The following is a 112,258-nucleotide window of genomic DNA, read 5'->3' on the forward strand; positions in this document are numbered from 1 at the left end:
GAATCCTATTTAGACAGCCTCAGAAGCTTGTTTCAGATGATGTAAAGTCCTACTCGGTACTCACCGTATGCCTCACCTATCTATCTTTTTAGAAGCAACTTAAAAAGATATTCCAAGTCACACTTGTTCTAGCTAAGAGTTTATCGTCTCCCCAGGCAGTTCCACCCGAAGGGAACACTTCTCTACGGATACCGATTCTCCAGACGCCTATGCAAGATGCAGGCTAAAAACGAGAACAAACCGAAGAGGTTTCTCCTATAGGGTCCTTAGCATAAACACTTGTCTAGAACAAACGTGTAGGAATACTTAAGGAAAATTACTTCATATTAAACAGATAAGCTTACATACGGTTTTCCCTTTCGGGAAACCCGAAGGTAGGTACAAGCAAGCTGTTCTTACCTTACACAGCGTTATAACACAACTCATTGCTTCAATATACTATGCAAGGTAGGCTAAAGTCACTACTACTAAGAATGGTGGAATGGAGGGTGAGAGCGCGCTTGGAAGCTTTGCTCTGAATGGTGTCTTCGTTGTTCTTCTCAGCTGAGCAAACCCCTCCTTTTATAGGAGCTCGGGAGGCTCGACTGTGCTTCAAGCTTATCTTCTAGATACTGTATTTTCACGAGCTGGCTCGCACCATGGAGATGCTTATCTTCTTTTTGGCTTTACTTTGTCCTTGAATTGGCCAAGGTGGAGACACCTCTGTACCTGCGCCTTTCTTTTCCGCCGAAAGCAATATTCTCCACAGTATTTTTAACAGTCAAATGTCATTCACTGTCCTTGCATTTTGGATTGATTCAAATTCAATTCATACTTTGGTCATTCGCCCAAAGAATGGATATTTATTATCAATTTATATTATATTGCTTTATTGGTCAGGCTGCCCATGACCACCTAAATCCATAGTATCTACATCAGAAAAGGAGACTTCAAATTTTTCATCATATGCTTTTTTCATTTCTTCAAATTTGTCATTCATTTCTTTCTTTAATTCTTTAAGTATTTCTTCTTTCAATTCTTTTTTAATTTGGGGGGATGCTTCTTCAAATTTTTCAATTATTTTCCAATCGATATATTCGCCATCCAAAGGATCTACTCCCTTAGTCAAGCATTCCTTATACGTAGGTTTTTGGGATGATCCTTCATTCTTAATATTTGAACAATATGGGTTCTCTGGAGCTTTCTTATTTTTGGCTTTTTTGCATTTTTGTATATATTCTTTTGCTGCTGGTTCCAAGTAGTAGTTTATTCCTAATATTTTTCTGGCCTGAGTTAAAGCTTCATCAAAATCTATATATTTTTTCCATGACAATCCACCCATTAATTTTGCATCTATTTTTTGGGCTACTATCTCTTCAAAAGATATGTACACTCCAGGAAGCTTTCCGTCAAAAACAACATATATGGGTTTTTGTGGTATTACTTCATTATTTTCTGATGTTGGCATTATATCATTCATTAGATGGAAATATTCAGCAAGACTGTTTAATATTGATAGCATATAGCCTTTTTCTTCCCTCTTATTATTGTATTGATACCAGAAATTATCTAAAATGCATTCTTGGACTTCATCTAATATTATGTGGGTTTTTGGCTTAAACTTATAGGTATTCGGTGGGAATACTTTGAGCTTATTGTCTTCTCCAAACGTGAAGAACTCAACTCCATTATAATTCATGGACTTCTTCATTCCTGCAAAATAGGCAATCACGAGAGTAGATCAGGTAAATGATTATCTTTTCCCTTAATATGTTCAAATATAACTTTATATCCGTTGCCAGTAATGATATCTTCAAATAAAATCCACCTCCTAGTGGAACTCTTCTTGCTATTAAGCTGATTATAATATCTACATATAGCTTCGCAATCTGTTCTAACCGTAAATTCTTTGAACCCTAAATATAACCTAAAGGCATTTATCGCATTGATTATTGCAAGTATTTCTCTATCTGTATTGCCTACGGTTTTTAATTTATAGCTTCCAGAAGCATACCTACGAACTTTTTCTTCTGACTTAGATGAATATTTAGTAGGCCTTTGTTTTAATACAGCACCCCAACCAAGCTGCGATGCATCAGTTTCAATAATAAAGTAACTCTCTTCTAATGGTAATTCTAGAGGTTTTAATTCTTTCACCCTCTCTTTTATTAATCTTACTAATTTGATGTCTTCAGAATTAAAATATCTCTGACCATTTTTTCTTAATTTAGCATATAACGGTCCTGCTAACTTTGCTAAATTATTGATGTGATTTCTAGCATAATTTACAAGCCCTAAGAATTGTTGTAATTTCTTTTTATCATTCATAGCATCAGGAAATTCTAAAATTTTCTTAGCAATATGTTCTTGCAAATGAATTTTGCCCTCTCCTATTTCATGTCCAAGGAAGTTAATTTTTTCTTTGCATATTTCCATTTTCTTTTTGGATAATATTAACCCATTTTGTTCCACCTTTCTAAAAAATATTTCAAGATGAGCAATATGTTCTTTGTAAGTCCTTGAGAAGACTAACAGGTCATCTATGTAGACTAATATGAATTCTTGGTTTTCGTTAAATATATTCTGCATTTTCCTTTGGAAAATTGCTGGTGCATTTTTTAATCCTAATGGCATAACAAGCCATTCATAATGTCCTTGAGGACATGTAAATGCAGTCCATTATATAGATTCTTCTGCCATCTTTACTTGCCAAAATCCAGCTTTCAAGTCAAATTTTGAGAAATATTTACTACATTGTATTCTATTAATCCATTCTTGCTTATTTGGGATATTATAGGCATCTTCTATAGTATTATCATTTAGTCTTTTATAATTTATGACCATCCTAGATTTACCTCTAACTTCTTCTGCATGATTTCTTACTATGAATGCTGCAGACCTGTGTGGACTTCTGCTCTCTCTTATGGCTCCTAGTTTCAACAGTTCTTCTATATGCATCTTAAATTCTTCTATGTCTTTCGGAGTTGCCTCTATTGGGCTAGTCTTAATAATATATTCTGGGTTGATTATATTAATTTTACACTCAATAGCATTTTTCTCCCAATATTTCATAGGAATTTCTCCTATAATTTGGATATCTTCTAATCTTTGAATAATTTTTTCTATATCCCTTTTAGACTTAATATCTCTATACCAATTTGGTGCAAATGCTTGTAGTCCTATGCACTCTATGTTGGAATTTGATATATAATAGTTGTCTATATTCTCACTAAGCTCATATTCATTAATTCTTTCTTCAGGCTCAAGATTGGGTACTTCTAAGTTGTCGAGTTTGGGGGAGACTCCACCACGCTTTCGTACCTCTGAGATATATGGAACATTATTTTGATATGGGATAAAAGTAATTCCTTGCTCATGTATTACTGTGGTTTGTACTGATTGTTGAAGGAACCTTAGGCCAATTATCATGTCATCATTAATCATTGACAAATCTCTTATTGTAATCTCATCTATTATATATTTAGTTGCATTAATGTAAACCTCCATATTATAAGCTAACTGATTATGAATTTTCTTTATTCCGGACATGTCTGTGGAAACTTCTGCCTTATTGTCGTCAATTGTGTGAACTATTTCAGGACATCTTGTGAAATATTTGTCATGAATAATATTCTTTGTACACCCAGTGTCTACTAGTGCTAATATTTTATAAGATACTTTGGGTGTCAATTTTACTTTAACAGGGATTCTTATACCTAATATTTCTTTGAAAGACAATCTTACTATATATTTATTTCCAAAATTAGTTATGGCACCTCTTAGTTGAATTATTTTAGCAGTATTACTGTCTTTTAATGTTATCAATTGCTCTTTAAATTCGGTGTTTTGTATGTCCTTATTCTCTGGTAATGCCTTAATATCGCAATTATTTTTTAGGTTCTCTAATTCTACTTCTAGTTTATTTAGTCTATTTTCTAACACTCGTACTCTACTAGATAAAGTCTTTTCATCTGATTCTAATTCTATTTCTTTTCTCCATTTTTGTTTATTTGCTTTTATACATTCAGCACAAGCTTGTTTTAGACATATACTACAAGTCACTCTATTTTCTTGACTAGGGTAATATATGCAAAAAGCACATTTGATATTATAGTCACCCTTTCCTCTAATCCAATCATGTTCACAATTTAATTGATCCATCATTTCAACCTTTAGACCTGCTAATTCGTCAATTAAATCTAACTCTTCATCGGATGATTCATATTCTTCGTTGATAGTTTCAACTTCGTCTGTTTCTATGATAGAATATATTGATTCGTCATCTTTTATTTCATCATCACAAACTAATATGTTTTCGTTTACGCTATCTATAATTAGAACCCTCTCTTGTTCTTCATATTTACTAGAATATCTCTTTTGATCTTTATTTGGGCATGTTCTACTTAAATGATCTGGCGAGTTGCATATAAAACACCTGCATGTTTTGTCATAGGTTTTCTTTGGATTATATCTTCTTACATTTCTTTTATGTAAGAAGGGTGCTCTATTATCTGATCTTCTTAAGAAATACCTTTTCTTTGTTCTAATATTATTATGGTTTCTATTTTGATGTTTATAAATCCTTTTACTTCTAGGCTTGTCTTCTCCATATGACAAGGGTATTTGAACTATTTTATTGCAGAAATTGTAATCCGAGTGTTTCATAGATCTTTGGGCTTGGATACCCGTGCATATTTTTCTTAGTTGCTTAAACACAAAAGTTATAGCTTGAGAGATATTGATTTCAACTCCTTCAGTTTCCTTTTTATATTCTTCAAATATCATACTTCCTAGTGGGTCAGGTAATTTATTGAAGTAACGTTCAACTATTCCCCTGTTATATCCTTGTTTAGCAGTTGTAGCATTATATAAATAATGTTGGGAGAATTCTTTTATGCCTTTCCAACTTGTTAACGTTAATTTTTCTATTTCTTTTAACCTTTCATTTTGCAAAGTTGTATAACCTAATTCCGGATCTTCAGCTATAATAATGTTAGATATAACATTTGCAAAATTATGCGGATTGCTACCAGCTCTTTTCAATTCTTCATAATTATTAGGATTCTTTTCAACCCATTGTTCCCATAGAACCTTAGCAGATTCACCTAAAAATGTTTCTAAGTAGGTTATCATATCTTCAACTTTACTTCCTATATTGTGTTGGTTTTGTATATATTTTTGAACTATTAAACCTTTCCAAATACTAATAATATTAGGCCAATCAATAGGGTCATGTGCGGCTAAATTTAATATAGCACCATCACTCCTCTGGTTTTGAAATTTAACAGGCTTCTCAAAGTCTCTTCTCTTTGTACCCATATGCCTATATTGACCTGGTATATAGTTATATGAAAATTCTTCTCTATCAGGGGGCCATTTTCCTGCTGCCCTAGCTGGTCTTTCTCTTTCTCCTTCGTTTTTCACAGTACCTTCTCCATATCTTTTTCTCTTTCCTGTTCCTAAGTCCACTTCCATAGCTTCCATTGCATTATCAAGATTATGTAACCCTACTTCATCTAATGTGTTTATAAAATCATTATATTGTTCTGCATTGTCTATTTCATTTTTTATGTTCTCCATCTCATTTATTAGATTAATTTCTTCTTCATAACTTTCAAGAAATAATCTTTCATTCTCTGCCCATTGCTCTTCTTCACTTAAAATTTTACCAAGATTTTGCTCTTCTTTACCATGCTTATCTTGCTCTTTCCTCTTTATCTGTTCTATCTTGGTTTCTTGGTTTTTAAAAATTTCTACTGCCATATCTTCGTTCTTCTTTACTTTCTTTACTCTAGCTAATTCTCTATAGAAATAAAGTTCTTTATCTCTTATTTTAGGCCACTCACACTTCATAGAGTTATTATATTCTTCATTTATTTCCTTTAATTTATTTTCGTAATATTTTATCTCACTTTCTTGATCTAATTTTTCCATAAACTCTGAAACACTATGTCTTCTATTATCTATTATATTTCTATCATATGCTTATGTTTCTAAGTCATCTGTGGTTCTGGGTTTGTAATTTATAAATCTAATGCTGGTATTTCCTTTACTATTTTGATAACTTATATAATTTTCAGGCTGACTCAAAGTTTTGCTTTCAATTAAATCACTAATTTTCCATTCTTCTCCTGCCCTTTCTTCAGAACTTATTTTTAAAGGGCTCATGACAGTTATTCCCTTAGAGTGCATATTTTCAATCACGTCATTTACATTTATTTTGTATTTGGAGGCACTTCTATTAGTTAATCTTCCTATAAATTCTATGCTTACTAGCAAATTTGTTCCTTTAAATTCCTCGTATCCCTTTGTTTGAAAACCAAAACTCATTTTATCTATAAATTCTTTTATAGGCATCATTAGATCTGGGGCTATATATGTTATCAACATATTCTCATTCATGTCACCTTCTAAAAATCCTAATGCTGCTTTATCTATTGTGTCCCACCTTTTATCTAACAGAGTTATTAGAACTTTAGCTCCTAATTTCTTTCTTGTCATACCTTTGATTCCTATTATATACATACCTTGGTGAATATATTTATACCCTGAATACTTTAATCCATTTTCAAATTCCTTGGCTACAATTTTTAGCTCAACTGGCTTTGTTAAAACGCTTAACTCTACTTCTCTAGATATTCTGTATAACCCATTTTTATTCTCAAAAAATCCCATGCAATATATTTGTTGAGGTCTTATTGCCCTCAGAGTATCTCTTTGATATCTTTCGAGCTGTTTGTCTACTTCTGCAATATCTTCAAGCTCATCTATGTCTTCATTTTTACCTTTTTGTTTATCAATACAACTTAAAGATTTATCGTCTCTGCTTGCTATTCTTCTAAACAAACTCCTAGATAGGTCCATTTTTCTGAATTAATAGCTTGAGATGAGGTAATTATGCCTGTTGAAGCCAAAACTATCTCTTTTCCTTTACTAGAATTTATTATTTCTAATAATTCTTTGATATAGTCACTGTTTTGTAATATCTTATTCTGCCTTGTCTTATATTCCTCTAGCTCTTTTAGCACTGAATTTAATTTATTACTGACAAGCAAATATTGTTCTTCAGATTGCTTTCGTTCTTTAAACAAATCTTCAATCCTTCGCTCTAAATCTTCCTGCTTTTTATCCCAATTTATATAAAAATTATATATCAGATCAACAATTAAATTTAATTGACTATTGTTAGAGTGCCAACTATGGTCTTCAATGTGATTTAGCCTACACCTTATATTCAGATTATCTTTGGTAGTAATTACCTTTCCAATATTAGCTTCTGAATTTGATTTCTCTATGATGACTGGCTCTGATACCACACTTATGCTTCGGACAAAAAACACTGTTCAAAAACACTATTTATTCGGCTGAATACTATTCAGTTTACTGTTTATTCGGCTGATTACTATTCAAAAACACTATTCAGTTTACTGTTTAAATTACTGTTCAATACTGTTCACTTCGAGAGATATTTTAACTTTAGGATCTTTGCAGGGTGGCGAATCCTATTTAGACAGCCTCAGAAGCTTGTTTCAGATGATGTAAAGTCCTACTCGGTACTCACCGTATGCCTCACATATCTATCTTTTTAGAAGCAACTTAAAAAGATATTCCAAGTCACACTTGTTCTAGCTAAGAGTTTATCGTCTCCCCAGGCAGTTCCACCCGAAGGGAACACTTCTCTACGGATACCGATTCTCCAGACGCCTATGCAAGATGCAGGCTAAAAACGAGAACAAACCGAAGAGGTTTCTCCTATAGGGTCCTTAGCATAAACACTTGTCTAGAACAAACGTGCAGGAATACTTAAGGAAAATTACTTCATATTAAACAGATAAGCTTACATACGGTTTTCCCTTTCGGGAAACCCGAAGGTAGGTACAAGCAAGCTGTTCTTACCTTACACAGCGTTATAACACAACTCCTTGCTTCAATATACTATGCAAGGTAGGCTAAAGTCACTACTACTAAGAATGGTGGAATGGAGGGTGAGAGCGCGCTTGGAAGCTTTATATTTATATATATATATATATATATATATATATATATATATATATATATATATATATATATATATATATATATATATATATATATATATATATATATATATATATATATATATATATATATATATATATATATAGTTAATGTTAATACCTAAGTAATTGAAAAAGTTTCATACTCATTTGAATTGGGTATATACTCAATTTCAACAATGGTGCCCGGGCACCATGGAGCACCAAACAAATTTACTATATATATATATATATATATATATATATATATATATATATATATATATATATATATATATATATATATATATATATATATATATATATATATATATATATATATATATATATATCAAAAGGATCGATATCAAAATTCAGAGATATACAAAGCAATAAATACAATTTAAAGGTCTAGAGGAGATTAGATAAAAATAAGGGCTCCTTTCGAACAAACGGAAAATGGAGGACTATTGTAGTATAGTATTAAAATCCTATGGAAAATTTTTTGGTGCTCCTTTGGAATAAAGGAATGCACTTAAGATTTCTATAAAATTCCAATGGAAGGGTCGATTCATGAGGATTTTGGATGATTTCTAAAATGAGGTTGGACCTTATGGGAAACTTTTCGTGGGTCTATCTCTCCTATAAATCCTATACGACTTTTCCCATGAAGCATTGAATAAACAAGAAGTCCCATATAATTTCTGCATTTTGAAAATCCTAAGGATCAATTAAATATGCCACCTTAAGTTTGGATTCATGTGTTCCGAAAGAGCCCTAAAGAGAGAGAGTATACGAGGGCATAATTTAATTTGCATGTATGCGTTGAAATGTAATGGATTGAGAGACGGCTGTGTTCGGCAGTAGGAGATTGTGAGAGAGTTTGTTTCGTTTTCCGTATGTACTCTTCCCGAACTACTAAACGATGTGTTTTTTGCAAAAATTTTCTATACAAAAGTTGTTTTTAAAAAATCATATTAATCTATTTTTAAGTTTAAAATAGTTTATACTCAATTAATCTCAGGTAGCCGAGTGGAGGGGCATCTCATTTCCCAATGCGTAGATAGAGAAATGGCACGCTCGTACGACAACATTACCTAGAAATCTGAATAAGATTGTGCTATACTCATCTCCTGGACTGGAATGACCCGGGTACACCATTCAATTTTTCATCAATTGCTAATCGCTATATTCACTAGTACTCCCTCCGTCCCTAGGATATGATATAATGTTTCCATTATCGAGATATATATATTATACTGAAAAATATCATATATTATCCTAGATTAGTTTATTAGCTCTAGTGTATTGGTAAAATTTCTATGCCTAGTTCACTGTACAAGTCGATGTAAAATTATATAATTTCTTCCGTCCCAAAATATAATAACATAATACTACAAATCTAAACAATGTCCAAATTTGTACTATTAGCATGTGTCTCATTTAGTTCTAGACTATTATATTATTAGACGGAGGGAGTAGTCAAGATAATTAATTTTGTACTAGACCATAATTAATCAAAACCTTCAGACTATTATTATTTGTAAACCAGAGGAAAAAATAAACCCATATAGGAGTATATGAAAAAGGGATGTATATATACGTAGAAGTAGTTAATTGACCATATATGCAGCTCGGGTGTCATTAACCCTTTTCTCTGCATGCACTGCATGCACACATAAACAAGTTGATCTCCCATGTTTCCCTTGACAGCTACGCGGTTCTTCTTAGATCCTTGGGTATATGAACGAGAAATATTATTGACACTACCAATGATCATGTTGAAATGTGCGTTTGCATCTACACATGCATACCAAATTGCCAACCAAGTGACCAACATTACACTACATGCCCCTTTCTTATACTCTCTTCTAGTAGGGGCAGAGCAGGGCATGCGTGCGTGTTGTAGACTCGAGCATTGAAAAATGGAGTGATCACACAGCTGGTAGTGGTTGTAGTTGTAGTAGTAGTGCTACTACTAGTACTATAGCGACACATGCAGGTAGATGGGGAGACCAGGAGAAGCACAAGAGGGAATATACAAGTGACGTGCTGTCTCGTGCACGCCCTAACAGGGTAGGAACAGCACTGTCTCCCCAAATCGGGTTTACGAGGCACTTTTTACTCTGGTGATTTGCTCTCCCTCTCGTCCGTATCAGGCACCTAGGGAGAGAATCCCTCCCAGATAGTAACACGGCCCAACAGTACTAGTAGACGTTGTTTTCTTAATTTAACATACATTTTTTTTCTTTGAAATTAATTAGTAATCCATGTGTTTGTATACCTCTACGGCCAGTTTGGTTGGAGGAAGTTTTTAGGAGGGATTGAGAGTTTAAAGGGATGAGACTATTAAGTGTTTTGTTTGGTAGGGTGACATAGGAATTTTGGTGGGCTGGGGATGGGGAATTGAGGAAGAAACTCCCTCATTTTCAATACCTGGGTAGCGGCAGGTAATTGTGAGGGAATTCCTCCTTTACTTTGTCTAAGCAAATCTCAGCCATCCATTTTTATTAATGACCTAATCTCCAACTAAACTCCCTATCAATTTCCATCACCTCTACCAAACAAGATATTGGGATTAAAAATCAAATTCCCATCTTAATCCCATCATCAATTCCCTTGTGTAAACTCCCAATCCCTTTCCATCGAGATACCAAACAAGCCACTAGCTTATTCCATCGACATAGATATAAGAGCATTAATTCATGATATATTAACTCCGTTACAGCTATCTAGATTCATTGTACTAATATCTTATATGATTATAGATTGCTATATTATTATGTGATGAAGGGAATTTACATTACAAACTAGAGTTGTCCATACCATCTAAAACACCACTCAAGAAAACTGTTCACTTAGTGCATATACATATATATATATATATGGGGTTTATCTCAGACTCAACTAATCAATATCGTTACCTTAATCCCCATTTCAATCGATTCATGTCTAGACACAATATGTATGCATCAAATGCTTTTTTTATATATTCTTAAGGTTGGATTTTATGTAGGACATAGGTTGTCTCTCCCCGTATTAATTGCAGTGACACCTTGGATTTTATCCAATCAGACATGCTATTTATAATATCATGAACTCTAGTGATGGTGGAGTACATAGTACGGTAGGATCTTACAATGTTATTCAAACATACTGTATAAGTTGATCGATCTATATGAATACTTTCTTTATTCCAAAATATAACAACTTTTAACTTTTAGAATTTATTCTAAAATATAACAACTTCTCCACCAATATTTTTTTCTCAACCAATCACAATTCTCTACCATTCAACATATCTTCACTTCTTATCCAATCATAATCTTGCCCATTTAATTCTACCTATTTTCTTAAAAGTTATGTCTAGTCCTAAAAGTCCTTATATTTTGGAACGAAGATAGTACAATTTACACCAGTTGTGATATATTTTTTCTTTGACGATTAACATTGGAAAGTGTAGGACCTTATGACAAACATGACGACTCTCTTTCAGCGCTCTGTTTGTGCTCTCATCAAAGGCAGAGACAGGGGGGCGGCAGGGTCCGCAAGCCCCCTCCAGGCCTCCAACAAATTTTCTACATAGAATCATCTGACGAATTATGTAATTAAGCTACGTAATGGAGTATTAGACCCCTTCGTGACTCTTATACCTCTCTCCCAAGTTTAAATTCTGGCTCCGCCGAGGGCTCTCTAAAACACATCTGAATGGGATAAAAGAAATTTGGGCAAAATGTATGCATGGGATGGATATATGCATGCATGTAATTTGGACAAAATGTCAGCAGAATGGAAGAGCTATAGCTAGGCAGATGAGATGAGAGTAAATGCGCCTTTGGGCAAGAGGGTGGTACAGTTACTGCCATACTGGTGACACGTACGTACGTACTCCACGGAACACAGCAAAATGGATGGATGGGTGCATGGCATAAATGCACCCCACATTACTTCCTGTCCCCCCCTCCAAAACCGAGTAGAGGCTGGAGGCCGGCAGCTCTTGCATTCTACCCTACCCTTGCATTGCCATTGCCATTGCCATTGCCATTGCATTGCATTGGCAGTAGTAGTGGTTGCACAGGGTCTCAACTGTAGTGACAAGCCAACTGTAAACTGGAGTAAAAGCAGCAGCTATACAATGCACACAATGCATGGATGGATGCATGCAGATGCAGGCAGGAAGGAAGGGGGTGAAAGCTAGTATGTAGCTATCCTACACTAGGCCTGGCTAGGAAAGCTGACATGACTACTGGAGTAACTGTGCCAGCTCGGAATGACCCAAACAGAGACCATGCACAAGCTGCAGCTACCGCACGTTACCGCTAGCTCCCCGGCCGGCTACATGCAGATCGATCAGCATGCTGAATGATGAATGAATGCACATGCATGAATTTGTTGAGCACTGTTCGAGCTCGAAATCGCAGTATAGGGGAATGGAAGGAGACAGCACTACAGCAGAGGCATTCTACCATCAGCTGAGAAAAATTATGAGAGCTCCCATTTTGCTACGGACTACTCTCTCAATCCCTTGTTCCAAAATATATGCATTTCTAGCTAGCGGCCTTCTTTGGAACAAAGAAATTTTGCTAGTTTTTTTCTCTAATAAATTGAACTAATTCGTACGAAAATTAATCCTGTAGGTCATTAGCATCCACCATCCGGTTACCAGAGCACATATGTTAATTTTGGGGTATTGTTCGATTGATATTGCTTGGAGTTAGATGTTGGAGAAAGTTTTAAATTGTACTACCTTCAACAGCCCGGCTACCACCCGGTAGTTTGACTTAACCGTACCCCGGTCTTGACTACTACTAGGATCTGATTGAACTGAACTAGTATAGTGCAGCAAGCACCACGTACTCCAAATGAACGTAACATTGTGAGCAAGTTCTAGTGTTGAACCCAATAAAATTAAAGATGAAAAACAATAACACTGCTAGAAATTAGAAAATCATCAGAGCCTAATAATGTCATACCAGATGGCCCAAATGTATTGTGGCCCATAGAAGTTCTTACCTGGACAGAAGCAGGCCAGCCTAATGGGCCACTTGCAGAAATGACCTGGATATCAGGCATTCGTGCCAACCCAAGCTGGGAGCGGATGGCGTCGTCAGTCCTCGCATTATTCATTTATGATCAACGCAATAGAGCAAACACTGGCCCTGTTGACAAGTCACAAATTCCACATTAGTTTGACAACAGTTCATGCACTCCAAATAGGAGGACTGAATGCCCAGTTCAAATTAATTTCAAGTTTTCAAGGTGAAAGCAGAAGATCAGATTAACAAAAAAGTGAAGAACACGCCCGAAAAAGTGAAGAACACGTTATGCTGGAGTGGAATGTACTAATTTAAGTCTACAGTAGCAAATCTCGCTACAAATCATGCACTCGCACCTCAGGTTTCATTTATATAGTGCCAGAAAAGGATGAAGCTACAAGTTTCCAACTAGTTGTACAAGCATACATTGTGAGGATGAATAGGATGCCCCATGTTTCAGACCTCGCTTGCCTTTGTACATGCACTCTATAAGGCAGACCTCCGAAATCCTGTTACAGCAAGTTCAAAATTGTTAGGTCTCAATTGAACATGTAGGCAGAGGAGATGCTAGTGTGATATCTCACATAAAAAAGCAAATCACTGGCCCAGAGCAGACGTGAGTGTGATCACAAGTCTAGGGTCTAGCTCCAACAATAAACACAGACAGTAGACTAAATCCAGTAAAAACTAAAAACATGCAAGAAGAACAGATAACCTTGCAAATCTTTATGAACCAGGATGCCTAAGTATTTAGTTGTAGAGATAATTACAGAATTAGGATTTTACTATTATTATTGATGAGAGAACCTTACTGTTTGTTACTCTCTGGTGAAGATCAGAAAGGGCCACAGCAATTTTAGCACCAACAAGAGCATTGTTCTTTACAAGCGCAATATCTGAATATGCTAAGGAGAAGTTTCTATTGACACAGGAAACAACAAGAGGGGGAAATCAGATGTTATTCATCTAAACGTTTGAACCTTTTGATTTTTCTCTCATAAAGTCCAACTTGAAAAGATCCAAATGCCAAATTGCATGTTGAAATAGAAATAAATAGCTAATCAATGCTCAAAACTACAGGGAAATACGAAAATCATCGTGGTTCAAAATACAGCAAAGTTTGAAATTAAATTTGTAGGATACTGGCTTCTAGCGAAGATCGTCCAGTTAGTACTTTCACTCTGTCAAGCATGAAGGGAGTGATCGCGTTGCCTATTATATTTTTATCCCTGAAACAACATAGAAAGTCATTAGATATCATTTCTGTTAGTATCACAAATACACAGAAAAGATAAAGTGAGAGAGCAGGAGGTTGGGAGTAAGGACAATACTCTGCTTCCTTGAGGGCTTTCTGTATTGCAGACTCTATAGCATTTCCTGAAGCTGCATGTTCCTTGGGAATCGGCACAGCAATCAAAATCCCAGATCCTAGATGTAAATTCTTGTTTGCATCTGTAAAAAATAGATATAAATCAGCAATGCTGATAAACTCTGTGTTACAATAAATTCTTTTTCCAGTTGAGTTATAGTAATTCATAGGATAAAATCAAACTCTATACAATAGTGAACTCCCGATTCGTGTTATGTGCTGCTTTCAGTTCTGAATCTTATGCTGACTCAATTGTAGATTCTAATAGGATATTGGTGTTGAATTTACGTGATTCTGAATTAACATTGGCCAGTAGCTTTCTGTAACCAACAGAGTAAAAAGGTCAAAAGGTATTGGATGTCTGCTGGAGTTCAATCAGTTCGGGTTAATGGATCATGTGCCAACAGTGCATGTCAAACCAATATCGCACAAATGATACAGATATGAATACAGATGGGGTAAATGCGAACTTTAATACTTACATATTATCTTGGCACACTCTTCGGGAGAATCAACGCGACATGGCACCTAAATTAAGCAGACAGGAGCCAGTTAGTACAAACATCCTAACACTGCAGTACAGTGAGACAAAAGATACTGTACCAAGGGCTCATGGCAAAATATATAAAGGAAAGATTCTGGGACCTTCAGATCAACACAATACACAACATTGAAAAATCAACACCCATACTCATTTCCAGCTCTTCTTTTTTATACAGATTCACACCAGATTACAGAAAAGAAAATCTCCTTAAACAAACAAAACAAAAATTAAATATAGCTTATAAACATTTTACATAAGCAAATTATTCTACCTTACATCCGCTGACTTCTGTAAAGAAAGCAGGAAATTCATTGGTTTTGTAAGCAGCAACCGTTACTCCTTGAGTTTCCTGCCAATGCAATCAGTTAACCTATACGATTGAGCACCAAACAACATTGCATTCATTGAAATGCCTAGCCAGAAATACACCAAATTTCAAATATAGCACATTTAACGAGTAAAACCTAAAGAAATAACTTGTCTATACCAAGAAACACCAGAAAATTGTCATGACTTACTTGAAAAGGATGGTCGTAGATTATGGAGAATAAAATGAACAAACGTATGATTCTGGAAAACTATAAACCCTCAGTTGTAGATCTAGCAGTTTTACTTGTCTGGATGGAGTTATCATGGACATGAGAAAACTTTCAGGTTCTGATGCAACAGCATTCTATTTCTTGAGGGAAATATAACAACAAAAAATACATAGGAAGTGAGCTAATTTTCGTGGTAACTAATTTCTGGTTCCTGGTTTCTTACTGTATCAGATCCTGGCTCTGTAATTTGCACAGTGTATCATCCTATCATAGTAACGGTGCAGCTAACAGCATACTTATGGCAGCACATCACTAGGAGTAAAAATAAGCTACCAATTCCACAGCATTTTTTGCTTTGCTACTAGGTAAACCTTGTTTTGTAATACTTCATATTTAAATTATAATGCTACATTAGTATTCCTATATCAGAGTGGTCTAACAGATATGACTACAGAATTTTGTTGGAGAGCCCCTGAAAACAGCTGCTCCACTCATACTTCATGAACAGAATCCAGAAAATACTGATACACAGTGTGTGAAGTATCCAATGTTCTAACAAGAAAACAATCTACATGAACTGACGGAAGTTCACTTTTAACAGATCAAAGAGCCATTCTTTTGAAGAGTGGGAGTGATAGGTAATACCAAGTACTCAAGTGTCCGTGGTATGTCCAAAATAGATTTCACACCAGCTGAAATAACAGTGACAGGAGTCTTTCCAAGTTCAGTTAAGTCTGAGGAGATGTCCATGGCTGCATCAAACAGTGCAAACTGTTTAATAGGACATACGTGTGCTTAATCAATTGATGTCTTAATCAAGTATATACAACAAACTGTCGGTAATGTATTTCAAAGAACGTGTGGATAATGGATATAAATAAATATTTAGCTTCAGGGTTCAAACTGAGTAGATGGTATAACACCATCAGCATCTTAAATTAAGAGTAAAGTGCATAGGCGGTCCTTAAACTTGTAAGGTTGTGTCATCTAGGTCCCCAAACTCTCAAAATGCACATCTAGGTTCCAGAACTTGTCAAAGTGTATCATTTAGGTCCCAAATCGACATAGCCCCTATAGAATCCTATGTGGCGCTGATATGGCATGCCATATGGACGTGATATGTCCTTTTCTTCCTTTTTCCCTTCTTTTTTCTTCGTTTTCTTCTCATTCTTCTTTTTTTTTCCTTTCTTCTACTCGGGAAAAGAAAAAAAAAGGAGAAGAAAGAAAAAAAAGAGGAGGAGGAAAAGATAAGAAAAGAAGAAAAAGATAAATGGGTTTCATTTGTTAGTCAAAATGATGCCACGTCTTGTCCGTGTGGCATGCCACATCAGTGCCACGTAGGATCCTATAGGGGCTGGGGCGATTTGGGACCTAAATGACACACTATGACAAGTTCTTGGACTTGGATATGTATTTTGAGAGTTTAGAGACCTAGATGACATACCCCTGCAAGTTTAAGGACCGCCCGTGCACTTTACTCTTAAATTAACTAGAGAATGACAACAGGATGCAGAAAAGCTAAAGAAAACAAACTAGATTACAAAAAATCAAGAGGCATAGACAAACTAGATTACAAAAAATCAAGAGGCATATTAAATTTCTGCTAAGTTTTCAACACATGAAGAAACACAAACTGATCGAAATGGTATAAATCAACAAAAAATTACATCGTCTAGATATAATAAACATGTCATTTCACTTGCCCTCTTTTAGAGCTATTAAGCCACATGACCTCTATCAGGCATGAGCTGCTATAATCCACATTTAGACCCATGGTAATAGTAAACGATATTAAAATGGAAGGCTACAGCATCCATTCATAACTCAGAAAAACTGATTGAAGCATCAACTGTAAAATGTGCAGATAGCAAGGGACTCCTTACACGATTGGAAGGAGGAAGGTACTTACTCTGTTCACCATTTCTATGAACACCTCCAATCCCTCCAGTTACGAAAATTGGTATGCCAACCTGAATTTGAGAGCAACTTTAGTTTGATATAGAGATGAATGATTGGCACCAACTACATGTAACAAAGATGAACAAGAAAAAGGCTATCAAATCAAGGAAAGATAAATTAACAGTAACAAGAGCAGTAAGATGTTTTTGGCTCTGACCTTATGAGCGAAAAACATAGTGGCAGAAACTGTTGTTGCACCATTACCACCAGAGGCCACCTTTCAATCAGTAAAACTCGTTACAGGAAGCAATAAGACGAGAAACATATATCAACTGTAAAGTTTTAGTGCAGATATAACTGAACACATTGGAAAACATTCTGAACGACCAATTTCTAGTGTGCAAGGTACTCACAACATGTGCAATATCCCTTCTAGCCGTCTTCTGAAACTGTCTTCCACTTACAGCCAAGCTCTTCAATTGCTCGCCGCTAAGGCCTATCACATTACGAAAATTATCCGGTGTTAATTGGAGAATAATTCATAGTAGCTAGCAACTACGGATCACGCCTCCAGCACTTGAACAGTTGAACATGTATCTGATCTCCGAGTCACAGGAAAAATCACAGGACTCACCAACATGTGGCACGCCGTTCAGAATGGCTATGGTGGCAGGAACCGCCCCGTTCTCCCTCACGACGGCCTCCACCTCCATGGCGGTCTGGAGATTCTTCGGGTAGGGCATACCTGGGATGGGAAGAAAGCCAAACGCGTCCCCCAGCCGCGGGCGCACATCGCCGGAGTGAGCCATGTAATCCGGGAGGGAGACGGGGTGGGGAGGAGGCGGCGAGGCGCGAGCTTACCGTGGCAGATGATGGTGGACTCGAGGGCGACGACCGCGCCGCCGCGCGCCAGCGCCGCTTCCACCTCCGGCGACACCGCCACCCCCATCGGCCCCGTGCTCGACGACGACGACGACGGCGACATCCCACGGCGGCGACGGCTCTCCTCCCTTTCTGACTTCTCTGATGAGTACGCTTCCACTTCCAGTCTCTTTTTGGGCTATACTAGGCTGCGGCCGACGAGGAGTATTCGGCCCATGAATAGTGGTCGCAAAGCGCTCGGCCCACCCGAGATGAGGGCCCATGGGCTTGGTTGGCCCCGCACGTCAGTGACACGTTCTGGGGTTCTAACTTCTCGTGCAATCCTGCCCTTTTCAGGGTCAAAACAGCGGCGAAAAATGTTCGAGAAAAAAAAAACATGTTTGTACGGGGACGGAGTTTTTTGGATAATGGATATGAAACCCGGTGTTTGCTTCAAGTGAAGCTACAAATTTTTAACTCAGAACCTAACCATAACAGAAATAAACAATGGCACAACTTTAAGTTTATCAATTTTGCTATATATTTATCGACAAATTTTCTTCTAAAAATTTAACAAATATAACTACAGTATAATCGTAGTGTAATTATACTGTAACTTGTATGTAATTACATTATAACTTGTATGTAACTTGCATATAACTTTCACATAATTTTGAACCGTTATATTTGTTTCAACATTCGTACAAGTGAAGAAGGAAAAAAAGTCGCTGCATGCATATATATGAGAGGATTCGTTCCCAGACCTCCATTTCACCGAAATAGTATGTTATGGAGAGATTTTTAAAAGTTACATGTAAGTTATAGTATAATTACATCATGATTATACTATAATTATATTTGTTAAATTTTTAAAAAAAAATTTGTGAAGAAATGTACAGGTGATCCCAACAAAATACAGCGAAAGGCAGTGGCGGCAAGTGCCATACTGCCATGTCGTCTCATCACCGGATAAGCCACGCCGATCTCTCCTATCCTCTCGCCGACACAAAAAACCACACAAGAAAACGCGCGCCAACCACCGCATCTTCCCCTCCCCCCGGCCTCTCCGACGTCGACCATGGCCATGCTCCTCGCCTCCCTCCTCTCCCCTTCCCCTCTTCCCACCACCACCACCTCTTCCACGTCGCCGAGGGCTGTCAGGCTCGCGCCGGCGAAGCCGCTCGCCGCCACTCTCGCAGCGGTGGCCGCGGCGGGGCTCCTGGCGCTGTCCCCGGCCACGGCGGCGGCGGCGGCGGCCGGGGAGGCGGAGTTCAAGGTGTACTACGGCACGGCGGCGAGCGCGGCGAACTACGGCGGGTACGGCGGGAACGCGAGCAAGAAGGACGCGGCGGAGTACGTGTACGAGGTGCCGGAGGGGTGGAAGGAGAGGCTGGTGTCCAAGGTGGAGAAGGGCACCAACGGCACGGACAGCGAGTTCTTCAACCCGCGGAAGCGGTCGGAGCGGGAGTACCTCACGTTCCTCGCCGGGTTCCGGGCGCTGGCGCCGGTGGGCGCCGTGCTCGACAACCTCGCGCTCTCCGACGTCGGGCTCCAGGACCAGATCGCGTCGGCGGACGGCGTGCTGTCGACGGAGCGGAGGGACGGCGGCGGGCAGCTCTACTACGAGTACGAGATCGCCGGCGCCGGCGCGCACAGCCTCATCTCCGTGACGTGCGCGCGGAACAAGCTGTACGCGCACTTCGTGACGGCGCCCAACCCGGAGTGGAGCCGCGACGAGGCCGTCCTCCGCCGGCTGCACCAGTCGTTCAAGACCGTCGACCCCGCCAGACCGCCGCCGGCTAGCTCCTAGTCCTAGCTAGCCATTGTTCGCCGCCGCCGGCCGGCCGGAGTCCACGACTTGTCTCGATCGAGTGGAGAGCTAGCAGCTGGGCGAAACAATTTCTAGTAGCTTTGCTGCCCGAGATGTAATTAAAGCAGTTTTGTATAAATTATGGATCTACTATACGCGTAATCAAACATTGTCCTGTAAATTATTTTCATCCATATAGTATATACTCCCTCTATTTTCAGTTTATAAGATATTTTGACTTTTGTTAAAGTCAAACTGTTTTAATTTTAATAAGTGATCAAGTCAAACTCCCTCACTCCTAGAGAGTGTGGTGCGTGGAGGGGAGGGAGACCGGAGCCCTGGCCGCGGCTAGCTCCTTCCTCACCGCCACCCTAGAGGAAGGCACCGTATTCGTAGAGGTGAGGGAACTCCTGGCCCAACGCCGCCTAGGCGTTGAGGTCCAGCGTGTCAACACTGGCGCGGGGAACGGATTCGTGGGAAGGGCTAGACGCCGACAGCCGCGAGGGCCAAATGTTGCCGGCTACGGACTAAATAGGATCTTGAGAGAAGAAATCGAAGCCGTTGGGGTCCATCTTCCGGCAGATCCGGTGCGCGGTGATGTGTGGACGGCGGATCCGGTGGCTGGCAATGCGGGTGGGGTGAGGCGCCGGCATGGATGGCCAGCGGCGGATCTAAAGGAAGGAGCGGTGCGGGTGAAGGGGAGGGGGCAGCGTGGGTGGGGCCGGGCGGCGGCGCGAGCAAAGGTCGGCGACGATAGATCGAGGTGGCTCTAGGGTTCTGGAGAGCGAGCGAGGGCGAGAGCGAGGGACGACGAGTGTGGGTGGCTGCAATGGGATCCAGAGCAAGTGAGAGATAATGGGAATCGGTAGGCCCCATACCAAATAGCCCCAATTAGCACCCCTTGAGGGTGATAATTTTTGGGGTGAGCTATTTACAAATAGCCCTCCTGTTTGACTCCCCTTGAGCTATTTTGTGGCTAAAAGGGGTTAGGGGTGGGCTAAAAAATTTCCCATGGATCCAAACATAGCCTAGATGTCTTTGTTTTTGCCGCGAGAAATCAACATGTCAGTTGACGCGTGTATTATGTTATTAATATTTACTAATATTGTTATGTTACTTCCCTCCCAAGAAAATATTTTAGGGTTTCTTAACGGTCTGTGTAGCCAATATATTGTATAGTATTATTAGCCTTTTAGCATGAAAATATTTTAGATGAATGAATTTGAATAAAGGTTCCTATCAACATAATCAAATAAAAATGTATTACTACTACTAAATTACGTGTTTCAAGGAAGACTATGCGCAGTTGCTCGATTTTGTGTCATTTTCGTTTCTTGCCAACTACTCCCTCCGTTACCTCGGGACGGTTTTCGAGAACTACTTTGACCAACAATATCTATAAGACTAATATATTTTAAATAAAGATAGTTTGCATATTATAATAGTTCATTTTTACATGATTAATCTTTTAAATTTTTTTTGCTATTAATAGTCAAAATTTAAAAGTTTGACTTCGCACTATTCTAAAAATGCTTATATTTTCGAACGAAGGGAGTATTATTCTACGTTGCTATATTTGTTTTCTTTGATTATTCATTGCATTGGTTATAAGTCTCAACGGAATTAGCGTACCATTTATAGGTGTCACCTCAATTAGCACAGTGGTTTCAACCTTCCAAGTGCCACCTAGAATTAACATAGATTCCAGGTGTTATCTGAATAAGCAGACAAGTTCTAACCTTTTAGATATCACCCAAAATAAGCGTACCAATACAGGTGTCATTCGAACAAGCGCATCAGTTCAGGTGTCACTCGAACTAGCGTACGAGGCTAGGTGTCACCCGAACTAGCATACAAATTCTAGACTTCCAGTCTTTACAGGTGTCACATTAATCAGCGCATCAGTTCCAGTCGTCGCCTAAATTAGCGTATCAGTTCCAGTTGTCACCTCGAATCACCGCATCGGTTACAAGTGTCGCTCCACATTGCCGCATCAGAGACAGGTGTCAGCGGAGGTGGTGGTTGCCTTCTACGCGTATACACCGCGTAAAATACGCGTACAATAACTCTGCTCTTATCTTTATAATTTCTTTAATTAATTAATTAATTAACATATATATCCCTTTTTACTGGGCTTTTGCAGCCAACCCTGCTCTCCCAAATCACGGTAAAAAGGTCGTTTAGAATTCCAAACACGGTGTAAAAAAGCGCAGTTGAATCATCAATTCTGTGATGGCAAAACCACCTACCTGGCGCCTATAAACGCAAAAAACCCAATAAATCTCGCCCTCGTTGCCTCCCCTCCCTGCCTACCCCCATCTCCACCTCCGCCTCCACGCGTCGCCGCCGCCGCCGCCGCCGCCGCCGCCGCCGTCCGGGCAGTCGACCGCTGCGGCGCCGTCGGAGCTCCCCGGGCCCCGTGGATGAGAGCGGCGCGGATAAGGTCGCCGCGGGCCCGCTTCGTCTGCACCCGTCTCGGCCCCGGGACCCCACTGGGCTGGATCTAGGTTTGGCGAGGGGGGTTCTGGAAGCCTCCGCCGCGATGGAGGCGGAGGATGCCGCCGGCGGCGGCGGCGACGGAGGCCGGTACTTCAAGGCCGACCTCACCGGCGCCGGCGTCGTCCAGCTCAGCGAGCGCGTGCGGGAGAAGCTGCGGGAGTTCGTGGACGACTACACCAACAACACCCTCGTGGTACGACGCCGCCGCCACCGTTCTCTTCCCTTCCCTTCCCTTCCCTCCTCTCGCGCATCGTTGGCGCTCCGCTCGGTGTGCGGGCAGTGTAGTGACGCCGTTCGTTTGTGGTTTGGATTATATGCTTGCAACTTCGGGATTTTAGTCTAGTTTTGAGCGCCTTTTGTAGTGGTATGCCGCGGTTTGTGTGAGATATATGCCTGTGCGGAGGAGCTAAAATTTTGCTAAACTTTCATGTAACCTAGCCCGAATTATGCCGCTGCGCGCTGTGTTTAATGTTTGGTCCTCTGCTGTTAGTGTAATCACTCATAATTGCCGTAAGATCCCGTCTTCTTTAAATATGTTGGGTGTGTTCGCTTCCTGGAGGTTTGGTTGGGTTGGAACGAAATGTTGTTTATTTGCTCTAATGTAGTTGGGTTGGAACGGAATGTTTTTTATTTGCTCTAATGTAGTGCCCCTGTATACTGCTGTGCTTTGTTTAATTGAATCCAGTCGGTCTAATGGTGCCAGAAGCACTAGAATATTGTGTAGTTACCTGAAACATGTCCCAAAAAAAAAATTCTAAAATGGGAGCATAATGTACTGCCGCTCCATTGCTTTTCTTAGGAGATTCTTTTCGCGAGGTGATCACTGATTAGATGCTAGGAGCCTAGAAATTCTTAAAGTTCCTTTTTTATTTTTGCCATGTATGGATGGATATTTTGGTCTAATCTAGTTAAGTTTATTTATTTAATACTAGGTTAGGAGATCGATATCTCCTTTCAAGAACATGATCATGCAGTGTAGCAACAAAGATTACATTATCTCATACTTGACTTGTGATTAGTCAAGTTCCCATGGGTGCTTTCCATTTTAGTTCTTATTAACACGCCATTTATTTTCTATTTCCCTTTCCCCATCCATCACCAAATTTTCTTAACCAGATTTGCTATTTTGACCTCATCTTCTTGGGCACAACACTTTACTATCCAAAGGTGACCAAACTGTGATAAGATTGCTGCATCTCCTCATTGTGGTTATAGCATTTATGCAGGAATCTGCTGCTAGGTTTTCCTCTACCTTTAATTAATGACACCATTTTTAATCATCGTGGGTAGAATTGACATATTCTGTCTGAGGAAGCATCCTGCAATGGCATGGAATACATTGCTTTCAGCACATTGTATTGCCTTGAATTCATTTTATTCATTTTCTTACACACTAGAATGCTAAATACCATCCTTTACCTTTTCTATGTTACACTGAAATGCTCCTAGAGAAAGCAATAAGTGTACCTCTGTTGTTGTTTTAAGTGCAGGAGTACGTCATTTTGTTGCTCGAAGGTGGAAAGCGCAAAGATGAGGCCATCAAGGAGCTTGATGTATTTCTGGGAAAGGATAGTCGCGCCTTTATTTCCTGGTTAGTTCACATGTCATATAGATTGAATTCTTAATTTTTTGGCATCAACTATGTTGTTAAACCAACCTTTAATATATTTTTGCATTTGTGCACAGCGTTCTCTATATTTTTGAACTAATGCATGCCTAGCAATTTACTCCTAGACTATGCAATTTACTCCTTTGGTACTTAGGCAAATTGATGTTTTGCATACATTTAACCATCAAAAGCATTTATAACATCTGGTTAGAGGGGCGTATGAAAATATGCCACATCCCATGGAGTATAATTTTCCTGCTAAAAGTAACCCTGCAGCATGGCTAGGCGCATCCATCCACATAAGCAAAGACATCCATGCCGATATGGTTGGGCTGCTGCATGACCCAACTAAATCACATTATGGGTTTAGGCCACGCTCTTTTTTAGAGGATGAATTTAGCTGAGTAGCTGCACGCAAAATGAGAAATGTGATTAGTATATGATTAATTGTGTATTGATTATAAAAAAATTGAAAAATAAATTTATTTCATTTTTGAAAGCACGTTCTATATAGAATTTTTGAAAGCACACTATTTAGCAGTTTGAAAAGCGTGCTAATGGGAACGAGGCGTAGATAAGCTCAAATAGCACTTTAGAAAAGGCCCTTAGATAAACTTGTTTGGAAGTACATGGATCAAGATCAACCATCTGCAAGTTCAAGAACTTGCCATGTAACTCTTTAATCAAATCGCAAATCATTTGTGACTGAGCATTGGAAAAGAATTAAAAAAAATGTTTTTGATCTTTGCATTGGTTTTTTAAATAAATTTTGCTACTTTACCATTCGTGTGAAGTGGAGAGGTTGACTGTAGTAAAAACGAAAAACACTTTTTACCTGGATTATTTCTGTATATAATTTGCAAGGACTACAATATATTATAATTACTTGTTAAACCTGAAACTGGTTTGTATCTACTGATTAATTTAGCCTTTGTCATTTGCCCATACAAGCAGTTCAGGTTACAGAGACTGTTTCTTGCCTGAATCCATCATTTCTTGTGCATACTTCTCATACCACTTCAACAAAATATCCAGTCCAGAACAATAAACAATCCTTGCTTATTTACATGCATATTACTTTATCAAGTGTAACTGAATACCATGTCTTTCATGTAGGTTGTGGGATCATTTATCTGTAAATTTGCACCTTTATGTGCAAACACAAGAACAACTGCAGGTGGATAATAAGGATGACGAAGCCCCAAATGAACTACCTGGAGAACAGAAATCGTCAGAGTTGCAGTTGAGAAGCAAAGATCAAACTCATCCTGAGTGTGTAAGTGAACCCAGTACAACCAGAAGTCGGACTAAAAGGGATTGGAAAGGAATTGGTCGGGAGGGTAATGAAAACTTTCCACTTAGAAGTGTACTGAAGGATATTTTGCATGGTGAGGAGAAAAGGTCGCAAAAGGTTAATGAAATACGACATCCCCCATCGTCTAATCAACGGAATGGCAGAAAGCGTGACAGGGATGACGAACCGCAACAAATAAAGGTGTGTGATGTGATAATAGGAGATGCATAATGCTTGTGTTAACCAAATGGATTGACTGAAACACTCTGCTGTCTTGCATACTTTTTTAATGATTCACTTTTTCATTAACTTGCTTTGTGTTGCAGCTAAACATTTAATTGTTTATACTTCTCTAAATTGTGCAATGGAAGATTCCTTTTAACACACTAAATATGAACTTTTATAGCATCAGCACAGGATTATAAGAGGATAGTATCATGTTAGTTGTTAAAATGAAGGTGCACTGCGATTTTCCACATTCCCTATTTGAACTATACACTACATTGCAACAAACGTTCTTTGCAACTGATGAATTAACAATTTTTCATCTCATGAATATGCATATGTGGGCTCTAGCTGTTTGTGTTTTCTGCAATACTTCGCAATTAGAATGAACAACTAGCTGATCTAGTTATTTTTTCATGTTTCTAAGTGTTGGGGAAATCACCAAATAGCCAATACAGTCTATGTATGTACTATCTACCTGAAATATTGTTGGTTTTCTGCTCTAAAATTTTCATAAGGGAATGTTAGACTGCAGTTTAGTTCAGCCCCTCAATTTTCGGTACGACTGGAAGCATTCATTCTTAATGTCTCTACTGGAGACAATGTTTTCTTTAGCCTTTCATTTTCATTGTTTAAAATTAATTATGCAAAATTCAAAACATGTCATTTACCAACAATTCTTTTCTTTATTGCCAGAGAGACTTGCCTTTGCGCCGTGACGTTGGTGCCTCCTGCCGTCTTCTAAAGTTTGCTGTTCGAGATGCTGTGAAAGCTGTACAGCAAACCAGCAGCTCTACGGAACCATCTTCTAAGCGCCTACGTTCTGTGGTTTCCACATCATCTGCAGACAGCCTGCATGGTAAAAGAATAGAAACATCTACAGAGGGCCACCTGTATGACAAAAAGCCAGAAAGAACTAGGCAAATTCTTCAAGTACCTGGAGCTGCTTTAGCTCTCAGAGCTGCCGCAGAGGCTGCTGCAGATTCTACCAAAGTTAGATCTACTGGAAGCGTGTTTAGTCGATTAGGCCAAGGGAATGCTGTGAATCAGACACCCCGTTCTCGTGAACAGCAGAGAGATTACGAAGATTTCAAACCAGCTACAACTGCAGATGATCATGATTCTGATCGATACGATAATGATGATGAGATATCCGGAGACATAACATTAGAAGATGGGGAAGCTGAAATGAATGTTGATTCTACATCTGATGATGATGTTAGCAGAGATGATGGAATCACTAGATATGGAAGTTCCGATTCACAAGTAGCTGCTTACCCTTCAGTTGTGGAGAAGAAAGATGTTTTCGTGAAATGCAGTGTTGAACCAGAGACCAGTACAATGAGGCATTCAAACTTGATTAAGGAGGAGCAACCAGGTTCTTTGTCAGTAATAAGTATGAGCAAAACTGTGGTTGTCCCAGTTAATGCCAACAATCTGGAACCTTCCAATTATGAGACACCAAAAGATGTTCATGTTGTAGAGAAAACGGACATTACACCCATGAATGCTACTGTTACCTCTCTGACTAGTAATATCAAAGTAAGTAGCTTCATATTTTAAACCAATCAAATTTTATTAGTAACTGCTTAGTAACTGCACTATGTTTACCATTTCTGCATACCCACTCTGATTATTTTGCTTAAAGTTTTACTTCTATTTTTAAAAAAGTATCATCTAAGTAAGTATATTGGATATTTGCATGTGATAACTATCGCTGATTTCCCATTTGACTGGAATAGATGAGAAGCAAGGCTGACAGATCGTCGAGTGAAAACACATTATTAAATGATTTGTCACTACTTTCCTCTATTGGATTGAACTGGGTTGGTTAGTGGTTTGCAGGATTAGTTTATTGTGCTTTTATCTCTTCATGGCCAGCTGAAAAGGCCGATGCAGATTGGTTCACATCAATAATGCTTGGAATGAGAAACCTATAGCTACTTCACTTGCATGTTCCATTGATTCAGACTACTTACTGTATTAGCTTGCTTCTATATTTTGTTAATACACAGGAAATATTTTACATTCTTTAGCTGTTACTTATGCCTAATTACTGAGTAATTGTTTGTTCCATTTGGTCACATTCCTTGTATTTAGCTCCAATGCTTTAAAATTATTTAGGAATCTTCAGGTAGATTTTATCTGACTGTTGAGAAAACCACTCAGGAACTAGCTCATGGAGAAGTCCAAAAGGATTCACAGCGATCTGCAATTGCATCATCTGGTATGTGACATAACTCAAAATCATTTTAGCATTTAAAATTGTTTAATTCAAAAGTCAAAGCATAATGCTGAACTAGCACTCTGATGTAAATTCCCATCAGAAACAATCATCAGGACGGAATGTTTCACCTTATCTCACTATTGTTTATTGCACAATATAATATATCTGTCCTTCCTTGCAGTTACGAGTTCATATAGCACTGCACACCCAACTGAGGACGCAGACTCTAGAACCCTCTATGTTAGCAATGTTGGTATCTATGTCTTCTCATCACACATGGTTTCTTGTCCTATATTCTTATACCTTTGTCAATTTTATTTGAAGGTTCATTTTGGTGCCACCAAGGACGCGCTATCTCGCCATTTCAACAAGTTTGGTGCGGTGCTCAAAGTAGTTATTGTTACTAATGCAGCAACAGGGCAGCCAACAGGGTACTCTTTCATATGCTAATTTTGCTGAGAAGATTTTTTTTGCTGTTTTTTTTATCTTATATACGTAAATGCCATGCAATATCATGGTGGTTTTTGAGATGTTGAGTGATGGAACATGTCTAGTGCAAATCAGCCATTAGGTGCTATTGTGCTTATATCTTCAACTTTGAAGTCAACTTCACATGGTCTAAAAAACTTGAGTTATATCTCTCTTCATTTAACATGAAACTTAAACTTCAGATGCAACTAGGAACAACCTTATATCTGTACCGTCAGTAGAGCTTGGACTGATTTCATATGGTGTTAAATCTCACCCAGGAGTACCTTTGGCTTGGTATTCAAATCAAAAGGTTTTTACATGTAGAACTCACAGATTGGTGATAGCAGTTTATATGTCATATATCTCCATAGGAAAAATTGTGAATACTACATCCGGCCCAAAAAATAAGCTTCTGGCTTTAATCGTTTTATGCAAACTGAGGAAAATATTTTGAGTAAATATAAATGGCATCGCAGGCATTAAACTTGCGTCGTGTTTCATTAGATTTATGATATTTAGAACTCAATACTTATGCAATTTTCTTATCATTGCTCGAAAACTATGTTGCTCTGGTCATAACTGAGTGAATTACTCTTGCAAGTTTAAGAATCTAAATGCCATGCTTTCAACACATAAGTTTAACATCCTTGCAAGTTAATGAAGTAGGCTACAATAAATTAGCTATACTTAAAATCTGAAGTCGGCCATTCTCATCTCCTAAATAGAACTCATGCCTTTTTTTTTATCCGATACAGATCTGCTTACGTAGAATTTTTACATAAAGAATCAGCTGAACGTGCTCTTTCATTGAATGGAACATCATTCATGGCACGCATCCTCAAGGTACTATGGTCAATGACCAAGCTTTGTCCTTTTACTTTCTACTCCCTCCATCCCAAAATATTGTAACCTGGTACTGGATTATTGGACACAACTTAGAACTACAAATCTGGATAGAGCCCATGTCCAGATTCGTAATACTAGGTTGTGTCTAATCTAGTACTTAGGTAGCTATATTTTGGGACGGAGGGAGTATCTCTCTCTACTGAAAGGGGAGTTTGAATATAGAGCACAATCCTCCTAACCAAATTCAGAGCTCATCCACCTTATGTTTCTGAATTAGTATTCCGTGAAACTGTTGCACAAAAGGAACTTGCTATCACTCTATTGCTTTACTGGTTGATATATTGGGTTGCCTTGGAGCTGGTGATATTTCATTTGTTTTTCCCTTGTACAGGTTGTCAGGCGAAGTTCTCATGAAGCTGCACATTTTTATGGTTGGCCTGGTGGTGGGCGAACATCAATGTATGCCAGGCATGGTAGAATGGCATACCCAAGGGGTGGCCTCCCTGGTAGCACCTTCAGAGGGCGTGCTCCAATGATAGCTGGTGCTAGAAGTTTACAATGGAAACGGGAGCCTTCAGTTACTGATTCAAATACAGGTGCAACCGTGGCACTGCCTTCTGCTGAACAGGTGCTTCCTCCTGCCACATAGGGGAGATGAATTATAGTTTATATGATGAGAACCAAATTGGTGCCTAGCCCATCATACAGCATATTAGAATCAGCATAATAAGCTTGGAAGATGGTTTATGGAAAAAAATGCTGCTTTGTAAAAAAGGCTAAAAGCAGGAAAATACAAAAAAAGAGAAGAAAATAAGAAAAGAGGAAGGAGTTTGGAGCCAGAATTTGATAAACCACCATGCTGATACTTGGAGGTGGTTGTATTGGAGATCAATGAACTGTCGTCACATTGAGCAAACAGTTTTCTTCAGTCATCTGAAAGGACTTGCTGAGATTTGAAATAACTTCCATGGATGAGGATCAATTGTCAAATAGAGCATTTGAGGGCTAGTTTTTGGACATGGCATTTAGTCGGTAGTCTGGGCTCTTCATCATTGTAAGCTCCGACTGTACAGCAGTCTATCTATTTGTACTCTTCTTAGAACCAGTCCCTTTCCCAACAAAAAAAACAGAAAAAAAGAAAAGGAAAAACATCTCTCTTTGTTTCTTTTTTGTTTTTTTATTGAACATAGTACTGTTTTATACTTTTATTCCTTAATGTATTGATATAATTTTTTAGTTAGACTTTAGTTTCTGTGTTGAACTTTGCATTACTTAGAACAATCTGTCCTATGCATAAAGAAATTGATCAAGCTAGTTTTATTCAAGCATTCATTATGGAAGATGGCCCCTGGCAACCTGGTAGCACAAGTATATTAAATTTAGAGCTGTCCAGTTTTATCCCTGGTTATGTCGAGTAGTATGTTCGATCTAGTTTATGAATGCTTCAGCCCTCAACTCACCCACTTGCAAGCTACTCCACATAGTTTTTGTGATATTGATGAATGGCATGTCGATTTTATTGCTTTTTTCACATGAACCGTGTACTACCTACCTTTCATTTCAGGTTATAAGACTTTCATTTCAGGTTATAAGACTTTCTAGCATTGCTCACATAAATATAGATGTTAATATATATATATATATATATATATATATATATATATATATATATATATATATATATATATATATATATATATATATATATATATATATATATAGACAATATTAGAAAGTCTTATATAATATGAAACGAAATACTATCGATTGGAGTATTTTGAAACAAAGTTTTTGTCAGGTTCGATCTATGTTGTGACTGCATTGTGATTTCTAATGCTTTGGTTTTCAGTTCTTGTATCAATGCAGCGGGGAAGGAGGATTGCATGAGATCTAATGCTACTGCGCATACATGTAGTCATTTACTCCCTCGTTCCCTAAATATTTAACACCGTTAACTTTTTTAAATATGTTTGACCGCTCGTCTTATTTAAAAACTTTTGTGAAATATGTAAAACTATATGCATACATAAAAGTATATTTAATAATGAATCAAATGATAAAAAAAGAATTAATAATTACTTAAATTTTTTTAATAAGACGAACGGTCAAAAATATTTAAAAAAAATCAACGGCGTCAAACATTTAGAAACATAGGGAGTCCCTACTTTGGAACTCGTCGGCTTCCTAAAGTCTCTCTTTTTGGTGATACGAGCATATCTATCCTAGAATGCAGCACTGCAAATTTGCGATGCTTTGCCAGTTGCCAAATTGCCACCCATTGTCGTTCATGTGATCAGCCACTTATTTACACAGGAGAGGAGAATGCGATCTCCACAAAATCTCTGTGTGGAAAGGCGAAGCTCGCTGCGACGCGGGCACGTGAAGAAGGCAACAGCGTATCAATCGATTGTGTAATGCCTCGAGTCATTGGCGTGATGCTGCTGCTCTGCTGCACCACGGCACCAGCTAGTGGCTTTCCTACGCAGCACAGCGTCACCGTGCTGTCATTCACGAGAGGATATTAAATTACGGGTTTAGGGTTGGTGTTAGGGGACCTTAGGCTCCATGGGCAACCTAAACTAATCCAATGGCGTCATTAGCGATAATCCATGTACACGATGTCATTTATTTTACTATTACACGGTAGACGCACACCATTACATACGCAACAGCGTAACGCCATACTCACCTACACAACAGCTAATACACGTTTAAAGAAGACGAAAACTAACAGGCATATTTCTAATCTCAGCTATATTTCTGTTAAAAGTTCACTTACATTAAGTGCGTAAAATTTATAGACATCAGGAATTAAATCTTAGTGAATGAAGCTACGCGTCCTCAACTCCACACCACATCGCACCAATTTCCTTTCCCAATACATACTCCCTTCATACTTATAAAGGAATCGTTTAGGACAATATTTAAGTCAAACATTGGGGATATAAATCATGAATAACTCTCAAGCAGTTGAGTTTGAAAATATAAAAATTATATGAATAGATCTGTCTTGAAAAATAATTTTATAAAAGTATACATATATCACTTTTTAATAAATACTTTTATAGAAATAAGAAGTTAAAGATATGATTTGGAGACCGTATCGCTATCCTAAACAACTTTCTTTATGAGTACGGAGGGAGTATATAATTTCTCTCTTTCTCATACACACTTACATACGGCATAACATTATAGTATACGTGGGCAGTTCACCCAATCCTGGCTCCCAGCAATTAATTAAGGTCATAACCATTGATTAGTAGGGGGAGGAAAACACTAAACACCTACTAACCTAGTGGGATCTTTTCTCTGTTTCTTGATAAGCAAAATCGATTCTCCCTATCATGCCAAACATGGTGGTGCATGTGTCACGGCTCTGGAGAGATGATGGACAGAAATTTTTGAAGAAAAAAACAATATCCCGTTCGATTTGGTTTTGCCTGGACCTCACCAATTTGTGAAGCAACTTTAGGTGTAATTTAAGGATTTTCTGTTGATAGAGATGCCCCCCAAAAAATCATGCTACTAGTACTATACTACATTTATGCTATTAAAATGTGTCCACTTGAGCGGCCACGTCGCCGTCTCGTCTTTTCCCCCAAACCGATAAACAAATCGTGTTTCTGTAGGTGATGAACACACCCTGTTGTTTGCTGTGCTTCGTGGGGGCAGCCCACTAAACCACTTTCCCTATAAACTAACCAATCCGGTGATGACTCGAATAAACAGAGGATTTAGTCGGCGAGAGGTGTAAAATATGGCCATCCAAGCATCTCTTTCTAGAGAAAGCTGGATTCATGTATCGCCAACCGACGTCACGATCACGATAGTACTACTACAGTCCTTAATTACTCCCTCCCCGTAATATAACAGATTTTGTGTTTTTCTTTCGATGTTTGACCACTCGTCTTATTAAAAAATTAAGAATTATTTTTTTTATTTACTTTATTATCTAAAATACTTTAAGCATAACTTTTTGTTTTTATATTTGCACAAATTTTTCGAATAAGACGAGTGGTCAAATATTGTAAGAAAAAAAATTAAAATCCCTTATATTATGGGACGAAGGGAGTACATCTTACTATGTTGTTAAGCACAGGTTGTAAATAATGTAAAAATCTACCGTATGTATAAACTAGGAGTACGTACGTCTTTTGAAGATAATTAAAATAGTTTACATCTTCTATCCAATACATGTAACCAGATAGTTCCAAAAGATAAAGAGATTACGGGACAAAGACAAACCACGTCGCCCTTTTAAAAAAATAACCAACCGAATTAAATTTATCCGCTGTTTATAGAGAGAAAAAAAATACTGTTTGATCGCGGTGGTCCAAAAAGTATTAGTACGGATTGATTGCTATAGATGTATACAACACATGTATATCAATTATATGGATCCTAATTTAGCTTTGTGCAATTTAAATAAAAACTGACTAAGGCCCTGTTTAGTTCTAAATTTTTTTTTCCAAACTTCCAACTTTCCATCACATCAAACCTTTCATACACACAACTTTTCTGTCACATCGTACCAATTTCAACCAAACTTTCAAACTTCAGTGTGAACTAAACACAACCTAATTAAACTTTAGTAGTCATATAAATGCGAAACTTTAGTAGTCATATAAATGCGTGGGGAGTGTGGATGGGATATAGCATTGAGAAGCACCTTTATATAGCAGCGCGGTTCTTTTACCAGATTTCTTAATCTGGTAAAAGAATCTCGGTTACACACATAAAAGTGCTCTATTTTTTCCCTAAAAAAATCCCTCAAAAAAAGTGCTATATTTTGTTCGAAATAGCTGAATCACTTATTTATTACCATGTACAAGTGATTATTTAAAAGATCTCCCACCGTCCCTAAGGGCCCCTTTGAATCGTATGAATGAAAAAAAACATAGGAATAGGAAAAATACAGGATTCTGACATGAATACAATTGTAAAACAGAGGATTGCAAAACACAGGAATGGCCGTTTGATTGGACCACAGGAAAAACACAGAAATCAGATGAGAGAGATAGACTCAGAGGAAATGTTCCAAGAGGTTAGACCTCTTGCTAACTTTTCTTCAAAATGTGCATAGGATTACCCATTTCATAGGAATTTTAAAGGATTGGATAGGATTCAATCCTTTGTTTCAAAGGCCTTCATAGGATTTTTTTTCTATAGGATTAAAATCCTCCAAAATTCCTACATTTTTCCTACAAATCAAAGGGGCCCTAAATATTTGACGCCATTGACGTTTTTAAACATATTTGAGCATTTTTCTTATTAAAAAAAATTAAGTAATTATCATTTGATTCATTGTTAAATATACTTTTATGTATACATATAGTTTTACATATTTCACAAAAGTTTTTGAATAAGACGAACGGTCAAATATGTTTAAAAAAGTTAATAGCGTCAAATATTCAGGGACAGAGGGAGTAATATATAATACTACCTTCCTTTTTAAAAAAATCGCATCCCAAAATATAACCACATTTAGTTACCTATGCATTTACATAAAAGTATATCCATATACATAGGTAAGAATTAATATATTTTAAGAGAAAGGTAATACTACTATCTTACAAGCTTCAGAAACATGAGTATGGTATCATCCATTGTTCCATTTATCGAGAAAAATAACGTGATAGCACTAAAACTTTTATACAATTATCTATAGATTTGACATCAGTCTCATTTTAAATTATTTTTCAGCAACTTTATCGTTTTTTCCAACTAGGAGAGCTCTCCCCGTCGACGCGGCTTGATGAGAGCCGTCGTCGCGATCGATCGGGTGTAACACGGATGTTTGGGCACGATAGGTCGGCTGCCGTATTCATCCATCCGTGCACCACCCTGGCTGGTACCCAAGCCAGTTAGGTAGCCCTGCACATACGCGCACATTTCCCTCGCTTTTCACATACCGCAGCTCGCCCCAGCATTAGTAGTAGTACCTAACGAGTGTGAGGGTCCACTGCTCATTGATATATGGGCCCTATATGTCAGTGAGCATACTGCAGAGGATTTCGATTGGTACCTACCAGGAACACGATAATTCTCCTCCATGTATGATGATACCCCTATAGTATGTATAACTATGTATTCTCTTCGTTCCAAAATACATTACGAGTCGTGGTTGATTTATTTTATGATAAAAGAAAACTATGTGTGAGAAAAAGAAAAAAAAAGGGTGATATCCATTGACCTTGACGCAGCATCATACTAGTATCCTGCAGCGGATGTTAATTCACCACGTGAATTCGTGGTCGCCATATTTTTACCGTGGCGACAGCGACGGGTTGCCGGGGAAAGGGAGCAGAAGCAGCAGCTGCACGCGGCCGTGCTAATCCTAATCCGCACAGGCGCGGCACAGCTCAGCTGCCGGACAGCGACAACCGGGGAGGTCAGGCAGGGACGGACGACGCTAAAACTGCAGCGCTCACGCACGCGGCTCCTCGGCGAATCGCGCGATGGGTTTCCGCTGCGTTTCCTGCGGGTATTTTTTCACTTGGGTTGGTTTCACGGGCGTGGCGTCGGTCAGCTTTGGGCGGCCCGATCGGCGCGCGGCTTGGGTTGGGGGCGCCAATCGCGAGGGGGGTTGCATGCGTGCGTGACATGGCGGCGTCTTCGACTGGTGGTGGTGTGGTGGATTGGCAGTTGTGCCCCTGGTGTGGTGGCTGGTGCCCGGGGGGCGCGTGCAAAGTTTGGTGGTGCCGTGTACCAGGTCGTGAACTCGGTTTTCCTCCGTTATCTGTGCTGTGGCTGAGGGCTAGGGGATCGGACCTGGGGCTTAAGTTATTTGTTACTCCCTCCGTTCCATAATATAGTAATCTGGACTAGACAATATATTTTATAGTACAACGAATCTGGACAGATGCATATATAGATTTATTGTAGAAATATTCTAGTTGTTATATTATGGGACGGAAAGAGTACATAGTATGGGTTTACTTTTAAGCGGTACTACTAGGCATGTTTGACGTTCGTTTGAGTTGACCGATGGTGCTGCAACTTGTTGTTAGCCAAGGAAAATTTTGACGTCCATCTGAGCTACTTGTACACGAATTCAAATCAAAATCCAACAAAATAACATCGTACACTGAATTTTGCTATTTGTCCGGTGGTTAATCGGTAATTGTGGTTACTAGTGCTCAATTGTGATGTACGGATATATCGGTGAAATTCAATAAGGCCTCTTTGAATCGCAAGAATAAAAAAACATAAGAATAGAAAAAACGCAGGATTTTGATAAGAATGTAAGGGTAAAACAGAGAATTGTAAAACACAGGAATGGTCGTTTGATTGGACCGTAGGAAAAACGCAGGAATTAGAGGAGAGATAAAGACTCAAAGGAAAGTTTCCAAGAGGTTTTACCTCATGTTAGAATTCCTCCAAAACTTGCATGGCATTAGGCAATCCATAGGAATTTCATAGGATTCCATAAGATCCATTCATTCGATTCAAAGGGCTATATAGGAAAAATTCATATAGGAAAGAAATCCTCTAAAATTCCTATGAATTTCCTTTGAATCAAAGGGGCCTAAATTTTCGGTTTTAGTTTGTTTTTTTCTATACATTTGATTTGTCAACAATAAATACTTTTTTTTAGTTGTTGTTTATTTTTTTCGTTAAATTTGATTGTTTCCATTTGCAATTTCTAAATACGAACCTGCTCAATAATACAATATTTTTTAAGAAGAAATTATAAGCGTGTTGGGGATTGAACACGGACATCGGGATTGAAACCAAGCACCCCTTGCCACCACACTAGCAAAATGCATCTCTCAACAACAGTGCTTATAAAAGGACAATTAGTGAGTGGTTCTCTTCACGTTTCGAAACCCTAAACCGTATCAAGCAAGATCGATGTGCAATCTTAAAGATCCTTCAAATACAATACAAAGTAAAATTTAATCCATGTTTACCTCCAATATTTTTCCACATGAATAAAAAAAACCTTTCACCCCTATTTTCCCTTGTGTATAATAGTAGATCCCAGCTTGAAATAGCTTGCAAGCTTCCCTAACCTAAAGACAGGCATCCACCCTCCAAATTACATTACACAGTACCTAGGCCAGCCAAGCCAAAACCACCCTCCCTCCCTTACCCGCCGCTAACAATCCCCAACCACAAAGCACGTACGCACGCCCTTGCATCATTCTCCTCCTCCCTTAATCCGTAAGAAAGAGACCCCCACAACCACAACCAAACCCAACCTGTCGCCCCCATTTTTTTTCTCCTCTTTTCACCGTCAGACAAGGTGATCGAGAGAGGGGCAGCATCGCCATTTCCAACCCATTTTCAAGCGCCGGCCGTCGCTGTCTGTCGACGACGAGAACGCGTACGCCGCCCGCCTCCTCCTCGATAAATAAAAGGGACTCACCCTCTCCTCGCCTCGCCTCGCCTCGCTAACCCATTCCCAAAAGCAAAGCGAACCTAAGCTCGCTTCGTCTCTCTCTCGGATTCGATCATGGCGCAGAGGGAGAAGAAGGTGGAGGAGCCGACGGAGCTGAGGGCGCCGGAGATGACGCTCTGCGCCAACAGCTGCGGGTTCCCGGGCAACCCGGCGACCAACAACCTCTGCCAGAACTGCTTCTTGGCTGCCTCGGCGTCTTCTTCTTCTTCTTCCGCCGCTGCCTCGCCGTCGACGACGTCGTTGCCGGTGTTTCCGGTGGTGGAGAAGCCGAGGCAGGCCGTACAGTCGTCGGCGGCGGCGGCGGTGGCGCTGGTGGTTGAGCGGCCGACGGCGGGGCCGGTGGAGTCGTCGTCGAAGGCGTCGAGGTCGTCGTCGGTCAACCGATGCCACAGCTGCCGGAGGCGGGTGGGCCTGACCGGGTTCCGGTGCCGCTGCGGCGAGCTCTACTGCGGCGCGCACCGGTACTCCGACCGCCACGACTGCAGCTTCGACTACAAGTCGGCGGCGAGGGACGCCATCGCCAGGGAGAACCCCGTCGTCCGCGCCGCCAAGATCGTTAGGTTCTAAAAGGATAATACAAGGGGAAACCAACCTGAATTTTCCTCCTTTTTTCTTTCTTTTTTCTTCTTCTTTCCTTTTAAAAATTAAAGTTGAGGGTATTATTTTTTCTTTTCCTGAGAGCTTCTTAAAGGTGAAAGGGGAAAAAAAAGAAAGAAAAAGAAAAGGAGATGAGATGGGTGACTCAAGATGCATCAAGCAAAGGAAGAACAATATGATGATGATGATGTTGTTGTTGTAGTGGTGGTTGAGGTTGGAAGTTGGATGGAAAGAGGGAGGAAGGAAGAAGATGGGGTTGTTGTGTTGTCCTCCCACAAATCTCTATTTAATTTTAATTCCCTTTTGTATAAAATTTATTATTATCTGTGGAGAGCATTATTATCAGCTTGAGCTAGTGGCATCTTTCTTTTTATTATCTCCTCTTTTTTTTTTCCTCCATTGGTTGTGAATTGCCCTGACAGCTCAATCATTGACGCTACTTGGAGCCATCCATTAGTAGTTGAACCGGATTGGATTAGTTCGCCTGGCATTATTGGTAGGTCCAAGTTGCGTACACTAATTATTTCCCTGTTCTTTTTTTAAATTTTTTTAAGATAGGTAACCGTCCTGTATTCGAATTGATTAAAAATCGTATTGATACCACCTAATACGGCTGCAAATTGACCACCACGTGTCGACATTTGTTCACACACTTGGTTTCCTCTTTCAGACCAAATTTCAGCTCACAATTCATCATCTTTTCCTTTTCCAAAACACATTACAAACAGAAAAATGATTATATACATGCGTGCAATTCACCATCTATTGAATAAAAACAAGAAATGGAAATCAATTCAGTTTTTTTTTCACTGTAGGCTGATTTTGAAATTTAGAATTTGATTTTGGAACTAGTTGTGCTTTAGTTGCATGACTCCCATTTCATGATTAACACGAAAACAAATGCTACTATCCATTAAAATTAATACAAAAAAATCAAGCTTCAAGAAATTCGTTTTAAAATATGCCCTCTCAGAATATTTTCTTCTACCATACAGCTTAGACAATTTTTTTCTAAACTATTTGTTAAATTTATTTTAAAATATATAATACATAATTTAGTAGATAATCCATATAATAATCCTGTGAAAAAATAATTCAATCAGGGATTTAAAGTCGATTTGGATGAAACATCCCCCAAAAATTTTTGGATTAAACATAAGCAGGTCGACAGCTTAAGGTGGTCGTCAGGATACGCCTTCACAGAAAATCCCCGGCGACCTTTCCTCCCCTCTCAAAGGCGGAGGCGGAGGATCTTTCGCCGATCCCCACCGCCGCCGTGCTTCACTGGGGCCCACTGCTCTCATCGCCGGCACAGGTCGGCAGCAGCACGAGGAGATTTTCTTCTTCTTTTTTTTTTTCTTTCTCCTTCCTTCCTTGTGCTGGTGATGGTGCGTGGACGCCACGTGGCCCAGGCTGGAAGGGCTCTCTTCTCTTCCGCGATCGGCTTTTCCCGTGGTGATGAGCTCGATCGATCAGCCGCCGGTCTTAGCTGGAGCAAATAAATTTATTTATGGGCAAATTTTGCGTTCGTTCTCTCGATTGGTTTGAGAGTTTTGAGATGTTGATAGGTCGTTTCGCGAGTGATCCAAGCGCGTGAGTTGCTTTGGACTCGTTCCTTGTTCGTGGGAGTTGATTGACAAATTATTTTGCGTTCTTAACCATATTTTTTTCAACTACAACTTTTTTTGTTTTTTCGCATCTTTCTCAAATTGCTAAATGACGTATTATGGGAAAAAAAACTTCTATAGAATAGTTGTCTTAAAAAATATATTAACTTTTTAAATAAGCTAAAGGTATCTGCTTAATTAATTATTCCCTAATGGCTCGTTCTATTTTACAAAGCGAAGAGATGGTCCTAACCTTTAGCTTCGAACGCAGCTAGTCATTGCGCAGCTTGTACCGAGTACTACATGTCAATGAGATTTGAGAAAAAGATCGATCACGTGACGTAGACTAATTTTGCTGTAACAATTGGATCTAGTAGCCTCGTTCCGAATGGCAACAACATTCTGGCTATTATGTAAGTTTCTGCTACTATAATTCCATAAAGTATTTTGGACTGAAAAATTGATCGCCGGTGATTGGCGATCGCGATCATCCTAGAGAGACCATGAGATCAAATTGTTCCTATAGTAATAGAATGACCGTAAGTGTTTACCAAATTGTTTGGGGGTAAGGTTACCATCGCCTACGGTTTGGTGATTACCGCGAGGTATGTCGTAGGTTATCGTACGTGATTACCGTGCGCGTAGTAGCAATATGGTTTTGTAAACCCTGCTGACCGCAGGATGGAAAATTGTACTGCACTAAACACGAACTAGAGCTATATACTTTACCGGTTTTTCCTCCTTATCTCTTTGCTGTGTGTGGCGCCTGCTTTCATCGAGGATAACCGACGCTGGGAAGATCCATTTGCCAGAACAGGGGCCGTTCAGTACTACTACAATGATTGGGACTTGTGGGGACGCCATGAAGCGTCTCAGAAAGACAACAGGTTCACTGAACTCTCTGCTTTTGCTCGACATCCCTCCTTTTCCTTCCTTCTGGCCATCCGTCCTAATCAAGCTACTACTACTTCTACTTTTCTGTCCTGTTTTGAGGTTAGCCATTAGTGATTGTGGATTTTAAAGTGCCTTCGGTGCATTTGATTTTGTACTCCAGGGGAGATAATGGCATCATGCAATGGTGGAGCTTTTGACTGGGTAGGGGTGCTCGGATTGGCTGGCGAGAGATGTGGTAGAGATGTTGTACTACTTATGGAAGAAGCTTGGGACAACAAGGCAGACAGCGAGAGATGGAATGATCGTTTTTTTTCCTGTGAAATACACGACCAGCCCTTAAATTTATACGGTGGTTTACTTAAGTACCTAATCTGGCAAAATACATATTTAGATTCATATTGTTAATTTAATGTATCTCAGCATGTCTAAAATCTTATTTGCTCGTGTATGACCACCGGCGTAACGCTATACGCTAGCACACATTTTGCATTTAGACTCCTTAGCGACACCATATATATAGTTTCCACTATATATTTTTTCAGAACAACCTCACCGATGTTGAACTCTAGAGGCCACTCACTGTGCATGCCGGGGATGAAAACGGACGGAAATGGTCAGAAACAATATCATTATTTTATTATTTTCTCGAAAACGAACCGAAATGATCGGGAAATTTCCATATTTATGAATTTATCTATTTAGTATCAACTTCAATGCCACGATGACAGAACTTAAAACTAAATTTAAAAACAGTAACCATCGATAAAAATATTATTATTATATTAGTTTTGTGGAAGGTATCGGTATGGTCGAGAAATTTTCGTAATGTTTTCATCCTGCTGGTACTGCTGCCACCGACCGTCACGACTTAGTGGTGGGGCGTGCGGCTATATGCTGCTTGCATTTCTTGAGGCAGTTCCCGGTGCCCCATCCGGCGACGACAGAGAGCAGCGTGGCGGCGATCATACGTGATAAATGGAGGCCTGAACACGCTGTTATACATTAAACTAGAATTAAAATGCATCTTACAGGATTAGTGTATTTCGCTCATTTTCTGCTCCCCGTGCGTGTGACGGGAAGTAGTAGTGATCGTCTCTGCAGCAGCGTAAGGAATAAGTTCACTTTAGGACCCTCAAGTGTGACCGAAATCTAATCCATCACATATCCCGACCCCTAAACTCCTAAAACCGATGCGATTTGACTCCCTGGATGGTTTTGAGAGGCGGTTTTGCTGACGTGGCGCCACGTGGTGCCTACGTGGCAATATTGACCGAATCTTCGTTCCACGTGACGTTGACGTGGCACCTACGTGGCAGTAGAATTAAAAAATATACGTGAGACCCATTAGTCATTCACACAAAAAAAATTGTGGGCCCACTAACATATGGAGCCCATATGTCAGTCCTTCTTCCTCCTCCCTCTCTCCCTTCTCTCTCTTTCTCTCCCTTCTTCCCCTTCGGCCGGTGGCGCGCAGGGACAGCGAGAATGAGCGGCGGCGGCGACGTTCGGCAGTGTGGGACGGGGGCCAGCGGCGGGAGGGTGGTAGGGCGGGCGGGCGAGGGCAAGAGCAAGGGCCAGATCTTCGGTGACGGCGGCGGATGGGCGCTGAAGAGGCGATGGCCGGTGCCTCCTCCAACCCCATCCACAGCCTCATCCGCTCCTCCCCGCGGCGTCGTTGCCGAAGCTGGCGGTAGCGACCCCATCTCTCTCCCTCTCCTTCCTTCTCCACATGGTACGGCGACGAGGAGTTGTCACGGAGCATGATTCCGGCGGGGAGACGGCGATGGCGCGATGGAGGCTAGCCCACTGTTACCGCCGCCCTACTGTCGCGCTACCGTTCCACCGCCCTACTCCCTCGAGTTCCGCTGCCGTCGCCGCGCTGCTGTCGTGGCTGCCACCGCCGCAGCTCTACTGTCCCTGCGCGCCACCTGCCGAAGGGGAAGAAGGGGAGAGAAAGAGAGAGAAGAGAGAGAGGGAGGAGGAAGAAGGAATGACATGTGGGCCTCATATGTCAGTAGGCCCACATTTTTTTTTGTGCGAATGACTAATGGGTCCCATGTATATTTTTTAATTCTACCGCCACGTAGGTGCCACGTCAACGTCCGTGGAACGAAGACTCGATCAATATTACCATGTAGACGCCACGTTAGCAAAACCGCCTCCCAAAACCACCCAGGGAGTCAAATTGCACCGGTTTTAAGAGTTTGTGGGTCGAGATATCTGGATCTGTAGTTTATGGTTTCGATCACATTTAAGGGTCATAAGGTGAACTTATTCCGCAGCGTAATGTTGAAAGATCGTCTAGGGATGTGTTCTCCAGGCCCAAAATTAGGCCCACGTAAGAGACCATCTGGACCCGAGAAAACTGCCCGGATACGAGAAAATTTGGTCGTCGTGCTGTAGAATTGGCCACGCGTGAGCGTGAACGGGCCGCGGCAAATCATAGCGCTGGGGGTACGTGCGACCGTGTGCCGATGGATGCGAGGGGGGAGGCGACAGACAGGCGAGGAGTACGCGCGCGGTGCCCCTGCCACGTAACGCACGGCGTTGCCGTTTGCAGCCTTGGCGTCGACGCACGGGTCACGGGTGTATCGCTTGCAAAGCCGAGGCAAATGCATATGGGACTTCACCGCGTCCACGATGAGGCGCGATGATGCGATGAGAATGAGATGGGAGGGGGGCTAAAGCGTGCGCCCGCGGCCCATACCCGCGGTCCTCCACCGGGTGGGCCGGGATTGGGGTGGGTCTGGCTCTGCACGCGCACTGCCCAAGTCGGTTTTTTTTTTCTTTATCCCCGACGACGGCATGCGTACCATACGCTGCTACTGCATGCGTGCATGTGCCGGAATCATAGCATGCGCGGCTCGGCTGCAAAGAGGGACGCCTTCTTATCATCACCAGTCATGGGCTCGTGGCAGGCCATACCAGGGTTTCTCATACCGCCGGAGCCAGGGTTATCGCGCTCCGATGGTAAGCACTGTGGCAAACCATACAAAACCGTGTAAAATTTATCAATATTTTAAATTATTTTTTAAATTTAAGAAGATTACCATGGTTTTTCTTTTACCGTACCCCGCGGTAAGCACGGTAACCGTGCAGTTACCGGCGGTATTGCAAACCCTGGGCCACACACGATGGACTCCACTAGATGCTGCAGTCCTTTTTTTTTTTTTTGTTAGTGATTGAATTAGAGCAAGTTTAATAGTATGGCTAACTATCGGTTCTAAATTACCTATCGTCAATTCCTCTGATGAAACTGCAAATATGCAATAGCTATACCATCCGCACTGGCACGATGGTTGCTTGACTGCACAGACTTTCAAAAGGAATCGACTATGCAACTGATGGCTACAATTATTTATGAGCCATGGAAGACAAGAAATAGTGCAAGGTTTGAAAACATTTTTGACTGATCGGATTCCGTGGCGCAAAGAGTTCTTTTTCTTCTGGATGAATTGCCGAAGTTGAAAGATCGACAAAAGGGTACTGTTACAATTGGATGGTCTTTCTTTCCCGGAGGTTGGCTGGTTTAAGGTGAATGCTGATGGCGCTTTCCATATGAATTCTAAGCACAGGGCGACGAGGGTTGTGACAAAGGGATGAAGGAGGGAGGTTCAAAGCTGGTGCTGGGCCACTACCTCAACTCGGTGAGTGATCGATGTCGCAAGTACTGAACTTTTGGCTTGCAAGCGAGCGGCTGAATTGGCAAGAGAAGTAGGCTTTCAGAAGCTGATCTTGGAGACAGATAGTGCGGGAACATAAAAAAAAACTACAAGATAGAAGTCTTAACAAATCTGTATTGGGTTCTCTAGCTCAGGAAGTAAAAATTTTGCTAATATATTGATGTGCAATCTTTTACGCGAAAAATGGATGTACAATTTTTATTTTTTTTCTCAGGAGTGTAAAGTCGTCTGGATTAACCGAACGGCAAATTGGGTAGCTCATCTTTTAGCTCAGAGTAGTTACGAGAGTTTATCTCCTAGTACTTGGTTATCGCATTAGTGGCTTCCTCCAAAGGTCAGATATAGATGGGCTCCTCTGCTTAAATTAGTACTCTATCTACACACAACACAAACTAATCACCAATCACCACCATCATTTCTTGGTGCCAAAAGGACAAGAACCACGGGTTAGCCCCACCAAGCCATCAAATCTAATCCTCTCGCACACACCCAACAATGACAACGGCGCACCATACAACAGCAGAGGGAGAGGGATCAAAACAAAATCAACACCTTTACACATCCATGTCCCCCTTTTACATGGCCAAGGACCATTATTCAATTGACGCCCAAATGCTAAGCCTTCCTTTACCCCCTAAACCACTGCATGGCTTGTCAATGCAATGGCCGACCGATCCACCCATACAGAAATGGGCAATTTCGTCCCCTTCACTTTAGGCCTTTGCATTGGTGGGCTAACATGCTTGCTTGCAAGTGTAGCTTTACACCTCCTACATTTTGCTTGGGAATTGAGGTAGTAGTGTGGGGATGCATGAGCAAATCAGGGGCTCTACCTCTGGTGTAATCTGGCTTCTTGCTTTATGTTGTTTCAATAACAAGAAGGGAGATAGGATGAGAAAATAATTGTAAGAAACAAAAGGAGGAAGAGCTGATTGTGATCTAGCTGCTAATTAAGTAGGTGGCAAGTAAATTAACTCTCTTGCTTCTTGATGATTAGTACTACTTGAGTGATGCTATAATTTCTAGGGGAGAGACTTCTGAATAGTGGACAAGAACTAGCCAACATGTCAGTCTATTTCTTACAGTTAATTACTTGTAAGGAACTAGGCCCATCAAGCATGCATTAGCTGTCCTCTTCTGCACCTTGCTTTGCAACAAACTGCGTTTGTTGAGCTCGAATAATGCCATGGGGAGAACCTTTCTGACTCAAGATGTTGTTTCTTTCTGAGACGCCGTTAAGGAGAATGTAAAACAGTTGGCTGCTGCATAAGCGACAACATGTACGTACAAGCCGCTCTCACTCTCGGAGACAACAGAAAAACGCCACATGAGTACGAGGAGCTAGCCACATGCACGGCATTTTTCTGAAGAGAGTAACATGAGAAGGTCATATTCAGAGTGCTAATAATAATGCAGCCTGTGCATGAGCTACGAGAAAATTCAGTAAAAGTTCAGAAATGTAACTTCCAGGTTAATCAAATAGGTTACTTTTGATTTTTCTTTTAACACATGGACTGTACTGCTTTTATCATGTAGCCCAGAAGCCAAGATCTTTATGAGACGATCCAATGATAAGTTTCTATTAATTCTTTTTTTTCCTAGAAAAGAAGTCAATCTGCTATCAAATACAATTATTAGGTAGGTCAGCACTGGCATAATTTCTATCATTCTAATCCCCTTAACCACCCAATACTATATATAAAAGTAGCATGTATACTTAACTTCAGAGAGGGGAGATATATAGACAACTACATGCCCTTTTCTTCATTTTTAAGGAAATAATTTGAGAGAACTATATCGACTCTTGCACGTGTACTTGCCTCTGAATTCTGAAACCTTGAAACACTGAGCAGATCAGCAATTAATGGAATTGGTCAGAGAATTTATTAGATGACATATAAGGTCGTTGAGTTCAGTTAAGAGTTCGCTCAATATAATGAATTGCATTTCCGCTAGAGATACACTTGCCCAATCTTACTACTACATTTATTTTCATCAGTTTCTTGTCTTGCCAGCTTGTACGGTTCCATATGCATTCATAATACTTGATTACTTACTTACTGCAGATTGACCCAAATGATTGTTCCAGTTTGTTTCTCTTAAGAAATATTCCTGATAAGGTCGCTCAAATTCAAGTCCGAATCAGAAAAATAAAGAGGCAATAATCCTGTGGAGAGTACAACAGCTCATAGTACAAATTGAACTATCAAAATTAAAAGCAACTAAATTTGTCATTTTCAGTTGAGAGAGTTTTATGCTCTATACTACACCTGGCCTTTTTTTTTCTCTGGTTAACTCAATCAGAGATGTTCACTGAATGTACCTTAGCTGATCTATCCTACATTTTATTGCATCCCAAAAACATACTGAAGAAATAAAACTCAGTTATCTTTGCCACTGGAACACTTATCCTACATTTTGTTACATCTCAAAAACATACTGAAGAAAGAGAACTCAGTTATCTTTGCATTGAGACACTTAACTCCACATTAAAGCTACAGTACTGCTAGTAGCAGACACAGCAAAAGCAATTGCACAACTTGTAATAGTATAACACACAAGCCCTATGTATACAGCTCTACACTGTGATTAGGTGTCATAGAAGAATAATTCCGCCCCCTACCCTATGATTCTGACCACATGCAGCTCATTGGGAGAAGCAACTTGATCCATAGATGAAAAATATTTAGAGCGCTAGAACAGCAGATTCGAACTGTAAAGCTAGCAAAAAATGGAGTGTGCTACTGATTTATCAGAAGGAAAAGCTTCAATACTAGCTCTGCACTCTGCAGCTCTTTTTTTGTTATTGTTAGGAAGCAGACTTGTTAGTTAACAATGTATATGTGTTAATTAACAATGTATATGTGCTCCTTCTAGGTTGCTTCAGTTGCTCACTTGATCTGAAACAGGGTCAGTATTTTAGGGTGATGTTTATGCTGTGCATTGTTTGAGAAATAGACTAGGTGCTATATATGTAGTCTGACACCATCTGATATGTTTGTTTTCTTTCATTGTTCTGAATAAAAGTCAGAATTCCAGGGAAAAAGTATTGAACAATTGTGCAGCCATATGTCTACAAGAACTATTAGGTTAGTTTCATCACTGGGAATTAAACAAAACTGACAGAAAGGAAATTGCTTGGACTTGTTGCTGGAACTCATTATTATCTAGTTGCTTAGCAAATAGTGGAGTAGATAATTAGTGATCAAACAAAAGAGGAAATTCCACCTATGAATGATACACACCCATGAATGACAATACAGCTTATAGCAGTGCAATATTCACACATCAGAAATGGTGCATGCAACTAAATTTTCACAGCAGTAATTAGCAACTACTAGTCATTACCTCGACTTAAAACATTTCTGTTGCGTTAGCGAGAGAACTAAACACTATGACAACGCATTAAGATCGAGACAAATTACGAACAGCACGCCGCGCGAAATCATCCCATCAAATCTCTTCACCCTTTTGTCATGTGCAAAGCACTTAGATTCTAAAATAAATCAGCCCGTGCTTGCATCCAAATTCCTCTAAAATATATACCTATGATGATTGAGCTATATATTCGATGGATTTATATTTCATTTCTGTTGCATCCTCCACACGTGGAAACCTCCGCTTTTCCCTCCTCGAGCTCCACACCCAATGCTCCGATCCCTTTTCTGCTTAATTAATCAAGAAATTAACAATCTGCATAAATAATACTGTAACAGTTTTTTTTTATAACTTCATCCAAGTTACAGCTTACAGGATTAGTGGATCAACGACGTTGTCTGTTCTATTTTAATCATCACCAGAAAAAGGAAACAATCATCTCTCTTTTACACATTCACGCCAAGGGGGATGCATGCATTGTTTAGTTTGTTACTCCCTTCGGTTGGTGCGGAGTACTGATGACATGCCATTGTGTTCTTAGATATGAACTTTAGAAATGATACTGATACATGAGTAGCAAACAAACAGTGAAGGCTCCATCGGTTGGCTTTTTTTTCTAATAAGCCAAAACGGCTTATTAGGAAATAAAAATAAATTTGTAGGTAAAGCTTTTATATATATGTGTTCTTCGTAACTTAAAAGCCAATGCTGAAAAAAAATTACGTTGAAAATATCTCAAAATCAATCTTAAAATTAAGTTTGAAAATTCAAAATTTGGCTTATTCTTTGGCTTATTAGGTCATCTGATGGGAGCTTGAATAATTCTTCTATTTATTACTGGAGAGATTGTTTGAGACATAAAATCTAGGCAAATTTATTATATATATATATTTAGGACTTTAATTAGTTAGCTCCAGAGAGTAGAAATGACAGCGAAATATTAAGACTAGCTAAGACTGACATGTATCCAAGATAAAAACCAACACTTAAATTGCAAATAAATCCAAGGAGACAAATCGACTATTTTAGTTATAAAACTATAGAAAAGATTACATTAGTGGCGTTCTTCTTGAGCCTAGAATTAACATGCTACCACTAAATGGGAAGGAAATTGAAAGGACAAGCTAGTATGTAAGCTATTGATTGATTATGGATATGCACATACGATTCTATAACGTGAGCTGCTTTCTCTGTCCCAAAATATTAACATGTACGTATTGGCATTAACTTTGAAAATGTACTAGGAATTCAGTTAGTTTACAAACAAGATAAAACTAATTAATTTAAAGCACTGAAGTACTTCCTCCGTTTCACAATGTAAATCATTCTAGCATTTTCCACATTCATAAATAGAGATATATGTCTAGATTCATTAACATCAATCTGAATGGGGAAATGCTAGAATGACTTACATTGTAAAACGGAGTAAGTAAATCATTCTAGCATTTCCCATATTCATATTGATGTGTCTAGATTTATTAACATCAATATAAATGACTTACATTGTGAAATAGAGGGAGTAGCAAAGTTAAGAGAGAGAGAGAGAAATAGAAAAAAAAATTAAGCATGTCCATGTCAGCTTGGGGTCCTCTTATAAGTCGTCTCCTCCAAACCCTCCTCGCCTCTCCATCCTGGAGCCACAGCCTTCTCCCCTATTCTTAGCCCGCCTCGCCGCCTACGTCCCGGCGCGCGCGCGGCCGGCCGTCGTACAAACCCGCGCCCCCTGCCCCCCGCCATTGCCGCCGGCGGCCACCCATGGACATCGACCTCGACCGGGCGCGCGCCCTGCGCGTCCTCGGCCGAGGCGCCATGGGCACCGTCTTCCTCGTCGAGGCCCGGTACGGCGGCTTCCGCTACGCCCTCAAGGTGTTCGACAAGCGGTCCGCCGCGGCGACCAGGCACGACGCCGAGCGCCGCGCGCGGTGGGAGCTGTCCGTGCTCTCCCGCCTCGCGCACCCGCACCTCCCGTGCCTCCTCGGCTCCGCCGAGACGCCCGGCCTCCTCGCGTGGGCCGTCCCCTACTGCCCCGGCGGCGACCTCAACGAGCTCCGCTACGCGCTCCCCGACCGCGTCTTCTCCCCGGCGGCGATACGCTTCTACGTCGCCGAGATCGTGTCCGCGCTGTGCGAGCTCCACGCGTCGGGCGTGGCGTACCGCGACCTCAAGCCCGAGAACGTGCTCCTCCGCGCCGACGGCCATGTCACCCTCACCGACTTCGACCTCTCCCGCCTCCTCCCTCCCAAGACGGCGGCGCCGTCGTCCGCGTCGCCGCCGCCGCGCATGTTCCAGGGCGGCGGCCACCGCCCGCGCGTCTCGGCGAGGAGCGAGATCCCTCTCTTCAGCCATGCCACCAAGCCCGACCCCTCGCCGCCGGCGGCGAACCCGTCGGCGAAGCAGCAGCTCCAGAGCCTGGTCCGGTTCATCATGAAGGGCGACAGGAGCGAGCTGTCCAAGAAGGCCAAGTCGGCGCGGGTGTCGCCGGTGAGCCGGAAGCCGGCGAGCTTCGCGTCGTCGTGGGGGAAGTCGTTCTCGTTCGTGGGCACGGAGGAGTACGTGGCGCCGGAGATGGTGAGGGGCGAGGGCCACGGGCTCGCCGTCGACTGGTGGGCCGTCGGCGTGCTCGCCTACGAGATGGCGTACGGGCGGACGCCGTTCAAGGGCAAGAACCGGAAGGAGACGTTCCGGAACGTGCTCCTCAAGGACGTGGAGTTCGCCGGCGACAGCCGCCGCCGGCTGCCGGAGCTCACCGACCTCATCTCGCGGCTGCTGGAGAGGGACCCCAGGAAGAGGCTGGGGTACCAAGGCGGCGCCGACGAGGTCCGAGCTCACCCGTTCTTCGCCGGCGTGGCGTGGGACATGCTCGACGTGGTGTCCCGGCCGCCCTACATCCCGCCGCCGGCTGACGACGGCGACGAGGTAGTCGGCGACGGAGAAGACTTCAGCATAAGAGAATACTTCGATAAGCTTCACCAGCCGCCGCCGCCGGAGTCGGAGAGCTCCTCGTCGGAGTTCTCGTCGGAGTTCTAATCTATCTAACGTGGCTGCTGCCTCTGTACTCCTCCTACCTTTTCTTTGGGTCATTTTTCGGTTTGGTCCTCGTTAGGTTACTATTTTGTAACGAAGGGGCTGAGGGTGCGTGTATATACGTGGAGAGGGGCGGCAATGTAAATTCGGTGTAGAGGCTGTGGAGATGTGCAAAACAACATTTTTGGAGGGCTGTCGCACGTGCACGTTTCTGTATGAGGCTGTCCAAGCCATTTTTTTTCTGTATTTTTCTCGTGTCCTTTTTTCAGTGCCTGGCAGAAGAATTTACCAAAATTGTCACACTGACAGAAAAAAGCCTAATAGTAAAGAATTTTTTTTCTCAATTACATGGATTACATGGAGGACGGAAAGTCATTTTGTTCTACGATCTCGTTTGTCCTCTCGAAATTGAGTGGTGAAAAACCATCTCCCATATATATAGAACACTAAAGGTAAATGATAAGCAAAATAGTGAAACGGGTTGATATACAATTGCATGAGTTCTAAAATATGGTCATAAGTTACAAATCATAATTAATTATTTCAAGTTAGTAATACTTTTTTTTGAAGTTAATTAGTACATGCATCTTTAATCATATAAAAGACACATTCATCACATAATTAAACACGGGTTTAGTATATTGTCTTTGGGCGTGCTTAACTCCTTTGTTTCGATTTTGTATATTGCAGAGGAGAATATTTATAATTACCTCCCGTACATCTCTACAATGATTGATCCACGAGCGCTGGTGGTTATATACATTTATCATGCCAATTGCGGTTCGTACACATGCAACTCTGATTAATTAGGCTATGTTGTTTCTGAGCTGTTGGTGGTTGAAATCCTTAACATGCTCATCTCTCCTGGTTTCCAGAATTTTCGATTGACACGCATGTGGCATGCTATGTTTAATCTCTGGACCTTGATTTATATACCAATGAGAATAATATACATACTGCATTTAATTTTTGGGCTAATGTGTGCACGGATGACATGATTCCTTAATTAACTAGGTGAAACCCCGCGCATTGCTGTGGGAATTTAGTATGATAATAATAAAAAATAACATGTAAGATAGCTATATAACATCAGATTAAGTAAATTAATGTGGTTTATGATAATTTAAATTTAAATAGTATGTAGAATGGTGATTTAAACGTAAAAAGTAAGGTGGTATAACTTTATAGAAGAAGAAAAATAGAGAGATAGTTTGGACCGTAGATTAATCATCTAAAGGCTAAAAAAAATTGATGTGATATGACTTAATTAGAGGAAAAAAAAGAGAAAGATAATTTGGACCATAGATTAATCATTTAAGCACTAACTAAGTGAGGATGAACTATATAAGTATATAGGATATGATAAAACATAATAAAGATATACATTGAAACATTATGTGAATTATGTTGAATGATAATTTAACATGTTTGTATTTTAAAAGCTCTTAAATTATAAAAATATAAAGATATAGCATGTTTGTATGATGTTTAAATATGATGATTGTTAGTGGATGATGATGTGGTATCTTGTTAGTGGATGATGATGTGGCATCTTTGCATGTTAAGCTTAAGGAGTTAGTGGAGGATAACTTTACAGTAAGATAGGATTTCTATCCACATCATATTCAAGACAGACAGTTATTTACAAGCTCATTCATTAGAGAAAAAAAATATATCATTGTTTAGAAAGCTGGAGATTATAAAAAGCAGCTAATAAAAATATGAAAAGGCTAGATTTTAGCTCTTATAATATCTAGTTTATTTTCTGGGTTCTATAGCTTCCGATTCTTATAATCTATATAAAATAAATTGTACTACTCCCTCCGTTCTAAAATATAACAACTTTTAACCTTCAAGATTTATCCCCAAAGATAACAATTTCTCCACCAACATTCTCTTCCTAACCAACCACAACTCTCCACCATTCACTTTTCCCACCTACCTTCACTAATCATCCAATCACAACCCTCCACCATTCACTTTTACCTACTTTCTTAATAACCGTGTTCAACTCTAAAACTTCTTATATTCTGGGATGGAGGGAGTATATATTTAGGGGAGTTAGAGATTATGAGAGAAAGTTGTAGCTATCATAAAATATTATCTATATGTTTATACATATTCCTATTCCTTTTAAAATAATGGATTAAAATTCAACATGTATATCCACACAACCAATTCCTATACATATGAAATGCTATAAGAGCAAGTTTAATAGGCGGCTATAAGCTGGACTATAAACTTACGTGAAGAAGAAAGAACTTGAAAGAGTTCTGCTATACGTACGACTCTAGTCGTATGGCCCACATCTGACCAGCAATCAGTACACTTAAGATCTCTTTATGTGGGTCTAGGCATGTAGTAGCGTACACTAGTTGGACACAGGTCGGACACGTTGTGTATAGACATTTCAAATTTGAAAAATAAAGAGAGTTGGCTCTCATGCAAGAGCTAGCTATTCACGTATTTCAAGATGAATTCATTAAATACATATATGAGAGGTAGAGAGGGGAGAAGAAAAATAGCGATAACCTTATACCTCATCTACTATATATGTTAAATATTAAATATAATATGAGCTATAATTAAGTTTAAGTTTATAGTTAGTAAACTTGCTCTAAGTAGTTTGTTTGATGGTTGAGCATGTCAGTTAGCGTTGATCATATATATAGACCCACTGTTTAATTAGTTAATTAATTAATTGGTGGGTGGTCTACACGTACGTGAGCTTGCATTTGCTCTAGCTAAGCTAGCATGGCACACCATACCCAAATGTCGTCGTTAGTTGCCGAAAGCTATCAATATGTGCTATCCGTACGATGTATTTACTGTACGTGTGTTTAAAGGCAGGCGTTTTTCTTTTTCTTTTTTTTGAAAAGAAGGCAGGCGTTTAATTTGACCAAATTAAGTTTGGTGTGTGGGCGCCTAAATCTTTTGATCTCATCAATCGATTAGCGTAATTGGAGAATTTCATGGAGATTGCTCATGGATTAGGAGACAGTGGGCCGGTTTGTTTTACACGTTATGGTACTACTGAGTAAGCCATGCATCTTCTTCCTAAAAGCATTAATAAGTTGATGAATCCACATTCGGCGTGAGGTTGCATGCATTTAGCAGAATATGCGTGTCTGTAACACTTAGTTTTTCTTTCAAACCAACACTTTGGTTTTTTGTGGCACAAAAAAGTTCAGTTGTGTTGGTAGCCACGTTCAGGTATGGTTGAAGGCCCCAGTCCGCTCATTAATATCAACACGTTTGAAATTAGACAGAAAAACATATCACAGAGATGAACTAATAGGTCTGGCTCGGTTAATCATTTTTCCAAAATTTAGAGGAGATTTATTTCACTCCTATTTGAATGTAAAATTAATTAACCATACTCAGTCTCTTCCTATCCCTTTCTCTAATTAGGGATTAATCGACAAGGGCTAGAAGGTAAATCTGATGACCAATTTCTCTTGTTTAATTTTGACAAGATTTTTTTATGAATTAAGCAAAATAATTTTCACAGGAGAATTTCCTGCATTATTACAAACGGGTCTGGTCTGACAAAGGTGCTAGAAAATTAATAAGCTGTCACACTACTAGGTCAGTTATCTATAATATTACCTGGCAATCATATCAGCTTATTAATTAACTTGATCTTGCCTACTCTGTCTCAGCTTTGTCCATTCCTTTGTTGTGCAAGCATATCTAGATTGAGTTTTCAGTAAATTGGAAAAATCAGCTACATTGAGTTTAATTCCTAAGCTCACCACTTCACCGTGTGATGCATTATGCTGACAATATCTTTACTACTGCTGATGACAGATCAGGTGAAGTCGATCTCGGACGCCGACTGTTCAGCACACACAACCATATCTACATTACACTGAACATTCATCTCTTTTGATCTGAGATCATATATATATATATATATATATATATATATATATATATATATATATATAGTGGTCACTTCCTGGGGATCTATATCAGTATAGTTTCTTTGCAATACAACTACTTTCAGATTGGCTACTACTTTACTTTCGTAAGGTACTGAGAATCTTTCAGCACCAACTGATCGAACAGCTGGTTCATACATGTGCCACGTAGTCTTCTGATGAAACATGGAGATGTGTATGTATGGGAGCTCGACACTTGTTCCATTTTTGGTCAGTACCCTGCATTCATATACCCACTGTGTCGATCGTGAATTCGTGATGCAGTCAGTCTCAGATAATGACGGATCGATGTAAGTCATTGCCTCTAAATAAATCCGGGCCGGGGTACATTGAATCCATCTATATGGACTTTTGGCTTCAGATGATAATGTCAACGAGATTCCAATTTTCATATTGTCTCTTCGGAAAAAAAAAGAGAGAGAAATTGAAGCCATGGAATTGGAGAAAAGAAATAAAAATTGCTAGCAAAAACAGAGCAAGTTCATGCCGAAAAGGGTAGTTTACCTTGAAAGTGTTGGAGTAGCTCACGCCCAGCCAGGCGTGCATAGAACGCTGGCGTGGTACTTGCCCTGACCTAGAACCAACTCGCCGCCGGATGACGGCGGTCGGCGGGCGCTCGACGTCGGCGACAGAGTTGGGCGCGGGGGATGAGGACCTCGCCGGACGCCACACCGAACCTTGACTCGAAGACTTCGGCATGCAGGGGAATAAGTTCACTTTAGGTCTCTCTATTTGTCGTCCAGTCTGATTTTTGTCCCTGAACCGTAAAATTGGGTACGACCCGTCCCCCAACTTACGAAAACCGGGCAAACGAGGTCCCTCGACGGTTTTGATAGCGGTTTTGGCTGACGTGGCGCCTATTCGGCTAATTTGACTCGGTCCTCATCTCACATGGCACTGACGTATCGCTTACGTGGTAATTCGATCCGGAAAAATAATAAAACCCATGAGACCCACATGTCAATTGCACACAAAATAATTAAAAATGGTGGGACCCACGTGGGCCCCACATGTCATCCTCACTCCTTTCTTTCTCCTCTCTCCCCATCTCCTTCTCTTCGTCTCTATCCCCTTTTCCTCTCTGTTCTCTCTCCAGCGCCACCACCACGGACTCAGCCGCCGCTCCCGCCACCGCCACATCCCTCGCTGGTGATCAAGATGAGGTTCCACGGCGTGCCGGTGGATCTCGTGTACGCCGGCGTGTGCCTTCCGAGAGGAGAAGCGAGCGATGGCAGTCATCGAGTTGTAGTTTCATAGGATTTGTGTTCCAATAATTAAGGGATAGAGAGGCATGCGATATTATATCTGATTGATCAGCCTTACAAATGATCTTCATCTTGTATCTTCACATATGCAGTGGTGGTTTGAACACTTAGTTAGTTTGGGCATCAAACCAGTGTAGCACTCGGTGCCCTCGTAATCGTTGCCCCTCAGCCTCCCAACCTAACAGATTGAGCTCTCATCTAGAAACGAAGAGTGGAGAAATAGGACCGGTCTAATACGCGAAAATGTTTGTGGTCATCGGCATGCACGATCGAGAAAACAACAAAATCGGTGGCACCTGCACCTTCTAGATCGCGATGCCATGTGCATTTTGAAAACTTAGTTGGCAATGTACTGGCAAATAGTTATACATATGAACTTTGTCCCGACACCTGGGCTAGATATTGTGTAAGCTATTAAGCATGAGAACTAGAAATATTCAGCCAGACTAGGTCTCAAATAAAAATTATGAATTCAAATCTAAAATTACTGTATACTTAGTGTGTTTCGTAGTAGATATGCGAATATTTCTTGGGATTTTACCTCGCACCATTTATTTTTAGGAAAAAGTTCGAATTATCCCCCTGAACTATCGTGGTCGATCGATTTACCCCCCTGAACTCAAAAACCAGACATTGCTCACCCTGTACTTTTTATACCGATGAATTACCCCCCTCGACCCAATCCAGAGCGGTTTTGTCCTATGTGGCGTACGCGTGGAAATCCAGTCAGCTTTTTATTTATTAATAAAAATATGGGACCACCTGTGAGACTCTTATCCCCCTCTTCCACTCTCTCTTCTCTCTTTTGCACGCATGGCGGGCGGCGGTGGAGGAGAGGCAAGCGAGGCGGGGCCGTGGCGGGAAGGCAAGGCGGGCGGGCGCAGGTCAAGTGGCGGCGGGCGGTCAGTGTGTGGGGACTGGCAGTGGGCGGCGGCGCGGGACGCAGAGGCGGGAGCGGAGGCGGGAGGCCGCCACCTGCACCCCCCCCCCCCCCCCCGCCGCGCGTTCGTGAACATCCGGCTCAGCACGCTGACCTTGTGCTTCCCTCCGCCGCCGCCGCGCCGATTTCCAGCCCTCGTCCTCCGCCGCCTCGATGATCCGCACTCCCCTCCGAATGACTGCGTGTACCAGACATCAGCCTCCGCCAAATCGGGCAGGTCGTCGTCGTCGCCGTAGGCCGACGCCACGGAGCCGCCGCGGCGGTGGTGGAACCCGAGTAACGACCTCTCCTCGGCGGCGACGAACGGGCCCTGCGGATGCTTCCGCGCCTTCGCCATCGCGGCTCGATCCCGAGGTGCCCAACAGCGCTGCTCCTCCACAGCGTCGTCGCGCGTGGGCATCGAGAGGAAAGCCGGAGGCGCATGAACCTATCTCGCTTGGCGACGACAGGAGAGAAAGACTAGAGGTGGAGCGAACTGTTTGGTGCGGGTCAAGCAGAGGCGGGAGCGGAGGCGGGACTCCAAGGGCCAGCGGCTGCTCTTGTCCCTCGCCGGAGTTCGCCGCCGCCGCCTCTGCGTCCCGCGTTGCCTCCGCCTCCGCATGGAAATAATCGCCGAATTCGATACAAAACCGGGTGTTTTGTGACTGAATTCAACCCTATCATATACAGTATATTTGATCCTTTGGATCTTGTTGAACTTAACTAGGTAAGCATGGCAGCTCATGGCGGTGGAGACCTCGAAGCTGCAGCTGCAGCGCAGTACCATGCATGCCGTCGAGGGCGCCGATCCGCACGAACACGAAGCGCCTGGTGGTCGTCGTTCGGTCGTCGTTGTTCGCGAGATTGCCTCCTGTGGACACTGGCCTTGCTGGGGCTAACCGTGCTGCTGCTATCCACGAGGCTGGCCACGACGACGACGCTGCGCGGGAGGTTCCGTAACCACGACCTCGGCCTCGGCGCCTTCTCCGTGCACCTCGCCGGCTACGAGGGAACGCCTACCGCTGCTCGAGAGAGAGGAAGAGTGAGTGTGTGTGAGAGAGAGGAACATGGGAAAGAGGAGGTGAGAGAGTATGACAGGTGGGCCCCACCATTTTAAAAAATGAAAATGTTGATTAGATTGCCACGTGTACGTCACGTAGGACAAACCGCTCTGGATTGGATCGAGGGGGGGGGTAATTTATCCGATATTGAAAATTCAGGGCGAACGATGTCTGGTTTTTGAATTTAGAGGGTAATTTAGTCAACCGCGATAGTTGGAGGGGTAATTCGTACTTTTTCTTATTTTTTCGTATATTGGCATATGAGGCCTATTAAGAAATGCAAATAAAGATAAAAACAAGTACAAAGTTTCTTATCATATGACTTGACATAAAAATGTTACATACAAAAGAGCACAAGAGAGTAGTGGCATCATTAGTGCCAGTTTTTCAAGGACTGGTACATGTGAAAGTACATATATGCTGGTTTCTATTGAGAACTAACACATACTACCTTCATCCTAAAATAAGTGTATCCGTGGATCTCCGTTTCCAACATTTGACCGTTCATCTTATTTGAAAAAAATTTAAAAAATAGTCACACACAAAATACTATTCATGTTTTATCATCTACTAGCAAATAAAATACTAATCTTAAAAAATTTTCAAATAAGACGAACGGTCAAACGTTAGACATGAACAGTGCAAAACTGTACTTATTTTAGGACGGAGGGAGTATATAACATATGTATGTGTCGCTTTCGCTGACGTTGCGCCTATGCGACTAATTTGAGTCGATCTTCATATGACGTGGCAGTGACGTGGCGCTTACGCGGCAATTTGATTTGAAAAATAATAAAATTTGTGGGCCCACATGTCAATTACACTAAAAAAATAATTTAAAAATGGTGGGCCCCACATGTCATTTTCACCCCTCCTCATCTCTCCCCCAACTCCCCTTTATTCATCTCTCTTTCCCCTCTCCTCAATCCTCTCTCCAGGCGTGGGCAAGGAGGGGTGGCGCGCGGCGGCTGGGAGTGGAGGGAGGCGGCGGCGCCGCCGCGAGCACTCGCCGTCGGAGTTGATAGATGAGCTCCCTCCGCCACCTTCCTCCGTCGCCGTCGCTACCACGCTCACCACAGGACACCCTAACCGCTAGACTTGTTCCAAAACTAGCATAAACCAAACCCAAATCCCCCGCTTCGTCCACTCCACAACATCCCCTGGATTCCCATCTTCGTGCCATGCTAGACTTGGGGAGAGAGAAAGATGAAGAAAGGGGAGTTGGGGAGAGGGGAGGAAGAAGAGGAGGGGTGAGAATGACATGTGGGGCCTCACCATTTTTTAAATTATTTTTTTAACTGACATGTGGGCCAACAATTTTTATTATTTTTTTCCAAATCAAATTGCACGTCATGGGAAGACTGAGTTAAATTAGCCACTTAGGCGCCACGTCAGTGAAAACCGCCGTCCATACCGCCGTGGGACCTATATTTCACCGATTTTGACAATTGAGGGACCCGTCGTACCTGGTATTCCGGTTGAAGGTCGAAAAATCGGATTCGTTGACAAGTTAAGAGACCTCAGACGAACTTATCTGTAAAGGTATACTAGTTCAGCCCACTTAATCTAAGCCCAATTATCTCGGTCCGAAACTAACTCAGCCCATTCATAAAAGCCCAGGTTTCCAGATTCCCACACCCCTCCTCTCCGATCTCCACTCTTCCGCAACGCAGTTCCTCCTCTCCCCCCAAATTCTGTCGAAAAATTTGGGGCTGTTTACTTTAATATTAAAAAAACCTTACCAAATTTTGGTATTGTTAAAATTTTGATATAGTTGTTAAAATTTGACAACTTACCAAAATTTTGGTAGGATTTCTTATATAGCGGCCAAATTCGCAGCAAACTAAATGGTCAATTTTTTTGGTAATCTTATTAAAATTTGGTAAGTTTGAAAATAGAATGGCTCTAAAGTTATCAGGCCCTTTGATAAATCTGTCACGCTCGCACAAAAACGAGGAGGTCGATGCGGGCGATCTCGGCGGCGGCGGCGGGCATGCTGCGGGCGCGGCTCCGCGGGGGCGGAGGCGACGGCGCGGGGCGGTGGACGACGCCCGGGCACGAGGAGCGGCCCAAGGGGCACCTCTTCAACCGGCCGCCGCCGGGGGAGTCGCGGAAGTGGGAGGACTGGGAGCTTCCCTGCTACGTCACCTCCTTCCTCACCGTCGCCATCCTCGGCGTCGGCCTCAGCGCCAAGCCCGACCTCACCCTCGAGACGTGGGCGCACCACAAGGCCCTCGACCGCCTCCAGGAGAAGGACCTCGCCGCCGCCGGTCAGGTTCCCCGCGAACTCTAGATTTTCTTCTTTTTTTTTCTTTCTTTTCAAACGGTTTGTACTACGTTATGTGTAATTCCGTAAGTGGATTGGATGAACCTCAAACTGATAAAAAAAATGTACATCTACTGATGTTTCTCTTGATAACTGTAGTATGAGTCATGATTGTATCTCTCTTTCTTTCTTTCTTTTTTTGGCATGATGGTGAACATGTTATACCTTTTTAGTGGTTTGCAAACTGAGATTTTTGCATACCTGTTGCAGTACATTTGTTTGTTGGTATCCATTGGCTTATAATTTCCTCCTGGTTTTGGCAAAATGCTACAATGAAATGCACCAGTAGATGAAAATGTCAGATATTATGCGGGGTAATTCTTGCTGCTGGAGTGCCAACGATTATCTTTTTTTCTTCGAGAAATCTCTCTCTACGAGAAGTTAAGTACTAGGTTATATGTAAATTAAACTGCGAAAGCTTATGTTAGTGACAGGTGAGGTTTTTAAGGAAATGTAGTTGCTCATGTAGAGTGAGATAGGGTCTGAGTGAACTACAAGCCCATGGAATCGCGTGAGGCTTTTGTTGCCACGGATGTTGTCCTCTAGAGGAAATGGTTGTTACAATGCATAATCAAATTTAGCTGGTCATATAAAGTTTGAATAATTTTCATGTTGAATGTGACGATTGTTGTTGAAAGTCATAGCCTCATAGGGATCATGCTAATGCATGTGTGACATACTGATATGTGTTCCTGGTGAGCCTGCATTGTCCTTATGGCTTTTATCACATTGTCCTGGTTTAACATCAAATATTAAGAGTGATACTCCCTTCTGCTATAGGTAATATACTCCTCAAAGATTGACTTGTGAAAATGGTTCCTCACCAAAATGTGTGGGATATATTTCTCTCATGTCTGAATGAAGTGGAGGTTCAAAATGTGCTGTTGAAATAGAGCATGAAGGTATGTTTAGGTGGCTAAGGTAATAGCAATTACAAGAAAGTGCAATTTTCCATTTGGATTAAGGGGTAAACTACAAGGATTGGTTGTCTGTGCTCTTGATTAGAATATTAAAGCAAGAAACATTTTAAGGTGGGAAAATGACCTTGCCGTACAGAAATCCGATAGGCCCAGCGGTGTGTCCAGACCCACTTCCTAATATTTTGCCATCTCTAATGCGACGGTCCCTCAGTTGTTACATGGAATTAAATTGAATCTCTAAGTTGTTTGCGCTACCCTTCAGCTGTAAGGACTCTCAATGCTTCTCTTCTTTGACCATTTATTGACCTTCCCTCTTACAACTTACAAGGCCCCTTGCAGGGTTGGGCCTGTCTATATTCAATACAAGAAGGGGTGCATACTGAAATGCTAAGGCTTTCTACAGGCAGCCTATCTTCCTAAATTGTGTAAACTTTGAACTACAAGGTTGTGCCATATGAACATTTATTAGGGCTTCTCCTCCAGATACATTCTACAGAGACCCAGAAATCCGAGAGGCCCCTGTAATCTTGCCCCAATCAGGGTGGCTAAGTTCGGATATCTTGAAAAGTTTCACTAAAATATTTAATGTCCACTCCAGGACATCAGTACTATATGCCTATGCTTAATGAACTGTTGTTATCCATTTGAATAATGCTAAATATTTGTTAATGATGCCTCCTTTTGAAGCCTTCACATGTGTACCCTTGACCAAGCACTTGAAAACAAAAGTCTGAAAAGAATAACCCACTTACTTAGGCAGGCATATGCTTATTGACCAACACTTACCTAACACATTACACATATTGTTTACCTGTTCAGTTGGTACATGATGCATTTTTGTGTCTGTGCTCTGTATCTGACAAATAAGCTTTACAGTGAGGATTTTTTCAAATTTTGCATTTGACTGTCTTGATCTTTTGCAGCAGTTTAGACAATGTGTTGCACTGTTGCCTCTTGATTAACGGCGATTCCTATCGAAGCTATGAAATTTTCTCCTGCAATTTATTTATCACTAGTTCACTGCATTATTCTTCATGCTGTGGTGATTATATTGTGCACTGAGTCCCTGACATCTGAGCATCCTGTGGATTTATTAGATTTGAGCAGTGTCTGCATCTTTACCAACAAAGCATTTTTGCACTGTCACTGCAGCTTTTGTTGTCCAGCATGCAATCTCTTGCTCATGCTATGATTAGTCTTTGTGGACACCAATGCTATCTTGCAGCTTTGGCAATATAAATTTCTTACTCTAATGATCTAAATATGTATAAATATAGCCTGCCAAAATTTCATGGATGCTTTTATATGATTTGATATGAATTACATTGTTGTTTCGTTGAAGATTTAGCTCATGTTGTCAACCGAACTACCGAATGCATTCAAGAAGTCCTTAAACCAATTATCCATATTATTAGAATTGTTATTTTAGTGCTATTTCTTATAAGTCTATGCGAGCTAAAACCATAACGGAGTACATTCTTTTATGCCAGTGAGGCGTGAACCAAACCTTTTTTCCTTAGTTGTTGACATTTCCTAAATAATTTAGTCTACATGATGGGATGATTCTGCTTGTTAGGGACCACAAGCATGGACATGAGGCACTGGCATTTTGTTTACTGTCTAAAGTATTCAAGTTAAAATTGGGTAACTGTAAGGGCTATACTTCATTATTTCAATTTTTTACATTCTTTTATTTAACAAGCAGCTGCTGAAGTGCTAATAACTAAAAGTCTATGACCAACACAACAAATCATCATATACTTAAGCTGAGTGCCTGCATCTAAACACCATTGAGTATTATTTGAAATTTCTTGTGCACTATTCTACCAGTTAATTGTTGAGAGTTGACATCATGGAACTTTTGGTCTACCAAATAAAGATATGTCCCTTCACATTTAACACATTTTGTTTTACCTTAATGTTACAGCCTTCAAATTCTTAGTCCTTTGGACGACTTATTTAACTCTTCGATGTATATTTGTTCTACTTGCTGTTTTGGAAGGGATGTTTGAACCATGTATAAACTTTTTGGTGTCATGTATATGTCTATCTTGTACTTTCGCATGATTACATTTTTCCAACTTTGTGTATGCATGAGCTTTCGGAAGAGTTTCAGATCTTTAGCAGATGTGTAGTAACTTATCTTACAAGATTGCAACTTTTTTCTAAAGTTATGAACCGATCTTCCTGTTGTGACACTAACTTCTTACCTGATGATGCCTTTCAAAGAAATGTAGTTGCCATGTTTATTTGATGAATAAAGTTTTATACAATATTTTCCTCATTTAAAAGCTGAGTTACTCTTGCTGATAGCTAATCTTTTGCATCTTTATTATACTAGTGAAATTGATTAATTTCACTGATGCTATCCTTAGTGAGAACCCCAAAGTGCAAGTTATAGTTGATGTTATCCTTGAAGAACTCCAAAAATGCAAGTTATAGTTCTTGTCAAACAGATATTGAGATATAATTATTTCAGTTGCAATATCTTGTGGGAAAAAACTTGGTTAGAGAGTCACCACCCACAAATTATGCAGTCTCATCAAAGTTACATGTACTTGGATATAATCATTAGTAGGGCGCCTCATACTGCTCCATCTCAGGTATAACATATAATTCTGCTTTATTTTCTGTCCCTACTGCATCACTCTCTTGCTGCCTGTTATGATTGTGATCCAACGGATATGTATAGCTCAATTCTGTTCATCCCTAATGGAAGTAAATGAAACATTGCTGTCTCATCACCGTTCTACCTGATGAATTAGCTCTGTGTGTATGGTCTCTTGGCCCTTTCAGCTGGTTGCTTGGTTTGCTTCACCCTCCGAATCGTAACTCCAACGTGACTCCAGGTCAGTACATTAACCTACTCCTGTGGCTGTGGTTGTGATGTTTTTAGTCAGAAACTGGTAGAATGGGGGATCAGTGTACCACCTAAGGATTGATTGCTGAGGTACTATGAAGCAACCATTGACATTCAATCTCACAATGCGAGCTGACAAGCTGTATATGCAAAGCAATACGGTGGTTGCTGTTGGCATGTCCTTGTGAGAGCAGTCGCGGTCCTAACATGCTGCTAAGTTAATTTCTTTTTTTTCTTTTGTAGGTCCTTCTTACTGAATACTGATATGGCCTGCCTTGTAGCTCCAGAAGTCCAGATCTTTCTATATGCCGAAATTGCTGACGAGCAGCTAGCTAGCTCTATGGAACTTCTGATGGATGGGTTTGCTGACACCTGTCGGTCAATATATGGAGCTCTTTTTGCAGGTATGACAATCTTTTTTTTTAGCAAACTCCCAGTACAGGTATAATTCCATGCTCCATTATAAAAAAGAGAAAAAAAAGGGTATAATTCCATGTGTCTAGACATCCTTTTCCAAAGCCTCTTTGGTCAGGATGAAAGAGACATATTCAAACTGCGTGAAAATGAGAACTGAGAAAAGGGTCTCTCACCGACCGTTAGCAGATCCACTGTGTGGGGGTTGTTGGATCCCCACGGACCAAAACCGAATTGAGTACACATAGAGGTTTACATGATAAATGTGTTATACAACTATACATGATAAATGTGTCCTCAAGGACCACATGTCAGTATGTTACACAGCATTGCTTAAACTCTGTACGACTGTTTGGCATCATTACTGGTGATTGGACATACTTGATGAGATTAGACGATTTTGCTGTTGAGTGTAGTTATCATTTGCTTAATCTTAATGCCTGACTTGTTTAGTTCCGGAGGGCAAAGTTTGTCCTCAAAGTTTCTTTTCCCGTACATGACGAATTTCAGGTGGTGTAGCTTCATGCCTTCAACTTCCATATAGGGATGCAAGTGGGGCGGGCAATCAGGTTTTTTTTAGCCCGCTTATCTCATTTCTAGTTTATTTTTTTTTCTAAATTTTGCACTACCACGTAAAAATTAAAGTAATGAGCGGGTTTTTATACAGGTAGCGGGACTATCCACTTGCATCCCTACTTCCATATGAGAAGTACAACACATTGCCCATCTTATGTTCCCCCAACATGCGAAATATAAAGCCCCACTTACCATGAAGAAATTCCATAATATCTTACACTATTTTTTACATCCATTTTCTAAATATATGGTGCAGTTGATTTTTCTCACAAACTGAACAATATTTATCAAGTACAGTGAGAAAAGAGTACTACTAAATAACAATTTAGTACTGGATTATACACAATCTAGTACTATGAATTTATACGCTTTGGAACAGGAAAAATTGGCATACTTTATGATAGAGGGAGTAGAATGTATAAATAATCAAATGAATTAAAAAATAAGTGTGTTATATTATTATCTTCTTAACTGCTTTAAAAGTTATTAGTCAGCCTCCTTCCTTAGAGAAACAACTCCCTCTCCTTTCAAAAAAAACCTTTCGAAAAACCGCTCCATGTTAAAGAATCACCCCTAAAAATTCCTGTGATCCCGTTCTAAATGTATGGAATACAACTAGTATTAGAAGACGGAGCATGTGATTCTACTATCCAAAGGAGGTTAAATTTTTCCTAACATTGAAGCCTTTCAAAGAGAGAGGCTTTTCCAAACAAGACTACTCCTATACCACACTAAATGTGCGGTACCTATACGTACATGTACTGATGTACGTGGGTAGTATTAATGATCAGTATGATGTACTCCCTCCATCTCATAATATAAAGGATTTTAAGTTTTTGTTTGCACTGTTTGACCACTCATCTTATTTAAAAAATTTTTAGAATTATTATTTATTTTTTTACTTACTTTATTATCCAAAGTATTTTAATCACAACTTTTCTTTTTTTTATATTTACATAAATTTTTTAAATAAGACGAGTGGTTAAACACTATAAGCAAAACCTTAAAATCCCTTATATTATGGGATGGAGGGAGTAAGGTTTAGTAGGCTGTGAGGCGCAGCAGAGGCCGGCCATCGTTGACACTGCGTGTGGGCCCATGCATCTTGAATACTCCGGCTTGCCGGCGGCCGAGGGCAAAAGCGTAAATATATAAAGACTAAAAAAAATACCTGATTGATCCGTCGTTAGCATAAGCCAATTCTCTGATACGCACGGTGACTGGAGCCGGCCGGTGGACGGTGGTCACCGACAGCTCCTCCCGGTTAACCTGAAGCTGCACCGGAGTCCGGTCACCTCCCTTTATAAAAATCAAAAAGAGAGAAAAAAAAACAACAAGATCTCCTTTCTTTTCATATCTGTTTCTCTCTTTTTTTTCTTTGCACTAATGACTTAGCCAGAAGAATATGTTCTTCCACTTTTTTTTTGAAAAATAATATTAGTATAATTGAGATTGTGCTCTAATTGGTGCCAAGGGAGAACGCATATTAGACCTCACCTGACTGCATCTGCATGCACCAGAAGGGCAGTAGGAAACAAGGAACAAACATGAACATCTGGGCCCACTTGTCTGTGAATCACATGCAGATGTGCAATGTTGGTAGTGGTACTGACCCTCATCGGTTACCCGTATTCCCTAATAATCTGTTTTAGCTTATTAAGGAATAAAAATTAATTTATAAGTAAAACTTTTATATATCTGTTCGTAGCGATTTAAAGCTAACACTGTATAGAAATTATGTTGCGGATATCTTAAAATTTGACTTCAAAATTAAACTCGAAAATATAAAATTTAACTTTTGCTTTAATTTATTAGGCCAACCGATGAACTCCGTGGTACTTGCATAGGAGCAGCTAGTGTGTGTATAGAAAATTGTTTGGGGCTCTTGTGTACTGGCAACACAGTAGATGGATCCAGATTGTCACAGCTTCTTTTTTTTTTTGTCAACGGCGTGCAGAATGCAGACGGATGTGTGTAAATATATGTGTCGTGTTGCGTGAGGTGGGGACTAATCAAGGACCCATCGTCTCGTAATTAGGTGATTTGGTGATGATGAGAGGAGGGATGTCTTCTGGCCGGTGCACAAACAAATTTTACTTTATTAGAACTTACTACTGTTAGAGCACAATGGTACAAAGTAGTGTACTTCACCGTTTTAAAATATAACAATTTAAATAATGGATATTAGATATAATCTAGTTTCACGAATATGGTTATATCTGATCTAGTACTATGTTGCTACTATATTTTAGAATGACGGGAGTATATGCTATTCTAGGGCCAAATTGAAATTTAACGTTGTTATAGATTAACCTCAATTTTTCGTGAGCACATTTCCTTAATTGCTAAATGATGATTTTTTAAAAAAAGCACTACATATTTTTTTTCTAAAAATAAAAATAAAAATAAAAATATATTTAAGTTTATAATAATTAATATTTGATTAATCACACACTAATAATTTATCTCATTTTGCGTGCTGTCAAATATCCCCTCTAAATGCCAGAATGGATGTAGCCTTAATTTGGTTGGTTATTGCTATTGTATATGTAATATCATAGCTGATAACTAGTTGAATACTCCATCCGTCCCAAAATATAAGGGATTTTGGGTGGATGGGATGTATCCTAATACTACGAATCTAGACATACTCTGTCCAGATTCACTCGTAGCACTAGGATACTTACATCCAATAAAAATCCCTTATATTCATGGACGAATGGAGTATGTATTTAGAGAAGAATTAACTTCGTAAATGAAGTTATGGGTTCTTTTCTCCCCTAAATATTTGAGCAAAAGTACTACCCACATACTCCCTCCCTTCAGAAAAAATAAATTGCTGGCTATGTATAACTAGTAGATGCCCCTCGCATCATAGCAGGACATTAGAACTCCTTTGATAAAAAAAAACATTGATATGATAGTTGATATCTCATAGCCACTTCGATCCAATGGCTGAACAATTTATGACAGGGCTAAATTTGAGAGCTCCCATATAACAAATTAATGTATTTAGTGAGTCGTGACTATTTCATAGAAATAGGGGATAAGCTATTCGATTCATAAAAATAAAATACCAGTACAGGAGTGAGGCTAACTTTTAAAGGGGTGTATTACAGATTAGTATGTTAAGAGGGATTAAGGTAATTAACTAGATGTTTTTTCACCAAAAAAATTGAAATAAAAATGGAATAAAGTAGTGAGACAAAAAGGAGAGGCGGAAAGCATGCGCCTATCCAAGACAGAACTGGAGTGCACCCTTTTATAATCCCCACAGTTCAACGTGCAACAAAGGTAACAGTATGCACCTAAGCACCGCACAAGATCACATCCAAAGTGCACTTAATTTCATAGCATATATAGCATAAAAATTATTGCCTCACTTGTACATTGTTTTTCTTGTTGACGTTTTATATCGCCTTTTGCCATATTAGAACCCATACAGATCTTCTTTTTTGTAATTTTGAGGTTTTTAGCCTTACCTCTGTACAACATTGCTTTACATAATTAATATTCATACATATCGGACTTTATTCATACATTTAGGCACATCAAAATCCATGGTTGAGAGTCTGGCCGGGGAAAAAAATAAAGCTTAAAATATAAAAAAGTACATACTCCTTTTGTTCGAAAGAAAATTATAATTCTACGTTGTTTAGCGGAGGTTAAGCTCGGGTAAAAATGACTTGGATGCTCTTTAATAAATGAGGTAGTGTTAAGGGTGCTTTTGGGCAGTTCATTTGGGAATGAATTTAACTGTAAAGTGATTGATGGAGAATAATTAGTATTATGAACGGTGGTAGGACTGTTTATATCATCCTGGAATTAATAACGGAAATAGAGGTAAATAAATATAACTATATGTTAATAAATTTGGCCCTCTTCACGCCAGTTTTACAGGTTACCAAGCCCGGTTTAGTTCCCAAATTTTTTTCACAAAAATACCACTTCAAATCTTTGGACACATGCATTAAATATTGATAAAAATAAAAACTAATTGCACAGTTAAGAAGGAGATCGTGAGACGAATCATTCGAGCCTAATTAGTTCATGATTAGCCATAAGTGCTACAATAACACACACGTACTAATGACTGATTAATTATCCTCAAAAGATTCGTCTCGCGGTTTCCAGACGAGTTATGAAAATAGTTTTTTCATTCGTGTCTGAAAACCCCTTCTAACATCCGGTCAAACATTCGATGTAACATCTAAAAAATTTTCTTTTCGCGAACTAAACAGGGCCCAAGTACTACTATAATGACCCAAAAAAAAATCTCACATACACCGCCACTGATGTCACTTGTGAGCAAAAGAAGCTAAGAGGCTCATCGGTTGCCCACATTTCCTAATAAATCAAAAGCAACTTAAAAGCTAACGCTAAAAAGAAATTTATATTGAAAATATCTTAAAATTAATTTAAAAATTTAAAATTTAACTTTTACTTTAACTTATTATAGGTCTACCGATGGGGCTTTAAAAAAAATTCCTAAGAACTCACATAAATAAATCGTGAAAAAGAAAGAAAGAAAGAACGGTGAAGAAACAAATCTCTCTCTCTCTCTCACCTCACCTCCCGGTGAGCGGACTCGAGCCGAGCCGAAACGCGGCTCGGCTCGGCTCGGCTCCCCCCATATTAACCAAGCCAAGCGGCGACCACACCATTCCACCGCCAGCGCAGCCACCACGCTTCCCTCGCCGCCGTCCGCCGACGCCGACGCCCGCACGGCGCACGCGTGGGCGGCCTGGACGACATCGGACAGCTGCCCGCCGGCTCCGCATTACGTCGAACAGGCACCGTTCAGTCCGGGTAGGACGCCGCCACGCCCGCCCGGTTGGGGCGGTTGTCGTTGCCGTTGCCGTTGCATCTCCTGCTGCTTGCTCGGCGCGCGGGTCGCCACGCCAGAACCGGTGGGTGACCCCGGCTGCTACTCCTTGCGTTTCTGCTACCCTGGAGTCTTTGCAGCCCTTCCACGGCCGGATCTCTCCTCTCTCGTTGGGGGGGGGGGGGGGGGGGGCGTGGGGGATCAGGATTGGTGAGCTTCTCGATTCGCGGGGATTCGATCTTGTTTAAGCATGCTTTCTTGATTTGCTGGGAGGTTTTTCGATTGGAGCTTCGTTACTGTGTCTGTGTGTGTGTGAGAGAGAGACCAGGATCTCTGCCTTCTGGGCGGCAGCATTGATGATTAGCTTGTCTCCGTTGATTGGTGGTAGCTTGTGTGATCCACATTTCTGAATTTCCGGCGACACGCACGGTTGCCATCACCGTTCGACCTGCTGATTCATTCCTGCGACTGCGAGTGCTGTTTCCTTGTCGTTTAAATGGGCAATTCGGTTGCGGATTAGGATTCTCCGGGGGTAGATGTGTGGTGCCATCTGCATTTATGACGGAATATCGTCCAGGCAACTAGTAATGATTTCTTCTTTTAAGATGCTCTTTGCCATGCTACTACTAGTAGTTGCTTTTGCTGATGATTGGTTTCTTGGCCAATGGTTTGGTTGTTGTTTTTTTTAAAAAAAACTTTCAGGGGGCTCTGATTTCTTGTTTCAGTTAACCGCCCATACGAAGGAGTCTACTGGCAAAATTTTGCTCTCTATTTTTTTTTTCTGCGGAATGATTTCATTTTGATGTATGATAGCACTTCATAGTATGATAAGTCTGGATTTTGATTCACTGCATAATCTTCTGAATCATAAAGTTGGTGTTTTCCTCGGTGTCGATAGTGCTCGATCTTAATTGGGCATGCTTTGGTTTTAATTAGTTGATCGCCTAGCAAAAGTTGCTACAAATTATAATGATTAATCATTTGGACTTTATTATTTTTCCAGGTACCACAATTCTAGCAGAGATTATAAATATTCAGAAATGGGTGCCAAAGATAATGGGGAAGTAAGAGACGAGAAGGGGGTTGGATCAGATTATGAACCGGCCAGAGTTTCAGGAGTTTCCAAGAAACTCATGAGAAAGGATACAAGAGAAAATAGCCCTCGCATGGCAAAAAGCAGTGGCAGCCGTCAAGTTCAGAACAAGCTGCAACATAAAGCTTCAAACAACATTCAGAGTAGATCTCCAAAACCCAGGAAAGTTGTTAACGCTGCGAAATCTGCTGAAGTTAGAAGGTCAGATACTGTAAGAGTTCCTTCTCGTGCTCCATCAGAGCTTTCTGAGGAAACAGACGATATAGTTAGCGAGGCTGGAACCGTTGATGATAGTAAAGGCAATGAAGAGGCCAAGGAGATTGATGTGCTAGATGAAGCTCCACATTGTGATCAGAGCACTGGTACTGACGATGAAATTCCTGAAATTGAAGAAAAGATAGTTGATGATGAGAAACCAGTTGTGTATCAAAGGAATGAGGAGTTACAATCAAAGATTGACAAGTTGGAACAAGAACTTCGTGAAGTTGCTGCGCTCGAAGTTTCCCTCTACTCTGTATTGCCTGAGCACGGAAGTTCGGCACATAAGCTGCATACCCCAGCTCGGCGTCTTTCTAGGATGTACATTCATGCATCAAAGTTTTGGTCCTCAGATAAGATAGCTTCGGTGGCAAAAAGCACTGTGTCTGGCCTAGTGCTTGTTGCGAAATCATGCAGTAACGATGCATCAAGGTAAAATATGGCCACGATATGCCTCTATTTTACCTTGAAAATAGGTCATAACCATCAATTTCCTTGAATTAAACTCTGCTCTCTTGTAGATTGACATTCTGGCTGTCCAATACAGTTGTGCTAAGGGAGATAATTGCACAAACTATTGGTATCTCATGCCAATCGTCTTCAACCATTACAGCCATCAACATGAATGGTAGTGCAAAAAGTCTTGATGGGAGATCGATGCCAATGCTATGGACAAATAGCTCCAGTGGCAAACAAACCAAATTTACTGGCATGCAGGTACCGGATGATTGGCATGAAACAAGTACACTTTTGGCTGCATTGGAGAAGATTGAATCATGGATATTTTCTCGGATAGTAGAAACAGTGTGGTGGCAGGTAAAAGTTAGACTATATTCTTGCTGACACATGCATGAAACTGAGCATCCCTTGCTCCAAACTGGATGTTCTAGTTGAGTGTTTCACAAAGAAATAGCTCGCAATGATATTGTTCTGTGATTATATCTGATTTCTCCATGTTGTCAATTTTCTGAAGAACGTTTGTTGTTCAGGCACTAACTCCTCACATGCAAACTCCGGTGGAAGGATCGTCAACCCCAAAGACTGGGAGAGTGTTAGGTCCTTCTTTGGGTGATCAGCAGCAAGGCACCTTTTCTGTTAACCTGTGGAAGGCTGCATTTCACGATGCATTCAACAGAATATGCCCCCTCCGTGCTGGTGGACATGAATGTGGCTGTTTACCAGTATTGGCAAAATTGGTATTCTTTGACATCCTTAGCTTGACAAAAAGAAAAGAAAAACATTTCTTACTGAAAATATTAATATAAATGTTATATTCATGTGTTTTGTGAATTATCAGGTGATGGAGCAATGTGTAGGCCGTTTAGATGTTGCAATGTTTAATGCAATCCTTCGTGAATCGGCTAGTGAGATACCCACTGATCCTATATCTGACCCAATTGTTGACCCAAAAGTCCTGCCGATTCCAGCTGGTGATCTAAGCTTTGGGTCAGGCGCTCAGCTGAAGAATTCTGTATGTACTTGATTCAGTACCTTTTAAGTGCTTTCTCAGTTTTCCTTTATTTACTCACAATGATTTATGCATGGGAAGCTAAACTTCCGTGCATAAACTCTAGAATGCAAACGTGTTGTTTTCTTACCATTGCACTTAAAATAGCAAATTTATATGAAATAAAATGCATATGCAGATCGGAAATTGGTCGAGATGGTTAACAGATAACTTTGGAATCGACGCTGATGACTCAGAGGAGGATGGTACCGACACAGGAAGTGAAAGAAGTGCAGCTGAATCAAAGTCTTTTCAACTGCTTAATGAATTGAGTGATCTCCTTATGCTCCCAAAGGACATGCTTATAGAAAAATCTATCAGGAAAGAGGTTAGTGCTCATGCATAGTTCCTGATGAATAATTGTACTGTTATCTATCTACCTATCTAGCAATCAGTTTAGCTGTGTTTAAGACTTTGACCTCTTTGTCAGATCTGCCCTTCGATTGGCCTCCCGTTAGTAACAAGAATCCTATGCAACTTCACTCCTGATGAGTTCTGTCCTGATCCTGTTCCTAGCATAGTCCTAGAGGAGCTGAATTCTGAGGTGTTGTTTCTGTCTTGAGGAAACTTTGTAGTCTAGCCTTACAAAACTTGTTCCCACAACGAAGATGCATACAGTGCAACTTTGTAGTTAACATGATACTTGATGTTATGCAGAGTTTGCTGGAGCGATGCACCGACAAAAGTGCAACCAGCGCATTTCCATGTATCGCTGCTCCTGTTGTGTACCGCCCTCCATCCCTACTGGATGTGGCAGAGAAAGTGGCGGACACTGGTGGCAATGCAAAGCTAGACAGGAGAGCGTCAATGGTCCAGAGGAGAGGATACACCAGTGATGATGATCTGGATGACCTGGATTCTCCCCTCGCATCCCTTATCGACAAAAGCGCTCCGCCTTTGCTGTCTAAAGGTAGCGCGCATTTTACTGCTCAAAGAGGAGTTTCCATGGAGAATGCCAGATACACATTCCTGAGAGAGGTATGGTTGGAGAGGCAGTGATTGGTGAACCTGTACAAATCCAGAATCTCTTCTTTAGCTACCTTAAAAAGGGTTGGGAAGGAAAACCTGCTGAGGTGAAACCTTTGAGAGAAGTTGCTCACTTGCAGAGCTAGTTAACTAAACAAGAATGGCTACTGTCAAAATGCAAACAATTTCGTGTACATTCATATACATATGTTGTTCGTTTGTAGTATAATAGAAGCAAGCCAGAAATGAACTTTCTCTGTTGTCTGTTGAAACTAAAGAATGTGATGTCCCATGGGAAACGAAAAGATGTTCTACCTGGACAACATTATGTAGGCCAGATTCTGATGCATGATTTGTCAACAGTACTATTGTATATAGTTTTTCTTCTTACCGACAAATCTGATAATGACTGGAAGACACTAATGTGTGAGCTGTTTCCACTAGCATAAACATATCATCAGACGGCCGCCCATCGATGGCGACTCGCCATCTGCCTTCGCCACCGGTAATGAATTTCTCAAGTAGTCATGTTTTTCACTACCTGTGCACCGTGATATTACGTACTTACATTGGCATTTGGTCGTATCAGTGATGGTCTACACTCAGTTTCAATAATGCTTCTCCTGGGATTAGTAAGAACAATCAAAAGTCCCTAACAGTGCACAACCTTCCTTGCTCATATTCATGCTTTTGCTGAAATGGACATTGATGGCCAAGGTAAAATAAGACAACAAAGACGCATGAATAGGTTTTGTGTGATTAACAGCTGCATTCTGATATAACCATACCGTTAAATTACTGGCCAGGGATTGTTACCATTAATTATTATTTGGTATTCCTATGTTTCACATTCTTTCTTTAACAATGGACAACCTTCCTTGCTCATATCCATGCTTTTGCTGAAATGGATATTGATGCTTCAACCAGAAGAGCAGACCTTGGATGAAGATAGCTAGGGCTATGATGGGGGAAGCGGACCTCTGGCGGATGGCTAGATCCCTTCGCTTGTTCTTTGGTCACCAAATCATTCGGGAGATTAGGCTTCTACTTTTCTCTTCCCCTCTCCTGTACCCTGTCCCTTTTTTTTTATTTTTCAGGCCCGTTCTGTAAATACATTTATTCCTCTTCATAAAAAATGCGCATCTCGTGTATTCCCAAAATGGCCAAGGTAAAAAAAGACAACAAAGACACATGAATAGGTTTTATGTGATTAACAGCTGCATTAAGATATAACCATACCGTTAAATTACTGGCTAGGGATTGTTACAATTAATTATTATTTGGTATTCCTATGTTTCACATTCTTTCTTTTAGAGAAACCATCTCTATTTTACGTTACAAGACATTCTGAGTTTTAAATAGTTAATACGTGTATGCATTATGTGCTAAGAGACGGAGAAAAACCCGAAAAATGAAAAGATTAAAGCGGCAGATCGAGTCTCGCCGCTTCTCGATTTCTCACGCATACGTATGAGCCACGTCCTTGTGGCTCAGGCACCAGCAGCCCAGTAGTCGATGGCCCAAGGCCCAAGCCAGCTGCACCAGCCAAAGCTCTCAGCTCCCAGGCACATGCATGTAACTTGTTTGTCCATTACGTTGCACCAATGTATTTCTTCCACAATAAAAAATAATGGTTAGTTTTGATCCATATATTTTTAAAAAATAACATATTTTTCATGTCGAAACTATATCATTGAATTTGTGTTTCTTTTCTTTTTTTTTTACAATCCCTAGACATGTATTTGGAAATACGTACTAATTTGTAGTAGAGTAATTAGTAAAGAAAGTGCCTATATATATATAATAAAATAGACTAAAAATAATTTTAAAGTGCCTATATATAACATAGTCTCAAATTATAGGCACTCTTATGTTTAGAAAAATCAAACTCGGTAACTTTTCACTAATAACTATACGAATAATATCTACACCAGTATTATATACGTTAAGTCATTACATTCATATTTTAAAATACTTTTATGTAATGCTAATTTTATAGTTGTTGATTATATAATACAAAATAAATTAATGATTAAATTATGTTATTGAAAACCGTGTAAAAATACAGGTCTTATAATTTAGGACAGATGGAGTAATTCATAACACATACAAATGTAATTTTTAATTACTAAATAGATATATGTCTTTAAAATATGCTAAACTAGCGCTCTCACGGGGCAGGGTGCATCTTTAGATATTTCAAAAACGCAACACCAAAATGGATACATACTGGAATATACATTTCTTTTCTAGAAAAAAGAAGAACATGCATTTTCAAAAATAAAAATCCTCAGTTCCATTGGCTCAAATACAAAACGTGCAAATTCATAAAAAAGAATTACTTATTAACCCGGTAAACCCTAGCTAGCAGCGTTTGTTACTATGCTTTCCGCACAATATAGAAGTTAAACCTCAATGTAGAGTTTTGTGAAGTGTGTGGAACTGAATTATAAATGTAAAGGTCATATCTATTACAAGGGACCATAAATAAAAATAGTATGTTTCTGCTACAAACCAATAGATCGATCGATGCTTTTTTTTATCAGTATTTAAACCTAAAATTTAAATCCCATTAAATAATACTAGTATGTGTCCAAATTCATATGGATATTAATGAACCTAAACGATAAATTTATACGATAAATTTATACGGATGCCAGTAAACCTAAAGGGGAGAAGCCAAAACGTTGTTTTATGACGTGAAACAATGGGGGAGAAGCCGTGGAACGGAGAGAGAGTACCATCCAAATTTTGCTGGTGGTATGGACGGGATTCTCTTATCTCAAAGGTTTACTGTATAGTTGACACCTCAAAGCAGAGTTATCCATCAAAGTAACATAAACCCATGATTTATAAAAGTCATGGCAAAACATCATACCATCAAATTTATCCCATGGGCCTCATGTATGAATATGACGAGCAACCACAGGCGATTTCCCAAACTGGAGCATTGAGTACCAGAGCTTATACCAGAGGCAATAATGAACACTACATGAACAAAAAGGTAAATCCATGGAATATATACGAAGATAGACAGCTTGCGATGTGCTATAGTCCAAAACTTCTGATTTGCCAAAATAAAGTTTGATGTTGCAATTCAAACTAAACTCATTCTAAAGATGCAGAGAAGGTAAAGCTTAATCCGTTTCGTCAACAACCTTGGTTCCCAGCCCCTTCAAACCCTCAGGAGGGACCTCGGCCACAGTGACCAGAGAGTAGAGCTCTTCCTTGGCATCCTCCTCGTCATTCCTCTTGCGGGCGATCCTCACACGAACCCTCCGCGGCACACTCCTGATCCCACTGCTCCAGATGTGCTTGTTGAGCTTCACATCGACCCTGACATCTGTAGTGCCCATAGCCTTCTGCGCAAACTTCCTGATCTCTTTGATGGCATTGGGCGCCTTCTTCTTGAATGTACTATTCAACATAAGAGAAAACCATTAGAGTTATCCATCAGAACAGGTTGTGATATTCATGTTTATGAACAGTATAATGTAGTGATGGCATAATGTTGTGTTGGATGAGAAATCACAGCACTTGATTTCTAGAGGTTCAGTTAAATAACTACATAAAACAAGGTTAAGGCAGTAAAAATAGGTCACCATGCCAAGAAAATAAATATGCAGGACACGAAGTTAAGATCATTTCGTGTTCAGATAAATACATTGAGTGCTGATTAAATTCAAAAGCGAGCACTACGAAATACACAAAATTCAGTATGAAAATTTGGTAAAAGGACCAAAGAAGCATTTCCTTGGTCTTCATTATCAATTATTAAGTTTGTGCCACATTTCAAATATTAGGGTAAACCCAGTCAGTGCATCCACTAGAATTCAATTAACAAGTTTACAGGGTACTCAATAGTTGCATCCAAAATGCAAATGCGACTCGCATTGTGCCCATCAATTAGCTATATACATCTTCCCAAGGAAGGCCAAACGAGTTAACGACTCATTGAACAGTCCTTAAGCATAGCTTGATAACTAGATAACTTGTTGGGATGTTGTTGGTGAGCAATGACAACTAGTTGCAATTCCGACGAGCACTGGGCGTGGTAGTACACAAATAGAAGCCAATCTTATCTTAGGAAGAAAACACACGAGAACAACAATGAGCACATTTACCACCGTAAATTCAAATCTAAAACTACTGTTCAGGGCATGCAATTCAGATGTAATAAAGGAAAAAACAAAAAAAAAACAATTGAGTGATCCATCCATCGTATCAGATCTCACAGTTGACGTAGCGGGGAACAGAAGAGGGGAGGAAACGGAAGGACGTACCAGCTGTGGAGGCGCTTGTGGAGGTTGATGGTGTACTCCCTCGTCACCACCTCCTCCTTCCTCGCCGCTCCTCCCTTCTTCTCCACCATCTTCTTCTCCTTCTTCCCTTCGCCCTAGGCTGGGTTTGCCGCTGTTCCGGCGGCGCGAGAGGAAACCCTATCTCCGACGCGGTGGTGCCTTTCATACCTGCACCTCGCTGAGTACCCTGTGGGCCGTTGGAAATTCCACTCATGGGCTGGGCAGGGCCACGCTTTCGAGCCGAGCAGAGGCGGATGGGCCGCGTTTCGCGTGTGTTCATGGGTCCCGTCTGACCGATATGAGACCAAAGGCAAAAGGAAAAAAAAAAGTTAATGGGATCCATGCCACTGCAACTTTTGCGAAATAAAAAAAATACCACTACTATTTGTCATATCGGCTACATGCCACTGGAAATTTCTAAAATTGAAACCATGCACTCCCATCCCTTTTTCCATCTCCGTTCCCGTCCTCATCCCCTCCCTCCTTCCTCATCTCCGTTCCCGACTTCATCACCCTCTCCGGCGAGCGGTAGAGCTTGAGGAGGGATTGCGCCTTCCCTTTCCCTCTCCGTCGTCAACACGATCTCCTCCTTCCCGCCACTACATATTCCTCTTGCCGGTGAACTTCCACCGCACGCGCACAAGCACAGTCATCGTAGACTGCGGCGATCTCCATGGCTCCATCCGGCGGGGTGATGATGGGGTGCGCGAGCACGTTACACTTGAACGCCTGCGCGTGGGCAACGCACACGGCTGCGAGGCACGCGAAGCCTGCGGATGGGTAAGAGGGCGGGGAAGACGACGATGCAAGGGCGGCGAGGAGGAGGGAGAAGATGAACGGGGTGGGCGGCGAGGCCTCGCGGATGTGGGAGTAGAGGGCGAGGGAGGCGGCCGCGGGGGCGCAGCGGCGGGCTAGCGTGGCGTGGAGCGAGTAGCCCCGGAAGGGCGCTGACGAGAAGACGGCGGCAGAGGAGGAAGTTGGGGTCCGGAGCTAGGGGAGGAGGCAGCGGAGGCGGCGTAGGAGCTCGGGAGCCGCCGCCGCCGTCGTTGTCCTCGATCCAATCTGTGGCCGTCGCTGCCGTCCTCGATGCCATCTGGAGCTCGGGAGCCGTCACCGCTGTCCTCGATCCGCAACGGGAGGTCTCGACAGATGCCGCCGCCGCTGTCCTCGACACCATCTGTGGCGGGAGTGCACAGGAGCCGCTGCCACCGTCGTCGCCATTGTCCTCTTTGCCATCGCAAGGATGGAGGAAAAGATGGGGAAGAAAGAGGAGGGAGATGGAAACGGTTAAACCGGGGGGAACGAAACGGCGTGAGAGAGGAGACGGAAAAAGTGACGGAAGTGATATGGTTTTAATTTTAGAAAATTCTAGTGGCATGTAGCCGATATGACGAATAGTAGTGGCATTTTTTTAATTTCGCAAAGTTGAAGTGGCATGGATCCAATTAACCAAAAAAAAACCTACATAGGGGATCCGCATCTTGTCACCGAATGCCAAGATCGTCCTTGAAATGTAAAACCGGATACAACGTATCCTCTAACTTACAAAACCAGTACGAACGAGATCTCTCGACAACGGTTTTGGTTGACGTGGCTTCTACGCCTCCTCCACCGCCGTGAGGAGCCCATCTGCCGTCGTTACACCTCCTCCGCCACTCTGCCTCCGCCACCGCATTGAGGAGCTCATCCGCCGCCGCTATGCCTCCTTCATCAGCGATGCCGCTCTGTCTCCTCCACCGTCGTGAAGATCCCGTCCGCCGCTGCTATGCTGGCATCGCCATTCCGTCGTCCGCCGCCGCTACGCCTCATCCATCGTCGCGACGAGCCCGTCCGTCGCCTCTACGCGCCTCCTTCTCTATCGGCGTCGTTGCTTCGCCTCCTCCACCGCCGTGAGGAGCCCATCCGCCGTCGCTACACCTCCTCCGCCGCTCCACCTCTGCCACCGCAGCGAGGAGCTTGTCCGCTGCTACTACGCCTCCTTTGTCGGCGATGCCGCTCCATCTCCTCCACCGTCTTGAAGATCCCGTCCGCCGCTACTATGCTGGCGCCGCCGTTCCGTCGTCCGCCGCCGCTACGCCTCCTCCGTCAACGTTTCTGCTCCGCCTCCTCCACCGACGTGAGGAGCTTGTCCGCCGCTGCTACGCCTCCTCTGCCGGTGTCGTTGCTAGCTTCGCGTGCTCCACCGCCACGAGGAGCCCGTCCGCCGCTGCTTCGCCTCTTCCACAACCACCGCTCCTTTCCCCGATCGCATAGGTTCTTGCCATCATTGCATGCCGGACCAGAGAGGAGAGGCTGACTAGTGAGTCCCACACCAGTTTCTACCCAGCGTTCCTATGTTGCCATGCCATGTAGGCAAAAGTGACAAATAGTTAAGAAGATATCTCTTAAGAGGAAAAAAATAAGTGCAAACCTATGAGGAGCATTTGGATAATTGTCGAATCTAAAAGTGACAAATCGTTTCCCGGGGTGGGTGGGGGAGAGAGACTCCCACCGTCTTGTCATTCTTCTCTACTCTTTTCATCCTATAATATAAGGGATTTTGGTTGGATGAGATATATAGCTAAAATTTTAAGTTTTATAATATTACTATATATTTCATCAAACCAAAATTTCTTATATTATATTATAGGATGAAAGGAGTAGTTCTCTGCATACATTCTGAGTTGTCCCCTGATCCCGAATCATCATGACCACCGGGAAGCAAGGATGGAGCCTCCTGTGGAACTGGAAGCCCAATCCTCCGGCCTATCCTACATTCCTCAGCATGACCACCTGCCGGCAATGTTAGAAATTAATCTCGTTCTTTTCTCCAATAAGAGTTGGATAAAGATTAAGATTTTCATGGCACGCTTTTCAAATTGCTAAACGGTATGTTTCGTGCAAAAACTTTTATATGAAAGTTGCTCTAAAATATCATATTTATCTATTTTTCAAATTTGTAATAATTAAAGCTCAATCAATCATTCGTTAATACCACCCCGTTTTACGTAAAAAACTTAATCTTCATCTTCAAGAGAAAAGAATACCATGGCCTTGTTTGGATTCTCCAGGCTATTAAATAGCCATCTGGAATATTGCTATTTAGGAGTAATAAACGTAGATTACTGACAAAACCCATTCCATAACCTCTAGGCTATTTTGCGAGACGAATCTAACGAGGTATATTAATCCATGATTTGCTACAGTAATGTTACAGTAATCATCCGCTAATCATTTAAAATGTTACAGATAGACAAATACACAAGGGCTTTGTTGCTATATCTCTGTAACTAGCTGGTGTTAATGAGAAGAAAACAGAGAAAAGGGCGCACGTTGTTTCAGTGCCACAAAGCTCTTGTGTATTTGTCTGTGTTCGTGTTTCTTCCTCGCTGCCTCATCTAGAAAGTGTAGCCTGTATTCCCGTGAGTTGCTTTGATCCCTACAGGCAAGATATCGAGCTGTTGCGCGCATCGATGAGAAGCGGCGTGGGGATGGTGAGTGGCGACGGGAGCGGGAGCGAGAGCGAGGCAGCCGCCAGATCGGGCGACCATCGCTGGATCCATCGGCTGCCATTAACCCACCACGCTAGGCTTCACCCAGTGGCGCTGCTCCTTGGGCGAGAGGGCTCCGTCCGTGTTCTTGCTTTCCTTGCGGAGACCAAGGCCGCACGGACGCATGAGTTGAGCTCACCTGACCTGAGCGGCTCTGCTTGAAGCTGATGCTGGGATCCAATTTCCCCCTGCATTGATTTTACCCATTCAGCGGGTGTTTAAATTCAGGGGTGTAAAGTTTTGGCGCGTTATATCGGATATACGGACACACATTTAAAGTATTGAACATAGTCTAATAACAAAATAAATTACATAATCCGCCTGTAAACCGCGAGATGAATTTATTAATCATAATTAATTCATCATTAGCAAATGGTTACTGTAGCACCATATTGTTAAATCATGGAGCAATTAGATTTAAAAGATTCGTCTCGCAAATTAGTTGCAATATGTGCAATTAGTTACTTTTTAGCCTATATTTAATACTTCATGTAGGTGTTAAAATGTTTGAAGTGACAGGTAAAAAAATTTTGAGGTGGGATTTAAACATACCCTCATAGTGTGGAGAGCTAGCTATGTACAGAATATTCAGTTAGATTAGGTCTCAAATACAAATAATAAATTCAAAACTAAAATTACTACGAACTTAGTGTGTTTTGTAATAGATCTGCAAATATTTCTCGAGATTTTACCTGACACCCTTTATTTTCATAATTTTTATTTTACTAGAAAAAAATACCCGTGCGTTGCAACGGGTAAATACTATCTTAAATCTTATTATTGTTATACGGTTTAGCTAAATTAAAATTCACTGTAGGAATTTGCTTGGATATTATTTTTACAAGATCATGAACTATAATTAGGAGTTCAATCGTTAAAAATTAGCATGTAAGGTTTTGAAAGAGATTTCTTATATGACTCCTTCTATATTTCTAAAAGCAAACGAATTTAAAAACCTACTTAAATATAAATCTGTAATTTCAAAAGGCAATGAACTTAGGAAGAAAAAACACGAGAACAACAATGAGCACATTTACCACCGTAAATTCAAATCTAAAACTACTGTTCAGGGCATGCAATTCAGATGTAATAAAGAAAAAACAAAAAAAACAATTGAGTGATCCATCCATCGTATCAGATCTCACAGTTGACGTAGCTGGGAGCAGAAGAGGGGATGAAACGGAAGGACGCACGTGTACCAGCCGTGGAGGCGCTTGTGGAGGTTGATGGTGTACTCCCTCGTCACCACTAGGGCTGGGCAAAAAGCTCGAAGCTCGTTAGGGCTGGGCAAAAAGCTCGAAGCTCGTGGCTCGGATCGGCTCGTTTCAGGCTCGGCTCGGATCGACTCGAGTTTGGAGTCTTAACGAGCCGAGCCGAGCCAGCTGTTTTGCTCGTTAAGCAAACAAGCCGAGCTCGAGCCAGCTCGCGAGTTACTCGGTAGGCTCGTTAAACTCGCATAGCTCAAAAATCAGACATGCAGCCCAACCCAATAAGGAAGCCCAAGTTCCTAGCCCAACAGCCCAAGTACCCAGTAAAAAGGAAAAACCGTAGCTTTGACCATCCTCAGTCAGCCGAGGGCCCGAGGCGCCTCTCTCGCGCATGCCGTTGCAGGCTGCTGCCGTGGCCTTCTCTTGCGCCACTGTAGCGCTGCCTCGTGCCCTCGCCCTTCTCCTTGCACCGCCGGCCCGCCACAGGCCGCAACATTGCCGTTGCCCTGCCCACCGGCTCCTCCTCCCGCAGGCTGCAGCCGCAAGGGCCGCAAGGCCACGGCGACGACTCCGGTCGCTCCTCCCGCAGCCACAGCGCCACGCCGACGATGCCGATGACGCCGCTCCTCCCACCGCAGCCGCCAGGCCACGCCGACCACGCCCCTTCTCCCGCAGCCGCCGCAGGGCCTTCATGGATAGGGAGCGCCGATTGGCAAGCATGGAGTCCAAGAACCACAGCAAGGGGAAGAAATCATCAGAAGCTTGTCCAGGCAGCAGCCACCTCGCCTCTGTTCAGAAGCCACCAAGACAAAGACCTAAATCAAATCCACCAACCTCACATCAAGTGCTGCATCAATTTTTTTCACAATCTGTAGCAATTTTGTTTCCTCATTTTATCACTGATTGAACCATACAACTCGTTTGGTTATTAAGCTAAGATTTCCAATAAAAACCATATCAACCTGAACTGAGATATCCTGTAGGCTTAGCTATGTTATACCCTCCTGTACTGATTATGTGGTAAGCAATAGCATAACAATCTGACTATTTAATTGAACTATTTAATTGAACTTGCAGGGATCAGACTCGAAAAATGAAGAATTTTCTAAGCCGTCTGTTTCGTCTGATAGCACACCCTCACATTTGTCAGTTCATTCCTCAAGTCAAGATAAGGAAGTGGATGGGGAATCTACAGATGAGGGCAACTCTGGATCTCCAGGATCAAAGAGGAAAGGGAAACGAAAGAAGGGTATTTTTGTATCCCCTACAAAGAGTGTGGCAAGGGTTAAGCGTTCAGATTGTTGGAAGCTTTTCAAGGTTGTGGATGTTCCATCAAAAACGGAGAAAGGGGTCACTGAGACGAAGGCCAAATGAAGGTTTTGCTATAGGCTCATTGCCTATAAGAAAGGTGGTGCTACTTCAACTCTCAATCGCCATATAAAGAAGTGCACGGCATATTTGAACAAATTAGGCAGGCAGAAGGCTCAAGCTTTGCTTGGCTTTAATCCCGACATGGCAGGTGCCTCTCTCATTGCTACTCTTTTTGATTATGATCATGAGGCCACTCGTAAAATCATTGCTAAGATGATAATTGTCCATGAATATCCATTTAGGATGGTAGAGCACCTCTGGTTTAATATTTTGATGAAATACATGAATGCAGCATACCAATTTATTGGTAGGAAAACTATTAGAAAAGAGTGTGTGGATGTTTACAATACAGAAAAAGAGGTTCTTAGGAAAGCTCTTAAAAGTGTTGATCATGTAAACTTGACAACTGATTTATGGACTTCAAACCAAAATATTTGCTATATGGCATTGGTAGCTTATTACATAGATGCAAATTGGAAAATGCAGTGTCGTGTACTGAACTTTATTGAATTGGATCCACCACACACTGGAGTTGAGATAGCTCAGGCAATCTTTGAGTGCATAACTGAATGGAATATAGAGGATAAGGTTATCTCAATTACCCTTGACAATGCTTCTAATAATGATAGTGCTGTTGGCAAATTAAAGGACAAGTTCATTGCTAGGGGTTCATCAGAGTTCATGCCTCAGTATTTTCATGTCCGTTGCTGCTCGCATATAGTGAATTTGATAGTGAATGATGGCTTGGCACCATTGGGACCTTTGCTAGTAAACCTTCGAGAGACTTGCAAGTACTTTAAGAAGTCTCCTTCTCGTATGCATAGATTTAGAGAGGTATGTAAACAAATTGCATTGCCTATTGGAAAAGGTTTGTGTTTTGATGTGCCAACAAGGTGGAGTTCAACCTATAAGATGCTTTGTGCTTGTGAGTTTTACAAGGATGCTTTTGTTCAATATGCTTATGTGGATGCTAAATACCAATGGCAACCTTTGCTTGCTGATTGGTTAGTCTTTTCCAAAATTCATCCAATATTGAAGGCACTTGCTGAAGTAACTACTGTATTTTCTGGATCTACATACCCCACAACAAATGTTTTTTATCCAAGCATTGTGAATGTGAAGAGGGCATTGCTTGCTGCATCTAAGTCTACTAATAGGGACAAGGTTTTGAAGAATATGGTTGAAGCTATGTTGGAAAAGTTTGATAAATATTGGAAAGAGAAGAACAAACTTATGATCATTGCCACTACCCTTGATCCTAGGTTTAAGATGAGGTATGTGAGTTGGTGTTTTGTTCAAATGTATGGTGAGGAAGCTGGTCAAGTTGAGGAAATAAGTTGATTAACTCTTTGCCACGGCTGAAACGACGCATCGCCTTGAAAAGGCTGCAAGAAACAGGGGAAGGGATGAAACATCCACTTCAACCATTGACACAAGTAACTCATTAGCTTCAGTTAAATCTTCAAGTGAGTTCTAGATATTTTTGCAATCTAGCTCTGCAAATGTATCTAAGTCAGAATGGCTAATCTATCTAGATGAACCAAATCATCCTTTAACGGACAAGGATTTCACTTTGCTTGATTGGTGGAGGTTGAATACTCATAGGTTCCCTGTTGTGTCAAGGTTGGCAAAGAGATTCTTGACTATTCCAGCGTCTAGTGTATCATCTGAAACAACTTTTAGTGCTGGTGGAAGAGTGCTTGATGATTACCGAAGTTCCTTGCGCCCATCAATGGTTCAAGCACTAATATGTGCTTCTAGTTGGATACGTGGTTCTCAAGATAACAAGACACCTCCAATGGCTGTGGTATGATCTCCCATATCAACCACTTGCATTTTTCTTTACCAGTTTATAATTGCATTATATCTTAAGTTGAACTTGCAATTTTCTTTTTAGGCGGAAGATGATAAAGATGATGTTGCTAGCAACTAGATGATTTCCAGAGAGTGTTGTTGCTAGCAACTAGGATAGTAGAGGTAAGACATTTTGTAAGATTTCTGTCTTCTGATGATTTGTTCAAATGTATGATAGTGCTTCTGATTTATGTAGACAAGTATGGTGCTTCTGATTTATAGTGCTTCTAATTTGTTCAAATGTATGGTGTGGTGAGGTCCAAGGGTGTTTATGTTTGCAAAAAATATGTATACAAGTATGTAGACTTGAAGACAAGAATACTCATGTAAGATTATCTAATTTTGTAGGGACTGCTAGATGCTTGGATGACTGTCAAGACATTTTGTGAGGCTGACAAGATCTTTTGGGTGGCTTTGAAGACAAAATAGTTGCAACTTCAAAGGGCTTTTGCTTTTCTTAACAGCGATGCTATTATGGATCAATGGATATTATTTATCGTTTATGCTTATGCATGATTGGATCTAGGATATGTGGATCAATGAATGTAACAGACTAATACTAGAACTTGCTATTATGCTATTTGCTAAGTACTTGCTGCTACTATGCTATTTGCTGAGTATGTTATCTGTGAGAGTGTGATTGTGAATCTGTGATGCTATTTTAATTAATATTCATAGAGTTCTCTGAATTCTAACAATATGTGAATCTGTGAGACTGTGATCTTATTCTGTAGTTTTGTTTTCTTATTATGTGACTGTGATGCACTCATGCACACGCACATATGGACTGTGGTGGAAGCCTGGTTCATTGAGTTAACGAGCTAAACAAGCTCAACGAGCCAGCTCGCTGAGTCGAGCCGAGTCAGCGTTTGAGCTCGTTAGTATTAACGATCCGAGCCGAGCTAGCTCGTTAAGGTAACGAGCCAAACCGAGCTGAGCCGAGCCGAGTCGAGTTGGCTCGATATCCACCCCTAGTCACCACCTCCTCCTTCCTCACCGCTCCTCCCTTCTTATCCACCATGTTCTTATCCTTCTTCCTTTCGCCCTAGGCTGGGTTTGCTGCTGTTCCGGCGGCACGAGAAGAAACCCTACCGCCGCCCTCCAGGCTCGCCGCCAGCATAATGCCCACTAACACTAAGGCCACCATGACCAGCCTCATGCTTACCTTCTCCATGCAAATTAGGTCACACAAGATTATCTGTAGCAAGCAGTCTTTGTTTGTCATACACGATTAGTGTGGTGCCTTTTATAGCAGATAGTTTGCCTGCAATATCAGTGGTGGGGATGGAACTTAGAGAATTAGAGGTTGTAAGATGGATCTATTTTTAGTGTGAGCTTGCAAATAGGTTAGGCGGCTGTCAAGAAGGCTAGAGATGTAGGGCAATTGACAAAAAATGTGGTTTTGCAACCTACCTAAATGGTTTACGAAGGCGGGTTAATGGAAGCATGAAACAAGGAGGCTAGCAAATCGATGTCTGAGTAGAAATCAATGCCTCAAGGCATGCTCTCATACAAAGCATGAGCTAAAACTAGACACCACGAGCGCCACACTTGAAAAGCGAGCAATCTTGATCCTGGACACACGCAGAGTAAATCGAAACTGCAATTAAACTTTCAAATGGCACAAACATGCTTGGAGAACATGAAGTATTTTTTTGGTGTAGATTGCGCTGGTGATATAAGCACTAAACGCGTGGGTGCGATTAGATATAAGAACTTGAAAACTGAACATGTTGAAAAACAAAACTTGGCTATATGGGTGTACCGATGAACCAAATGGGTGCCACTTAGAAAACTTCACGACGTCGCTGCTCCATCTTAGCAAGAGTCCTACCTCAACGATGTGGGACAGCCTTGAACAAGTCCTATGAGTTTGAAGAAAAAACATCTGTTTCTCTGCTCCTCTTCATGTTCGAGGTTTGTTTTCCTAGGAGAAATGAATTGTGAGGTTCACTTCAGATTTAAGGTGACAAGTGATGACCATGGCTGCAAGGCGTCAACATCGAAGTATTCGATGGATCCTCCAAGAGGACATAGGCTGTTAGGATCATAGCCGGGAGCGCGCATGGTCAAGAGGAGAAGCGAGCAATGGTGGTCATCGAGCTGCAGTTTCATTGGATTTGTTCCGATGATTAAGGGATTGAGAGGCACGCGATGTTGTATCTGATTGATCAGCTTTAGAAATGATCTTCATCTTCTATCCTCACATCTGTAGTGGTGGTTTGAGAACTTATTTGGTTTGGGCATCAAATTAGTGTACGGCTTGGTGCCCTCATAATCGTTTCTTCTCCGCCTCCCAACCTAACAGATTGACCTTTTGTCGAGAAGCAGAGAGTGGAGAAATAGTACCGGTCTAATACGTGAATGTTCACGCGCCATCGGCATGCACGATCAAGAAAACGACAAAATCAGCAGCACATGCACCTTCCAGATCTGGATGCTATGTGTATTTGGAAAAAAAATTCCCTTTATTTCACGATTTCACGTACGCGGGTAGCCTACATTTTCTACACGTGGCCTAGTTGGAAAAAAAATATATGTTTTCACTTTCAATGCCCCAGCCAAAGGTCCAACGAAGACATTGTGGCCCATGGACGCATGTCGTTTACATGATGGCTTTTTGCCCATTCGATATTGAGGCCGGTTATTTTTTAAATGTTAGTTGGCAATGTATTGGCAAAAAAAAAAAGTATACATACGAACTTTGTCCTAACACCTGGCTAGATATTGTATAGGCTATTAAGCACTATAACGCGAAATATTCAGTTAGATTAGGTCTCAAATACAAATAATAAATTCAAAACTAAAATTACTATGAACTTAGTGTGTTTTGTAGTAGTTATGCAAATATTTCTCGAGATTTTACCTGACACCATTTATTTTCATAGTTTTTATCTTACTAGAAAAAATACCCGTGCGTTGCAACGGTTAAATACTATCTTATATCTTATTATTATTATACGGTTTACCTAAAGTGAAATTCGCTGTAGAAATTTGCTTGGATATTATTTTTACAAGATCATGAGCTATAATTAGGACTCCAATCGTCTCAAACTAGCATGCAAGTTTTTTAAAGAGATTTCTTATATGACTCCTTCTATATTTCCAAAAGCAAATGAATTTAAAAACCTACTCAAATACAAATCTGTAATTCCAAAAGCAAATGAACTTAAAAACCGACTCAAACAAAGATGACGTACCAAAGTACCGGCAAAAACATCTTCAATTTTTATAATAGTAGAGAAATTAGATATCTTGATGCATATGAGGCCGATTAAGAAATGCCAATAAAGATATAAAAACAAACACAAAGTTTGTCAACATACGACTTGAGATAAAAAAAAATGTTACGTACAAAAGAGCACAATTGAGTAGTGGCATCATTAGTGCCATTTTTCAAGGACCGGTACATATGAAAGTACATATATGCTGGTTTCTGTTGAGAACTGACACATAGACAAACATCTGTAAGCGTCGGTTCTCAGCAAAATAAATCGGTGCAAGGGATATATTTGCCGGTTCCTAATTTTGGCCTCCTGCACAGGTCGGGGAAGATGGGAAATGCCTCACACACACCGATTTTGTGTGGACTGGTACATTTGGTGGCATCAGTCATCAATTAGTAGTGGTTCATCGCGGCAACCCTCGCTTGCGTGGCAAACACCGCGAGGCCGAGAGAAGATTGCCGTGAGCTTCTCAAGTTTTTTCCTTTCTTCAGCAAGTTCAGGGGAATCTGTTGCCACGCACGTGGATGCATCGACGACCTCCTGGCTCGCCGCCAGCACGATGCCCACTAACACCAAGGCCACCATGACCAGCCTCATGCTTACCTTCTCCATGCAAATTAGGTCACACGAGATTATCTGTAGCAAGCTGTCTTTGTTTGTCATACACGATTGGTGGGGTGCCTTTTATAGCAGATAGTTTGCCTGCAATATCAGTGGTGGGGATGGAACTTAGAGAATTAGAGATTGTAAGATGGATCTATTTTTAGTGTGAGCTTGCAAATAGGTCATGCGGCTATCAAGAAGGCTAGAGATGTAGGGCAATTGACAAAAAATGTGGTTTTGCAACCTACCTAAATGGTTTGCGAAGGCGGGTTAATGGAAAACATGAAACAAGGAGGCTAGCAAATCGATATCCGAATAGAAATCAATCCCTCAAGGCAGGCTCTCATACAAAGCATCACCTAAAACTAGACACCACGAGCGTGTAACATCCTGAAAATTCCCGACAATAAAAATCACTAAAATTTTGAACTTTTTAAAACTTTTGCATCATGCTGGATGTTATGGTTGCTATTACTTGCCAAACTATAAATTGTCACAATAGAATATTTAATTAGTTTTTAAGAAATATCAAAGCCTAGAAGTTATATTGGATAATTTTTGGATAATCTAATGGAAAGCAAATTCATTTGGGAATTAATGAATAACCAAATAAATATTCAAATCAAATAATTGAATTCTCAAATGCAAAATATATAGAGCTACATCTCAACTCCAAATCAAATCTCAGCTATTTGCAGTTTAGTCCTCCCTCTTTCTCTTTTCCTTTTCTTCCTTTTTCTTTTCTTTTTCTGTCGGTCACTGTTTATGGGCTATCACCTATTCGATCCGGTCCCATGTCCGCGCCGGCGTCCTGCCCGTGTGCCGCATGCCGCGCCTCCCTCTCCTCGCGCCGCATCCATTCGCTCCCAGGTCATGCGCCGCTTCTAGGCCATGCGCCGCATCCCTCCGCATCCGCGCTCGTGCCCGGACGCCGCGCACGCGATCGACCACACCACCTTCGCATCTCGTGTCGCCCCCGTGCACCGCATCGTGTCTGTGCCGGTGCGCCATCCCCTCTGTGCCGCGCCGCGCCACGCGACGCCTAACCACGCTCTCTCGCTCCGGTTTCCTTCCGGGAAACACGGCGCCGCACGTCTCGTCGCGCCGTCACGATCCCATCACCCGTCGCCTCGCCATCGACGGATAACGGCCACCACGTCGCCCCTTTGTCATCATTGTCCTCTCACCCATCTCCTCGTGTCACATCGTCCCACGTCGTGCCCATCAGATAAACGGCTTCTCCTCTAGCCGTCTAGCTGCGACGCCTACAATCCTAGTGGCACCATTACTCCATGGATCCCCAAATCCCCGAGTCAGTGAGAGAGGAGGAAACTTACCCACGTCAACCTCCCTAACTTAGGCCGTATAGGCAGCCATCGAGTGTACCAGCTACCGATCTTATCCTCCACGCCATCCTGGCTTATCTCCAAGCCAAGCCCCCATACAAACCCCAACCCTCTCTGCCTTTTTCCCTCGAATGCATTTCATCGAACATCATGCGATCACTCTCTCACCACCGCTAGAGATCACCATTGCGAGGCTCCCCGGCCGGAGCTGGAGGTTGGAGGGAGTGGAGGAAGAGCTTTGCTGCCGCCGTCGCCATTGAGGGAGTCGAGGACCGCTGGACGTTGGGAACCACGCATCGAACACCTGCAAGCGTCGCCGACCGCTAGCCGCCCCTGTTTCGTCCGCACTGAGCCGCGCGCCGCCGAACTTCGTCATCCTGCCGTCTCTCGGTAAAACCTCGCTCCTATAGCTCCTCCTAGTCACGTAGAAGCTAAATCCCCCACCAATTTTGGCTATTAGAGCCCTTCGGCGTGCTGTCCCGGCCGCTGTTTCGCCGCCAGCGAGCTCACCGTGGACATGCCATCCCACAACTCCACCTAGCCACATTATTAGCGAAATCGAACACTCGGTCGCTCTAGGTGCTTCTGCACTCATCAATTTGGTCGGAGGCCTCACCTATCGCTCAAGCCCCAAACCTCCCGAGCTCAACCATGGCGGCTATGCCGCGCCGCTCGCCTCCGCTTCGCCACGCGCCTTGGCCGCCGGCGGGAGATCGCCGGAGATCCTCCGCGTCTCTGCCCGGCAGTTGCCGAGCAGCCCGCCGCCGTCCCGGCTCGGGCCGACCACACCAGCTGCGCCGAGCCGCGCCTCTGCCTCGCTCGGTAACGGGTGAGACAAAAGAAGAAGATGGGGAGAGAGAGAAACCATGTGGGACCCACATGTTATTAGCGCACACTAATCCTCTACCTAATGATGATTAGCCCAGCCTATGACGCATGGGTCCGGATGATTAGAAATCTAACTAAAATTAAAATTAAGTTTCCTCTCTATGACGTATGGGGCCCACCAGTGAATAAAAACAGCCGGTTTGACCCTAGTCAACCTTGTCTGGTCTCACCTGTCAGTCACAGTAGCTTGTGGATAATGCTGGATTAAAAATAAATCAGTTACGAACAGTACCCTTTCACAATTTCTCGAATTAATTCAAACTTGAATATTTAAACTAGCATAACTTGCTCATTTTACCTCGGATTTGAGTGAAACTTGAACCTAAATTCATCTAAATTCATAAGGTTTCCAATGGTATATAATTCACTATTCAATAAAATATATTCATAATTATTAAATAATTAATATCAAATGATTAGATAATGGTTAACCTAAATAGTGTGCTAATAAATAAAATTGATATTGTACAGTAGAGTAGGTGTGAGGATAATTCTCTTTAACATGCTTTATCACTGTAAAACCCATGTAAACTAATTAGAAGCATATGTGGTCATACCCCTTCCATAACTCAATAGATAGATCAACTCCGAATTAACGAAATGTGTATCCCATTTATATTATGATGATTATAGCTCCTAAATAAGCCGCCATGACAATAAGAATGATTAAGAAACTATCCGTTAGCAAACACGAGTAGTATGAACAACCCTAGGTTCAACCCCAACAATTATATTTTGTTTGTGCATATTTGTTTGTTGTTGAATATTGGTTCTTCTCGCGTATTATAGAAATTGTATATCGGTTAGTCGTGAGGCAACGTATGCAACTTCCAGGAGGTGAAGGTTGATCAAGATTATATCAAGAATAAGAACTATCCTGAGCAGGCAAGTCATCACCCCATCCCTTGAGCATGTTGATCCCAATTGTAAAATTGTTTTGTTTACAAATAAAATTACATGCAGTGATGAATATCCTACTTGTTATTATGCCATGCCTTTGATTATTGCCTATCTCATTATTCCCTTGTACCCATAATTACGTATGAGTCCCTAGTCACTTATGGCAAATGCTTAGTAATGCTAATTTAGATTCATGCATTCTCATGTTTATCAAATGCTTTATGCTTGGGCAACTACCTTAGGGAAGGTAGTTGAGATACGGCATGTGGAGACATGAGCGCCACATTGCCAAGATATTGATGAGATGATTTGTGAAAGAAAAATTAAAACTAAACAAATGTTTTCAACTGGGGCGGCTGGATGACTTGGGTGGAGTCTGGTAAAGGCTAGTGCGCCCCTGGTCAATTAAGGACCGAGCCATGAAGTTAAGCATGAAACGACCCCCGTACAACCGTACTTCTCGAATGTGTATAGACCTAGCGGAGTAAATAGCTGAGCGGAGGCAGTATCCCTGCATAGTGGTTTTCTTAATGTGTGTGAGGCAGGGGCCTACGGTGGGGCAGCCATTGGTAGGACCGCGAGGAGTGGGTGCCTACAGCGGTGTTGCCATCGGTAGGACTGCCATGTGTAAACCTAAACTTAACTATAACTTAATGCATGTGTGAGTCTTCCCTTCCCGGGAGCGCCAGAACTCCTCTCATTGCTAGAAACTTATGACGCCTAGAGTGCATGAGGATGTAAGTTCATGGAGCGGGTACTGCCAATGTGAGGTTATTGAAAGGCTTTGCCGTGACGCGTCTCATGTGTTGGGATGAGGCTCATGTGTTGGGCAATCGCGGAGTACGGGTAAAGTGTACATCCACTGTATTGTGAGTAAACCAAATCTTTTTGAATAGTCGTGCTCGCGGTTAATGAGCACCGGGACATGTATTACACTTGGCTAGACTCGAATTTCTTAATCTGATTGGGATGGGATATTGCTTGATGATTTTGTACTGGTGGATCAACTTCTCGGGAGGCGAGAAGGGGTAGACCACAGAAAACCATGACGGCAGTGGCGGGAAGCTATTCTTGGGAACACAATGGATGGTGGATAGAAACGTTGCTGTTTAATGAACAATGAAATTAAAACTTGATCAGTTTATGCTAGGTCTTAGGTTTGTGAAATGATATTTAAAAACTCAGCTTTACGCAAAGTAACCATAGCCACTCCTTGTATTATCATGTACATTGCTGCAATTTGTGTGGTGGCTTGCTGAGTACTTTTGTACTCATTGTTGCTCTATATATATCTTCTAGCAGAGTGTTGAAGAGAAGCCCTTGTTAGTGCACTTGCGTACCTAACAAGATGATCGGAGTGCAGTTCCACTCTAGGTCTCGTTCCCCAGTCGACTACTTGTGGCATGTCAACCGGGCCCTTGTATTATTTTGTCTTCCGCTGTTGTTTCTCTGATAGTTGTTGGCCTGCCTGGCCCTAATGTAAGCATTTAACTCTTTTAGCCTGAATTCATTCGTGATATGTTGTGATTCGGCTATGTATGTGTGTACCAACTACTGATCCAGGGATTGGTACTGATAAACACAAGAGATTTCCGATTTCCAAAATCGGGTGGTCGACAGAGCTGGTATCAGAGTATATCGATTGTAGTTCGAGACCCTAGATAGAATGGTCGTTAGTTTAAGGACCCTATATTTTACAAAGCTATTTTTAAGTGCTGAAAAGAAAAAAAAATGTGAAAACATTCAAATGTTGTTTTCCCATCTTACCTCTTCAAAAATGTTTAATTCCGATGCGCCGAAAAAAAATTATTTTGATACCATACATCTCAACCCTTTCTTTGAAAAGGCTATCTTACTACTTCATTTGTGATTGAAAAATATTGGTTCTATATTCTTACATGTACTTCAAAATTGTAGGATAAGACCGTAAGAAATTAAGACGCCATAGGAATATTATTGATTGCTGTCGAAACCTCATCCTCGAAACTAGACGATTGCATCATATTGTACAAAAACAAAGTAAAGAAAAGAGAAAAGATCAGAAACTAACTTATCGATCATGAGAACTTACCATTTTTAGAACTGGTTTCCTCTAGTTACACTCTCGTACAGTAGGAGTGAAGCATCGACTAAGCCGTTAGTAACCACAAATGTACTACCTTCGGCATGGGAATATCACAAAGAGCAATAAAAAGAAGACAAACAGACTGCATATCTATGAGAAAACCATGCAAGATTGCTAGTTATTTCCATAAACAGAGAAGGATTCAAAGGTATGGATCTGTATCACACTTAAGATAGTATGCGAATTTGGAAATTTAATAAAAGGAACGCCATTTTGGATAAGGATACATGGACGAAGGATAAAAGAAATATGGATTTGTTGGATTTCAGCTCCGGGTTGCTTCAAAATTCCAAGGACAAGTCAAACTCATATGGCTTAATTCCCCCGAGAACTTTGTTTTGTGGATTGTCTTTAGAAAATATTGCAAAACAAATTAATTTTTGCATTTTGAAATACAGTTTTGCAAAGAAAATTTCTCCAAAGAGAAAAGAGTGTTTGTTTCAAACAATGTAATTGCAAAATTGTCTCCAAAACCACTTTGAGATTATATCTAAATTCTGGTAATGGTCAAAATTAGTTTCAAAATAAATATCTCTTTGTAAAATATATGTGAATTTCAGTTCTAAATAGTTTATTGCAAAATTTTCCAAAAATTAAAATTCCGTGCAAAATCAAATTTTGAATGCATGTGTTCGTAAACATCCTTTCCAAAAGGTTTGCAAAGCTGAACTTCTAGAACTATTGCCTAAAGCTTTCCTTGCAAAGGAAATTATTGTGAAAGATTTCCAAAACCTTCGTGAAAACTGTTTTCCAAGCGATTGTTTCCATTTGAAAATATTGCAATTTCTGAAAAAGGTCCAAAAAAAATTACTTTCAGGAGATTTATTTTGGGATATTCAAAAGTATTGTTGTTTCAACTATGAACCGTGCATGCAAACTATATGGCATTTTGCCCTGTTGGCAAGAGTTTTCTTTTGCAAAATAAAATCAAAGGTTGCTTTGGTTGCAGAAGTTTCTAGTTGCCGTATTGATTTTGCTAAATGTATGATTATACAAAATCTTCCTTGAAAAATCTGTTATCAAATTATATTGGGTGAGAAAATACCTCTCTTGAAAACTTTAAATGGTTTGCATACATCAATTTCAAAGGATACTTGTACAAAACCTTTTTTTTATGTTGTTACCTTTTTAAATTATTTTCAAACATTCTTATTTTAAGGGGGGTAGCCTATTATGGGAAGACCTCAAGAGAATCAATAATTTGTGAGAACAATATGGATAAGGAATACTATATATCAAGGTTTATTCACCCTTGGACAAGGAAATTGAGCAGATTCGGTACCATTGGACAGTAATACTGCACAAGATACAACCACGGCTCTCACCAACACGATTTATAGCATAATATTAAGAAATGGAGTGAACAGATGAAGAAGAAAGACAACAATTCAGCATTGTCATGCTACTATTGACGCCGAGAATTTTAGTTTACTAACCTTCAACCTACTAACTTCTAACAGAATAAACCTACCACAAGACAAGAAGACATGGATCAACCAACACCAAGACACAAGAATCCTTCCAACTTACAAGGCCTGCAAAATATGGGGATAAAACAACCCATAATGCTCTTTGAAGAACCTCCCCAAGCTTCTAGTGACAAAGAACGAGTCCAATCCTCACTAAAGCCTGAAGACTACAGCATCGGTCTAAATCACTTAAAGCAATACCCTGCAAATGGAAGCTGCCATCTGACTACGGCAAGACGGAAGGCAAATGTCACATGTTTTGGTTGTGGTGAGAAAGGACATTATGCCAATAAATGCCCCCAAAGAAGGTTGAGAGTTGGACCGAGAAGGAGTTTCCCATGGCAACCAAGGAGAGATGGCTGTTGTTTTTCTTGTGGTCAATTCGGACATTATGCGATAGACTGTACCCAAGACACCAATGAAGAACAAGAAACCCGGCCTTCGCAGATCAGCCTGGAAGAGGACCAAGACACCAATGAAGAACAAGAAACCCGGCCTTCGCAGATCAGCCCGGAAGAGGACCAAGACACCAATGAAGGTTAAGGCATGTAGTCGTTGCGGAGAGATAGGACACTACGGTAGTAATTGCGTTACTCAATGCCCCTACTGCAATGAAGACCATCCAGTTGGAGAATGCCCTACTACGAAGATCACCTGCTTCCTCTGCGAAAGAACGGATCATGTGCCCCAAGACTGTCAGCTGAGCGCCTGAGCCCGTTGCTGACCAAGACGGCAGAAGTACAAAGAGTGACGCTTCGCTTTGCTCATCAACTCATGAAGTCTGGAAGCCGCAAAGGCCCTAGATTCTCTTCCTTCGATTAGCATGTTTGTCTGTCGATCCATATTTAATGTTGAACTAGTTCGATGTCTCCATAGTTCCACTGAATCTCGAGGACGAGATTCCCTTAAGGGGATAGGTTTGTAACATCCTGAAAATTTCCGACAATAAAAATTACTAAAATTTCGAACTTTTTAAAACTTTTGCATCATGCTGGATGTTATGGTTGCTATTACTTGCCAAACTATAAATTGTCACAATAGAATATTTAATTAGTTTTTAAGAAATATCAAAGCCTAGAAGTTATATTGGATAATTTTTGGATAATCTAATGGAAAGCAAATTCATTTGGGAATTAATGAATAACCAAATAAATATTCAAATCAAATAATTGAATTCTCAAATGCAAAATATATAGAGCTACATCTCAACTCCAAATCAAATCTCAGCTATTTGAAGTTTAGTCCTCCCTCTTTCTCTTTTCCTTTTCTTCCTTTTTATGTCGGTCACTGTTTATGGGCTATCACCTATTTGATCCGGTCCCATGTCCGCGCCCGCGTCTTGCCCGTGTGCCGCAAGCCGCGCCTCCCTCCTCTCGCGCCGCATCCATCCGCTCCCAGGCCGTGCGCCGCTTCTAGGCTGTGCGCCGCATCCCTCCGCATCCGCGCTCATGCCCGGATGCCGCGCACGCGATTGACCGCACCACCTCCGCATCTCGTGTCGCCCCCGTGCACCGCATCGTGTCCGTGCCAGTGCGCCATCCCCTCCGTGCCACGCCGCGCCACGCCACGCCTAACCGCGCTCTCTCGCTCCGGTTTCCTTCCGGGAAACACGGCGCCGCACGTCTCGTCGCGCCGTCGTGATCCCATTACCCGTCGCCTCACCATCTACGGATAACGGCCACCATGTCGCTCCTTCGTCATCACCGTGTGCGTCTTTATAATACATAATATTTAGTTCATCCTATAGATCCTTTGTTAGATTTTATCCATATTTCATCCATATCAAACTGCCCCTAAGCTGTCAATGTTCTGCTGTGCTGATGATCTGATCTGATCTCGAAAAAATGGGAGTCAGAAGGACTTGGCCATGGGCCATGGCAGATCGGTAGGCACGATCTGTTGTTCACAGCTTGAGCTACAGGAAATGTACGGCTTGCAAAAGCTTACCAATGAAATGCCCAGTAGTGAATATGAATTTGCGTAAAAACATTATCAGTAATAACAAAATTATAACCCTTCAAACCAAACATTTTCAATCGAGTTGATAGCGGCTGGGCTAATTTATTATAGAGCTTTGATTAAGAACGAGACAACGGGGACAGATGGATTGAACGCGGAGAGTGGCCAGGAAACGGGGCTACATAACCGGTGAACGTAATGGCAGAGGGGACAAAAACACCATGCGATTATTATGCAGAACAAGTATCTTGTTCATATGTTCTGATGTTCATGTCGTTTGATATGAAGCATCTCTATGTACCAACTAATCAAGCCACCCAATATAACTAAGGCCCCTTTAAATTAAAGGGAATAGGAAAAACACAAAATTATAACAGAAATGTAGTGTAAATTAAAATAGAGATTACAAAATATAGAAAAACACATAAATAACCATTTGATTGGATCATAAGATAGACTCATAGAAAACTTTTCATAAGGTTCTATTTCACGTTAAATTTCCTTCAAAACTTATATGAAATGAAGCATTCCATAGAAGATTCATTTCCTTTGAATTAAAGGTGGGCTAAGTAAATTGATAGCAACCCCTTTTTAGAAAAATACCCCCAAAATCAATCACAACTTTAAATCCCTTAAGGCTAAGACCGGGTTTTTCCTCTCCGTATTTTAGATTATCATGGCATGCTTTCTAAACTCCAAATCGTTGTAATTTTTTAAAACCATATATTTTTTTTAACAAATTGGCAAGCCGCCAATTAAATCTTTTTATATATAAGTTGCATAGAATACTTTTTCTGTGACAACTTTTTAACTTTGCAATATACTAATTAATTCATCATTCGTTTGTATTATCAAACATTATCACCAAATCATACGATTTATCATCCATTTATCTATTATGACCTTTCAAATTGGGCCAAGTACCCAAGCGCACAAATATGAAACCACAACCTCTCATACAAGATCTTTAGCATTTCTTATGCTTTTGTCACTTGTACAATACAAACTTTAAAGTAGAACTATCAAGTAAATCACTAGCAAAAAAGGTTAAAAGTATAAAGAAGAGAAAGGCAGGAAAGAGAAAACATTCTTCTTTTCCTTAACCACTTCCTCTTTCTCTCACACACACACACACTAGGCACAAATTCTCATCTTGTTCTATATGTACCCAAGCCCAAAACTATAGCCCAAGTGAGTTAATACTTAAGCAGCAACTAATTAACCATATATACGAACACGTAAGTTCGTTGCATCGTACACGGTACATCGCACACCACACGTTCGATCAGGCTCTCCCGATCGATCGGACGGCTCTGGTTGGGGCACGTCACGTGCACTTGCCGAGCGGGCCGCCGCAGAGGCAGCTGTTGCTGGCGAAGGAGGCGGCGTCGAGGTGGTCGAACGGCGGGCCGGCGGGGATGGAGCCGCACAGCCGGTTGTGGCTGAGGTCGAGGTGGCCGACGTACGCTGCCGCCGACAGCGACCTCGGCACGGCGCCGGTGAGCCTGTTCCGGGACAGGTCGAGCACCATGAAGTAGGACTCGGCGGTGAACACGTCGGGGATGGCGCCCTCGACGGCGTTCCGGCTCAGGTTCAGGATGCCCAGCCCCTTGTTCTGCAGCAGGCTCGCCGGGATCCGGCCGGAGACCCGGTTGCCGCCGAGGTACAGGGAGGTGAGCACGTGGGCGCCGCCCAGGCTGTCCGGGATCCCGCCGGTGAGGCCGTTCTCGGCGAGGTCGAGGTCGGCGAGCCGGGTCAGGGAGCCGACCGACGTTGGGATGGCGCCGGTGAGCTTGTTCCGGCCGAGCAGCGCGCGGCTGAGCATGGTGAGGTCGCCCACGTCGTCCGGGATCCCGCCGGTGAGCTGGTTGTTGGTGAGGTCGAGGTGCTTCAGCGACGCGAGCGAGGTGATGGAGCTTGGGATTTCGCCGGCGATGAGGTTGTCGGCGAGGTTGAGCACGGTGAGGCGGGAGAGGCTGCCGATGGAGCGCGGGATCTCGCCGGTGAGGCGGTTGCCGGGGAGCTCGAGGATGCGGAGGTAAGGGAGGGCGGTGGCGACGCACGGCGGGATGGGCCCGGAGATCTGCTTCCAGTCGGCGAGGATGAGGGAGGAGAGGCGGCCGAGGCGGCACACCGCGTCGGAGATGTAGCCGGACATGACGCCGGAGGCCGGGCGGCCGGCGGGCGCCATGACGGGGTCGTCGGCCTCGCCGCGGAGGGTGAGGTCGGCGACGCGGCCGGTGGTGGGATCGCAGCTCACGCCGTACCAGCTGGTGCAGCAGTCGGTGCCCGTCCACGACGAGAACACCCCGAGGTGCGCCTCCGACAGCGCCGCCCGGATCGCCAGCAGCGCGTCCCGGTCGCCCGCGGAGCACGCGGCGGCGGAGGCGGACGCGACCACGGCGAGCGCCGCGAGCGCGGCGAGGAGGAGCGGCGGCGCGGCGGGGCTTGGAGCGGGAGATGATGCCATCGTCTCGTCTCGGCTCGCGTGGGCACTGCACTGCAGAGTGAGAGTGGTGAGCTCGCAGAGCTAAGCTTTATTAGTAGAGGGTGGCAGAGTGTTGAAATGACCGTATTACCCTCCACCAAGCGCGTTCGTTAAGCATTCTTCAGTTTTTTTAGCTTTAGCCTACGAAGCAATCAAAACCAGAGAATCTATAGCTGATGGAGCATTCATTCACAGTGGCCAAAATACCCATCTTACCCTTGGGCTAACAACAGCATAATAAGTAGGCTTTTAGGGCATATTTAGATAAATTTACTGTGGCAATTTTTTTAAAAAAAATTTAGTGATAAAAGGTTTGGCATTGAAGTTTTATTAATTGGTGTTTAGATACATGGTAAAGTTTTGTTATTTTACTAGTAGAGAGAGAGACAATATGGTTCTCACCGTACTTTTTAGCAAAATTTGCTACTCTAAACTTCTAAATGACAAATAACAAATTGTTAACTTTTACTACTTAGATCCATTTTGACAAAACCTACACTAAAATAGTTAAACTTTTACCATTTTGTAGGAACTAAATAGGACCTTAGTTAAATCAGACGATGGGGTGATTGGCTAGAGCTAGACCGGGCAATGGAGGGGTAGAAGAGTCATTTGATGAGGTGGGGGCACGAGCGTCTGCAGGGCACGTGCCGTGCCGGTGTGGCGCCTTTAATCTCGTCGCGCACCATATTGCGTGCGCCAGACAGGGTTTCGTCACTGGTGTTGTTGGCAGTGCAAATGATGGGCGCGATCTGCTTCGGACCGAACCCCATTCAATGCACGGTGCCATGCGAGCCGTTGGATTCTCCGATTGCACGATCACCCGTCGTCCACGTGTGTATGGATCTAAGTTATACATCAGCAGCAGCATCTTTCTTGTTCTATCTTAAAGCGTTCCAATCTGAAGATCTAGGGGAAGGCCGGCCGGGACCAGAGAAGCTTCTCGCCGATCTTAAGCTACTGCTTGTTGAAACACAGTAATTTAGCACAAAAGCCTTGAGAGGGATTTGATAGGACGAATTTGTAAAGAAATAGAAATACTTGGTGGCTTAAAATAGGCTGACATAAAAAATCTGCTTCTTCAAGTATACAGTATATGCACTATTAGTCAGTTCTGTTTGAAACATATTATCCATCAGATTATTATCGCAGACTATGTACTCATTATATGATGAATAATTTAAATGTTTGGAAATGAATTTAACAAATAATTTGAAACAATTAGTCGCCATAGGAATTCTTTTGGGAAGAATGTATTTTTAAGAAGCGTGCAGCTAACAATCTTGTTTCCTCGTTCGTTTGTTCAAATTGGAGAGAAACATTTCACGTACGCGACACAAAAAATCTCGTTAATACACGATTAAACTAAATATTAACTATTATAAATTTAAAAATAGATTTATTTAAATTTTTTTAAAAAATATATTATTAACATTTTGAAAAAGGTACTAACGGAAAACAAGAAAATTGAAGTTTAGAGTTGAAGAAAATAATATAGCCTAAAGCCCTAAACTCGAAATGGATCCTCCCCTCTCAACTCTACTACTATTAAATGAAAAACTCTTTAAACCTTTTTACAACGGATAAGTCGAAGTGGACGCTGTAGAATTTCCTCTACGGCCATATCCGACACATCATTATCTACTAGTAATCAATAAACCAGTTAGCAAACAAATTAAATTTCATTGTGATTGACGATAGCTTAATTAAGCTAGAGAGATTGCAGACAGGGACGAGCCGGGCGCATGGGCACGTGCAGCCATATTCTCGCCGCTGTGTAAGCGCATGGACGTGCCGTACTGCGCCGCAGCGTCGACCGGTGAGGTGAGGATTCATGGATGGATCGATCGATCACTTGGCGCATGGATGGATCGATCCATTGGTTTGCAGCAATCCAACGTGGGCGCGGCCGCTGGTTCGTTCTCGGACACATGGCTGGTCGATCGATCTGCCGGCTCGGCGATCGATCGACTAGATCGATGCAGATCGATCACTGTGTATCCTGCACGTACGTACGGGGTGCAAGCAACGGCATGACGACGACGAAACTTTGATTAATTAATTACTCCCATGATTAAACAAGCATACTGTCGCATATGCAAGAACTTGTTGCTGTTTGGATGGTTAATTCGCAAGCATACATATATCATGGAGCACGTTGTAAGGAGTACAGTCTAAAGGCCCATAAAGATAAATTTGTAGGTAAAACTTTATATGTGCGTTCTTAGTGATTTAAAAGTCAATGCTGAAAAAGAAACTACGTTGAAAATATCTCGAAATCAATCTTAAAACTAAATTTAAAAATTAAAAATTTAGTTTTTTCTTTGATTGATTAGGCTATCCAATAGGAGCCTAAAGAACCAAACACAATATCTAACGGAAGAAGCTCCACTAATTTAAAGTTAAAGAAACATGAATCCCTACCAGTCTAGAAGGTATGACTCATATATCAGAGAGACATCCGTTCTTTTAACTTAAGTTAGAGGATCTTCATCCGTATTTGACTGGTGTGAGAAAAATATTCATCTACAAGTTGTTGTTTCTCATCTCTGCACATGTTATTTCAGCACAATTTGTTTTTTCCTCTCGAGGAGTGAGAAGGAGATTGACTGCCCAAATACTCTCTTCAATATAAAGGATTTTAACTTTTTCTTATACTGTTTGACCACTCGTCCTATTTAAAATATTTGTGCAAATATAAAAAACGAAAATTTATGTTTAAAATACTTCAGATAATAAAGTAAGTCACAAATAAAATAAATAATAATTCTAAAAGGTTTTTTTAATAAAATATCCTTGTATTATAGTATGGTGGGAGTACTCATAATTGACCGGGACTAGTAGATAAAATGGTGATAATAATTGACCAGTGATTGACCACGCCACATGCAACGAGCCAACGACGTGAATGCGGCGGTGGACCAGGTCAGAGTCGTAGACAGGGGTGGGTGATGGGGAACCGGGCTGCAGCACCACAGCACAGCTGTCTGGACCGGTGGGCCCCACCTGGCACTCATGGCTCTTGTGATCTGCGCGTTGCGCGGGCCCGGAGTTAAGGGTCGGCACCTAATAATTAAACTAAACTGATGGAGCATTACATTGATCGATTGGGGATAATCTAATAACCAAATCCACGCAGACAGAGTGCTGAATGCCACTGATCATATGCTCCCATCGGATGGCCTAATCAGCCAAAGAAAAAGCCAAATTTTAAATTTTCAAACTTAATTTTAAAATTGATTTTGAGATATTTTTAACGTAGTTTCTTTTACAACATTGGCTTTTAAGTCATCAAAAAACATATTTATAAAAGTTTCATCTACAAATTCATTTTTATTTTCTAATAAGCTGTTTTGACTTATTAGGAAATAAGCCAAACGATGTGAACCATAGGCACGTCCCTGTCCTGACTCGTGATGTGCATTCATCCGTATCAATGCCCTATAGCTCTACAAGTAGTTTTAGTTCAGTATAGGGTTCATGTATCAGATCACATGCTGACATGCATGCATTTGACTCGTCTACTGTTATTTCAGCCTGATCAGCGCACGAATTTTAGCATTTTTGTAATGTCTTGTTAGAGCTCGTTCGGTTAATACTAAAGAATCTAAACCGATTAGTTCCACGTCTCAATAGATATGGAATTATTTTTCTTCATATCTCCTTCAATCCCAACGGAAAAAGGGTTAACAGTTATATGAACTTTTATTACTTCAATCTCCTTCAATCCCATCGAAAAGGGATTCATAGGCGTAAGCCTTAGAATTTTTTTTCTACCAAGTTAGAGATGGTTTTGTGACAGTGTCCTTTGCTAAAGCAGATAGCAAAGGAGAAGGTAACTGGCTTTACAAATACATTTTCTTTAATCATGTGGCCACATGAGGCATAGGGCCAGTAGGCCATTTCATGGAACATGGTTCCTCTTGGAGCTTTGCGAAGTTCCTTTTCGGTTTGTGGACTCAGGTGCATCCATGATCCATGTGTTGCCACAAGCAACGAAGCAAATACCAAGCCTGGATGCTTCAGCTAGACATCTCTCGGCGTCTATAACTCTGTCGGTATGTTGTTTATTAACCACGACTAAAAATCTTGGTTTTGAAACTAAATTTTGAAGTTGGTTTTAGATTTTTATTGTTCATTGATTCTTAATCCAATAATAATATAGATTAAGGATGTGTTCTTATGCCACTTTTTTCAACTCACCTCTCTTGTTTTCCACGCGTACGTTTTTTAAACTACTAAACGGCGTGTTTTTATGCAACTATATATATATACCCACACACACGACAGTTGTTTTGAAAAAATTATATTAATCCATTTTGCAAAAATAATAATACTTAATTATTTATGTAAGAATATGTGCTTCGTTTTACGTGCCAGGAACCCCTTCCGAACGCAGCCTAAAAGTTTTACTCGTAATTTATCTTTGGCTGCTTCTTTTCTAGTATATCCTATCGGCCATAGCTCGACTATCAGATTAAGAAGGAAAATCACATAGTTACTTCGTTTTTCATGATTTTTACGGTGCTATCAATAAATTCCCATACAAGATTTTCAAATAAAGGTTGGATACGTGCTAGATTACTTTAGTTTCTGCAGGAACGAACAATATAGTTTTCATTCGTTCCAAACATGGCCACAGATATTTATCAAAAAATTCGAGTGGGCTATATGGACAGACAAGTACCATCAAAATGTTATCATGAATCCGGATCTAGGGGGAGTACTATATGTTTGATTGCTTGAGACAGTCTCTTCAGTACTATTTCCTTCCTCTCGTAGAAATTAACTTCTGGCTGTGAATCTAGACATAGAGCCTATTTAGGAAACTTATAGTTGTTGCAGTTTTTCTCAGAATTAGAAGCTTCTCAAACAGTCCTGTTTTTTTTATATTCTAAGAAGCTGTAGTTGTAGAATTCAGAAAATGAGAAGCAAGAAATTCTCAAAAGCTAGCTACCAACCAGCTGCTTATTAAAATTTTAAGCTCCTCAAACAGGCCCATAGGCTCATAGTCAGTTGGTGTTTTCTTTGGAATAAGTTCATCTGAGGTCCCTTAACTTGTCAACGAATCCGATTTTCGTCCTTCAACCAGAAAACCAGATACAACAGGTCCTTCAACTGTCAAAACCAGTGCAGATGAGGTCCCTCGGCGGTTTTGGCTGACGTGGCGCTTACGTGGCTAATTTGACTTGGTCTTTATCTGATATGGCATTGACGTGACACTTACGTGGCAATTCGATCTAGAAAAATAATAAACTTCGTAGGACCCACATGTCAGTTTCACATATAAATTAATAAAGAAATGGTGGGGCCACGTGGGCCTAAATGTCAGCTAAAAAATAAAGATGGTGGGGCCCACGTGGGCCTACATGTCATTCTTAGTCTCCTCCTTCCTCCTCTTTCCCCACCTCCCCTCACTTCATCTCTCTCTCCTCTCCTCTCTTCAGGCACCAGGGAGGTCTAGCCGCCGGCGCTACGGCGGCGGCGGCCAGCAGCAGGAGCGCAGGGCGGGCAGATGAACGAGGCGGCGACGGGCAGAGTGGAGTGCGGTGGACGGAGCGGCGGGGCGGGGCGGTCAGAGCGGTGGCACCAAGCCGAAGGGGCACATATATTTATCAAAAAATTCGCATGGGCTATATGGACAGATAAGTACCATCAAAAGGTTATCATAAATCCAGATCTAGAGATGTATATGTTTGATTGCTTGAGACAATCTCTTTAATATTAATTCCTTCATCTCATAAAAATTAATTTCTAGTTATAAATTTAAACATAGGCTCGCAGTCCGAAGTTGATTTTTTTTTTTTTTACGGAGTACTCCCCTACCAGTGACGCATTAGGTCCTCCTGGCTAGCAAAAATCAAGGCCCATTAAGGACTAAAACGGCTGTAAACAATAGGCCCATAAACCACCCAATTCAGGCGTGATGGGCCCATGGAATGGTATATAACAAAGCCCCACAATCGCCGTACTCTGTCGTGTTCGTTCCGGAATCCTCTCGACCGTCGGGAAACTTGAGCCTTCAGCTTCCTCCTTCCTCCCCCATCGCCAATGGCATCCCCTTCCCTCGCTGCAGCAAATACACTTCGCGAGATCCTCCTCCTCCTCCTCCTCCCGCGTCGAAGCGAAATCGAAGCACACACTCCTCCTTTCACCTCCCCTTCACTTCTCCTCGCCGCCCAAGGGAAGGGCAAAGGTGGGGGAATCTTAGCTTACATAGGACCCAGGGGGGCGTCAGCGTCGTCTCTGCTTCTCCTTGTCTTGTTTGCAGGAATTGAGGGGAATTCTTTCTTTTTTCTTCGCTGGATTTGGTTTGGTTGGTTCGCTGGTATGTGCCTCTGATCCCTCGTCTATAGTGGCTGTGGTTCTATGCTGGTGTATGTGTATACCATCGTTGAGATGAGAGATTGTGCGCGGAGAATTTGGTGCTGCGTACCTGAATGTTTTGTTTGTGCAGCATTTTGATATTCCGTTGCTTTTGGTAGGTCGGATATGTTTATTTGTTAGTAATACTAATAGTTTCGCGTTGTTTATCGTTAGCAAAAGCCATGTAGTATCAGTTCACGACTTCGTTATTTTCGAGTGTACGCTTTGTCATCGCAAAATCTTTTGTATGGATTTTTTGGCTGAACAACATCGTGTGGAGTAGTGCTGTTGCTGAACTGATTGATCTACTTTAGTTGGAAGACCCTAATCTTGTGTTTCTCATATTAATGCAATAAAACGGGTGTCATATTTTTTTTTTTGAAAAACAAAACAAAAGCAAGTTGGAAATAAAAATGTCACCATTTTGCATGAGTTTTGACATTGAATTTGGTCATTCGTGTACAGCTGATATTGGTTGGACCGGATGCGGCTCTACTCATCTGCAGTCAATTTGCGGCGACCTTCTAAACGTACCATGTATTCCCAATCTAGTCAGTTTCATGGAGGATTAACACAGAGTTTGGGATTACGGAAGTGTTCACGCTCGCAGACATCCAGTTATAATGTGAAGCTGGGTCTTGTCGATTGTTCTCTACATAGGAATATAAAATCTTCTGACCGGCCTAGTCTGAGGTACTTTGTTAGCTTAGTGGGTCGGCAGTTCCGTTGTGGACTGTCAGGCAAAGAAGGTAGTTTAAATATGAAGCTCGACATGCCTTCCCGTGACAATTTCTCTAGTATGAGCTGGAAATGGAGAGGTTTGCATCAAAAAATAGGAGGTACAACCAGTGGACTTTGCTTAGGTTTTGCAGTTTCTGGAATAGCAAATGCTGAGGTTCCTGTGGAGATAAGCATCAGCAATTCAGCAGCATCTACCAGTTCAACTCATGGCAAAGAAGTCTATACGGATTATTCAGTAACAGGTGGGTATTCATTTTTTTAGGTTTAGCAATTTTGCTTGTTGGGGGTTAATTTGGATCTTGAGAATAGTAGTATGTGATAACATGTGATTTATTTACAAAACCCCTAGGGATTCCTGGAGATGGAAGATGCTTATTCCGCTCTGTGATTCATGGGGCATGCATTAGGGCAGGAAGACCCATACCAAATGAAGATCTTCAGAGAAAGCTAGCTGACGAATTGAGGGCAATGGTATAGCTTGTTTCTTGTGTATAGTCATACTTTTGGTTATTTGTGTTGTTTCTTTTCTAAGCTCAGATATAATTTAATTATTTCTAGGTTGCTGATGAATTTGTTAAGAGGCGGGAAGAATCGGAATGGTTAGTTGATTTGATACCCTTTCTCATCATTTTTAATGCTGCTGTAAGTTGTTATCATCAATATATTTCGATTACTGTGTTTTGATGTAATACCGATTTGCAGGTTTATTGAGGGAGATTTCGACACATATGTGTCCCATATTAGGCATCCACATGTGTGGGGCGGTGAACCAGAATTATTCATGGCTTCACATGTTCTTGAGTAAGTAGTAGGGTCTATTATGTGTTCTAGTTACATTGATTTCAAAGATGTCATAGTTCATAGCTATCACTGTCGGTAATGACACCAAAATGTTATATTTGTGCTTGCCAGCTAAAATTTTATATCGTTCAGGTATTATAGAGTTCCATATAACACAACATACATATATATAATGAAAAGAAAAAGAAACCTTTGTTTTTACTGTAGTGTGAGATGTCTGTGTGAACAGAAAAGGGATTTGATCAAGTCAAATCATTTTGAGACCTAAATTCCAACAATATCACCATGAGACGATGAATTGGATTTTTTTAATCGAATTGATTAAATTTAGGGTAGTTGGATTTTTAAAACCAAGTACACCCTTGTATTGGTGGAATGAAAATGTAGCTATCAGGTAGCATAGAAGTATGAACACTGCTTTCAGCTGTTGTCTTATAGAGTAATAGAGATCTAACATCATATTCTGTTCATAGGATGCCAATAACGGTTTACATGCATGATGAAGATGCTGGTGGTTTAATAACAATTGCTGAATATGGCCAACAATATGGAAAAGAAGATCCAATCCAAGTTCTATATGATGGTTTTGCTCATTATGATGCTGTACAGATTCCAGCAAAAAAATGCTCCAGAGAGATGACTTCTGAATTTTTGAAGTTTCAAGGTTCAAATGGTAGGATTTGGTCTTAACCCATTTCCTTCCTTTCCATGTATTTGCAAGTATCGAAGTTCTGGTGGTTGACATTGACAATATCGCGCCGGTGAGAGTGAAGACTAGCTGTGATCTAGACATTGCTTTTCTTGTTAAAAGAAGCAAAATCCACCACTCTGATCAACCTTGTCTATATTCTTCAAATGGCTTTGTGTTCAGGATCCAGGCATAGATTCCTGAATCGAGATGGAAATAGATGACAAGGCATATGTTTCTCGATGTGAATCTGCTGAAAGAGCCGAAACTGAATTGTTGTTATCCACACTCTAGTAATGCTTCTGGTAAAACGTGAGACAAGGCAGCATAAGCTTATGGATGATTGAATCCTGCTTGGTTAGTTAATACACTGATTGTAGGCACATGTAAGGGTGTAAGCCTGTAACTTACTGCAATATCCTGCATACTAATGTGATGACTATGAGACTATGACAATAGGGCACGTCTTCCTGCTAAATGCCTAGTGGTCACGGTGTTTCCTGATCCAAGTTTTGATGCCGGTGATTTGTTCAGACATCACAAGTTTCATTACCAAATTTAACTTGCATTTTTGTCGGATACTGCATCTTACTCGAACAGACCTTGTTGAATTACCAATAGAGGAATGGAGGAAGTAGCGTTGCTTCTGGTTTCGGGTTTGATCCTTGTGCTTTCTCTACTTAATGGTATGGATATGGTGCTTGTTCCAAAAAAGAAAGTAGTATTAACCAAAAAAGTTATTTTTATATTACGCAATTGGTCGACTTGTCAGGCTGAAGATAAAATTCGTCACAAGTTCTTCGGAGATAACATCCAAGTTCTTCGGAGATAACATCCCGAGGATTAAATAACGTAACGAATAGATAAACAAAACAAAGGCAAAAAAAAAACGCAACGTAAGGCATAGACAATATGCATCTAAAGTGGGTAGCAAGAAATAAAATACTACTACTACCATGTTGTATACATTGTGGGAGTATAATAAGTAACAAATACCAGGATATGCTTACTGTCTAACCATAGAGAATAAACAAATGATTTCTCTCATCCTTCTCATGGCCACTAGTTGTGGAGCCTAACTTGCTATCACTTTTGTTCTTTTACTATTGTAGCTACAACAACAACTAATGTCCACTGACTATAGTCTACCGATGTAAAGTCTACCTTTATTCACCAAGTGGTAGTAAACATTGGTGATGTACTAATTTTTGCTAGGTTTTTCGCATCTATGATGGTTTGTAGCCGGTAAGTCTAGCACACCCGAGCCTACACTCCATCCCACCACCCGCTCGGGCCAAGCTCACAGAGGCCTCCCTCCATTACTGATACGAGCACAACACTAGTTGGCGTGCTTAGGGAAGGACCGAAGGAGAGGGAGTGGCGGCGGGCATTTGTAGCGCCCGTTCCGTCGTGGCGCCTAGCGGAAAAACTATCTCTTAAAAACTCTATTTGCGAAATTTGTTTCTCTGCTTGTTGTCTAGTGTCCGTGCCATCTCAGATCTCAAATCCCCGATCTATCGTCGAGTTCAATCCCGAATCCAAATCCTTCACAAATCAAATCCCTCCGCAAAAGTCTATTTCACCTCCCTCGGGTTCGATGGGCCGAATCTCTCTCGGCCCATCTCCCCCTCCCTCCCCGGCTCCATCTCTCTCTCTCTCTCTCTCTCCCTCGCTCTGCCCGCGCGTGCGCGAGAGCCGCGCCGAGCGCCCCCCTCGCTCTCCCTCTCCCCCGCTCTGCCCGTGCGCGGCACACGCGTGCGCGTGAACCGCGCCGAGCCGAGCGCCCTCCATCCGTAGCGAGCTCCCCGCCCGCGTGGTCGCCGCTCGTGCCGCGCCTGCGCCGTCTGCGCCGCCCAGCCCCGCTGCCCTGCCGCGCAGCCGCTCGGCCCCGCGAGCCAGCACGCGTGCCCGAGCCGTGCCACCCAAATCACCGTGCCGCCGTTGCTTCCCGCGCGCGCGTGCCGTGGTGGCCGACCGCCTGGTCGCCGCCGCCGTCAGCGTCTGCCGCGCCTGTCCGCGCCTGCCGCCCGTGTCGCCGCTCCGCTCCACACCGCCCCGCCGTCATCGCCGTCGTCATCGACTTGGCCCCGCCTCTCCCCGCGCGTGCTTCCAAGGAAAGGAGGCAGGGCTCCTCCTCTCGCCCTCTCTCCCTCCTCCTTTTCCCAAAGTGGCAAGGGGGCAAGCCCCCTTTCTCTTCCCCCTTTTCTCCCTTTTCCCTCCCACCGGCGTCATCCTCCTCCCTCCTCCTTGTCGCCGATTTGGCCGCTAGCCGGAGCGCCAGCTCGCTGGCTTGACCGTTCAAAGTCGGTTCCCCTCTCCCAAACCGACATTGCCATCCTATAAAGCCCAGGCGCCCTCCCTCTCTTCTCCTCTCGTTGTCCCATCGCCTCCACTCCATTGTCGCCGCCTCCCGTGCTCTGTTCGCCGTCGCCGTTCGTCGTTGCGCGTGTCGGAGGAGCCGGCACGAGCAAGGGCACGGAAGGGGACTCCGGGCGCGCCCTCTTCTTCCTCTTCCCCAGCCCGAGGCCGGAGAGATCACTCCCGTGCCGTCGGCCCATCGTCACTGCGCCCCGTCCGCTCGGTAGTGCCTCCCTCCGTTCTTCCTCCTCGATCCATCTCCTCCCCTTAGACTCGGGTAGTAGCACGAGT

At 41.7% G+C, this 112,258-nt stretch overlaps 10 protein-coding genes and 4 long non-coding RNA genes across 20 annotated transcripts; 10 read left to right on the forward strand and 4 right to left on the reverse strand.

Annotated features, from left to right (window-relative positions):
- Window positions 1-306: 306 nt before the first annotated feature.
- Window positions 307-13,153, reverse strand: LOC136351355 (uncharacterized). Its single transcript, XR_010734387.1, has 2 exons — window positions 13,008-13,153; window positions 307-1,692 (listed from the first exon to the last, which is right to left on the reverse strand). It is a non-coding gene; the product is annotated as an uncharacterized lncRNA (long non-coding RNA).
- LOC136351477 (uncharacterized) lies at window positions 7,308-7,775 on the forward strand. Its single transcript, XR_010734663.1, has 2 exons — window positions 7,308-7,532; window positions 7,632-7,775. It is a non-coding gene; the product is annotated as an uncharacterized lncRNA (long non-coding RNA).
- Window positions 13,154-13,197: 44 nt separating the features above from the next.
- Window positions 13,198-18,415, reverse strand: LOC4345970 (pseudouridine-5'-phosphate glycosidase). 2 transcript variants are annotated; one of them, XM_015795445.3, is made up of 12 exons: window positions 18,243-18,415; window positions 18,016-18,126; window positions 17,795-17,877; window positions 17,599-17,658; window positions 17,392-17,452; window positions 16,128-16,234; window positions 15,215-15,292; window positions 14,882-14,927; window positions 14,362-14,482; window positions 14,174-14,259; window positions 13,843-13,926; window positions 13,198-13,539 (listed from the first exon to the last, which is right to left on the reverse strand). In XM_015795445.3, exons 1-12 carry the CDS (start codon window positions 18,364-18,366, stop codon window positions 13,517-13,519), a joined length of 984 nt encoding a protein of 327 aa, XP_015650931.1. In that variant the 5' UTR covers window positions 18,367-18,415; the 3' UTR covers window positions 13,198-13,516. The 2 variants fall into 2 exon arrangements, with proteins under 2 accessions (XP_015650931.1, XP_015650930.1); XM_015795444.3 differs by having other exon boundaries at window positions 14,174-14,482.
- An 826-nt stretch (window positions 18,416-19,241) lies between these two features.
- On the forward strand, window positions 19,242-20,277 carry LOC4345971 (thylakoid lumenal 19 kDa protein, chloroplastic). Its single transcript, XM_015795446.3, has one exon. The coding sequence runs from the start codon at window positions 19,321-19,323 to the stop codon at window positions 20,050-20,052; it is 732 nt and encodes a 243-aa protein (XP_015650932.1). The 5' UTR covers window positions 19,242-19,320; the 3' UTR covers window positions 20,053-20,277.
- Window positions 20,278-22,343: 2,066 nt separating this feature from the next.
- On the forward strand, window positions 22,344-30,463 carry LOC4345972 (nuclear localization sequence-binding protein). Of its 2 annotated transcripts, XM_015794910.3 has the most exons (9): window positions 22,344-22,744; window positions 24,042-24,142; window positions 25,277-25,655; window positions 26,376-27,221; window positions 27,849-27,906; window positions 28,088-28,155; window positions 28,231-28,337; window positions 29,133-29,220; window positions 29,615-30,463. In XM_015794910.3, the coding sequence occupies exons 1-9, from the start codon at window positions 22,595-22,597 to the stop codon at window positions 29,870-29,872; spliced, it is 2,055 nt and encodes a 684-aa protein (XP_015650396.1). In that variant the 5' UTR covers window positions 22,344-22,594; the 3' UTR covers window positions 29,873-30,463. The 2 variants fall into 2 exon arrangements, with proteins under 2 accessions (XP_015650396.1, XP_066159449.1); XM_066303352.1 differs by lacking the exon at window positions 29,133-29,220.
- Window positions 30,464-37,608: 7,145 nt separating this feature from the next.
- LOC4345973 (zinc finger A20 and AN1 domain-containing stress-associated protein 11-like) lies at window positions 37,609-38,826 on the forward strand. The gene has a single exon (NM_001422620.1). It carries the CDS (start codon window positions 37,682-37,684, stop codon window positions 38,192-38,194), a length of 513 nt encoding a protein of 170 aa, NP_001409549.1. The 5' UTR covers window positions 37,609-37,681; the 3' UTR covers window positions 38,195-38,826.
- Window positions 38,827-49,406: 10,580 nt separating this feature from the next.
- Window positions 49,407-51,003, forward strand: LOC9269887 (serine/threonine-protein kinase UCN). Its single transcript, XM_015793423.3, has one exon. It carries the CDS (start codon window positions 49,542-49,544, stop codon window positions 50,811-50,813), a length of 1,272 nt encoding a protein of 423 aa, XP_015648909.1. The 5' UTR covers window positions 49,407-49,541; the 3' UTR covers window positions 50,814-51,003.
- Window positions 51,004-59,933: 8,930 nt separating this feature from the next.
- On the forward strand, window positions 59,934-60,553 carry LOC9272419 (uncharacterized). The gene has a single exon (XM_015793926.3). The coding sequence runs from the start codon at window positions 59,963-59,965 to the stop codon at window positions 60,290-60,292; it is 330 nt and encodes a 109-aa protein (XP_015649412.1). The 5' UTR covers window positions 59,934-59,962; the 3' UTR covers window positions 60,293-60,553.
- Window positions 60,554-61,109: 556 nt separating this feature from the next.
- Window positions 61,110-65,619, forward strand: LOC136351356 (uncharacterized). 2 transcript variants are annotated; one of them, XR_010734389.1, is made up of 5 exons: window positions 61,110-61,509; window positions 61,585-64,094; window positions 64,349-64,509; window positions 65,030-65,088; window positions 65,187-65,619. It is a non-coding gene; the product is annotated as an uncharacterized lncRNA (long non-coding RNA). The 2 variants fall into 2 exon arrangements; XR_010734388.1 differs by having other exon boundaries at window positions 61,110-64,094.
- Window positions 65,620-69,757: 4,138 nt separating this feature from the next.
- On the forward strand, window positions 69,758-74,159 carry LOC4345975 (uncharacterized). 3 transcript variants are annotated; one of them, XM_015794886.3, is made up of 8 exons: window positions 69,758-70,130; window positions 70,924-71,703; window positions 71,793-72,087; window positions 72,261-72,467; window positions 72,569-72,742; window positions 72,918-73,106; window positions 73,209-73,322; window positions 73,436-74,159. In XM_015794886.3, the coding sequence occupies exons 2-8, from the start codon at window positions 70,961-70,963 to the stop codon at window positions 73,775-73,777; spliced, it is 2,064 nt and encodes a 687-aa protein (XP_015650372.1). In that variant the 5' UTR covers window positions 69,758-70,130; window positions 70,924-70,960; the 3' UTR covers window positions 73,778-74,159. The 3 variants fall into 3 exon arrangements, with proteins under 3 accessions (XP_015650372.1, XP_015650374.1, XP_015650375.1); XM_015794888.3 differs by having other exon boundaries at window positions 69,758-70,005; XM_015794889.3 differs by lacking the exon at window positions 69,758-70,130 and adding an exon at window positions 70,454-70,504.
- Window positions 74,160-76,737: 2,578 nt separating this feature from the next.
- On the reverse strand, window positions 76,738-78,177 carry LOC4345976 (large ribosomal subunit protein eL31). The gene is made up of 2 exons (XM_015794890.3): window positions 78,028-78,177; window positions 76,738-77,161 (listed from the first exon to the last, which is right to left on the reverse strand). The coding sequence occupies exons 1-2, from the start codon at window positions 78,114-78,116 to the stop codon at window positions 76,882-76,884; spliced, it is 369 nt and encodes a 122-aa protein (XP_015650376.1). The 5' UTR covers window positions 78,117-78,177; the 3' UTR covers window positions 76,738-76,881.
- A 12,870-nt stretch (window positions 78,178-91,047) lies between these two features.
- On the forward strand, window positions 91,048-94,577 carry LOC136351357 (uncharacterized). The gene is made up of 3 exons (XR_010734390.1): window positions 91,048-91,574; window positions 92,862-92,957; window positions 94,275-94,577. It is a non-coding gene; the product is annotated as an uncharacterized lncRNA (long non-coding RNA).
- Window positions 94,578-99,464: 4,887 nt separating this feature from the next.
- On the reverse strand, window positions 99,465-101,055 carry LOC4345978 (DNA damage-repair/toleration protein DRT100). The gene has a single exon (XM_015793419.3). The coding sequence runs from the start codon at window positions 100,993-100,995 to the stop codon at window positions 99,853-99,855; it is 1,143 nt and encodes a 380-aa protein (XP_015648905.1). The 5' UTR covers window positions 100,996-101,055; the 3' UTR covers window positions 99,465-99,852.
- A 6,011-nt stretch (window positions 101,056-107,066) lies between these two features.
- LOC4345979 (uncharacterized) lies at window positions 107,067-110,142 on the forward strand. 2 transcript variants are annotated; one of them, XR_003243848.2, is made up of 7 exons: window positions 107,067-107,341; window positions 107,845-108,362; window positions 108,470-108,591; window positions 108,679-108,719; window positions 108,823-108,921; window positions 109,395-109,682; window positions 109,793-110,087. XR_003243848.2 is itself a non-coding variant. In XM_015793164.3 (7 exons), the coding sequence occupies exons 2-7, from the start codon at window positions 107,864-107,866 to the stop codon at window positions 109,831-109,833; spliced, it is 1,002 nt and encodes a 333-aa protein (XP_015648650.1). In that variant the 5' UTR covers window positions 107,067-107,341; window positions 107,845-107,863; the 3' UTR covers window positions 109,834-110,142. The 2 variants fall into 2 exon arrangements, 1 of the variants encoding a protein (XP_015648650.1); XM_015793164.3 differs by having other exon boundaries at window positions 109,395-109,594; window positions 109,793-110,142.
- Window positions 110,143-112,258: the final 2,116 nt, after the last annotated feature.

The sequence above is a fragment of the Oryza sativa genome, chromosome 8 (genome assembly GCF_034140825.1).
Source record: "Oryza sativa Japonica Group chromosome 8, ASM3414082v1".
Taxonomy (NCBI): Eukaryota; Viridiplantae; Streptophyta; class Magnoliopsida; order Poales; family Poaceae; genus Oryza; species Oryza sativa.

Excerpts from the sequence above, each read along its gene's own strand:
- LOC4345970 (XM_015795444.3), bottom strand. The coding sequence starts at position 18,366 with ATGTCGCCGTCGTCGTCGTCGTCGAGCACGGGGCCGATGGGGGTGGCG. Across the intron at positions 18,127-18,242 it reads GTCCACCATCATCTGCCACG|GTATGCCCTACCCGAAGAAT; the intron begins GTAAGCTCGCGC and ends TTCCCATCCCAG. Across the intron at positions 14,483-14,881 it reads AGAGTGTGCCAAGATAATAT|ATGCAAACAAGAATTTACAT; the intron begins GTAAGTATTAAA and ends TATTTTTTACAG.
- LOC4345971 (XM_015795446.3), top strand. The coding sequence starts at position 19,321 with ATGGCCATGCTCCTCGCCTCCCTCCTCTCCCCTTCCCCTCTTCCCACC.
- LOC4345972 (XM_015794910.3), top strand. The coding sequence starts at position 22,595 with ATGGAGGCGGAGGATGCCGCCGGCGGCGGCGGCGACGGAGGCCGGTAC. Across the intron at positions 28,156-28,230 it reads GAACCCTCTATGTTAGCAAT|GTTCATTTTGGTGCCACCAA; the intron begins GTTGGTATCTAT and ends TTTTATTTGAAG. Across the intron at positions 28,338-29,132 it reads GCAACAGGGCAGCCAACAGG|ATCTGCTTACGTAGAATTTT; the intron begins GTACTCTTTCAT and ends TATCCGATACAG.
- LOC4345973 (NM_001422620.1), top strand. The coding sequence starts at position 37,682 with ATGGCGCAGAGGGAGAAGAAGGTGGAGGAGCCGACGGAGCTGAGGGCG.
- LOC9269887 (XM_015793423.3), top strand. The coding sequence starts at position 49,542 with ATGGACATCGACCTCGACCGGGCGCGCGCCCTGCGCGTCCTCGGCCGA.
- LOC9272419 (XM_015793926.3), top strand. The coding sequence starts at position 59,963 with ATGCGGGCGATCTCGGCGGCGGCGGCGGGCATGCTGCGGGCGCGGCTC.
- LOC4345975 (XM_015794886.3), top strand. The coding sequence starts at position 70,961 with ATGGGTGCCAAAGATAATGGGGAAGTAAGAGACGAGAAGGGGGTTGGA. Across the intron at positions 72,743-72,917 it reads GCGCTCAGCTGAAGAATTCT|ATCGGAAATTGGTCGAGATG; the intron begins GTATGTACTTGA and ends ATGCATATGCAG. Across the intron at positions 73,323-73,435 it reads TAGAGGAGCTGAATTCTGAG|AGTTTGCTGGAGCGATGCAC; the intron begins GTGTTGTTTCTG and ends GATGTTATGCAG.
- LOC4345976 (XM_015794890.3), bottom strand. The coding sequence starts at position 78,116 with ATGGTGGAGAAGAAGGGAGGAGCGGCGAGGAAGGAGGAGGTGGTGACG. Across the intron at positions 77,162-78,027 it reads CACAAGCGCCTCCACAGCTG|TACATTCAAGAAGAAGGCGC; the intron begins GTACGTCCTTCC and ends TATGTTGAATAG.
- LOC4345978 (XM_015793419.3), bottom strand. The coding sequence starts at position 100,995 with ATGGCATCATCTCCCGCTCCAAGCCCCGCCGCGCCGCCGCTCCTCCTC.
- LOC4345979 (XM_015793164.3), top strand. The coding sequence starts at position 107,864 with ATGCGGCTCTACTCATCTGCAGTCAATTTGCGGCGACCTTCTAAACGT. Across the intron at positions 108,592-108,678 it reads CTGACGAATTGAGGGCAATG|GTTGCTGATGAATTTGTTAA; the intron begins GTATAGCTTGTT and ends AATTATTTCTAG. Across the intron at positions 109,595-109,792 it reads GAAGTTTCAAGGTTCAAATG|GATCCAGGCATAGATTCCTG; the intron begins GTAGGATTTGGT and ends CTTTGTGTTCAG.